Raw genomic sequence first — 144,179 nt, forward strand, 5'->3', positions numbered from 1 at the left:
AGTCTAACACTGATAACATTTGGGTTGGTTCCAAGTCTTTGCTATTGTGAACAATGCTGCAATAAACATACATCTGCATGTGTCTTTATAGTAGAATGATTTATAATCCTTCAGGTATACACCCAGTAATGGGATTGCTGGGTCAAATGGTATTCCTGGTTCTAGATCCTTGAGGAATCACCACACTGTCTTCCACAATGGTTGAACTAATTTACACTCCCACCAACAGTGTAAAAGCATTCCTATTTCTCCATATCCTCTCCAGCATCTGTTCTTTCCTGTCTTCTTAATGACTGCCATTCTAACTTGTGTGAGATGACATCTCATGGTGGTTTTGATTTGCATTTCTCTAATGACCAGTGATGATGAACTTTTTTTTAATAGTTTGTTGGCCGCATAAATGTCTTCTTTTGAGAAGTGTCTGTTCATATCCTTCACCCACTTTTTGATGAGGTTTTTTTTTCTTGTAAATTTGTTTAAGTACATTGTAGATTCTGTATATTAGCCCCTTATCAGACGGATAGATTGTAAAAATTTTCTCCCATTCTGTAGGATGCCGGTTCACTCTGATGATAGTTTCTTTTGCTGTGCAGAAGCTCTTTAGTTTAATTAGATCACATTTGTCAATTTTGGCTTTTATTGTCATTGCTTTTGGCATTTTAGCCATGAAGTCTTTGCCCATGCCTATGTCCTGAATCGTATTGCCTAGGTTTTCCTCTGGGGTATTTATGGTTTTAGGTCTTACATTTAAGTCTTTAATCCATCTTGAGTTAATTTTTGTATAAGGTGTAAGGAAGGGGTCCAGTTTCAGTTTTCTGCATATGGCTAGCCAGTTTTCCCAACACCATTTATTAAATAGGAAATCCTTTCCCCATTGCTTGTTGTTGTCAGGTTTGTCAATGATCAGATAGTTGCAGATATGTGGTGTTTTTTCTGAGGCCTCTGTTCTGTTCCATTGGTCTATATATCTGTTTTGGTAGCAGTACCAGGCTGTTTTGGGTACTGTAGCCTTGTAGTATAGTTTGAAGTCGTGTAGCATGATGCCTCCAGCTTTGTTCTTTTTGCTTAGGATTGTTTGGCTATACGGGCTCTTTTTTTGGTTCCATATAAAATTTAAAGTAGTTCTTTTTTCTAATTCTGTGAAGAAAGTCAATGGTAGCTTGATGAGGATAGCATTGAATCTATAAATTACTTTGGGCAGTATGGCCATTTTCACAATATTGATTCTTCCTATCCATGAGCATGGAATGATTTTCCATTTGTTTGTGTCCTTTCTTATTTCCTTGAGCAGTGGTTTGTAGTTCTCCTTGAAGAGGTCCTTCACATCCCTTGTAAGTTGGATTCCTAGGTATTTTATTCTCTTTGTAGCAATTGTGAATGGGAGTTCACTCGTGATTTGGCTCTCCATTTGTCTATTATTGGTGTATAGGAATGCTTGTGATTTTTGCACATTCATTTTGTATCCTGAGACTTTGCTGAAGTTGCTTATCAGCTTAAGGAGATTTTGGGCTGAGACGATGGGGCTTTTAAAATATACAATCATGTCATCTGCAAACAGAGACAATTTGACTTCCTCTCTTTCTATTTGAATACCTTTATTTCTTTCTCTTGCCTGATTGCCATGGCCAGAACTTCCAATACTATGTTTAATAGGAGCGGTGAGAGAGGACATCCTTGTCTTCTGGTGGTTTTCAAAGGGAATGCTCCCAGCTTTTGCCCATTCAGTATGATATTGGCTGTGGGTTTGTCATAAATAGCTCTTATTATTTTGAGATATGTTCCATCAATACCTAGTTTATTGAGAGTTTTTAGCATGAAGGAGTGTTGAATTTTATCGAAGGCCTTTTCTGCATCTATTGAGATAATCATGTGGTTTTTGTCATTTGTACTGTTTAAGTGATGGATTATGTTTATTGATTTGCATATGTTGAACCAGCCTTGCATCCCAGGGATGAAGCTGACTTGAATGTGGTGGATAAGATTTTGATGCGCTGCTGGATTCGGTTTGCCAGGATCTTATTGAGGATTTTTTCATTGATGTTTATCATGGATATTGGCCTGAAATTTTCTTTTGTGTGTGTGTGTGTCTCTGCCAGGCTTTGGTATCAGGATGATGCTGGCCTCATAAAATTAGTTAGGGAGGAGTCCCTCTTTTTCTATTGTTTGGAATAGTTTCAGAAGGAAGGGTACCAGCTCCTATTTGTACCTCTGGTAGAATTCAGCTGTGAATCTGTCTGGTCTTGGGCTTTTTTGGTTGGTAGGCTATTAATTACTGCCTAAATTTCAGAACTTGTTATTGGTCTATTCAGGGATTCGACTTCTGCCTTGTGTAGTCTTGGGAGGGTGTATGTGTCCAGCAATTTATCCATTTCTTCTAGATTTTGTTGTTTATTTGCATAGAGGTATTTATAGTATTCTCTGATGGTAGTTTGTATTTCTGTGGGATCAGTGGTGATATCCCCTTTATCATTTTTTTATTGTGTCTATTTGATTTTTCTTTCTTCTTCTTTATTAGTCTGGCTAGCAGTCTATCTATTTTGTTAATCTTTTCAAAAAAACAGCTCCTGGATTCATTGATTTTTTTGAAGGGTTTTTCATGTCTCTATCTCCTTCAGTTTGGCTCTGATCTTAGTTATTTCTTGTCTTCTGCTAGCTTTTGAATTTGTTTGCTCTTGCTTCTCTTTTAATTGTGATGTTAGGGTGTCAATTTTAGATCTTTCCTGCTTTCTCCTGTGGGTATTTAGTGCTATAAATTTCCCTCTAAACACTGCTTTAGCTGTGTCCCAGAGATTCTGGTACATTGTATCTTTGTTCTCATTGGTTTCAAAGAACTTATTTATTTCTACCTTAATTTTGTTATTTACTCAGTAGTCATTCAGGAGCAGGTTGTTCAATTTCCATGTAGTTGTGAGGTTTTGAGTGAGTTTCTTAATCCTGAGTTCTAATTTGATTGCACTGTGGTCTGAGAGACTGTTATGATTTCCATTATTTCGCATTTGCTGAGGAGTATTTTACTTCCAATTGTGTTGTCAATTTTAGAATAAGTGGGATGTGGTGCTGAGAAGAATGTATATTCTGTTGATTTGAGGTGGAGAGTTCTGTAGATGTCTATTAGGTCTGCTTGGTCCAGAGCTGAGTTCAAGTCCTGAATATCCTTGTTAATTTTCTGCCTTGGTGATCTGTCTAATATTGACAGTGAGGTGTTAAAGTCTCCCAATATTATTGTGTGGGAGTCTACATCTCTTTGTAAGTCTCTAAGAACTTGCTTTATGAATCTGGGTGCTCCTGTATTGGGTGCATATATGTTTAGGATAGTTATCTCTTCTTGTTGCATTGATCCCTTTACCATTATGTAATGCCCTTCTTTGTCTTTTTTGATGTTTCTTGGTTTAAAGTCTGTTTTATCAGAGACTAGGATTGCAACCCTTTCTGTTTGTTTGTTTGTTTCCATTTACTTGGTAAATATTTCTCCATCCATTTATCTTGAGCCTATGTGTGTCTTTGCACGTGAGATGCATCTCCTGAATACAGTACAGTGATGGGTCTTGACTCTTTATCCAATTTACCACTCTCTGTCTTTTAATTGGGGCATTTAGCCCATTTGCATTTAAGGTTAATATTTTTATGTGTGAATTTGATCCTGTCATTATGATGCCAGCTGGTTATTTTGCCCATTACTTGATGCAGTTTCTTCATAGTGTCGATGGTCTTTACAATTTTGTATGTTTTTGCAGTGGCTGGTACCAGTTTTTCCTTTCCATATTTAGTGCTTTCTTCAGGAGCTCTTGTAAGGTAGGCCTGGTGGTGACAAAATCCTCATCATTTGCTTGTCTGTAAAGGATTTTATTTCTCCTTTGCTTATTAAGCTTAGTTAGTCTGGATATGAACTTCTGGGTTGAAAATTCTTTCCTTTAAGAATGTTGAATATTGGCCCCTACTCTCTTCTGGATTGTAGGGTTTCTGTCAAGAGATCTGCTGTTAGTCTGATGGGCTTCCCTTTGTGGGTAATCTGACCTTTCTCTCTGGCTGCCCTTAACATTTTTTCCTTCATTTCAACTTTGGTGAATCTGACAATTATGTGTCTCTGGGTTGCTCTTCTCATGGAATATCTTTGTGGTGTTCTCTGTATTTCCTGAATTTGAATGTTGGCCTGTCTTGCAAGGTTGGGGAAGTTCTCCTGGATAATATCCTGAAGAGTGTTTTCCAACTTGGTTCCATTCTCCTTGTCACTTTCAGGTACACCAGTGAAATGTAGGTTTGGTCTTTTCACATAGTCCCATATTTCTTGGAGGCTTTGTTCCTTTTCATTCTTTTTTCTCTAATCTTGTCTTCATGCTTTATTTCATTAAATTGATCTTCAATTTCTGATATCCTTTCTTCTGCTTGATCGATTTAGCTATTGATACTTGTGTATGCTTCATGAAGTTCTCGTGCTGTGTTTTTCAGCTCCTTCAGGACATTTGTGTTCTGCTCTAAACTGGTTATTCTAGTTTGCAATTTCTCTCACCTTTTTTCAACGTTCTTAGCTTCCTTGCATTGGGTTAGAACATGATCCTTTAGCTCAGAGGAGTTTGTTATTACCCACCTTCTGAAGCCTACTTCTGTCAATTTGTCAAATTCATTCTCCGTCCAGTTTTGTTCTCTTGCTGGCGATAAGTTGTGATCCTTTTGAGGAAAAGAGGCATTATGGTTTTTGGAATTTTCAGCCTTTTTGTGCTGGTTTTTCCTCATCTTCATGGATTTATCTACCTTTGGTCTTTGATGTCGGTGATCTTCAGATGGGGTTTTTGTGTAGACGTCCTTTTTGTTGTTGTTGATACTATTCCTTTCTGTTTGTTAATTTTCCTTCTAACAGTCAGGCCCCTCTGCTTCAGGTCTGCTGGAGTTTGCTGGAGGTCCACTCCAGACCCTGTTTGCCTGTGTATCACCAGCAGAAGCTGTAGAACAGCAAAGACTGCTGCCTGTTCCTTCCTCTGGAAGCTTTGTCCCAGAGGGGCACCTGCCAGATGCCAGCTGGAGCTCTCCTTTATGAGGTGTTTGTTGACCCCTGCTGGGAGGTGTCTCCCAGTCATGAGGCATGGGGATCAGGGACCCACTTGAGAAGGCAGTCTGTCCCTTAGCAGGGCTCAAGCACTGTGCTGTGAGATCCATTGCTCTCTTCAGCGACTGTAGGCAGGAACGTTTAAGTCTGCTGAAGCTGTGCCCACAGCCACCCCTTCCCCCAGGTGCTTTGTCCCAGGGAGTTGGGAGTTTTATCTATAAGCCCCTGACTGGGACTGCTGCCTTTCTTTCAGAGATGCCCTGCCCAGAGAGGAGGAATCTAGAGAGGCAGTCTGGCTACAGTAGCTTTGTTGAGCTGTGGTGGGCTCTGCCGAGTTTGAACTTCCTGGTGGCTTTGTTTATACTGTGAGGGGAAAACCGCCTACTCAAGCCTCAGTAATGGTGGATGCCCCTCCCCCAACAAAGCTCTAGCGTACCAGGTCGACTTCAGACTGCTGTGCTGGCAGCGAGAATTTCAAACCCGTGGATCTTAGCTGGGCTCCATGGGGTTGGATCCACTGAGCTAGTCCACTTGGCTCCCTGGCTTCTGCCCCCTTTCCAGGGAGTGAAAAGTTCTGTCTTGCTGGTTCTCCAGGTGCCACTGGGGTATGACAAAAACTCCTGCAGCTAGCTCGGTGTCTGCCCAAACAGCTGCGCAGTTTTGTGGTTGAAACCCAGGGCCCTGGTGGTGTAGGCAACTGAGGGAATCTCCTGGTCTGTGGGTTGTGAATACCGTGGGAAAAGTGTAGTATCTGGGCTGGAATGCACCATCCCTCAGGGCACAGTCCCTCAGGGCTTCCCGTGGCTAGGAGAGGGAGTTCTCCCAACCCCTTGTACTTCCAGGGTAAGGTGACACCCCACCTTGCTTCTGCTCACCCTCCATGAGCTGCACCCACTGTCTAACCAGTCCCAATGAGATGAGCTGAGTACCTCAGTTGGAAATGCAGAAATCACCCACCTTCTGCATTGATCTCACTGGAAGCTGCAGACCAGAGCTGTTCCTATTTGGCCATCTTGCCAGCCACCAAAATCATACATTTATGGTCAACTAATCATCCCAAGTCTCACACTGAGATACACAGAGCCTAAAGAGGGACAAGGGAAATCTTTCTTGGCATTGCATAGGTCTTCCTCCCTACTTCCTCCCTAACTCCCAGCCCTGGAGCAGAACTGCTTCTCAAAGCTGACCTGGCCTCCTTCCCTCTCTTCTTTCCCTGGGTTGTCCAGATATAAGAGTGATACTGTCCCTCTACTGCTCTCAAACATGGCTCCTGACCTCTCCCTTTATATCTCATGATTGATGGTCCTTGAGAGTTTCCCTGGCTCCCTGTCCCTTCTTCTCCACCAGTGTCCCATGTATGAACCCACAATGGTAGGAAGGATCAGGCAGCATGGAGGGAGAAGAGGAAGACAAAGAAAACAAGAATGAGAATGGGAGGGCTTCGCTGTTGAGCTAAGAACAGAAGTTTGTAGGTAGCCCCCTCCTTTAAATGAGGAACAGCTTCCTCCCCAACATGGTCATCGCCATGCCCACCTACCTGCCATTTAGTGTTTTTCAAGGATTAAAGGGGAGGTAGCAAGGAGAGCCTATAAATTACTTGACAAAAGACTAGGCCATGATTCCGTTTTGTTTATTCTTCTCTCCCCAACTCTGCCTTTCCACGCTCAGTTATTGTGCCCATTCCTCTGGGAACAGTGGAACACAATAACACTCACTACACCCTGTCTTTGGGCCCCTCCTCCTCTCCTTCCCTGAAAGAATGGAAGTGGCAAAGTGGCAGGAGCAGGATTGGCCTGTGGCAGACGGAACAAGGCGATAAAGGAGGAAGAGGTTTCTTGGGAGTGGAGAATGAGCTAGAAGGAACCCGAAAAGGCCCATGGGTAGAAGCCATGTCATTGTTTGCTGAGAGGGAAAAGGTGGAGACCTGAGTCTGGCACAGGGTAGGCTTGACCCACTCACATGCTCTTGTGTCTCATCCACAGCAAGCAATGGCATTCGGCTCCCTGAGTCCCTGACTTCCAATCTCAGTCCTCACAAATGCACACAAGTAGAAAAAGCCTGCTATACTCTGCTCTCCTAGACCCTTTCATATCTTTCTCTGCTCAGCTCATCTTCTCTGGGAGCACAGACTGGAAAACGAGTTCACACCCCCTCACACTTGGTTCAGGTCTTCAGTTCCATCTCCGCCTGTGGGATCAAGAATTGGAGCATTCTGCCTCTTCACTCTGTCCCATGAATGAATAATCTGTCCAATTCTCCAGTTCCTGAGCTTTTGTATGCTGCCTTTCTCTTGTGTCCTCAGAAAGGCAATGGAGCTCATGTCTATTAGCCATGTGCTGAGAAAGTGGTGGGCAGTTATGCAATAGAACGACATCTCTTCCCTTTATCTCATTCTGCCATTTATTTCCTTACTTCCCATGTCTCCATGGACATACATTTCTCCTCTTTTTCTGAGTTGGCAAGGGATGACATGAGTAGTCAGGATGCTTGGGGAATGTGGCCCTAGGAGACTGTGTCAGACAGCTGAAAGGGCAGACTGGGCACTAATGAGTCAGCCAGGAGCACTGATTTCTAGATCCTGTTCCACAACCTCAGGGATGAGAATGTGCTTTTTCCTAGGGCCCTTGTATTCAAATGATGGTGGAGTATCTGAACTTGGAATAACAAATCTCAATTATCTGTTTCTGCTCAGACCCATCTAAAGGCAGTCACTTCCTGCCACTTGCCTTAAATAATTGATCTCTCAAATAGAACCCATGTTCTCTGCTCTCAAACCCTGCTGATAATTATGCCAGTGTAGATGAGGACCTGCACGATAAGCTTTGAAGGTAACAGGTATTATAACAGGGGTAAGCAGCTTTGGGAAAATGGAGTTCTCTTTTGCTGACTTGTTCTGGGGGACTTTGCTGATTCTCGTGAGTATAACTGCTGGGTCCATTGACCTAGTACATCCTTGAATTTTTTAGTTAACCTCCCTTCTTTATAAAAGCTACATGAATAAATTTATTTGAATGGTGGTATGATAGCAGCTATCCAGGATGCTAGCAAACATGGATTCACACAAAGAGAATGGAGTCCTCTGCAGGAATTTGAATTTCCCCTTTTAGTTTCAAGGGCACAATCTCAGATCATTCTGGTGGGGGTGGGGCAGGTGGTGAGGCAGTCATAGTCTCCAAGCCTTTGGGAATATAATGAGATCCTTTCCTCCCAGGTCACTTCCTCCTTTTGGCTTAGCACTTTCATTCTTTTTAGTCGCCATTACATGCAGTCACCTCTTTCCTCTTTCATTTCTACTTTATTGGCTTGAGGATGCACCTAATAGCATAAATACTGTCCACAAAAATTCCACCCCTAGCCATCACCTCCCCTCCATTTTCAGGAATCTCAAGTTGAAGGTTTGTAGTATATTTTGGCTTTGTTACTCATGAGCAGTATACCTAGCTGAATTGGGATGTCAGTGTATTGTTTCAGGCTGACTAGAGAGGAGCACCTCTAGAACCAAATGAGTGTCATGCCAGAAGGCTACCATTCTGACCATCATTAGTGGGCCTAAAAACCAGCTAGAAATGATGGAAAACTCATTAATGAAGAATGCTTAAAAGCTGGGCAAGTAGACAAAGCTTATTTTCTTTTCTAAATAACTAGGTGAAGGAAGAATGAAGAAAGTTCCAAATGTTTAGGAAGCACCAAATGTGGCCAATCATTGTGTCAGACATGTTCACATGTGTGCATTTAATCCTCACAGTAGCCCTAAGAAGTAGGAATTATAATCCTCATTTTATAAATTTGGAAACAGGCTTAGAACGGTCTCTTGGTGGAAAAAATATCTGAAGACATCCATTTCAAAAAAGCAAACATTGGCCATTTCTGAGTGATTTGGTAACAAAGTTTTGTTTATTGTCTAAATTTAACATAAAACATGTCATTTTCATTACAAAGTACAATTTTATGGAATACTAAATAAACATATATAAATAAGCCTTGGCCAACATTATAAACCAGGATCTGACATAGATATAAATCCATGCCTTCCAACTTCCCTTGACATCACATTATCTTCTCTTAAGAGATAGTCACTTTGGCTAATAGGGAAAAGAAAACCAGTAACATCAGAAAACAATTTCCATCTGGCCTGGCTCTGACTGGCGTCATCACTCTGAGCCATATGCCTTACTTTGCTCTGACACTTCAGGATGTTCCCTCCTGGTATCAGCTGTGCACCAAAGCTAAAATTTCACAAGGCTCTCCTTGCCATTCTCAATAAATCAGTTTTGCAAAATCTCAAGGCCTTCTTGCAGAGTATTCAGGCATATAGGGTTGTAGTTGATCAGCCATAAAGATGGGGCTCCCTTTAGGTCCTGCAGCAGTATGGCACCAGTTTGAAAGCCTCCAACCAGTCCACATAATGAAAGTCAAAAAGAGACCATTCACCACTTATCTGTGCTTTCTACAAAAAAAAAAAAAAAAAAAAAAAACAAAAAACAGATACCTGGATGAGGGCCAAGACTGCCTCCCTCATCATTTCATTATATGTCTATGTTGACAAAGTCAGCAAGAGGAGAGACATCAAGTGCTTACAAGGTCCCTAGGTCTGCCCTTACATTCAGACCTTCCCTTGCTACTTGTAATTCCTTGACAGAAGACATTGTGGTAGTGGGTACTCAGGAGAGAAGCAGCAAGAATGGGACAATTCTCCCAGGGCAAACATTGAATCCTCTCTTTCTGTTACAGAGTAAAGTTCCCTGAGTCCTGGTCTTGATTGTTCATATAGATAGAATGATAACTATTGAAACTGTCCCTAATTTAGTAATTCTCTCTGAGCTCCCTTAAGAGGGCCCAAGTACTCTTAGTTTCCATTTCTCTTGACAAAGAATAAAGAATGAGACTAAGAGCCTTGACTGTCATATGTCTGTTGAGCACTTGATACCTGAAAAATTTAGATGACTAGGGGTGGGGAAGCTTTGAATAACCAGATATATACATATAGATAGATAGCTAAAGGAATCTCATCACTACACTTTCATTTTTTTATTTATAAAATACTCCTTATGTATCAACTCTCATGCTAGGCACAGAAGATGCAATGCTGAATAAGACAGACAGCTTAGATTCCTTTTTGTGAAGTGTAACATGTACCCTTCCCAAATGTTTTATTAATGACAGATTCCTATCATTGGGTGCCTCATAATTTTGTATTCTTTCACCACTTCTAAGGTCAAGCTCTACATGGTAACTTTCCTCAGTTTGGAGACACTAGACATGCTTCCCTTCCTCTGTGGAGTTTCTGGTGTCTAAGAAGGCTCGATCGCCTACTAAAGTTTCTCTTACATAAGCTACACGTATAAGGCTGCTCACCTGTGTGAGTTCTCTGGTGTTTAATAAGGTGGGAGTTCTGAATGAATCTTTTTCCACATTCATTACATTTAAAGGGCTTCTCTCCTGTGTGAATTCTTTGGTGTGTGTGTAGATTTGTGTTATGACTAAAGCTTTTCCCACACCATGAGCATCTATATGGTTTTATTCCTTGATGGGTCATGAAGTGCTTATTAAGATCTGAACTCCATCTAAACCTCCTGTCACATTGTTGACATTTATAGGGTTTCTCTCCAGTGTGAATTCTCTGGTGTTTAATAAGATCAGAGCTAACTCTGAAGCTTTTCCCACATTCCTGACACTTAAAAGGTTTCTCCCCTGTGGGGCCTTTCCCATGAAGATCCATAAGTTTTGGAAGCTCTTGTTTACAAGTTGCAAGTTTCTTTCTTTTCTTCCTTGGAAAAGCTCGATGCCATTTCTGTACACTGTGTGTATCACCAGGATTTTCCCTGCCCATTGTTTTCTGGGCAATTTTCATTCTGGTCTTTTTTGATACTTTGCATCCTGATGTTTGTATTTCTGATGTAGAAACAGATATAGGATGATCATTTCCAGTGTCATTTTTTAGCTTTAACCCTGTTAGAATAAACAGAATAATTAGCCATCTGTGTCCCAGTGCAAGAAACCTACATAAATGGAGAGAAAAGTCAATGATGATTGCTTTAAAAGAAATACAGGAACAAGTGATTTCTGGTCCAGTCTGGACAAAATGGCATAGACCCATTTCTCCTTGATCCTCCCTGATAGGCACAACAACAAACCCATTAAGTAATATGAGATAACAAAAAGAAAATTCTAAAAATGGTAAGAAAAAGACAAACTGGTTTAGGACCCCAGAACAAAAAAAATAACATAGCAGGGTGTCTTATATCCCCACACCCAACAGAAGAAGGCAACTATCAACAGAAGGCCGCCTGGGTAGGCTTATTGTTTCCTGAATGTAAAAAGAAGTGCAAATAAAGACTTGTTGATTGAACTCTGGATAAAATAGAATACGTGACTAACGCCAGTGTGCAGTTGGTCTTGGGCAAACATACATGATTCTATAACTTTAGCACTGGAGCTGCTGGAAAGGTAAAAGCTAAATGGAGTTTCTGCTCTTTTTTACCTTTTCCATGAACTAATGACAACTTCAAAAGACTAGTAGGATTGTGTACTTTGTAATTCAGAAGGCTGCATTTTTGAGCATTAACTTGCAGCATATTTCACTATATTTGTTATTTTCTATTTATTACAACTGGACAGCTCCAAACTCTTATTACTATTTAGTATCTTTTAGCTAGGTAATAGTTCACTTTTTGCTTAATTTCTGCAAGCCAATAAAAGGAAATGTATTTAAGTATCGAGATGTTCAAAGGAAAGAGTAAAAAGTATTCATGGGGAAAAAGCTCTATTTAACACATGTCTTATTGTATTGCATTATTAGCTGATTTCACTCACTTTATATTTGCAAAATAATTGACATTTCTAATATTTATTGAAATTGCTTAATTTGCACACCCTGTACTCTACACACAAAAATGTATCAAATATCAGAATGAAGTTAAAATTGTGACTCTGATTCACTGTAGCAGCACTTTAAATTGCCCAGCTTTTTGAAGATATAAGCTACGATATTTGTACTTCCCTATGTCTGTGCCATAAATGCTTGAAAACGTTAAGGTTTTCTGTTTTTTTTTTATATATATATATCAAAATAATCAGTGTAAACCTTGGTTGGTCCCTGAGTTCACTGATATTTGAGGTAATGGGGACCTGCAGACATTCTAACTAGATTTACTACCATGTGCCTTTGCCTACTTCTCTTTGATATAGCAAAATATTTAATTGAGAAATCACTTTATGTTACCATGGTGGATTTTCACTGTGCTATAGCCATTTTCCTTTGGATTCCCATCAGTGGTGCTGCTCAGTGGCTTGCATATAGACTTGCTATGAAGAAATGCAGAGGCAGCCCATGCTGCCCTGTTTCAAAGTTGAACTCTTAAGCCCTTAGGAGTGGGCTTCACCCGCTATTGCAGAGGCATTTTGCATTTGTTTGTGGCAAGAAATTCACCTTCTCAGGCCAGGCGTGGTGGCTTACGCCTGTAATCTCAGCACTTTGGGAGGCCAAGGCAGGTGATCACTTGAGGTCAGGAGTTTGAGACCAGCCTAGCCAACATGGTGAAACCATGTCTGTAATAAAAATACAAAAATTAGCCAGACATGGTGGCACACACCTGTAGTCCCAGCTACTCGGGATGCTGAGGCAGGAAAATTGCTTGAGCCTGGGAGGTGAAGGTTGCAGTGAGCCTAGATTGCACCACTGCACTCCAGCCTGGGTGACAGAGTGAGACTCTGACACACACACACACACACAGACACACACACACACACACACACACAAAGAAATTCACCTTCTCAAACCAGTAAAGTACAGACTTAATTCGTAAGGACTGGAGCTACACATTAATATGTATCACCTTAGAGCAAGAGCTATGTTTTAGGAACCAAACCACAATTTTCAGTCATGGAACAATATATCCCATGGCAGAAGACGTTTACATGTGATCTGCTCTATTTTCATGTGATAATTTAAACTTTGATTGCCTAGTAGTCCTTTAAGTTAACATTTCTGCTTACTGCTACTGGATTTTTGTTGCAAAAATATATCAATGACCCACATGAAACATACTAAGTGAATCATGATAAACAAAAGGGAAAAAATGATTAAGAGAAAATTAAGTGACTGTGTTACACCGCTTATCCCAAACCAGAGAATAAGCCATTTCAAGCAACATCTTTGAAGAATCGTGTGGTGTGAATTGGTTTGTATATGTTAGTATGTATTTATTCAAACATTCATACACACTCAAGATACAGCTGGCCTAATTATAAATGGGGGTGTTGGTAAAACTTATGAAGTGTCCTCATACTGAATTGTAATTTTCTCTTACCTGTAAAGTAAAATTTAGATCAATCCCATGTCTTTGTTAAATATATTTTTTTTACCAGTCCTAAATTTAGGGTTTATTTCCAACTAGATCAAAATAAATGTAAGTTGTAGAACTCATTTTGAATATGATGGATATGCTCTACATTTAAATTTCAAGAGGCAATAATACTATTGGAATTATGTGAATTCTAACTCATTTTAACAAGGCAACCTGACCTGCATAGGATCACTTGAATGTTATCTTTCTTAGGATTACACTAATATTCCTCTCACAAAAGATCTATAAAATATTGTAGTTGGAAAAAAATTGTATAAAAATGTTTGGAAATTAGAAACTTTTCCTTAACTTTTATTGATATTGACTTGAATTATTATTTTCTAAACTAAGAGCCATATGCCTACCTGTAAATCTTTTCACATATCATTTAAACTTTTGTTTGCATTGTTATTGTTGTTGATTTACAGATTAGTTATTAATTTTTCTGTAGAATAATGCCATTGATGTGCATGCTTTTATGTTTTTTAGAGAAGGGTGTGTTTGGATGAAAGATAAAAAAAGTAAAATCTTTCACAGTCAAAATAATTCTATTTAGAATGCGGAAGTGAGACATGTATTTACAAAAAGCTCTCCAGAGGATCCTGATAATCCCTTTATTTCCCACACATCATCAAGTTGAGAATCAATCAGCTGTTGGAACACTGGGACTCTCTCACAGGGGTGCATTTTCCATAAACAGAGGACATATTACTTAACTTCTACACAATGGGAAGGAAGAATCTTTACCTAGAGAGATGACAGTCTCATAGATATCCTGCATTACATCATTGTAGAGAGTCTTCTCAAGAGGATTCAATAATTGCCATTCTTCCTCAGAAAAATACACAGCCACATCTTCAAATGTCAACAAACTCTAAAGAAGAGAATGGGCTATAGTTTAGTACTTGCCACTTCAGAAGCTGTCCTACCACCCATTTCTGAATTACATGGTAGGCCAGGTGCTGAAGATGTGAACAGTACAAGATTTAGGGGAAAAAAGTGAGAAGGCAGAAAGGAAGGAGCAAAGAGGATCAGTAAATCACCTGGGAGGTGCCCAGTTCCCACTGTGCCAAGCCTAGTTGCCTAGAGAATAACTGGGGCTAAAATGCCTCAAAGCACCTGGTGGACACTATGAGTCCTAGGCAGTAGGGAGAAGCAGAGGCAAGGCCACAGTCAAGTCACCTGAAAAAAGCCAGAAACAACAGCTCACCAGGGACTCAGGCAGGATGAGTTTAGATGCCATCTTCCAGTGTTTGGTTCTTTTCAGCTCAGAAAGGGCTAACATCTGTTGATCATGCACAGCTGTGGGTAGAAAATAGCCAGGGAAAATTTCTCTTTCCTATTTACAAACATCCCAAGCTGATTTCTAAAATACAGAACATCAGGATGCCTTCAGTAAAGATGGGTCACATTGACAAGTGTGTGTGTGGTGCCAAGAAGTGGCCATCTCATTGTAAATAAGAACCAAATATCTACCACTTATACAACCAGTTCCCCAGTTCACAAATTCTTTAGATTTCATAAAAGAAATTAATCAAAGGAAATCTATTCATTTTTCCTCTCATACCATAAGCTGGGCAAGAATTGAAGGTTTGAAAATGAAAGGCTCAGGTCCTCCAGTGTACAGTAGGTAATGTGGGAGACTTTTGTCTTTTATTATTTTTTCCTAGTGCACAATTTTTATCACATTCTGCCACTGATAGCCCATGTCTGCCCCCAATTTTTCCTACAACTTGTGAGGGGGAGGTGGCCCCTCCTGTCCCTGTTCCATCTTCTTCTCTCCTCTCAAGTTTCAAAGGAGTAGAGTCTATAGTGTGAATAGCAGGGTTCTGTGGTTTAGATATTTCTGTCCCCCAGGCTGACCCCCACCTTCAACCACCATCAACCCATTGTACTCCCACCTGGGAGACATCATAGCTGCTAGCATGGCTGGCCACCTGGAAAATTCCCAGGACATTCTAGGTGAACTAGTTACTATCACAGCTCCCAGGAGAAGACAATTATGATGAAGCTCCTCACCTCTTTCATATACAGGCTGGGTTTCTTTGTGAGTGTTCCAGCCCAGCTGTTCTTGTAGTACCCGGTATGTATTCCAATATTCTTTCTGGAACACACCCATTGGTTGGGGCTCTGCTGGCTTCCACTTGAAGCCTGGGGCCACTGCTGTTCCTCCCAAGAGCACTGCCTCCTTTCCCAGCTCATGGGCTGTGACCTAGAAATAATCCCCATCCTCATTAGCACAGAACTTACTTTTGGTTTTGGGGTGGTAGTGGAGGGAGGAACAAGAGCAGAGCCCAGATTCGGGGAGTGCATGACATTAGAGAAGTAATAAAAATAATGAAGAGGTATTGTGCCACTGTGTTCTCATAAAGAACTATACTCAAAATCTGGGATAATTAGGATAAAATAGAAAAAGCTGTGACTACTGCAGACCCCCGCCCCCCAACCCAGTGGCCCCCACCCCGATGCACAGAGCCCTGGCTCAAGCCACTAGCAGAGTTGGGTGGGCAGCCTGTTCCCCTGCTGGGGAACTTTCACTGGTTTACTTTCTTGACTTGGATCCTTGTTTTAGTGAATTTTTATCCTTTGGTTTTCTGTAAAAGAAAAGGAATTGAGTAAAATAAGCTTTCCTGTTAGCCAGTTTCCAATCCTCCAGGAAAGAATTTCACAGGGAACAGAGATGGATGGAAGAATAAATGGGGAGAAGAGTTGGGCTCTAATATCTCTTCACATGATTTGGTAGTAATAAGACACCAAAAATATGCCCTGCCCTGGATTTTTCAAGGTAGGCTCCTGAAAAAAGAAAGTGTGCTGCCATCTTCCAAGGACAAACCTTGGTTTCCCACTCACCAGAAGGGCCAATGACAAGCCACTAAGTGAGGGCAATGGAGGCTCTTTCCTCCCAGCCCAGAGATGTGTGTTTCTGCTACAGAAGATACTACCCCTTAGCATCCTGATTCCCACCACTTCTCTGTTGGCAATTGTCTTCTTTCCATATCCTTGTTTCCTTTTTTTCTTTCCATTTTGTTCTCTTTCTTTGCAGTCTCCCCAGAGCTGCTTGATTCATACTTCTGTTTGCTAACCTCTCTCTCCTTTGGTCTCTGTAAGTGCTGCCCATCTTGTGGATCTTCTCCCCTTTCCCAACTCTTTCTTGCCCTTTATTTCTCTTTTTCTAAGAACTCAACTCTTTTGTCCTTGCCCGTGCCAGACTAGGCCCACCACCATCAATTCACCCTGGCCCTAGAGAAGACAAAATGCATTTATTTTCTCTAAGACAAGGAAAGGCTCTGCCAGAAATTTTGCAACCTGTGGACTACTGATGCATGTATGTCATTTCAGATCCTTGCTAGCTGTCCTAAAGGAGCAACAGAAGAGTGACTTAATCTGTCTAATTCTCTGATAACTCCTCCATTCTGATATATCCACTTTTATCGTACTTCATTGTACATGTAGGGAATCTTTCTTCTTACCTCATTCTTTGTTCCATCAGGCTCCCTCTGCAAGAATTCCACCAGGACTAGAGCCTGTTTGACATTCTGTGGATGATGCTTCTGCACCCAGTTCTGGGTCTCCTTGGGCAGAATGCTCAGGAACTGCTCTAACACCAGCATTTCCAAGATCTGCTCTTTTGAGTGGATCTCTGGCCTCAGCCACTGATGGCACAATTTCTGAAGTTGGCTGATAGTCTCAAGCGGTCCAGTTGCTTCATGATAACGGAAGCTCCAGAAGTGCCTGCAAGCGCTCTCAGGACCAAGATTCTCTATTTTTGTGCTGTATTTCTTACTCTGACTGGAGTTCTCTTTCACAGACCCACTAGTCTCCCACATAGCCCCCATCTGGGGGCTTGAGCATGAATCTGCGTTCAGCTCTCTCATCGTCATTTGCTCTAGGAACAGTTTCACTCTTGTATGTGACACTGACACCCACCTGGTACCACCTTTGACAAATCAGGGTGCATCAGGTTTGGTACCAAATCAATGAATTGTTCTTCCCAAGAGCACTGAGGGAGAGCAGAAGAAAAGTACATGTCAAGAAGAAAACCACATGACACATATTCACTTGCTATTTATTGTTAGAAGAAAACGAAGAGAAAAGTTCCTGTCTGGCTTCTCCTTTAAAATCAACTACCGAGAATTAGAACATTCATGATTAGATTACTCAGGAGGTAAGTTTCTCTCCTTTTCTTTGTTTTTCAACTTTGAAACAAAGCACAGCTAAGAGAAGACAAATGTCAATCAATGTATTTCCTGTTTTTTTTTTTTTTTTTTTTTTTAACAGTTGAGGAAAGATTGGTGGGTGAGAAAATTGGCACCAATTGGCCAAAAGGAGCTTTGAGATTATCCAATACTTAATCTGTGGGTTTCCTGTCCTATATTAGCAAATAGGACCTATTTGAGTTTCTCGAAACTTTAACAGATCATCCCAATCATTTTTCTTTAGTCAGAGGAAAAATAGTTTCTATATCCCTTCATCTCATTTAGATTGAAGCCTTTACTAAATGGAACTCTTAATATTCCCTTTTATATTGTATCAATGCTGGTAGGAGAACTGAGACAGCAAGATCAGAGTAGAAGTAAAGTAATTAGAGAAAAAGTAAGCAAATGCCCTCCCGCTAAGCAAGCAGATCATCAACATTTGATGTGGCAGGGTGTAGTACTTCTTCGAAAGACTTATAAAGGGCACTGCACAGGTTTGTATTTGCGTATTAAATTTTTTGTTTACTTTAACTGGAAAAATTTACAGATGGTCTTCCTTTACATATATACAAATGTCAGGTGGTTAAAAAAAAAAAGAAAGAGAGATGGTGATGATTAAGGTTCTTTATAGATGGGAAGGGTCCTAGTAATGGTAACCTTTCTCCTGACTTAACATGTCCTCAAAACTGATTTTCCCTGAGGTCATCCAGCAGAAACAGTAACAAAATTCTTTCAAGGATGCCACAGGTATTCAAAAAAATGGTTGGCTCCTTGCTGACCATTCAGGCTCAGGAGGTACAGGAACACTTCTTATATTTTTTTGTCAGCAGAAGCCATTGTCTTTAATGTTGAAATGACCCTTTCTTTGGTGTTATGTTTATAAGCCATCAAAAATCAGGAAGTTTCACTGGGTGTGGTGGTAGACATTACTGCCCCAAATCCCCATCCCTGATTCACTACAACTTCTAGATCAACCACAGAGATGCCCACAAGAACTCTGAACGTGGGCAGCCTTTGAGTGTGCTTCACTAGCATCCCTGGGTTATATTTGTACATCCGGTAGAAAGAAGTTGCTTCCATAGGTAAGAAGTGGCTGTAGGAGCCTGCGGCCAGGCGGACTCGCTGTGGACAACTCCCACCAGCTCTCCAGGCGACCTGCCGCCTGTCAGTGGCGCCACTGCCTACTGAAAAATACTGTATCACATTCCCCACCCTCATTCTCCGCTATGCAGCAGCCCTAAAGGCTGCAACTGGCAGGAGCGGCCGGTATTTCTCAGGGGATCGCCAAACGAATCTAAAGAGAAAATCAGCTTCTCGGTTACCTTCAGTCAGCTCTGGCTTCCCCGGAGGCCACTTTCCTCTTCCTCGGCTCGACTACGCCTCTGCCTCTGTGGCCACGCCTCCCTGCTGCTCTGGGTAGCAAAGCTCTCCGCTGCTGCACCACTAGGGGAAGCGATGTCAGGAAAGCGCGGGATGCCTGGCGAGTGAAGCTCCAAGATGTGGGGAGTCTTGGAATATCAGTTCCCTCATTCGATCCCTCCACCTCCCGAAGACCTGACCCCGACTCTCTCTTCCAGGGTCGAGTTCTGTGGACCTGAACCGGAATCAACCAGAAAATGAAAGATGCATTTCCGGTGGCTTTGTGACAGCTACGCCCAGCTATCCCCCTCCCTCTACCTGCGAAGTCTCAGCCTAGCCAAGTTAGGAACTGTCCCGGGGGTCCTTTCCATCCCAGAAGAACCAGCCTCCTGCTCCAGTTAGGTCCTGGATGCAAGAAAGAGTTAATGCTACCGAGTCTCTAGCCCTGCTGGAAGCCGAGAGGAGCCACTCAAATGGCTCTTCCCTGGGAGCCATGTAGCTTACAGACTCCTGGTGCCAAGGTCTCCTATCCCTGATTTGCCACGTATTGTGCATCCAGATTGTTCCTGCTGGCTTCCCGGAGGCTGGCAGCCCATTCTACCGGGAGCCTCACCCAGTAAGGGATGCCACCTCAAAGGTCTAGGGGCCACGGAAGAGTGGCTCACAAAGTCAGAACCACTTCAGCACTCTTGTGGGCAGAGCTGCGTTCTGGGCCTTCCTGAGTCCCAGCCAGAGAGAGCTCCAGCTGTAGTCACTAGGCTTATCAAAAGCCTCCTTGAGTAAAAGGCAATTTGATCCTGGTCAAGCCTCTCGCTAGACCAGAAACAAGAGTCCCTTATATTTTCAAAACCATATTCTAGTTATCAGACATGTGCTCCCCAACCATTATCTTGTTTTATTCTTGTTAGGTAGATTTTAACCTTTTGAGATAGGTCCCATTTATACTTCTCTTTGACATATAAATAATTTGAAATGGTATGACATGACATGACTTCACCTACTACTTCATGTTCAGGGTCACATAGATTACCAGTGGCAGATTTTAGCCAGGAATTTAGGTATCCTGTTGTCATATCCTGTCCTTTTTCTACTACATTATGCTTTCCCTGGAGGACAGAAATCTTGCTTCCATCTTTATCTCCTGCAGTGCTTAGCATAGTTCTCTGGGTAAGGTATTTCATATTTACAGAATCATCTTTCTAAGAAGCTGAATATCTTGGGTTGTCAGTATTCTCCAAGTTTTCAGTATTTACCAAGTGTTGAGCCATTTGGACAAAAATTGCCAATGTGAATCTAAACAGGAGAAACTGGGTGTAGCTTAGTTTTACAATGGGGATGAAACTGACATATTTTGGAAGCCAGTGTGAAAAACCACTCAGACAAGCCAAAGAGATGTCTGCATGTCCAGGAGGAAAATAAAAAGCACCTGTTTGACTCTTTATATATAAATGCAGATGACACTAAGTTAAAGTCAATCATCATTCAAAATCGAAGCTCCCCAAAGGTGTGTAAAAGGACACAGTGCATTATCTATGATATATAAACTTAGTAAAAATGTTTGGTTCATCAGAGCATCGTCTTCAGAATGGTTCTTTCAAAACTATATTCTTCAAGTCAGGCATTTTCAACATAACATTTTATAACTCAATGAAGAGGAAGTCAGGGCACTGTGACTTCTGTATAATCCCCAGGCTTACATTTCAATGAATCACTAACCAGTGAGGATGGTCAGATAAAAGTCATTTGCTTTCCCCTAAACACTTCAACCTTGATTCCCCCAATAAATCAAGGTGTGATCTTGAGCTGCAAACAACTTTATAGGTGGAAGCAACTTAAAGAGAATATCGTAATTTTGAATAAGTTCATGATGAGCAAGATAAAGAAGGAAAAAGAGTTTCCAAAGTCAAACCTGCAACCCAAGAATGCGTAATTTTTAAGTGAGCAAAGTTGAGATGGAGTAAAACAAACAACTATAGCAAATACCTAAGACGTCTTTACAGAAAGGAATCTGAAAATGATGAAGGCTTAACCAGTAAACATTTTTCATAGTGTGGAAACTGGAAGTCTGACATCAGGGTGCCAGCATGGTTGTTGGGTTTATGGTAAGGGTCTTCTTCCTAGTCATGTCTTCAAAAGGCCTTTTCATGGTGTGTATATGCAAAGAGACAGACTGAGATCTGAAGTCTTTTTATGGTGTGTATATGCAAAGAGACAGACTGAGATCTGATGTCTTTTTTTTTCCATAAGGGCATTAATCCCATCATGGGGGCTCCATCCCATCATGGGGGCTCCATACTAACGACCCCATCTAAACCTGATTACCTGCCAAAGGCCCCACCTCCAAATACCATCACATTGGGGATTACAGATTCCACCTAGGAGTTTTGGGTGTACACATTCAGCCAATAGCAGCTTAGAGGAGGAAAAATGTAGATCAATTTTCGAGAAATATGGAAAACTGGAAACCAACTTAGAAAAAGATAGGATATAAATGAGAATGAAGAAAAGGGTTACCTTCCCCCTCTCAAATTTGTGATTACAAAGGAAGTTGTTCAAAAAAAGAGGAGAGACTGATGAAGAACAACAACAGATGGCTAAATTTAAATGATGTGCTGTGAGACAGAGGTTGGACAACCTCACTGATTTTTTTTTATTTTACAACTGAATTTTAAAGGTTTCATTTCATGCTGAAGGAGATGTAACAAGTAGTAGTCAAACAAGCAGAATCTACTCTGAACAGTTTCAGAGGAGATTCAATTCTAAAATTGGTAGCTTTCAAAATCAAGGCCTCATAATAGTGAGTTGTTAAACATGACTTTGATTTCTGGTTCTAGTAATTAGAATTTTTTAAACAGCTAAATTATGATATAATTCACAAATCACATAATTCATTCATTTAAAGTATTCTAAATATCAGTGTTTTTTAAATATACTCAAAGAGTTGTGTAACCAACGTGGCAATCAATTACGGAATATTTACCTCACCCCACAAAAAAATATTGAACCATGCAGCTTTAACTTCTCATTTCCTGTCATCCCCCACCTCCCAATCAGCACCAACCCTAGGCAAACACTGATCTACTTTTTTTTCTCTATACATTTCCCTGTCCTGGATATTTCATATAAATGGAATCATATCATATGTGATCTTTTGTGTCTCCCTTTTTTCCTTAAGCATAATGGTTTCAAGCTTCATCCATATTGTAACATGTGCCATTACTTCACTCTTTTTTACTGCTGAATAATATGCCATTGTGTGGATATATGACATTTTGTTTATCCATTCATCAGTTAATTGGTATTTGAATTTTTTCAATTTTTGACCATTATGTATAATGCTGCTATGAACATTTGTGGACAAATTTTGTGTGGACATATATTTTTATTTATTTTACATATATTTGTAGTGGTGTAATTGCTAGATCATATGTTAACTTTATGTTTAAACATTTGAGGAGCTGCCAGACTATTTTCCAAAGGGACTACACCATTTTACATTCCCCCCAGTACTGTGTGAGGGTTCTAATTTCTCTACATTCTTGCTAACACTTGTTATTACATGCCCTTTTAAATTATATCCATCTTAAGTGAGTGTATCGTGACATCTCATTGTGCTTTGATTTGCATTTCCCTTATAATTAATGATATTGAGCATATTTTCATGTGCTTATTAGCCATTTGTATATTTTCTTTGAAGAAACTTTTTTCAGATCCTTTGCTCATTTTTAACTGTTATTTGTCTTTTATTATTGAGTTGTAATCATTGTTTATATATTCTAGACACAAGCCAGACATGTAATTTGCATATTTTTCTTCCATTCTGTGGGTTAACTTTCAACATTCTTGATGGTGTTCTCTGCTGCACAAAAGATTTTAATTTTGTAATGGCCAGTTTATCTATTTTTTCTTTGGTTTCTTATGTCACATCTGAAAAAACAGCCACCTAATCCAAGGGCACAAACATTTACACCTGTGTTTTCTTTTAGACGTTTTATAGTGTTAGCCCCTAATTTATTTAGATCTTTCATCCATTTTGAGTTAATTTTTGTGTATGATCTAAGATAGAGGTACACCTTCTTTCTTTTGCATATGGATATTCAGTTGACCTAGCATAATTTGTTGAAAGACTATTCTTTCCCTATTAAATTGTTTTGGCACCCTTGGTGAAAATCAGTTAACTCAAGGTGTATGGCTTGTTTTCTGAACTCTCAATTCTATTCTATTGATCTAAATGTCTAGCCTTATGCAAATACCACACTGTCTAGATTACTGTTGCTTTGTAGTAAGTTTTGAAATTACAAAATATGAATCTTACATCTTTGTTCTTCTGTTTCAAAATTGTTTTAGACTCTGGGTCCCTTGAATTTCCATATGAATTTTAGGATAAACAGGTCAGTTTCTGCAAATAAGTCATCTAGGAATACCACATTAATGTGGTATTCGGTGTTCAATCTTCTTTATGCAGCAGAATATCACAGCTGAACAAAAAATGATCAAAAGTTGGCCCTTTCTTATACAAAGAAGCAGAAGAAGGAAATGAACTGAATGTTATAAAGCTTCCCCTTGTCCTTGCCCCTGCACTTTTTTCCAGGCATAAAGTGATGGGACAAAGTAGGTAGCATTCATACTTGGAAATCGACAGCTCAGGGCCAAATGGACCCTATGCAAAAGGGGAAAGTCAGAAGTGGACCTTCATTGTGTCAACTTAAAAATCACACAATTTGGCTGGGTGCGGTGGCTCATGCCTGTAATCCTAGCACTTTGGGAGGCCAAAGCTGGCGGATCATGAGGTCAGGAGATTGAAATCATCCTGGCTAACGTGGTGAAACCCTGTCTCTACTAAAAATACAAAAAATTAGCTGGGTGTGGTGGCACATGCCTGTAGTCCCAGCTACTCGGGAGGCTGAGGCAGGAGAATCACTTGAACCCAGGAGGCGGAGGTTGCAGTGAGCCGAGATTGCACCACTGCACTCCAGCCTGGAAGACAGAGTGAGACTGCATCTCAAAAAAAAAAAAAAAAAAATCACACAATTTATCCATTTAGAATGGAGAATTTTATTTCTTAAGTAGGGGATGACAACCTGCAGGTGAGAAGTGCAGCCTCTGGCTGCAAACAAAAAGCAAGCGCTTTGAGGGAGGGAAGGATGAGGCAGGGCTTTATGCTGAACCATATGCATGCTTGGTTGGCCAAGCATAAATATTCAACAGGCGTATTAGTCTGTTTTCACACTGCAATAAAGAAATACCTGAGACTGGGTAATTTATAAAGGAAAGAGGTTTAATTGACTCACAATTCCACATGGCTGGGGAGGCCTCAGGAAACTTACCATCATGACAGAATGTGAAGGGGAAGCAGGCACCTTATTCACAAGGTGGCAAGAGAGAAGTGAGAAAGCAGGAAAAACTGCCATTTATAAAACTGTCAGATCTCATAAGAACTCACTCACTATCACGAGAACAGCATGGGGGAAACCATCTCCATGAGCCAATCGCTTCCCTCACTCAACATACGGGGATTACAGGTCCCTCCCTCGACATGTGGGGAATACAATTCAGGATGAGATTTGGGTGGGAACACAGAGCCAAACCATATCATTCCACTCCTGGCCCCTCTGAAATCTCATGTCCTCACATTTCAAAACACAATCATGCCTTCCCAATAGTCCCCCAAAGTCTTAATTCATTCCAGCATTAACTCAAAAGTCCAAGTCCAAAGTCTCATCTGAGACAAGACAAAATCAAAAGAAAATGCATTACTTCCAAGATACCATGGGGATATAGGTGTTGGATAAATGCTTCCATTCCCAATGGGAGAAATTGGCCAAAACAAAGGGACTACAGGCCCCATGCAAGACCCAAACACAGTGGAGTAGTCATTAAATCTTAAAGCTCTGAAATAATCTCCTTTAACTCCATGTCTCACATCCAGGGCATGCTGATGAAAGGGGTAGTCTCCCATGGCTGGCCCTGAGTGCCTGCAGCTTTTCCAGGCACACGGTACAAGCTGTTGGTGGATCTACCATTCTGGAATCTGGAGGATGGTGGCCCTCTTCTCACAGCTCCACTAGGCAGTACCCCAGCGGGGACTCTGTATGGGGGCTCCAACCCCACATTTCCCTTCTGCATTGCCCTAGCAGAAGTTCTCCATGAGGGCTGTGCTCCTGAATTAGACTTTTGCCTGGATATCCAGGTATTTCCGTACATCCTCTGAAATTTAGGTGGAGGTTCCCAAACCTCAATTCTTGACTTCTGTACACCCACAGGTCCAACATCACGTGGAAGCTGCCAAGGCTTGGGGCTTGTACCCTCTGAAGCAATGGCTCAAGCTATAACTTGGCCCATTTTACCCGTGGCTGGAGCTGGAGTGGCTGGGAGCTATGACTATTCATGAAGCGGGGATACGTGCATGTGTGATATGCAAACACATATGTTACATGCATCTCATGTTCACTTTGGGGCAGAGACCTAACATTTAAATACATTATATTTAGGCCCTATACATCAAAGGTGAAGCAAGGATATGAAGGCATTCAGTGTGCAGCCTTAAACTGGCCAGAATCAGATCATGTTCAGTGGTCTCTTATCAGGAGAGAGTTATTGAAATCCATCTCTTGTCCAATAAAAGCTGTAGTTATGGCTTGTGGAACAGGTGAGTGGAGGTCAGTAAGTCAGCAAGTGAGTGAGCTGCGATTGTTTCAATATTGCCTATCTCTAGGGCAGTGCTTGTTTAGCTGCTAGAGAGAAAGAAAAGTTTTGTGGCAATTAGAACATACTTTATTCTTTAAGTGTAGCAGAGCGGGACTTAACCCTTGACTGGCATGGCCTTAGGCTTTGTTTATAATTTGGTATCTTATTACCACAAAGAGTGCATTCAATTAGCCTTGCGATCTCTATTTGAACAGTAACGGTAGTCAGTCGTGATCTAAATCACAAAAGGGAAGGAGTATAATGTGGTAGTGTGGTGCAAAGTTTTGCATAGGTCAGGGATGGGCTAGCCAGTGAAGGGGTGGGTTGCCCCTCCACACCTGTGGGCGTTTCTCATTAGGTGGAACGAGAGACTTGGAAAAGAAAGAGACACAGAGACAAAGTATACAGAAAGAAAAAAGCGGGTCCAGGGAACCGGCGTTCAGCACACGGAGGATCCCGCCGGCCTCTGAGTTCCCTTAGTATTTATTCATCATCATTGGGTGTTTCTCAGAGAGGGGGATGTGGCAGGGTCATAGGATAATAGTGGAGAGAAGGTCAGCAGGTAAACACGTGAACAAAGGTCTCTGCATCATAAACAAGGTAAAGAATTAAGTGCTGTGCTTTAGATATGTATACACACAAACATCTCAATGCCTTAAAGAGCAGTATTGCTGCCTGCATGTCCCACCTCCAGCCCTAAGGCGGTTTTCCCCTATCTCAGTAGATGGAATATACAATCGAGTTTTACACCGAGACATTCCATTGCCCAGGGACGGGCAGGAGATAGATGCCTTCCTCTTGTCTCAACTGCAAAGAGGCGTTCCTTCCGCTTTTACTAATCCTCCTTAGCACAGACCCTTTACGGGTGTCGGGCTGGGGGACGGTCAGGTCTTTCCCTTCCCACGAGGCCGTATTTCAGACTATCACATGGGGAGAAACCTTGGACAATACCTGGCTTTCCTAGGCAGAGGTCCCTGCGGCCTTCCGCAGTGTTTTGTGTCCCTGGATACTTGAGATTAGGGAGTGGTGATGACTCTTAACGAGCATGCTGCCTTCAAGCATTTGTTTAACAAAGCACATCTTGCACAGCCCTTAATCCATTTAACCCTGAGCTGACACAGCACATGTTTCAGGGAGCACAGGTTTGGGGGTAAGGTTACAGATTAACAGCATCACAAGGCAGAAGAATTTTTCTTAGTACAGAATAAAATGGAGTCTCCTATGTCTACTTCTTTCTACACAGACACAGTAACAATCTGATCTCTCTTTTCCCCACAAGGGATGGGCTAGCCAGCTGTGAAGCTGGAGCAGATTAATGGTTGGTCCCCAGATGCCCACCAGCAACAGTTAGGTATGTAGACTCAGGGATATACAAGTATAGAAGTTTCCCAGGAATATACTTAAGTATAGCCTCTTTCTAAGCCCCTATAGCCTGCATTGCTGTAAACAGGTACTATGCCTGGTCTAATTCAACTCTTTTAAAGTTAATCGAGAGGACAAGCAGTTGGGCTCCTTAAACAGAACAAACAGGAGGCCCCAGTCACCTAACATAATGCTCAAAGAGAGCAGCCAGAAGTTGTTGTAGCTTCTCAGCATTTCATCAATAATCACTGATTTGTAAGACTGGAGATAGAAGAAAAACAAAAAGCAACACCAGTGGAACTGGGCATTGCAAGTCCCATCTGAACTGTAACAAAAAGGATTCATTACTAGACTCCCAACATAAGCTTAAGAAGGCCATCTGTGGCTGCCAGTGACTATGTCAGTGCTGAAATGGAGTCACCACCCAGAACAGCATTTCCAAGAATCCCTGGGGATAGGGGCACCCACTGTGGGGACAGTGTACTGAGCGTGGGCCTGGATGGGCATAGGTGGGTGGAAGCAAGCTAACCAGCAACTCATCCTACTCCATAGAGAATATAATGATAGGAACATGAATAAAGTTCCAGCTGCTATGGGAGACCTGGAGAGGAGGAGGTTTGTATTCCACGTGCTGAGGAACCTCTCAACAAGAGGTGAGACACTGCAACTTGGGCCCCTGTAGCCTGAATGGTAAGAATAGAGTTTCTGACAAATGCAGCCGAAGATCTCCATGAAATCCCAGGGAGAGACCTGTGCCCAACACCCAGCACGGCACATCTGCAAGCAGGACACATTACAAAAATCCTGCTTTCTTTTCCCCAGGGGGAAGATTTTGATGTCTACAATGCAAATGTTCCTTTGACGGCTAACCATGCATCTCACAACTCTCTGGGACAGAGTTCCTACAATCAGTTTCCAATTAAAATTGATAATTGATAAAACATTTAAAACATGCTACCTATAGAGAGGAAATGTAGCTCCAGTTCAATGAAGATTTTCACAAATGGTGAGTATTGACTAATTTAAGGAACAGACAGTGCCAAAAAGATTCTGACACTGACTTACATATTTAGACTCTGGCCCTGCAGAGCTACATCTCACCTTTGCATCTACGAGGTTGCTTATGGCAATTGCCATGACTTGGAGGCTTTTTGTCTCACCCTTAGAGCATGCTGGACTTGACCCAAGGCCAACTGGAGGTGACAGAGATTTATATCAACCCTGGGGGAAGTCCTTTAAGAAGTATGGTTGGGTATTTGGTGGCTAAATACCCTCAAGACTTCTCACCCTACCCTTGGGATGAATGTCAGGTGTGTGTTCGACACAGTCGCCCATAGGATCCCCCTGGGAATTAGCTCAAATTGCCCACACTGGTAACCTGCTAGATTATTCTTGCCACTTAATTGGCTGCATTCCTTCTACATCTCACAACACCCCTACCAGTGCTACCTGGGACTCTCTCCTATGTAGGCACTTTCTACTCATAAGTGTGCCTCAGGGTATATTTTTAGGGAACCCACATTTGAACACCTTGTATGCTAATTTACCCTCACACTTGAATGTCTGGCTAGAAGTAGAATTGTAGGCTCAAAGTTATTTTGCACCAACAGCCAAAAGACGATTCTTTCTTTCCTAGGCATTTCTGGTTACCTCATTAGCTCCCTCTCTCTTTTTCTCAATTGAAGAAGTATATCTCTTGCGAGAATTCCCTCCCCACTCTGCAAGCCACTCTCATTTTAAATTTATTTGATTATAACAGCTACCCACTCCCTCCCCCAAACTTCAAGGGAGACAAATCAAGACCTCTAAGTGGGCTTTTAAAGTCACCTCCCTCTAGAAATTTAGGGCTGCAGGGCTTCTCCACGTGCCCACTCAGCCATCCTTCTACCTTCTGTAAACAGGGCCTCTCTTGAATCCAACACCCCCAGACTCTGCAATGTTAGTAAACACCCTCTCAAAGGGGAGTAGCTAGAGTTCATCTGTTGTGGTCTCGGGTAGCACAGAGACAGGTGAGAAGTTAAGAAACCATGTGAACAAAAGGTACATCCAACCAAAAGCAGTGAGAAAACAGCTTCCATTTGTAATAGTTGCATTATGGGAAGGATTTATTGATCCACACCGTTTTCCTGGATTTTCTATGCTCCCTGTGGTACAGAGATGGGTCGATGGCATGGTGTTTTAACAAAGGCCAATTCCACCCTGGTATGGCTTGCGTCTGTGTCCACAGCAGCTCTGTCAGATTTGCATCATTTCTGTGATTCCCAAGCTGTCTGCTGAGCAGAATGCTCAGCATGGATTTAGAGGCCAGACTGGGTCTTAAGTATTTGTTTGCCTTCCTCCTGGTGCTCCGTGTAGATGCGCTGGGACTGACTTCAGAGTGTCCCTGAGCCGTGACTGCTTGACTCCACAGATCCACAGATGGCTTCAGGAAGACAGGACAACAGAGATACACACACACACACACACACACACACACACATACACACACACACACGGGATCATAAAAGTCAGCTTTGTGACAACTTGTGATTTTAAATGTCAGCTGTATCATTTCTTTGAGTCCCACATATGCATAAATGTATTTCTAGAATATCTTTGTTGGCCCATGAACATGTCTATCAATTCCTGTTTCATTTGCTAATATTACAGACTAAGTTTTGAGTCCAGAATGACAAGCTCCCCCTCTTACATAATCCTTCACATTTTTTCCAGTATAATTGCATTCCAGTTACACATACACTCAAAATTGTGCTATAAATTATGATTGGGATTGCACTGGATATACTGATTTATTTAGAGGAGAATTGACGCCATTGCAAAAATTGATCTTCCTTTTCAAAAAATGTAGTATTTTAAAATGTTATGTGAATATTCAAACTGGAAGCTCATAAAAAGTTGCATGTGTGTTTTCCTTGTATTTGTCCTCATCTTTCTAGGTGTTTCATAACATTTGCAACCAATGTAAATAGGACATTTTATTTCTATGATATTCCCTATTTAAGGAAGACTATGCAGATTTTTAATTTATGTATTCATTTATTTTTATTTTAGAGATGGGGTCTCCGTATGTTACCCAGACTGGTCTTGAACTCCTGGGCTCCAGCGATCCACCCCCATCAGCCTTCCAGAGGCTATAATCCAGCTGGGATTATAGGTGTGAGCCACTGTGCCTGGCCTAGTATGAAAAGCTTTTATGCATTTAACTTCTATCAATCCACCTCTCCTGGCCTACTTCCTAGGTGATTGCCATGGTTTTCTAGGATGTCAGTTCCTTAAGAGAAAGACAGTTTTCCACTTTCTTTGTTAATAAAATACTGAATACCAATAAGTTCTCTTCCCACTGCAAATTGTTTAGAACACTGAACACGGCCTCAGGGTCTTTACATGGTTCTGTGGGGGCTAGGAGAAAACCTGAAGGACTGGGCCTTCCTTCCCTGCCACTCAAGAAAGGGAGTGTGTGACCTGGGTCGCTTTACAGGAACCTCAATTTCCTCAGTTCTTACATAAGATTGAGCGGGCAGCCAGTGTGCAGGCAAGCCACGTCTCCCCATAACAGTCATTTTAGTTCCTCATGAGAACCCCACTATAAAAATCACAAAGCCCTGTACTCACCGTTATCCCTCCGACAGCCTGGAAAATCCATGTCCTGCATCTAGACAATACCCACCTGGGTCACACTTTAATGGTAACAATATAGTTATTCTAGATCAGATACTTGGAAGGGAATATGGCTTGAGACATATGCATATGTCTCAACAAACTGGTCCAGTTTTAGCATAAGATTTTCCAAGGCATTAAAAGCCCACCTGCATCCCAGGTCCAAAGAATAAAAGTGTGGAGTTCCACTGCTCTGAGCTTTGGGAGGGGGTTACACAGTTGTGCGAGACACAGCAGTGTTTAACTACAGTGTTAAATTTCTGAAACTAAACACTCCATTTACATGAACTGTGTATTATAGAGGGAGCGATTGCAGAGTCATGACCAAAACTGGATGCAGAGATTGACAAGCAAGTGGGAAATTCAACCTAAGACTAATTCCCTGATTGGAACATGGCAGACAAAGTTGCTGATCACTACCCAGGGAACCTGGCAAGATGCAGTGGGTGCTGTTAATCTACACAAAGGATAAATTTTAATGAAGGGATTTTGCACAAGCCAGGGACAAGCTCTGAGGCCAGGATAGCTGAATGTTCCATCCAGGAAGGAGACACGTAGATGGCACCCAGCCACAGGATATACCTACTTCCTCTCCCAGCAACGTCCACTTACCCTATGCTGCCCTGAACCAGAAGGAAGCCAGGTGATGGTTGCCAGTATTTGAATCTTGCAGACTGTTGGCATTAGGTTCTGAGAGCAGTCGTGAGTAATCACAGTAACCGTGACTTCACTTGGTTCTGAACCAATCAGGCCCTGGGACTCAGGGAAAAAGAGAAAGTGTGCTAAGGAAAGAAGTCATGTTTCCTCTCACTGTTTACTCTCTGGTCCTGGTCTTTCTTCAAAAGAAACCCGAGCGGTATGACAGGTAAAATAGTCTGATATACCAAGATCACAGAGCATCCTTTTGTGCCATAACCTAACTAATCTACCTGATAAACCTCAACCCTGTTTGGTAATCGGGGGGAAGGTCTGGGAGAGTCATTTGTTCAAACTGATACAGAGAAACTACAGAGCAGTGGGTAAAAACACAGGCTTCAGATACAGGCTTTTTCAGTTCCAATCTCACCTTTCTATCACTTGGGCAAGTCCTTTAATCTCTCTTGAGAGGTCAAAATAGAGAACATAGTTGGCATCCACCCCTAGCCTTGGCATTATGCCAGATTCAAGTATAATACCACTCAGCACTTTTTGGGGTGATACTGGGTCAGTTATCAGAGGTGAGTACAATCTTTAAATAACTGAGATTATGTTCCCAGGATGGAAACGCAGAAGGATGGGCCTTAGAAACAGAAACTAGGTAGCACCTGAGAATGTCCAGTTTATTTCTTACACAAGGGTTTGGAGTAAGATGCATACCTGCTTCACCAATGATTTTCAAAGAAGGCAAATCCTATTTGAAGCTAAAGTCACATAAAGAGATTTGGAATGAGGAAACAAATTATAGCAGCCTGTAGGTTGTAGAATGAAGAAATACAAATGTAAAATAATGAATTTTGTTATGGATGGATTTACCAAAGAGACCTACTCTCTCAACTTGCTGCACAAAATGCAGTAGAAGGAAGCCTCTATCCCAAGTACAGGGAAAACTCAGAGGTGAAAAGAAGGCAGCTCTGCAAAACAGCAACATAGAATTGAGTTAAAATTAGTGTGAATATAAGAATTACGTCAACACCTGAGCTATAAGCTAGCACTTTGACTACAAACTAACAGGTCTGTGTGAGTCAGGTGATGATCAGATTGATACAACAGTGTGTCCTTAATGTCCCGGGTCCCATCAGGCTCCTACACAGCCCCATGTGTGAGACAGATTGAATAAATGATATGGTTGGCATTTCAAATCAGATGATGGCCCAAACCATGTCTGTGTGGTGTGTGGCAGTGAGGAAGAGGTCCCCAGATCCACTTGATTACATGGAATTCATCGTCTTTTTCAGGCTTCCTTGGTTGTGCTGTTTAACTGAGGTTGTGTGGAGTAAAACACACACATGTTTTTATCACGGATAAAAAACTCCTTAAGCCAGTCCCAGTGAGCAGGCACTGAACATCAAGAAGTCAGACAAGGTCTTGTTAGGGGGCAGGAGCCAAGATGGCCGAATAGGAACAGCTCCGGTCTACAGCTCCCAGCGTCAGCAACGCAGAAGACAGGTGATTTCTGCATTTCCATCTGAGGTACCGTGTTCATCTCACTAGGGAGTGCCAGACAGTGGGCGCAGGTCAGTGGGTGAGCGCACCGTGCGCCAGCCAAAGCAGGGGCGAGGCATTGCCTCACTCAGGAAGCGCAAGGGGTCAGGGAGTTCCCTTTCCAGGGGTGACAGACAGCACCTGGAAAATCGGGCCACTCCCACCCAAATACTGTGCTTTTCCGACGGGCTTAGGAAACGGTGCCCCAGGAGAGTATAGCCCGCACCTGGCTCAGAGGGTCCTACGCCCACGGAGTCTCGCTGATTGCTAGCACAGCAGTCTGAGATCAAACTGCAAGGCGGCAGCGAGGCTGGGGGAGGGGCGCCAGCCATTGCCCAGGCTTGCTTAGGTAAACAAAGCAGCCTGGAAGCTTGAACTGGGTGGAGCCCACCACAGCTCAAGGAGGCCTGCCTGCCTCTGTAGGCTCCACCTCTGGGGGCAGGGCACAGACAAACAAAAAGACAGCAGTAACCTCTGCAGACTTAAATGTCCCTGTCTGACAGCTTTGAGGAGAGCAGTGGTTCTCCCAGCACGCAGCTGGAGATCTGAGAACGGGCAGACTGCCTCCTCAAGTGGGTCCCTGACCCCTGACCCCCGAGCAGCCTAACTGGGAGGCACCCCCAGCAGGGGCAGACTGACACCTCACACGGCCGGCCGGGTACTCCAACAGACTTGCAGCTGAGGGTCCTGTCTGTTAGAAGGAAAACTAACAAACAGAAAGGACATCCACACCAAAAACCCATCTGTACATCACCATCATCAAAGACCAAAAGTAGATAAAACCACAAAGATGGGGAAAAAACAGAGCAGAAAGACTGGAAACTCTAAAAAGCAGAGTACCTCTCCTCCTCCAAAGGAACGCAGTTCCTCACCAGCAACGGAACAAAGCTGGACGGAGAATGACTTTGATGAGCTGAGAGAAGACGGCTTCAGACGATCAAATTACTCCGAGCTACGGGAGGATATTCAAACCAAAGGCAAAGAAGTTGAAAACTTTGAAAAAAATTTAGAAGAATGTATAACTAGAATAACCAATACAGAGAAGTGCTTAAAGGAGCTGATGGAGCTGAAAACCAAGGCTCGAGAACTACGTGAAGAATGCAGAAGCCTCAGGAGCCGATGCGATCAACTGGAAGAAAGGGTATCAGCAATGGAAGATGAAATGAATGAAATGAAGCGAGAAGGGAAGTTTAGAGAAAAAAGAAACGAGCAAAGCCTCCAAGAAATGTGGGACTATGTGAAAAGACCAAATCTACGTCTGATTGGTGTACCTGAAAGTGACGGGGAGAATGGAACCAAGTTGGAAAACACTCTGCAGGATATTATCCAGGAGAACTTCCCCAATCTAGCAAGGCAGGCCAATATTCAGATTCAGAAAATACAGAGAACGCCACAAAGATACTCCTCGAGAAGAGCAACTCCAAGACACATAATTGTCAGATTCACCAAAGTTGAAATGAAGGAAAAAATGTTAAGGGCAGCCAGAGAGAAAGGTCGGGTTACCCTCAAAGGGAAGCCCATCAGACTAACAGCGGATCTCTCGGCAGAAACCCTACAAGCCAGAAGAGAGTGGGGGCCAATATTCAACATTCTTAAAGAAAAGAATTTTCAACCCAGAATTTCATATCCAGCCAAACTAAGCTTCATAAGTGAAGGAGAAATAAAATACTTTACAGACAAGCAAATGCTGAGAGATTTTGTCACCACCAGGCCTGCCCTAAAAGAGCTCCTCTCCTGAAGGAAGCGCTAAACATGGAAAGGCACAACCGGTACCAGCCACTGCAAAATCATGCCAAAATGTAAAGACCACTGAGACTAGGAAGAGACTGCATCAACTAACGAGCAAAATAACCAGCTAACATCATAATGACAGGATCAAATTCACACATAACAATATTAACTTTAAATGTAAATGGACTAAATGCTCCAATTAAAAGACACAGACTGGCAAATTGGATAAAGACTCAAGACCCATCAGTGTGCTGTATTCAGGAAACCCATCTCACGTGCAGAGACACACATAGGCTCAAAATAAAAGGATGGAGGAAGATCTACCAAGCAAATGGAAAACAAAAAAAGGCAGGGGTTGCAATCCTAGTCTCTGCTAAAACAGACTTTAAACCAACAAAGATCAAAAGAGACAAAGAAGGCCATTACATAATGGTAAAGGGATCAATTCAACAAGAAGAGCTAACTATCCTAAATATATATGCACCCAATACAGGAGCACCCAGATTCATAAAGCAAGTCCTGAGTGACCTACAAAGAGACTTAGACTCCCACACATTAATAATGGGAGACTTTAACACCCCACTGTCAACATTAGACAGATCAACGAGACAGAAAGTCAACAAGGATACCCAGGAATTGAACTCAGCTCTGCACCAAGCAGACCTAATAGACATCTACAGAACTCTCCACCCCAAATCAACAGAATATACATTTTTTTCAGCACCACACCACACCTATTCCGAAATTGACCACATACTTGGAAGTAAAGCTCTCCTCAGTAAATGTAAAAGAACAGAAATTATAACAAACTATCTCTCAGATCACAGTGCAATCAAGCTACAACTCAGGATTAAGAATCTCACTCAAAACCACTCAACTACATGGAAACTGAACAACCTGCTCCTGAATGACTACTGGGTACATAATGAAATGAAAGCAGAAATAAAGATGTTCTTTGAAACCAACGAGAACCAAGACACAATATACCAGAATCTCTGGGATGCATTCAAAGCAGTGTGTAGAGGGAAATTTATAGCACTAAATGCCCACAAGAGAAAGCAGGAAAGATCCAAAATTGACACCCTAACATCACAACTAAAAGAACTAGAAAAGCAAGAGCAAACACATTCAAAAGCTAGCAGAAGGCAAGAAATAACTAAAATCAGAGCAGAACTGAAGGAAATAGAGACACAAAAAACCCTTCAAAAAATTAATGAATCCAGGAGCTGGTTTTTTGAAAGGATCAACAAAATTGATAGACCGCTAGCAAGATTAATAAAGAAAAAAAGAGAGAAGAATCAAATAGATGCAATAAAAAATGATAAAGGGGATATCACCACCGATCCCACAGAAATACAAACTACCATCAGAGAATACTACAAACACCTCTACACAAATAAACTAGAAAATCTAGAAGAAATGGATAAATTCCTCAACACATACACCCTCCCAAGACTAAACCAGGAAGAAGTTGAATCTCTGAATAGACCAATAACAGGAGCTGAAATTGTGGCAATAATCAATAGCATACCAACCAAAAAAAGTCCAGGACCAGATGGATTCACAGCCGAATTCTACCAGAGGTACAAGGAGGAACTGGTACCATTCCTTCTGAAACTATTCCAATCAATAGAAAAAGAGGGAATCCTCCCTAACTCATTTTATGAGGCCAGCATCATCCTGATACCAAAGCCGGGCAGAGACACAACCAAAAAAGAGAATTTTAGACCAATATCCTTGATGAACATTGATGCAAAAAACCTCAATAAAATACTGGCAAACAGAGTCCAGCAGCACATCAAAAAGCTTATCCACCATGATCAAGTGGGCTTCATCCCTGGGATGCAAGGCTGGTTCAATATATGCAAATCAATAAATGTAATCCAGCATATAAACAGAACCAAAGACGAAAACCACATGATTATCTCAATAGATGCAGAAAAGGCCTTTGACAAAATTCAACAACCCTTCATGCTAAAAACTCTCAATAAATTAGGTATTGATGGGACGTATCTCAAAATAATAAGAGCTATCTATGACAAACCCACAGCCAATATCATACTGAATGGGCAAAAACTGGAAGCATTCCCTTTGAAAACTGGCACAAGACAGGGATGCCCTCTCTCACCACTTCTATTCAACATAGTGTTGGAAGTTCTGGCCAGGGCAATTAGGCAGGAGAAGGAAATAAAGGGTATTCAATTAGGAAAAGAGGAAGTCAAATTGTCCCTGTTTGCAGACGACATGATTGTATATCTAGAAAACCCCATTGTCTCAGCCCAAAATCTCCTTAAGCTGATAAGCAACTTCAGCAAAGTCTCAGGATACAAAATCAATGTACAAAAATCACAAGCATTCTTATACACCAATAACAGACAAACAGAGAGCCAAATCATGAGTGAACTCCCATTCACAATTGCTTCAAAGAGAATAAAATACCTAGGAATCCAACTTACAAGGGATGTGAAGGACCTCTTCAAGGAGAACTACAAACCACTGCTCAAGGAAATAAAAGAGGATACAAACAAATGGAAGAACATTCCATGCTCATGGGTAGGAAGAATCAATATCGTGAAAATGGCCATACTGCCTAAGGTAATTTACAGATTCAATGCCATCCCCATCAAGCTACCAATGACTTTCTTCACAGAATTGGAAAAAACTACTTTAAAGTTCATATGGAACCAAAAAAGAGCCCGCATCGCCAAGTCAATCCTAAGCCAAAAGAACAAAGCTGGAGGCATCACACTACCTGACTTCAAACTATACTACAAGGCTACAGCAACCACAAGAGCATGGTACTGGTACCAAAACAGAGATATAGATCAATAGAACAGAACAGAGCCCTCAGAAATAACGCCACATATCTACAACTATCTGATCTTTGACAAACCTGAGAAAAACAAGCAATGGGGAAAGGATTCCCTATTTAATAAATGGTGCTGGGAAAACTGGCTAGCCATATGGAGAAAGCTGAAACTGGATCCCTTCCTTACACCTTATACAAAAATAAATTCAAGATGGATTAAAGACTTAAATGTTAGACCTAAAACCATAAAAACCCTAGAAGAAAACCTAGGCATTACCATTCAGGACATAGGCATGGGCAAGGACTTCATGTCTAAAACACCAAAAGCAATGGCAACAAAAGCCAAAATTGACAAATGGGATCTAATTAAACTAAAGAGCTTCTGCACAGCAAAAGAAACTACCATCAGAGTGAACAGGCAACCTACAAAATGGGAGAAAATTTTTGCAACCTACTCATCTGACAAAGGGCTAATATCCAGAATCTACAATGAACTCCAACAAATTGACAAGAAAAAAACAAACAACCCCATCAAAAAGTGGGCGAAGGACATGAACAGACACTTCTCAAAAGAAGACATTTATGCAGCCAAAAAACACATGAAAAAATGCTCACCATCACTGGCCATCAGAGAAATGCAAATCAAAACCACAATGAGATACCATCTCACACCAGTTAGAATGGCAATCATTAAAAAGTCAGGAAACAACAGGTGCTGGAGAGGATGTGGAGAAATAGGAACACTTTTGCGCTGTTGGTGGGACTGTAAACTAGTTCAACCCTTGTGGAAGTCAGTGTGGCGATTCCTCAGGGATCTAGAACTAGAAATTCCATTTGACCCAGCCATCCCATTACTGGGTATATACCCAAAAGACTATAAATCATGCTGCTGTAAAGACACATGCACACGTATGTTTATTGCAGCATTATTCACAATAGCAAAGACTTGGAACCAACCCAAATGTCCAACAATGATAGACTGGATTAAGAAAATGTGGCACACATACACCATGGAATACTATGCAGCCATAAAAAATGATGAGTTCATGTCCTTTGTAGGGACATGGATGAAATTGGAAATCATCATTCTCAGTAAACTATCGCAAGAACAAAAAACCAAACACCGCATATTCTCACTCATAGGTGGGAATTGAACAATGAGAACACATGGACACAGGAAGGGGAACATCACACTTTGGGGACTGTTGTGAGGTGGGGGGAGGGGGGAGGGATAGCACTGGGAGATATACCTAATGCTAGATGACAAGTTAGTGGGTGCAGCGCACCAGCATGGCACATGTATACATATGTAACTAACCTGCACATTGCGCACATGTACCATAAAACCTAAAGTATAATAATAATAATAAAAAAAAAGTCAGACAAATCCCTCAAATGCAAGAAGCCCACCAGAAATGTGCAGGTCTTTTTAATCAACAGACAACTGGGGAGGCACAGAAGTGACATCGACTTGTCAAGGTGGCTATGGATGCTGTCATAAAGCAACTCCAGGGTGAACATGGCCTTGGACAAAAAGTCATGTGGCTTATGTGCTGAGGCTTGCCCAGAATTTTGAGAAATTAAATATAATTAGAACAATAAACTCCTCCCATGTTCGAGCCATTAAAACAGAGTCTGTCATTTCACTCCTTTGGGTTGGATGTGTGTTTGCTGACAGGGCTTACTTGGGTTACACTGGAAGGGGCTTTTGTTCATCCTAACGCACAGTGCAGGGGTGCTCAGACACGGAGCAGAGGGTGAGATCATGCTGCACACCAGATCTCCCCCACCATCAATCTGAAAAACACTGCAAAGTCGAAGTGATGTAGTACTTGGCATTCAAGGACCAAAGACTCTAATCTCTAGCCATTTTGAAGAGACCACCCTGGTGTTTCTCTCTAAAACCTAATGCCTGTCCTAATGAAAAGACATCATTTAAGAGCAGACCAACAGCTGGGCTGGGGGTTTGGGACAGGTTTCATCATTGCAGATGTCATGTCCACAGAGCCTTCCAGGGGCAACTGCTCTGTTCAGTGTCCCCAGGAAAGTGGAATGCCCTGGTGGCTTTTTTGTGTCATGTCAAACAAACCTTCAGGCCACAGCCAATCAAAGATAATTAATTTTCCTGAAGTGAAGCCACCCAATAGTCCAACAAGACATATGAGATGGCTCCCATTGAAAAAGCTCTGTCCCTAAGAAATATCCTGAGCAAGTCAGATACGCCAAGAAATCTGAAATGGGAACTATGTGCGCAATTGGTGACTGAGAAGTGAGAGCTAAAGCTGAAGAGGGGACAGGGAGAGCAAAGAGGTCAGAGCCATGGTGGATATGAGCAAGCTTAAGTTAGGAATAAGATGAAATTAACGTAAAAGGAACCATTAAAACCATAACAAATTCCAAGCATTTCTCTTGTCCTTTAATGTGAGCTGCAAAATAAGCCTGCAAGCAGTCATTCTGTCCCCTCCACCTCTCCTTCCCAATTCCCTGTGCTCTCACAACCCGTCCAGCATTTCCCAAGTCCCCTTCCTGTGTGCCCTCCCCCACCTACATCTAAGGGGCTGTTATTCTCTCTCCCCTTAGCCAGGTCTCTTCTAGATCTGTATTAGATAGAAAATTTAACTCCTCTATGTCCATTTAACTCTCCTCCCTGTCCCTGTCAACTTTGCTTTCCCTGCTCTGATTCAGCATTGCCAAAATAGAGCCACAAGCCTCTCCTCAGAGGAGGCAACTGACTGTAGGTTGGAGGGGGAGGGTTTAGAGGACATCCAGGTAGAGGGGCCTCTTGGGCGCACTCTTGGTGGGAAAGCTGCCTGGATACTCCTCTGTTGGTTACTATTTTTCTGCAGTTCAGGATCAAACAGTGGCTGTACCAGCTGGTAGAGAATCAGTCTTTTTGGTTGAATACCAGGGGATATGCAGCTGATCTGGCTGATAGGGGATGTAGCTGGGTGAGCTTTCCCCACTTGGTAGGGAGCATATCTGATGAGAGCAGGGAAAATCGTGGCTAGGCCTTTGATACCCTGTGAGGCTCAATTATGCCAAGGCAGCACATGGAATTTCAGGCCTTGTAGAACATGGCAGTAGACAAAATTGCTGAGAAGAGTGAATGAACTAAGAAGAGGAGTGAGCCAGCAAAGCATGGTGAAGAAGGCTGAGACTCTGAGGGTGCAATCAGCAGCTGACAGCAGTAAGGCAGTCAGGAAGAAGGAGAGCTGGGTGTAGTCTCTAACCCACAGTGGGAAATAGCCCAATCTTTTAAATTAATTCATTTTTCATTGATAAATAAAAATTGTCATGTACAACATCATGCTTTGAAATGTGTATACATTGTGAAATGGCTAAATTAAGCTAATTACATTACATTACATGCTTATCATTTTTTTGTATATGGTGAGAACACTTAAAATCTACTCTTTCAGCAGTTTTCAAGAATACAATACAGTTAGTTACTAGCTGTAGTTAACATGTTTAACAACAGATCTGTTGAACTTGTTTCTCCTTTCTAACTGAAATTTTGTATTCTTTGACCAACATCTCCCCTCACTGTTCCAGGCCCTGGCAGCCATCATTATCTTCTCTGCTTCTATGGGTTCAACTTTTTAGACTCCACATAGAAGGGAGATCATGCAGTATTTGCCTTTTCTGTGCCTGGCTCATTTCACTTAGCAAAATGTCCCCTAGGTCCATTCAGGACATGGCTTGATTTTTTATTGATAATTTTGTACCTGTTTATGGGATACATGTGATATTTTGTTACAAGCATGGACTATGTAACGATCAAGTAAGGGTATTTGGGGTGTCCATCTCTTCAAGTATTTATCATTTCTATCTGTTGGGAACATATCAAGTTCTCTCTCCCAGCTATTTTGGAATCCATAGTACGTTTGATGTTAACTATAGTCGCCTTACTTTGCTATCAAACATTAGAACTTATCCCTTCCATCTACCTGTATGTTTGCACCCATTAACCAACTTCTCTTTATCACTTCCTACCAACACACCCTTACCAGACTCTGGTATCTATTATTCCATTGTCTCCCTCTATGAGATCAACTTTTTTAGCTCTCATACATGAGTGAGAACATGAAATTATTGCCTTTCTGTACCTGGCTCATTTCACTTAACATAATCACCTCCAATTCCATCCATGTTGCTGCAACATGGATTGCGGAATTTTTTATGGCCAAATAGTATTCCACGGGTGTATATACACTACATTTTCTTTTTCCACTCATCCATTGATGGACACCTAGATTGATTCCACATCTTTGCCATTGTAAATAGTGCTGTGATAAACATGTGAGCGCAGGTATCCCTTTGACATACTGATTTATTTTCCTTTGGATAGACAGTAATGGGATTGCCAGATCATATGGTAGATACATTTTTAGTTTTTTTGAGAAATCTTTATACTGTTTTTCATAGTGTTTGTACTAATTTCCATTCCCAAAAAAGTGTATGAGTTCTCTTTTCTCCACATTCTTGCCAGCATCTGTGACTTTTTTTTTGTGTTTTAATAGTAGCCATTCAAACTGGGGTAAGATGGTATCTCATCATGGTTTTGATTTGCATTTCCCTGATGTTTAGTGATGTTGAGTATTTTTTTCGTATACCTGTTGGCCATTTGTATGTCTTCTTTTGAGAATTGTCCATTTATGGCATTTGCCCACTTTTTAACAGGATTGTTTTATTATTCTTGACTTGTTTCAGTTTCTGGTATATTCTGAATATTAATCCCTTATCAGATGAATAGTTTGCACACATTTTTACCCATTCAGCATGTTATCTCTCCACTCAATGGATTGTTTCCTTTGCTATGCAGAGATTTTTAGTTTAATATAGTCCTTTTTGTCTCTTTTTGCTTTAGTTGTCTGTGCTTTTGAAGCCTTAGCCATAAAATCTTCACTTATGCCAATGTCCTGAAGATTTTTCCCTATGTTTTCTTCTACTAGTTTAATAGTTTTGGGTCTTAAGTCTTTAATCCATCTTGAGTTGATTTTTGTATATGGTTAGAGGTAGGGGTCTAATTTCCTTACTCCACATATGGATATCCAACTTTCTCAGCACCATTTATTAAAGAGGGTGTCATTTCCTCAGTGCATGTTGTTGGTGCCTTTGTTGAAAATCAGTGGGCTGGGGTGGTGGCGGCGGCAGCAGCGGGTTCGGTTGCGCGTGGCGCACGGGGTGGGAGCGGAGCCCAGGCCGGGAGCAGGCACTGCCGCCAACGACCATGGGGAACGTGTTGGCCGCCAGCTCGCCGCCCGCAGGGCCGCCACCGCCGCCTGCGCCGGCCCTCGTGGGGCTGCCGCCACCTCCGCCCTCGCCGCCGGGCTTCACGCTGCCGCCGCTGGGAGGCAGCCTGGGCGCCGGCACCAGTACGAGTCGAGGTTCGGAACGGACCCCCGGGGCTGCAACCGCCAGCGCCTCAGGGGCCGCCGAGGATGGGGCCTGCGGCTGCCTGCCCAACCCGGGCACATTCGAGGAGTGCCACCGGAAGTGCAAGGAGCTGTTTCCCATTCAGATGGAGGGTGTCAAGCTCACAGTCAACAAAGGGTTGAGTAACCATTTCCAGGTCAACCACACAGTAGCCCTCAGCACAATCGGGGAGTCCAACTACCACTTCGGGGTCACGTATGTGGGGACAAAGCAGCTGAGTCCCACAGAGGCGTTCCCTGTACTGGTGGGTGACATGGACAACAGTGGCAGTCTCAACGCTCAGGTCATTCACCAGCTGGGCCCCGGTCTCAGGTCCAAGATGGCCATCCAGACCCAGCAATCGAAGTTTGTGAACTGGCAGGTGGACGGCGAGTATCGGGGCTCTGACTTCACAGCAGCCATCACCCTGGGGAACCCAGACGTCCTCGTGGGTTCAGGAATCCTCGTAGCCCACTACCTCCAGAGCATCATGCCTTGCCTGGCCCTGGGCGGAGAGCTGGTCTACCACCGGCGGCCTGGAGAGGAGGGCACTGTCATGTCTCTAGCTGCGAAATACACATTGAACAACTGGTTGGCAACGGTAACGTTGGGCCAGGCGGGCATGCACGCAACATACTACCACAAAGCCAGTGACAAGCTGCAGGTGGGTGTGGAGTTTGAGGCCAGCACAAGGATGCAGGACACCAGCGTCTCCTTCGGGTACCAGCTGGACCTGTCCAAGGCCAACCTCCTCTTCAAAGGCTCTGTGGATAGCAACTGGATCGTGGGTGCCACGCTGGAGAAGAAGCTCCCGCCCCTGCCCCTGACACTGGCCCTTGGGGCCTTCCTGAATCACCGCAAGAACAAGTTCCAGTGTGGCTTTGGCCTCACCATCGGCTGAGCCCTCCTGGCCCCCGCCTTCCACGCCCTTCCAATTCCACCTCCACCTCCACCTCCCCCTGCCACAGAGGGGAGACCTGAGCCCCCCTCCCTTCCCTCCCCCCTCGGGGGTCGGGGGGGACATCGGAAAGGAGGGACCCCGCCACCTCAGCAGCTGAGGAGGGGATTCTGGAACCGAATGGCGCTTCGGGATTCTGAGTAGCAGGGGCAGCGTGCCCAGGGGGCCTGGGGTCCCGGGAGGGATTCCGGAATTGAGGGGCACGCAGGATTCTGAGCACCAGGGGCAGAGGCGGCCAGACAACCTCAGGGAGGAGTGTCCTGGCGTCCCCATCCTCCAAAGGGCCTGGGCCCGCCCTGAGGGGGCAGCGAGAGGAGCTTCCCCATCCCCAGTCAGTCCACTCTGCCCCGTCCACTTTCCCATCTCCTCGGCATAAATCATGTTTATAAATTATGGAAGAACCGGGACATTTTACAGAAAAAAAAACAAAAAACAACAAAAAATATACGTGGGAAAAAAAAAGAAAAAAAAAAAAAAGAAAATCAGTGGGCTGTAAATATGTGAATTTATCTCAGAGTTCTCTATACATTGGTCTAAGTGGCTATTTTTATACTAATTCCATATTGTACTGGTTACTATAGACTTGTAATGTATTTTGAAGTCCAGTAGTATGATGCTTCCAGCTTTATTCTTTGTGTTTAGGTTTGCTTTGGCTATTCTGGCTTTTTTTTTTTTTTTTTTTTTGGTTCCATATGAATTTTAGGACTTTTTTTCTATTTCTGTGAAAAAAATGGCATTAGCGTTTTGAATCAGCAGATTGCTTTGGGCAATACGGTTATTTTAACAATATAAATTCTTCTGATCCATGAGCATGGAATGTCTTTCCATTTGTTTGTGTCCTCTTCAATTTCCTTCATCAGTGTTTTGTAATGTTTTGTAGTTTTCCTTGCAGAAATCTTTCATCTCCCTGGTTAAATTTATTCCTAGGTATTTTATATTTTTGTAGCTAATGGAAGTGGGATTGTCTTCTTGCTTTCTTTTTCAGCTATTTCATTATTGGCGTACAGAAACAGTACTGATTTTCGTATGTTGATTTTGTATCCTGCAACTTTATCACATTTGTTTATCAGCTCTAAGAGTTTATTGGTGGAGTCTTTTGATTTTCTAAATATAAGATCATGTCACCTGCAAAGAGGAACAGTTTGGCCTCCTCTTTTCAAATTTGGGTGTGTTTTATTTCTTTCTCTTGCATGATTGCTCTGGCTTGGACTTCCAGTACTATGTTGAATACGAGTCATGAAAATGGGCATCCTTAACTTGTTCCAGTTCTTAGAGGAAAGGCTTCCAACTTTTCCCCATGAAGTATGATCTTACCTGTGGTCTTGTCATATATAGCCTTTATTGTTTTGAGATATGCTCCCTCCATGCATAGTTTGTTGTGAGTTTTTATCATAAAGGGATGTTGAGTCTTATCAAATGTTTTTTTCTGCATCTATCAAGATGATAATATAGTTATTGTTCTCCATTCTGTTCATATGATGTATCACATTTATTGATTTGTATATATTAAACCATCCTTACATTTCCTGGTATAACTCCCACTTGATCATGTTGTATTATCTTTTTTGATGTGCTGTTGAATTCAGTTTGCTAGTATTTTGTTGAGGATATTTGTGTCTATGCTCATCAGGGATATTAGCTTATAGTTTTCTTTTTTACTATGCCCTTGTCTGGTTTGGGTATCAGGGTAATTCTGGCCTTGTAGAATGAATTAGGGAGAATTCCCTTCTCTTAATAGTTTGAGAAGGACTGGTATTGCTTCTTTACATATTTGGTAGAATTCAGCAATGAACCTATCCAACCCCGGACTTTTCTTTGTTGGGAGATTTTTTACTAGTGATTTAATGTTACTACTTGTTATTGGTCTGTTCAGGCTTTCTCTCTTCCTGATTCAAGCTGGGCAGGTTGTATGTTTCCAGGAATTTACCCATTCCCTCTAGGTTTTCCCATTTGTGAGCATGTAGTTGTTCATAATACTCTGATGATCTTTTGTATTTCTGTGGTATCAATTGTAATGACTCCTTTTTCATTTCTGATTTTATTTATTTGGGTCTTCTCTCTTCTCTTCTTGATTATTCTAGCTAGTGGTTTATCAATTTTGTTCATCAACCAACTTTTCATTTAATTGGTCTTTTCTATTGTTTCTAGTCTCCACTTAATTCTGCTCTGATAGTTTAAGTTTCTTTACTTCTAATTTTGGGTCTGTTCTTACTTTGTTAGTTCCTTGAGGTGCATTGTTTGATTATTTGAAATCTATTTTTTTAATGTAGCCTTTATTGTTATAAATTTCCCTCTTACCACTGCTTTTGTTGTATTCCACAGGTGTTGTTATGTTTTATTTTTATTTTCATTTGTTTCAAAAAATGTTTTGATTTCCATCTTAATTTCTTCATTGAGTCAATGGTTGTTCAGGAGCATGTTCTTTAATTTCCATGAATTTGTATTGTTTCCAAAGTTCCTCTTAATATTGATTTCTAGTTTTATTCCATTGTGGTCTGAGAAGTTACTTGGTATGATTTCAATTTTTATAATTTGTTGAGCCTTTTTTTTGGTCGTGGCCTAACATATACTGTATCCTGGAGAATGTTCCACGTGCTGATGAAAAGAATGTTTATTCTGCATTTGTTGGATGAAATGTTCTATAAATGTCTGTTAGGTCCATTTGGCTTAAAGCTGAGTTTAAATCTAATGTTACTTCTTCTTTGTCTAGATGACCTGTCTAATGCTGAGAGTGGGTGTTGAAGTCCGCCATAATTACTGTATTAGAGTCTAAATCTTTAGATCTAGTAATATTTGCTTTATGAATCTGGGTGCTCCAGTGTTGGTTGCATATACATTTAGAATTGGTATTTCTTCTTGCTGGTTTGATCCCTTTATCATTATATAATGACTTTCTTTGTCTTTTTTACTATTTTTGGCTTAAAGTATCTTTTATCTGATATAAGCATAGCTACTCCTGCTGGCTTTTGGTTTCCATTAGTGTGGAATATATTTTTCCACCCCTTTACTTTCAGTCATACATGTCTATATGTAAAGTGCATTTATCACAGGCAGTATATAGTTAGATCATGTTTTTTTTACCCTTTTACCCAGTCCATATTTTTAAGTGGAGAAATTAATCCTTTTATATTCAGGGTTACTATTAATATGTTAGGTTCTGTTCTGTCAAGTTATTCATTGTTTTCTGGTTATTTTGTATAATCTTTGTTCCTTTTTTCCCCTTATTGTTTGTCACTGTGGTTTGGAAATTACCTGTAGTGGTATCAGTTGAGCACTTTTTCTTTCTCATCTGTATGTCTGCATTACCATTCAGCTTAATACTTAACATTTTGTTTTCATGGTGGTAAATGTTGTCCTTTTGCTTCTAGGTTTATGACTCCCTTGAGCATTTTTTGTAGGGGCAGTCTAGTGATGATGAATTCCCCCAGCTTTTGCTCATCTGGGAAAGACTTTATTTCTCCTCCATTTATGAAATTTAATTTTGCCAAAAATGGTATCCTTGGCTAGCAGATTTTTTTTCCTTTTAGCACTTTGAATATCTGATTTCATTCTCTCTGGCCTGTAATATTTCTGTGGGGAAATCTGCTGTTAGTCTCATAAGGGTTCCTTTATAGGTAACTAGATGCTTCTGTCTATTTTTAGAATTATTTGTGATTGACTTTAGACACTGCAAATATAATGTACCACGTGGAAGATCTTTTTGCGTTGTATGTTTGAGGATCCCTGGGCTTCCTGTATATGAATGTCCAAACCTCCTGGTAGACCTGGAAATTTTTCATCTATTATTTCATTAAATAGGTTTTCAAAATCTTTTGTTCTCTCTTTGCCTTTTGGGACACCAATAATTTATATATTTGGTTACTTTATGGTGTCCCATATATCACAAAGGCTTTGTTCATTCTTTTTTATTCTTTTTTATTTTTGTCCAGGTTATTTCTAAAAACCTTTCTTCAAGATCTTAGATTCTTTCTTCTGCTTGATCTAGTCTATCGTTGGAGTTTTTCAAGTGCATTTTGCAGTTCAATGTAGTCTTCAGTTTCAGAATTTTTTTTTAATGATAGATATTTCTTTCTCATTCATGTCCTAAATTGTTTTTCTGATTTCTTTGTATCATTTTTTAGAATTTTCTTCTATCTCACTGAACTTCTTTAGAATTGATAATTTGAATTATTTTTCCAGGATTTAATTAATTTCTTTTTGATTGAAATTTGGTTTTGGATAATTATTTTGTTCCTTTTGGAGGTGTCATGTTTCCTTGCTTTTTCGTGTTTCCTGTGTCCTTACATTGATACTTGCCTATCTGGTATATCAGTCACTTCTTTCAATTTTTTGAATTTGCTTTGTTAGAGGAGGGCTTTTTCCTGAAGATCTATCTATAGTATTGGTTGAGTAGGGCACTTTGGCTGTTATTCTGGGTGCATGCAGTAGTGTAGTCTCTGTATGATTTCTTTGGCTATAAACAGTGTCAGTGGTATCTAAGGTTTCCTTGGTGGCTTATGGTGAAGTTATTGGTGGAGGCTGTGAAACAGTTTTGCTGGGGACTGGTACACCAAGTATGCCAGTCTTTGGACCCCACTGGTGGCAGCAGTGGGCTGAGCATGCCTGTCCTTGGGTCCCAGGGTGGCATACACTGGCACCATTGTTAGCATGTCCAGGCATGCCAATGCTTGGGCCTTCAGGTAGCTTACTTGGATGCCAGTAGTGGCATATATGGATCAGGCAAGTGGGTGGGTTCTCAGGACCCTGGGCAGTCAGTGTGGTGAGGGTGATGGCAGTGGCGGTGGTGGGATGATGCTCTGCTTCCCAAGTGGTTCATGCTGGTACAGGCAGTGGTGGCTTTAGTGGCCTGGAAACTGGCCCACAGGTAGGTGTCACCTGTGGTAGAGGCAGCTGGGTGGGTAAGAACAACCTCAGGCCCCTGGGAGGAGTATTCAGGTGCCAATGTTAGTGGACTGGGCTTGGTAATCCCCTGGCTCCTGGACTATGTGCTCTGGCCGAAGGTAGGATGAGGAGGGACAAAGCTTGGCTAGGATGGCTTGTCCTCGGGCCTCTTGATGATATGTACAGGTGCTGCCTATGAGAGGCAGGGGAAGGGCAATCATCAGACCACTGGCAGGATGCTTGGGTGGGCAGTAGCAGCACAGCTGCTACTGGGTACAGTGTCACCTTCAGTGACAGCAGCCTAGGTCGGCAGGTGGGGAGTGCACACACCACTCACACCTCAGCCCTCACCTTAGCCCTGGATGTGGTAGCCTATAGTCGCTTGTGTCTAAGAGCCAGGGTGAGCAATGGCTTGATTTTTTTTTTCTTTTTTTTTTTTTTTTTTTGCGTATCAACAATGCAAGGGAATTTAGATCGTCCTGGCACTGGTTCTATCACTACTCTAGCTCTTGCACTTTCGCGATCTCTGCTAGCCATTTGCCTCTTTGCTCTCAGATGCATATCCTGCCGTAGTGGTTGGAGATTAACTAATGCCCCTGGGATTTTACACAGGTGAAGGTGTTGCAGAAGAGGTTCTGCAGAACTTGCCTGGTCACACAAAATGCACTACTGACCATATTTACCAACCTTCCTCTTCCAGCTCCAACTTCCTTTCTTTTCCTTTCTCTACTAAGCCTGACACAACTAGGTTAAAGAGTGTTTCTACATAATGTCTAAAAATGTTGATTCTGAGAAACAGTAGGACAATTTGGCAAAGTAAGAACAAGTTTGCTGTATTTCAGTTTGGAACTTAGATGACCAAAATCCATTAAAAAATTAAAACTTTAATAATTATTAAAACGGTTTGCAGCTTTGTGACTGTTTATTAATTGGTTTAATATATATTCATTAACAAAATTAATATTCATTAACAAATTATTATAAACAAAAATTAATAAACATATAAAACTTTCATGCTACACAACATGCTAAAACATATTCCAGACAAAAGATGCCTTAAAATGTTCCTACCATTGGTTTAGAAATGGTATACCAAAAAACTAGCCTAAGGAAAAAAGAAAGGCAGCTAAAACTTTGATATGGCATGGTATTTAGTACAGGAGGTCAAAGATATTTAAATCTTTGATGTAAGATAGATAAAATACTAGAAAAAGTAAACATTTCATAATATATGAAGGAAAACAGGGAGATGTTTTCTCTCACTAAGTTACATCTGTAATGTGGGTTGATATACAGTCATGAAAAATGGCAGTAGTCACAGACTGGTCATTCCGTCCAACAGACTCCTTTTCTCTGAGACCTTCCAACTGTACACACATTCTTCTATTTTCTGTGTGACTGAGTCCCATGGCCATTGCTACTTGGTTTGATACTTGTCACCTCACCCTAGATGAGCCAATCAGGTATTTTTCCTGATAATTTGGAGTTTGGAACTAGACCCCAAAACTCAGTGATTTTCCTCTAAGTTTCATTACTGCCATTTCTGTATAGAGAACACTATTTAGAATACCTACTATTTAGTTCTCTTGAGCTACCCTTGTTTCTGCCCTTTTGAAGCATGTTTGCTGCTTTGGTTTCTTGGATTCTGTAAAGTACTTATGTTCTTCTAATTAATTATTTTGTAGAAGTTCCCACTTTGTATTACATGCAACAAATATAAACATTATCAAAGAAGTGTGTGGTTCTGCAACGTGCTTTATCAAGTGCACCAGAGCAGAACTCTGAAGTACGTCATCTGGTGCATTGAGGACAAAATATTGGCAGCAGGGGCATAGAGGCTTCCAGGCCAGGGTAGAAACTCTCTCCTTTGTAATAAAGGTAAGAAATGTTGTGGGTAATCTAACATCTTCCTATGAGGAGTGGTCTTTTTGGCCATTACATGAGACCACAAATATATTTTGAATGATTGTGGAGGTGACTAGGGAAATTTACTGAAATGTCTAAGGATAAGGTAAAGTTGGGGGGACCAATATGGTTCTGCAAAAGATCAGTTCAGAAGTCATGAGGACCTGAAATGGAAGTAATGGGCACACAGTTAATTCTTGGTCAAACCTGAAATAGAACTTTTGTCTCTTAGTCAGTGGTGTTTTCTCATTATACCATAGTGTTTAGTTTTGAAGGATGAGAATCAAAATAGATAAGCCAGTGTGAGAATCTTTTTGGCATTCTCTAAATATTTTAATATTCTACCTACTGTTTCTTAGTTTTAAAAATTATCTTTGCAACTTCCAAAATCTGACATTTGTCAGATTTTTGACGTATATAACAAAAATGATATAATTTCAGAACCTTAAAAGAGGATCTTGGCTGGGCAAGGTGGCTCATGCCTGTAATCCCAGCACTTTGGGAGGCCAAGGCGGGCGGGTCACGAGGTCAGGAGTTCGAGACCAACTTGGCTAACATGGTGAAACCCTGTCTCTACTAAAAGTACAAAAATTAGCCGGGCATGGTGGCATGCACCTGTAATCCCAGCTACTTGGAAAGCTGAGGCAGGAGAGTCACTGGAACCTGGGAGGCAGAAGTTGCAGTGAGCCGAGATTGTACCACTTCACTCCAGCCTGGGCAACAGAGTGAGACTCCATCTCAAAAAAAAAAAGATCTTAGAATCTAGAAAATAAAATATATGTTCCCAATCCATACTAATTGGCCTTTAGAGCAGAATATCCTTAATTCTTAAGGCATACCATTAATTTAATAATATAAATTTAAAGTATATATATCTTATCATTATCTTCTTGATCTCAGAAACGTTAAAATGTAAAAAAGTGAGCATCTTGAAATACAAGAAAAACTACTTATAGCCCTTATCTGGTTGTCTGGTTACTGTTTTATTGTATATACATGATACTGACAATTGCTTTGAAATATTTTTGATGGTTTTGGCAAATAAATGTTTATCCATATTAGGTGACTTTTTAAAATGATGAATGATGGTTTCCAATTGTGTTTTAGCATCCTCAAAATCTTCACTTTTTTCCCTGTGAGCTCTTAATATGGAGAAAAATATGGGTCATTTTCCTAAAATTATGCTATTCTTACTTTATGGGAATAATCTCCATTTGTTATGATGCACAATTCTTCTAATGCATTATGGGATTTGTTTGGTTATTTTTCTTTAGGATTTTTGCATCTCCATAAATGGAAATGATCTTATGGTTATCTCTCTTTATGCTCATCTTGTCAGTTTTCGAAGTTGCTACAGAGGAAAGAAATGAGACTTAAGGAGAATCAAGGTTGAAGGGGGGTTATCTTAGTCCATTTTGTGCTGCTATAACAGATTATCACAGACTCGGTAATTTATAAAGAACAGAAATGTATTTTCTCACAGTTCTGGAGGCTGGCAAGTCCAAGATCAAGGCACTGACACCTAGTCTGGTGAGGGCCTTCTTGCTGCATCCTCACATGGTATAAGGTAGAAGGGGTAGAGAGGATGAACGCTGTGTCCTCATATGGCAGAAAAGTGAAAGTGGGTGAATCCATTCCTGCAAGCCCTTTTAATAACAGCATTAATCCATCCATGCATCCATGAAGATGGAACTCTCTTGACCTAATCACCTCCCAAAGGCCACACCACCCAGCAATGCTGTACTGGGCGTTAAGTTTCCAACCCATGAATTTTGGAGGGGGCACATTCAAATTATAGCAAGGTTTATTTATATAATTTTATATTTTTAAATAGATTCCAGAATTGTTTCTTTTGATTAATTAGAGGAAACATTGTTGATGTAGGAAGAGAAGCAATTAGTGTTGGATGTTTATGTAGGAGTGAAGTCCCCAAAAGGCAAAAATCTTCATGAAGGCCATGTGCACAGTGGAGGGATTTGGGAAAGGGCTTAGACATCTCTCCATTGTTACAGGAGAGTAGGCAGAGAAAGCTGGAAGATGTCAGGATGTTGATAAAGGAGCTCATGTCTAATGGCTTTTGTGTCAGATTTGGAGAATGAGACATGACTGCAGAAGTAGAGGTTGACGCGACGGAACCAGGAACCAGTGAATGTGAGAAGTATGTAGAAGCTGGAAAAGGCAAGGGAATATATTCTTCCCTAGAGCTGCCTGTGGGGGTTCAATCAGGCTGGTGGGAAAAATTTTAGTTATAATAGCCACAAATGCTCTTGGAAGGCCTGAGAGTTTGCATAACTTCAGTAATAGATCTGGCTGAAGTAGCCAGAGTCTCTATGCAGGAGCCAGAGAGCTCAGGGCACAAATACAAAGGAATGTAGAGTAGTTTATCTAACTAACTTGTTTACTCATGTGGTCCTAAGACTAACCTTTGATTTACTGCAGGTGCTTAATTGCTTTCTATTCGGGAAGTCCACAATGTCAATTACCCTCTAGTGGTGTTGACTCAAGCCTTTGTCAATTAATATTTACTGAATAAATGCAAGTCTCACTAGCTGGTCGGGACCTTGGCTACTACTAAGTGGCCCAGACACTCAGCTGGACTGGCAAAGCAGAATATCTGTGTGTCAGTGTACTTTATTCATCCATCGTTGAGTCAGGGTCTGCAGGACGGACCCCCCGCAGCTGCCAAAAGGAACATAATTCTGTCAACCCATTTTAGAATTCTGACTTTCATAATGTTAATATATTTGTGTCATTTTAAGCTACTTAAGTTCATGGTTATCTGTTAGAGCAGCAACAGAAAACTAATACAAAGGCCTTAATCAAGGCCTTTCAACCTTGACATCAAAGTTGAGGAAATATGCCATGAAGTGCCATTTATTTTTTCCAAGTTTAAAGAACAAGTCAAATTGAGCTGTTAAATGGAGATACAATGGAGATAATTACCACTTTCTTTCTCTTTCTCGCCAACTGTATTTATAGAGAGAGAGAGAGAGAGAGAGATAGGTAGATAGGATAGATAGATACAGATATAGACATATAGATACAGATAATGGGTTTCAATACTTAAAAGACCTGTTTTAATTTATATTTGCCTGCATTATTTCAACTGGTGGAGATGAGGTAATACGTACAGGGTCTATGGGGATCCTTTTAAAACTTAAGCTGATTGTAAGTGCCAAACACTTAATTTTAACTTTTTACTCATTGAGTCTGAGTATCCAGGCCCACTATGAGATAGGGCAATGGGGACTATGGCCATGGAAAATTAGGCAATGTAACAGTTCTGTTGTTTAAGGTAAGGCATACTTGTGTATCTTCTATTTTATGTTTGATAACTGCCCTAAGAGTATAGGGGGTACTTTGTTTAAATGTAGTGGGATCCCCAGATATAGCTGTACTTTGGACCGCAGTACTGATTAAGGACACGAAGGTTTACCAATTGGTGTATTTTAGCAGGTGTTAAAATTAATTCTGAATCCAGAGGCATAAAAACAAATCAGCACCCTTTTGTTTTTCTGTTGTATATAGTATTTTAGTAAATGTTTGCCTTCCAATTGGGTCAATTTTGTTTCTTCACTCTTGTATTTAGGTTTTTTAAGGAAATGCTAAATACACTTTGGGAGGTCTTCCCTACCCTGCTCAATTTATTGGTTTCTTCTTCCAGATAGTCTCAAGTCATTATTATCAGAGTTAGCGGCCTTCCTTATGGCAATGATTGCTTTACTGGGTTTAAGGATCCTGGGCTTAAGTCGGGTTTGAATGAACCCCTTGATTGTGCAACAGGGCACATGAAAATATCATTAGCATTTTCCAATAACATAATCAGGGGTTCTGTTGTTACAAAGTCATAGGCTGCAGTGACAACAAAAGCATTTTGTAGGGTCCTAGTGAGGCTTTTGCTTTTAGGAGCACGAAGTCAGCCTGCCACATGGTAACTGCTCTTCCTCCATATGAGTGACCACCTCACGGGCACATAGATTGCACAGGGCATTATTCTTTCCATTGAGTTCTATAGAATGGGGCCAATGCCTGGTTGAGACACACAGACAGTAGTCACAGGGTAAGATTCATTCCCCTGAGCCCAGTGACAGTCATGGCTTATTCTGGAATTCAGACAATGTAATCTGAGACACACAGATACATTTGGAACCAGACACATTACCCAGGGTCATTTTAAGGATGACCCTGATCCCATAATTCTATCCCCAAAGTTAACTGTTGAAATTTCCATATTAGGTTAGTTAAACTGAAGCTTGGTAGGATTCAATAAATGCAGAGCAAAGAAACATAGCTCAAAGAGCAAGCTTTCTAGTAGAAAGCAGCTCAAAGTGCATCCTTTCAGTCAGCAGCTGAGCCAGTGAGGAAGCCAAAGAGATGAAAGATACTCAGTGACAGTGGACATTGTTTAGAAAGCGTGCTCACTGTATCAATACTTATTGCAGCACACACACACACACACACACACACACACACACACCCAAAGAAGGTTTTTAACAGGTTTATTACTCACATACCAAGGCTTTCTGGGGAGAGGAGGGCAGGCATCCCGAGGCACTGATTAAAATCTGTCACAGTAAAAGATGAAAAATGGAGGTAAGATACTTGATGACACATTTTCTTGACAAACTTTGAAGTAGGAATGATTATGACCCCAGTTTACAGATGAGAAAATGAAGCTTACAGAAGTGAACCCGATTGATCTAAAAATAGTTTATAAGTGTCAACAATGGAACTTGGATACACATTTACCTTATGTTAGTGACTATGTTCTTAATCCAGGCCAGGTAAAGTGGAAAACATTTGAACTAGTAAAAAGTTGATTTCCAAAGTAATGGAGAGACATTGTCTTATTATGTGTGGATTCCTGTTAAATTAATAATACATGTTGCAACAATTATGTGCAGTATACAATTACACTTTAAAACAGAGGATGCTGCTGTTAGCATACTAACTCTTGTTCGAACTGGACATTACTTTACATTAGTGCCTCTTAGTGTACTAATAAAAATATAGTTTCTTGCCTCAGGACACACACACCTCTGTGACACCAGTAACACTGTAGTCAGAGGCTGATGGTCAGTGTGTCAGTAGGCTATTGGATCTCACAGTGTTGCAAGTGACTTAAGGTCATGACTCACCTGAGCACCATTAGTATCACTGGCGGCAGGGCTTCAGGCCCAGATGCCCACACTGGAACATTGGGAGAACCAGAACTGAGGTCATGCATGGCTGCAAGGGTAGTCTTAGGTCTCTGAGAATACAGTACATGCTGTGTTAGCCCAGCTGACGTTCTCAACAGCAGATGCTAGCAGAAATCTCAGGGACAAAAATGGAATGTCCTCTCCTGAGTGAAAACAAGCAATTCCACAGCCAAGGACCTGACCATTGGCCATGGTGCAGAGACCAGCTTAAGACTCAGGAGCCCTGCCCCTTCTGCTACTGTGAGGACCATGAGCTTTGCCTTACTCTAAGATGTCTTCTTCGGAAATGGGAAGAAGGCAGGGGAAACAACCCTACTGATGAGACACACTTTCAAGGAAATGTATATCCAATGGTGACTGCTTAAATCAGAGGTTGGCTGAAGTGACCACATGATAAATGCTAAGGGAGGAGGATTAAATGAGATGATATTACTAAAGCACTCAGAACAGTGGCTGGCATGCAGAGTGCGCTCAGAGCCAGTGCATGCCAGCCACTGTTCTGAGTGCTTTAGTAATATCATCTCATATAATCCTCAGAAACTCCCAAGAATGATGGTGCTATTGTTATCTTTACCATACAAAAGGGGAACCTGAAGATCACAGAGGTTTAAGGACTTGCCCAAAATCCCACAGATCTTGGATTAAAAATCAGACCACTTGTCTCTTGAGCCTGTGTTCTCAGCCATGTCTGTATGTAATGATGTTTTACTAATTTGGACAAATGACAGTCCCCACCCTACCATTATACAGCAGGGTTGGAGTTCATGAGTTCAATTAGTTTGTTGATGGCAAGTAAAGATGCTACATTATCTAGCTGTATCTAGATGTTTTATCTCCCAGACCACTGAGCAGCCACAGTTCCCAAAGGAGCAGCAATTGGTCTGGGAGAGAGGGTTAAGAAGAGAGAGGAAAAATTAATTTCTGTTTCTCCTACATTGTTTCTCTGAGTTCCAGGACATGATTGGTTGAGTGCCAACAGGAGTAATGATGACTCACAATGCAGCTGAGAACCCTGTTACCATTTGCAATGACAAGAACTAAACACTAGCCACTACCACCAGGGTTACTCCTGGTTCAGGGCTGAATACAGTGAGTAAGTGGGAGGTGCTGGCAGAGGGGGGTAGATATTACTTCGTAATATCTGTTCCCTAGACACTCAGTTATCTTGGCCTCAGAGCTATTCCCTGGCTCATGCAGAATCTGTTAACAGGCCAAGAACACTGTTAAAATATTTTGGTAACTTCTGTGGGAGGAGTTACCAAAATCTGTTAACAGTATTCATTGCATTTCCACAGGTCCACTGGGCAATGATCAGCAATTCTGACTTCAAGATCCAACCACCCAGTGAAAGCTACAAGAGAACTCAGTACAAGGTAGTATTCCCTTTTCTCCCTCAATCTCTACATCCAGCTTTGGTCATGACTGTAATTATCACTTTTATAATACACAATTCACGTAAATGGGGTGTTTAATTGCAGAAATTTGACTGAGAGTACCCATATGTTTCAAGCCATATTCCCTTCCAAGTCTCTGATCTAGAATAACTATATTGTTACCATTAAAGTGTGACCCATATGGGTATTGTCCAGAGGCAGGACATGAATTTTCCAGGCTGACAGAGGGATAATGGTGAGGACAGAGCTTTGTGTTTTTTATAGTGCCGTTTCCCTGAGGAACTAAACATATACACCACGGAATACTATGCAGCCATAAAAAATGATGAGTTCATGTCCTTTGTAGGGACATGGATGAAACTGGAAATCATCATTCTCAGTAAACTATCGCAAGAACAAAAAACCAAACACCGCATATTCTCACTCATAGGTGGGAATTGAACAATGAGAACGCATGGACACAGGAAGGGGAACATCACACTCTGGGGACTGTTGTGGGGTGGGGGGAGGGGGGAGGGATAGCTTTAGGAGATATACCTAATGCTAGATGACGAGTTAGTGGGTGCAGCACACCAGCATGGCACATGTATACACATGTAACTAACCTGCACATTGTGCACATGTACCCTAAAACTTAAAGTATAATAAAAAAAAATTCTCCATAATTGGCATAATAAAAATTTTAAATGTGCAAAAATAAAATAAAATAAAATAAAATGACTATTATGAGTAGATGTGGCTTGTGTCCACACTGGCTCCCCATTCAGTCTCACATAAGAAGGGAGGAAATTGAGGTACAAGTGCCTGAAAGTGGGACGTTCGTGACCCAAGTCACAAACTCTGTTGTTTGAGTAGCAGGAAAGGCTTAGTCCTCCAGGTTTTCTTCTACCCCAGGTAGAACCATGTAAAGACCCTGAGGCCGTGTTTAGTGTTCCAAACAAATTGGAGAGGGACAAGAATCATTTGCTTGCCTTTCACAGGGATCAAGAGGAGGCATCCTAAATAAGTGGAAAGCTGTGGCTCTGAACCCAAACTAATTGGGTTCACATCCTGGTACTGCCACATACTAACTATGTGACCTTGTGCCAATTCCATGATTTTCCTGTGCCTGTCTCCTGCCCTAGATAAATGGGAATGACAGTTGCACCCACCTCAAGGTGTTATGAGGCTAGATGAGTTTCTGCATGTCAAGCCCTCAGAGAAGTGCCTGGCAAGCAGACAGTGCTCAGCTGAGGAGGGTGAGTAATGTTCGTATTGCTGGTGTTGTTATTCTTCTCATTACTGTATTACTGGTAAAACAGGGGATGCCAAGGGAGCCTAAGGGACTAGACAATAGATGTCTTCACCTCTTCACTTTCCCTCTGCAAGGAGAACCTCTTAAAGTCACAGACAGGGTTGACAATTTTCCCTGGCTATGTCTGTTCTCTTTCCTTGAACTCCATTGACAGGTTCACTGTCTATGTTTTTGCAGGTTTTTGGTTTTGGATGACTTCCCTCTGACCATGCTCCTTGTGTAATAATTCCTTTGGAAGAAATAGGTGAGACAATGACTGTAGGTCGACTTGCCTTAGTGTTGCCTGTCCATGTCTCAAATCTGTACCTCTGAAGAATCTTGTTTCATTTAAATACCACTGACAGAATTGGCTTGCACACATATTCTCATGCTTTTTTGTGGAAATACACTCAAAAATGACACTTATATAACTGATAGTCCAAACTCCTTTCTTATAGTCCTCCAACTTACATTTCTATACCAGAACTTCCATTATCACTATGCTGTAAATTCGTCTAGACCTTATTTTCTGCATTTACTTTTATATATGGCTCCATGAAGAAACAAAAATAGGATGATAAAATGCATAATGTTTTGCAAGTTTCTTTCTTCAATTACACTTTTTAGAGATATTTTTCATGCCTTTAAAAAAATTATTTATTTATTTATTTATTTATTTATTGAGACGGAGTCTCACTCTGTGGCCCAAGCTGGAGTGCAGTGGTATGATCTTGGCTCATTGCAACCGCTGCCTCTTAGGCTCAAGTGATGCATCAGCCTCCTGAGTAGCTGGGACTACAGGCACATGTCACCATGCCCAGCTAATTTTTTGTATTTTAGTAGAGATGGGGTTTCACTATTTTTTCCAGGGTGTTCTCAAATGCCTGAGCCCAGGCTATCTGCCTGTCTCGGCCTCCCAAAGTGCTGTCATGCCTTTAAATAGAGAACCCCATCATCTTTTTCAATGGCTGCTTTTTATTTCATATTATTGATATAACAATCTATTAACAATATGAATTCAGAAAAATTGCCTCTGTCAACCAAGGAAATCACCCAGTTTGACAAAAATGTAAGGTAGACACAAGCTAAACACATAAAAGAAGATATTGTATGCTCCTCTAAGAATAAATTATGAAATAATAGGAATAATATATCCAGTTCACACTGGCCATCAGATATACCTGAATATGATTTTTTTAAATACTGGGAATTATTCATGAAACATTTTTATATGTTTCCTGTTTGACACTATTATACCATTATTTCTAGATTGAAAAATTAATTACTATATCATTTCTGCCACCATTTTAATCTGTGAACTCAGTGCAAGCACAGTCATGAACCTCCATATGAATTTGACATGAAACAAAATGAGCTGATTATTCAATTAAAAGGACAAGAACACATATGGGAATAACCTTGATTGGGAGCTTAACCTACAAGACATGAAAACCTACATGATAGATTTAGAAATTAAAACAGGAACGAAAATTGCCTCAATAAAACAGAGCAGATTCTAGATACAGACCCGTGTGTATGACAGAATGAAAGAAATAGTATCATTGGCATTTTAAATCATATCATGGCCCAAAGCAATCTCTTATGACTGCTGCTGGTAGCAGAGTGTGTTAGTACGTGTCTGTGTGGGTATGGGTGTGGGTGTGTGGGGGTGATGTGATAGGGATGTGATAGTGGACAGTGAGGAAAAGACCCCTGGGTCCACTTGGTTATCTGGATTTCATCATTTTTACCAGGCTTTCTTGGTTGTGCTGTCTTTCTGAAGCAACGTGGAGTCTACCAGTCACGGACAAAGGACTCTCTGAAGTCAGTCCCAGCACACCTGCACCAAATATCAGGAGGAAGGCAGATGAATACTTAAAAGTCCAACATGTCCCCCAACAATGTGCTGAGTTTTTTACTCGGTAGACAACTGGGGAGGCACAGAAATGATGTGGATCTGACAAAGTGGTTGTGGATGCTGACACGAGCAACGCCAGGGTGGAGCTGGCCTTTGCCAAAAAAGATCACGTGACTTACAAGCACATGCCTACACAGAATCTTGGAAAATAATTTTTTTTAAAAAGTATTAGAATAAAATTCCTCCCTAGCTTCAGCTATTGAAATAGAAGCTGTGTTTTCATTTATTTTGGTTTGATATGTTTTTATGCTGATATGGCTTTCTTGAGTTACACTGGACAGGGGATTCTATTCATTCTAAACATTCTGTGCAGGAGCACTCAGACACAGGGGAGATACAGGTCATGCTGCAGATCAGATTTCTTCCACCATAAATCTTTCTTTTTTTTTCAAAGCAAGGGAGTACTTAGGTTAGTACCAGGCCATGCAAGGATGCAAGACTCCTCTCCCTAACGATTTTGAAGAGACATCCATCCAGTTCTCCTCTAAAACCTAATTGCTTACCCAGATGAAAAGATATTTGAGAATAATGAACCCATGAGTTGGGTGGGAGGTTTAGGATACCTTTTTATTCTGATGCTCATGAGAGTACCATTTAGAAACTACAGCATTGTGGATTTTTGATTCTATTTAATATTAAAAAATTAGAGCACAAGGCATTTTAATATAGGGAACAGCATACTTTCAGATCCTTCTAAAAGCAGTTGTTCTTCTCATTGTCCCCAAAGAAGTGGAATCCCCAGGTGCACTTATTTGTGCCATGTGAAATAAATCTGTTTAGGCCACAGCCAATTGAAGAGAATTCATTTGACTGAAGTGGAACTAGCCCAGAGGATAACAAGACTGTGATATGGCTTCCAGGAAAAAAAACCTAAAGGAGTGGGAAATACAGGTATTCGCTTTGAGACAAGTGAAATGAGAATTATGTAGGCAATTGGTCACTGAGAAGTGAGAGCTCAAGCTGAAGAGGGGACAGGGATTGCAAAGAGGTCAGAGCCATGGTGGATATGGGCAAGCTTAAGTTAGGAGTAAGATGAAATTAACATAAGGTCAACCATTAAAGCCATCGCAAATTCCAAGCATTTCTCTTGTCCTTTCATGTGAGCTGCAAAATAAGCCCGCAAGCAGTCCTTCTGTGCCCTCTTCCTCTCCTCCCAAATTCTCTGGGTCCTCACAACCTGTCCAGCACTCCCCAAGGCCTCTTCCTGTCTCTCCACCTCCACCTACATCTAAGGGGCTCTTACTGTCTCTCCCCTTAGCCGGGTTTCTTCCAGATTTGTGTTAGGTAGAAAATTTAACCCCTCTATGTCCTTTTCACCCTCCTCTGTGTCCCTGTCGCCTTCTCTGTCCCTGCTCTGATTCAATATTGCCAAAAAATAGCCACCAGCCTCTCTTCAGAGGATGCAGCTGGCTGTAGGATGAAATGGGATGGGGTTAGAGACTACAAGGTAGAAGGGCCTCCTGGGTGCACTGTTGGTGGGAACACTGCCTGGACACTCCTGCATCAGTGACTATTTTCCTGCAGTCCAGCATCAAACAGTGGCTGCGAGGAGGAGAAAAGGTGGGGAATGGAGACTGAAAGAGCAGCAGGTAGGCCATGAAGGAGTCAAACCCACAGGAGCAGAGGCCGATAACAGCCAACCTCCTATACCCCATGGCCACACAACTGAAGAGACAGAAATTAGGATGCATAGTTACACATGGATAAATCTCACCATCATACTGAGTGAGAAAACAAGTAGCACAGAAGTGTCCAGTAGTGCTTATGCTATGCTCTGAAGCATATGTTGAAATCCTAAGGTGATAGTATTAGGAGGTGGGGCCTTTGGGAGGTGATTGGGTCATGAGGGTGGAGCCCTCATGAATAGGATTAGTGCCTTTATAAAATAGGCCCAAAGGAGCTCATTCATCCCTTCTGCCATGTGAGGAGGTGCTGTTGTATAAACCAGGATGTGAGCCCTCTCCAGGAACTGAATCTGCTGGCATCTTGATCTTGGACTTCCCAGCCTCCAGAACTGGGAGCAATAGACTTTCTTTTTATTATGTTACCCAGTTTATGGTGTTTTGTTATAGCAGCCCAATTGGACTAAGTAAGACAAGTTTGTTACATACAAAGATAGTAAAGATTCAAACTAGTGTAGCAGGATGTTCAACTGGTACTCTATCTAGTCTCAGACTTGGCTGACTTCCTACAAAAACTGATATCAACTACTCATCATCTCACAGGCAGTTACCTGTCCATCCACACAGAATTGGTAAATAAGGTAATCACAAACAGTGGAATGAACTCTGACTATTCACCCATGTGAGGGTATGTACACACATGGGAGAACATGGGTAGGCTGGAGACCAGAGAAGCCCCACTTCACGGAGGTTGTATAGTATGCTAAGTTTACAGAAGGAAAGTACCCTTCACCTCAAATTTACTGGGGAAATTAAGTCCCTAAGTGTTCACTGGGAGGGCTTGATTTGTTGCTCCAGAAGTCAGAATCACAAGTAAAAAATCCAAAAGGGGAGTGACTGGCAGAGAGACAGGCAGAGAGAGAGAGGGAGAGAGAGAGAGAGAGAAAGAGAAATTTGGCTGGGATTCTCCTAAGAAGAATATTCTTAAGAGATCTTAGAGGACGTTATGTGTAACCCTAACAGAGAAATTCTTGGTGCAGGTGAACCTCAGGACTGGAGGCTGATTGAAGTGTTTTATTCTGTGTCATGGAAATACTCTCTCTTTCCACACCTCAATGTCTGCCTGCTGCCTCTTATTGGCCAAATACATATGCCTGCTGCCTCTCATTGGCCCACTAGTCAGAGGGCAAGGAAGGCCAGGTTGTATAGCCTTTATGTGTCAAGTACCTGAGGAACAGAGCAGTATAGAGAAGGAAGTAGGATATATCTGATTAAACAAACTGAGAATAACAAAAAATAATCCACCACTTTTCCCACAACCAGCACCCACTGTTGCTTTGAGCAGATGAAGGAACCCTTTGCCTAGCACAGGGTACCACACACAGTCCCATTAGCCCTTATATTATCATAGGGTGAGGTCACTTTTTATCATAATCCCACTTGAAATCTAAATTGTAAATTGTAACCTTAAGGCTGATGAGACATTTCCCTACACAATATCATGGGATGGACAAAGAATAGATCATCCCACCTACCTTCCCGCAAAACAAATTCTGCCAAAATCTCAAAATATTGGTGGATCTTTACCTGGTGGGGCAACCAAAGTTTTAATTCCCCAAAAAAAAATCAGTCTAAAAAATCTCAGTCTTTAGAGGTGATATAATTATGGAATTGTAGCACTTTTACAACGAACATCAGAACTGGACACAGGAGTGCTAGGAGGTACCCCAGTGAATCCCCTCAGTTCCAGAAACAATCATCTTTTCATCTCTATGAAGCAGCAAACTGAAATTCCCCCTTAATAATCCAGTTTACTTACTTATTCAACTCCCCTTCTCAGCTATCAGTTTTGCAACGTGAACAGCTTAGAATGGACAGGAAACAATTGGTCATTGTCAGTTTCCAATTTAATGGAACCATGGATATGTTCCATGGGAGAGGCATATTGTCTTGAAGACTTTAACCTGAAAACCACCCAATTGCTATTTTGGCAGGAAGGAAAAGAGAAAATCTGTAAATGATTTTTTGGTATAATACTGGGAGGGGTCACTTTCTACCCCAAGCAACCTATGATGCCATTCCCCCAGGCCAGGTTGGGGTAGAGAGTGACTCTTCCCTGGGCCTGCTCCATAGGACCAGTCATGTCCACACTCATCAGCCTTAGGATGCCTCCAGGCCTCTGGTTTCCTTTGGTTTGTCTAGGGGCTCACAGTCCTAGTCTGATAAGTTCACTTCCTGTGGAGCTTGACCAACATCCGTTGTCCTGTGCCTGAAGAACCAACGCCAAATATCCAGGGAGATCCTTGATCATTCCCAAAGGCTCTCAAAGAAAGCAGCACAATGCCCACCACTGCTCCACCTTCTAGGGGTAGGAAAAGGAACAGGAACAAGAAGTAAGAATGAAACCAGGAAGGGGTAGACCCCCTCTCCCTCCATCTTTTCTATGGGCTGCCCTATTCTCTCTCACTCCACTTCGAGCTAGTGCCAGCTTGAAGGAAAAAAGATGAAGGGGCTCCCTGCTGTGTATGGAGGGGCCTGTGCTCTAGGCGATGATCATAACACACAGCTCCATGATTCCAGTGCAGGGTCTCTGATCATCGCCCAGTGTGTCATATATATTTATACATGTGCATGCTAATACTATTTCTTCTTAGTGCCAGGGAATCCAGTGCCTGAAATACTTTCTTTTTAACCTCACATTTACCCCCAGGACCACAGTTATGAGGCAGCACATGGCCCAGAGAAGATTGGAGGTCCAGAATCTTTACATCTTTACCTTCCCTGTATGCTGCTACTCCTGGGCCTCTTAGCAGTGGCAGCACCTTCCAAATCCTCTTCACCCCTAACCTCTGTTTTGACCCCAAGCAACTCTACAAACCCTCTAGTCCCAACTGCTGCAAGGACCTTCTTCTTTTTAATTCCCAGTCTGAGAAAAGAATGTGTGTGAGTAAAGGACCTCATGGGGATTAAAGAACAGGAAGGCAGAATGGCTGGGGCAGTGATGAGAGGTTGAAGTTTAAGAGGAGGTAGACTGGGAGAAGTAGGCAGGGCCAACTTCTCCTAGGACCTTGTTGTATCTGAGAAGGTTTGGGATCTTCTTCTAACTTCGATGGAGAGTATTGACTATCCCCTTTCCCCATTCCAGTGCATCACGGGGAGCAGCTCCTGAATGCCCCTTCTCTGGGAGGCACTGCTCTCCTGGCTTGCTCTAGCTCGACCACTGGGACTTACCTAATGCCTCCCTGAAGTTGCCCTCTCACTCCCCTTCTGCCCCTCTAGTCAATTTAGTCTCCAGGACACTCTCCCTCCCTCACAGCTATGGTGACTTAGGATCAACTTTCAAGGTAATTCCAAGGAAATGATGCAGCCGTTTACTCTCCTTGGCGGGATGAGTGAGTTGTGTTCTGAGTGTTGGGAGAAGAAAACAGATCAAAAGCTGAGCTTGTGCTTTACCTGCCCTGGCATGGTAAATAAAGACTTCACCTCCAAGTCCTGAGCACCCACATACATACACTCATATATAATTGTGCTATATGCATGTCTGTGTGTACAGATAAACCAGTACTTCATAGATATACACAGCTCAATGATCTACCGCAAGTAAAACCTGGAACTGCCATCCAAATAAATAAATACAACTTGCCAGCAACTTTGAAATCTCACACCTGGCCCCTCTTAATCACAATATTCTCCCTCCCTCTTAAAGGTTACCACTATCCTGAATTTTATGGTAATCACCAACTTATTCTTTTTTTGTTTTTGCTTCCCCACCTAAACTCGCATCATTAAATACTATCCTTATGTTTTCTTCATTAAGAAAAAGTAACCTTTTTGTTACTGTGGTTGCTGTCTGAATATTCCTGTCCCCACATAATTCATATGCTGGAACCTAATAATGTGATAGTATTAAGAAGTGGAGCCTTTGAGAAGAGATTAATTCATGAGGGCTGTACCCTCAGGAATGGGATTAGTGTCTTTTTAAAAGAGGCCTGAGTGAGTCCCCTACCCACTTGTGCCATGTGAAGATGCAGCAAGAAGGCACCATCTATGAAGAAGGGAGTGAAGCCTCTCTAGAGACCAAACCTGCTGGTGCCTTGATTTTGGACTCCCAACCTCCGGAGCTGTGAGCAATAAATTTCTGCTATTTATAAATTATCCAGTCAAAGGTATTTTGTTATAGCAGGCCAAATAGACAAAGACTGTGGTACATAATATGCAGGAACATGTTCAAAGGAAAATGGAATGAAATATCTAACCATATCTGAGGAGTCTGGCTCCTGGCCAAAAACGTATGAGTGACTTTTTAGGCAGCCCTCATGATCTGGGTGAAAGGCTGCCCTCCTCACATCAGAGGTGGTCCACAGCCAATGCATTGCACTGTCCAAAGGGAGTTGCAGTCAAGGGCTCAGTCCCCTACCCAGGCAGCCATCCTCTTACCTATATCTGCATTCCTAGCCCTAGCCCTATTCCTAGCCCACTTACCCGGGGCCTTTAGCCCTGGTGCCTCTGCCTGAACTTCCTTACGGAGAGAGGAAAAGAAATCTTCAAAACACCTTTCTCCATGCTGGCTCAGTACTCAGAACTTTTTCATTCCAGACCTTCCCCTCTCCTTATTCCCAGGTTTGTAAAACCACAGGAGCCTCTGTTCAGGGATCCCTTGATAGTGAGACTATTCTTCATGCCTGTGCTGATCCACCTGACCCTTGAGTCAGTGCTATTCCATGGGGGAAAAAGGAACAGGATGGAGTTGGCACTTTCTCTGGTTTAGCCTCTTGCTTATACTATCACAGTGAGTGATTAAAGGCTTGACTGTTACTTTCATCTTGACTTGCTGTCCTAACAGGCACTCAGACACCTAGCAGCTCACCTCAGCCCTTGACAATGCCAAGAAAAAGAACATTACCATTACCCCCAGAAACCCCTTGTTCTTTTTCCCCATTTATTTTTCCCTCCCTCCTTCCCAGTGGTAGTGAACTACTATCATAACTTTGAACATTATAGTCTGGTTTCACTAGTTTCTAATGTATATTTAAATGGACTCATACCAAGATATTTCTTTTGGTCTGACCTCTTTATTCAAAATCAAGTTGTGAGAGTTATTCACATTCTTGCATGAAGTTTAGTTCATTCATTTTTGTTGCTGTATAGGATTTTATTGTACAAATAGAACACAGTGGATTTAACCATTCTAATGTTGATGCTCATTTGGGTGTTTCCAGTTTTAGATTTTATAAATAAGGCAGGTATGAATGTCCCTGTATGTGTGTTCTGGTAAATGTATATATGTATTTCTCTTGGGTATATACCTAATCATGGAATTGCTGATAAAGTTTTGAGGTCTTTAAGATGCTGCATGTAATATAAGAAAAGTAATCAACAGTCTAGACAGGAGAACTTAGAGAAAAATGTGTTCTTCCAATCCTGCTAATGGCCTGACGCACACTGGAGGTCTCTTTCATTGGTAGCTCTCCCACTAGTGACTTCTCACTTTGGTCAGTGTGCTCACCCTTGGGTTTATTAAAAGGCTTCAACAAGGTCAGGCATGGTGGCTCACTCCTGTAATCCCAGAGCTTTGGGAGGCTGAGGTGGGAGGATCACTTGAGGCCAGGAGTTCTAGACCAGCTTGGGCAACATAGTGAAATCCCATGTCTACAAAAAAATTTAAAAATGAGCCAAGCATGGTAATCCCAGCTACTCAGGAGGCTGAAGTAGGAGGATTGTTTGAGCACAGGAGTTCTAGTCCAGCCTGGGCAACATAGCAAGAACCCATCTAAAAATAAATAAATAAACAATAAATAAAAAATGTAAATGATAGGGATGGTGCTCAATCAGGGCATGAACAAAGCAAGCACGCACACGCAAACACACACACACACACACACACACACACACAGGCATAAACACACAGATGCACAGAAATTACTTAAAATATCTCCCTGCAGGCATTCCACACTGATAGTTCATAATTAAATTCAGTCCTCTGAGTTGAACTCATAATCTACTAAAATGGTGTGATTTCTGTGCTTTACATTCAATCATTGGCCAATGTCATTAAGTTGTTAGGGACCTCCACTAATCAGATACCTGCAAAGAAGTCCTTGAAGTTCTTTCCCAAGGACACACAACTAGTAAGTTGCAGAGACACGACTGGAACTAGGTGTGTGTTATCTGTAGCCTGAGGGCCCTTAACCCCACAGCACCTAGAATGACATGGAACTTATCTGCATGTGGGAGCAGGTAAACAGATATTCATTAAAGGTATCTTGAAAATGAAGATAAGGAAAATTAACTTTTTTCTTGCCATCTAAACAAAATGCTTTTCATATTTTGCTTTATTTTCTTCTTGTCCTTACTTTGTATACACACACGTACACACAATGTATATAATTTTTTCTCTCTCAACTTACAGTCATTACACTAATGTTATTACTTTGTTTTTGTAACCTGTGTTTTTAATTTTATTTGAAAATAACTGCATTCTTTCTGATTACAAAGCTGGTTTCTTACTGCAGAGGCCTTTTAGTTTCATAATTTCATAATGGCACAAAGCAGAGAAGAAAGAGTGAACTATACGGCCATAATGTCAATTATCCGGAGAGAACCACTCAAATTTTTACTTTTATTCATTTTTTACTTTTTAAAATATTTGTAAACATTTTTGTATATTTCCTTCTACTCAGTTCTCTACATACCTATCCATTTTTCCTGTTATAAAACTGGAATCACATGAAAACTTTCAATTGTACCTTCTTTTTGCTCAGGACAGAGTCTTGAAGACACCCACATGTAGGTGGCAGGAATAGAGGAGTACATTAGGTAAATGGTGTCAGAGGAGGTAAATATTGGAATCCTAAATGCAAAGAGAATTCTCCAAGCAGTCATCAAATGCTTCTGAGAGGTGAGATATGAAGGAAAACTGCTAAGAGTAAGTGGCATTCACTACCGAGATGTTCCCTTATGTCATTGGAAAGCAGGCCAGTAGGATGAGGGCGTCAGCTCTAGACTCAGGGCAAAGGAGGCAAGGAAGGGTCAGGAAGGAGAGGGAGCAAGGACAGAGTGCGTCTCATGTCAATTTGGTGTGTGAGGTAAGCAGAGAGGAAAGATGATGCAATTTGAGGATTTTGGGCGTTGAGAAGCTCTGAGAGGTGAAGGATCTACTGTCATGTGAGAGAGGGATGAGATGCAAGGAGGAGGAAAGTCACTGATGCAGCAGGAGACAGAGCTTGCAGGATGGGGAGGGATCAGAGACACAATGAGCAGAGGAGGAAGCAACAGTTATTCCAGTTGAGGGTTGGGTGCATCTGTGAAAAGGTGCACTCAACAGACCTGTTCCTCTCTCAGAGAACATTCCTTCCCCTTCCTGTTCTGCACTGTCTTCTGTCTCCTGGTTTCTGCACAAGACAGGTAGACTCAGAATTGTCACCGCAATCTGGGGTAGAGAGGACTCTAGACAGCTGGGGCAGCCTGAGGGCACTGTACACCTGAAGGGGTGTCAGAGGATGGAAGCAGATGGTACCCATCAGTACCAAAGATTCCAAGAAAGCATGCAATTACAAGTACATATTTCTTTTATTTAACTCAGGTTTTCTTAATTTTGTTTTAGCATGGAGAACTTTCGTCCATATAATAGCTGATAAGGTGTTGTAAAACTGCTGTTTCATGAAGTTCAGCTAGAGAAATTTCCTAATGTACATGTAAGCATTTTGGCAATATTTGGAAACTCTGCAGATGTTGACACTTTCTAGTAGATCTGTAATTTGAAGTAACAACTGAGCTGATCAGAAATGTGACTCTCTTTATAACTCATCTCAACGTGCTCATAAACTCTCATTTCTACTGACAGAAGAAACTACCAAACCTTGCCACTTTAAGGTGACTCAATTCCTTCTGGTTTAAAATATAATCACTTTTAGGCAATTAATTGCTTATTTTGTTCTTGATTTCAGTTGTGTAGATTTAAAGTCCAATATCCTTATGAAGGCTGCCCTATCCCTCTCATGTGCCCTTCCCTACTCTCCCTCCTAATCCTTCCCCCTTTTCCTCTTCCTTAATCCCCTCCTCATGCCCCCTTCTCTTCACCTCCCTCCTATTCTTCCTCCTCTACTTCTCCTCCTTGCTTTTCTCCTTCTTGTCCTCCTCTCCCTTCTCTCCCTCTCTCCCTACCCAATCCTCACTTCCTTCTCCTTCAACTCCTCTTCTGACTCTCACTCTTCTTCCCCTCGTCTTCCTCCCCAAGAAATTATCTGGCTACAGATGACTGCAGCAAGGAGGATGGGCCTGTCCCTTTTGCTCCCTCATCTCCCTTGGTCTTTGAGTGTTTGCCATTTTCCCCTCTATATTCAACAGATAAGACTGACTCTTCCTGGCCTTTGGCACACAGATGGTGGTATTGATGGTTTCCAGCATGGCCTCTAGTCAGGACAGCTACATACTCTGAACCATTCTCTTTCAAGTCCTGGTCCTTGTCTTGCTGACCAGTCTTCTCAGTGCCTCTGTGGATTCTCTTTCTGGGCCTGCAGCTGGAACTCATTCATGCTACAAATGACCCATAGGGAATCTGACAGCACTGTGGCAGGACCTCTCTTTCCTAAATGCCAGGCTGTCATTTCTGAACTCCTGCTGCTGCCTCTTGTTGGTGTGGGGCACTGAGGGCAGGTCTCACTCCCAGAGCTACCAGTAGGATGTGGGGCAGCATGCCATTATGCTCCGGAATTCCCAGCCTTTCATGGTTCCTGTCTCAATACTCCCCACTTCTTTCCCAAGCCTCCCTCCAGGGTCACTGCATACATTTACACATATTGTGCACTCTGCAATTAAAGTAGATTCATTCACATGCAATATATCCTGGAGTTGTGCAGTGTACAGCCTGCCTGACAGTACATATTTACCCTGTGCCCAGCCCCCTCCCTCACTCCACCTTGCCCAGCTCTAGAAGAGCCCTACTCCCTCCTAGGGGTCAGATATCAGCACCTATATCTCTCCAAAAGATTTGAGGTTCAGCAAACGTATACTTAAACACAAGTCTAGCTCTAAGAAATTGTGCTCTGAACTTCTCTCCATATATAGCAGTCACTGAAAGAGCTGTGCGCAACTTTGGGCACCACAGTACTTAAACAGTGATAGGAAGAATGTGGAGATAGTCCCAATGAAGACACAAATTCAGAATTAGTGCAAATGCTTTTACAGTTGTGATTCACTTTATGCACTTCATACATGAAAACAAACTGAAGCGTTATTCTTTCTTTTCATGTGTGCTCCAATGTAGAAATTATGTCATACTTAGGTCTTGTTTTATGTTTTCTAGACTTTCCCAAGCTTTTTTCCATGAGGATTTTCCTACATATGGAAAAGTTGGAAAAACTGTTCAGTAAACACCTGTACACCCTCCACCACAATCCAATGATTAGCTTTTGGTCATATTTTATGGGTATCATTTTTAATCTCTACATAATAGATCATCAAATCAATGCATCTTAATTTTTTAGACAATCTCCCCATTTTGGATATATTCCTCGATTCCAAATTCCCAAAATTATAAGTAGTAATGCTTAATGATAATCTCTGAGCACAAAGACCCTCCTTCCTGAATTTTTAAAGCCTGTGACAGCTGATAAGCTAGAATGTTGATGCCAGTGCCCCTGAAATTTTAATCTTTGAGGAAGGGTCTAAAGGGACTAATAGAGAATAGAAATTATAAGTGAATTCAGAAAAACAAGTACCTTGATATTGCTAGGAATCCAAAACTTAGAGCAGGCACAGTCTCCGGGGACTCTGTGAGTGTGTGTTTAGGGGGGAGGGATGTCACTGGATTCTACTTCTTCTGCCCAGGAGAACAGGCGTGAGCCACTGTGCCCAGCCCATGAAATGTTAAAGTGGATTGATCTGCTCACCCATGCTGGAGGGCCCAAAAAACATACATCTCGTGACTGAAACACAGATTTGTGAGAGGAGCCCCTGCAACCCCAAAAAGTTTTGTAATTGCTCTTCTTTATAGGTCAGAAATTCTAGTGGAAACTACTGCCACTGAACCGGTATAATTAAATGCAATGAGGATAGCTGGATTGTGGGGTGGCAGGGGCCAAGTGGGGTGGCAGGGGCCAAGTGGGGGCACTTAATTGACAAAGACAAAGTGTGCATAGTTACTGTAATGGGCAGCAGATTCAATGCAGCAATAAGAATAGTCTGACTCACAGGGACATATGGCATTGATTAGTTGGTCATGGTGTCCCTTGAAGAGAAACAGATGGCAGTCTACTAAATTCTTACTTGATATATATAAGTGGATGAGTTCTAGATTGAGTGCACAGAAGTCTAATCTGAATCACCAAAATAGTCCTAGCCCTTCGATCAATTCCCAGATTTGAGTCAATTTACAGACCGGAACCCTATGAATAAAGAAGGACTCCACTCCACTCCACTGCCAAAAATATATACTGCTAATTTTCTGCAGCTTTCCCCAAAGAGATCTATGGCTTTAGGGGTGAATGTGCAGTAGGGAAAATGAAACAATCAAACTTTTCAGGGATTACTGTATATTGCTTCTGAACTACCAGGGATTCCAAAAGCCTCAAAATGTCACTGCAGTTCGCCAGTCAGAGTTAACAGTTTATGGCAGTCAGGGGATTGATGGAGTTTTAGTTCAGGTCTGTCTCACAATGGGTCCTCCGGGTCTCTAAACTTATCCTATGGTTATTTCCCCAGTTCCAGAATGTATAATTGGAAGAAAAATACTCAGCAACTGACAGAATCCTCATACTATTTCCCTGATCTGTGGAGTGAGGACTAATGTGGTAGGAAAACTCAAGTGGAAGCCACTAGAACTGTCTTTACCTAGCAAAACAGCAAACCAAGAGCAATACCACACTCCTAGAGAGATTGCAAGAGATTAGTAATACCATCAGTGACTTCAAATATGCAGACATCCCCATTTAACTCACCTGTTTGGCCTATGCAGAAGGCAGATGGATCTTGGAAGATGGTAGTGGGTCATTGTAAACTAAGCCAGGTGATGACTCCAATTGCAGCTGCTGTTCCAGATGTGGTTTCATTTCTTGAGCAAATTAACACATTCCCTGGAACCTAGTATGTACCTCTTGACCTTGAAAATGCTTTTTTTCTCAATAACTGTTAGTAAAGACCACCAGAAGCAATTTACTTTCAGCTGGTAAGACCAGGAATACACCCTCACCATCCTACCTCAGGCGTATTGTATATCAATTTTCCAGCCCTACATCATAGTGTAGTTCACAGGGATCTTATCACCTTTCTCTTTCACAAGACAACACACTAGTCTATTACACTGATGACATGTTAATTAGACCTAGTGAACAAGAAGTAGCAACTACTCTACACTTCAAGGCTCCTCTAAGTATCCATTGGCTCCAGTTTGAAATCTCAGTATCCATTGGCTCAATGACTTTCATGCTGTTTTGTAAGGAAAAGGCTCTTCTGAAAACACTTCTGTGCTATGTCCATGGTGCATGATCTAGGAAACAACATGCCATCACTTATCATCATGACAGGGCTCGATAGAAAAGAAAAATTATGACAGGAATCTGCGGGTAAACCTTCAATAGAAAACCACAGTCTGTCCCTTTGGACCCAACAAGAGAAAGGGATGGTTTAAACTCAAGGTTTTTATGATGCCATGACCCTGAGTGAATGTGTGTATGTGCTTGTGTGGAGGGTGTGGGGAGAAAGCCCATTTCAGTACACACATGTCCCCCATAGGTCTTCCATTCCTCCCCCACATTCTCCAGATGCTCCTGTTCCTCTCAATTAGACAAGCTTACTTGGGTGGCCCTGGGGCAATGACCCCAAAGCCTCAGTGCCAAACTAAGTTCACAATTAACTGAGACCCATCTCTGCAGAGGAGACCAGACTGCTGCCCCTAACCTAACAGCAGCTCAGTTTCAAGCACCAGCTGTGTGCCAGCAGTGCGATTACCACGGACACAGTGCTCTCCCTTTAATCCTCCAAACAACCCCAGAAGGGTCTATTACCCTTTCTGCATTTGACCAATGCAGAAAGTGAAGCCCAGCCAAGCAAGAGTCACTTGCCCAAAGTCGCACAGCTAGTAGGGAGCAGAGCCAGGAGTTGAAAGCCCCCTTTGATCTACCTCCAGAGCTGACACTATGACAGCGACACTGCCTCCCCGTGGAAACCAAAAGCAATAGCACACTCTTCACTGCACTGGGGGGAAATCTGGAGGATGAATGTTCCAGAGAAGACTACAAAAAAAAAAAAAAAAAAAATCACTGGCCCGTGTAAGCTCTACTCAGGGCAATCAAGAAAATCTGAATGCGGAATTAAGACAGCGAGATGTCTCAGTCCTCTGGACCCACCAGACCCAGAACCCTGTGAATAAAGGGGAGGCTGGGCCTCCTTGAGGAAGATGGCAGATAAAACCTCTCTCTCACTCACCTATTCTGTTTCACAAGCTCTCTCTTTTAAAAGTCATACATATACTTTAAAAGAGTTACAGCTTCTTCACAGCTTGCCTGTTGCAGCTTCTGCACCCTGCTGTGGATGTCCTGGGACAGGATAGTCAGGAACTCCTCCAGCACCAGCAATGCCAGAATCTGCTCCATGGAGCGCATCTCAGGCAGAAGTCACCCATGGCGAAACTCTAAGAGCCGCCTGCGGGGGTCCCGGGCACCAGCAGCCTCTTGGAAGCAGAACCCTCAGAAGCACAGGTGGGAGGCCGCCAGGCTAAAACTTGGGTCGGGCGGGAGCAGCAGGAGTTCTGGCTCCAGGCGTAGGAACTTCCATAGTTTCCCTCTCACAGGAGGGGAACCCTTTCCGCTCGTGGGAACCCAGGCCAGACGCCACCGTCAGGCTCCCAGACCACCTTGGCCCCGAAACCAGTTGTGCCCGCCGGCCAAGGCGCCCGGGGCCAGGAGAGAGAGATGATGGCTTCAGCAGGAGTCCGGCGTGCCCAGGTTTCAAGTTCCAGCCGGTGAGCCCAACTTTGGACCTGGCGGAGCTGTCTCCAGTAGCTTCGCCTCACTGGGCTTGGGACACTGCAGCTCCTGCCCCCGTTTCGCTTCCACCAGGACCTCCGGGAGGCACAAAAGCAGGCAGCTTTCTCCTGTCTGTGTTGGACCCACGCAGGACTAGGGCCCCGGTCCACACGCAGAAAGTCCTAGCACGGAAGTTTGGCGTCCACAGACCAATTTGTCAGCTTAGAACCAACGTTAGGGCTGCGTTTCCCGAACGACACCATTGTATCAAGCGGCCATTGGATCAGGTCTCGCCACAACTCGCAGCTGACCAATCAGAAAAGAAAATTTGGCTCCAGGACGGGACCAGCGAGGGACCAATTGAAAGACAAGAGGCGGGGCCAGCAGGGAAACCTTAACCCCAGAAACCTCTGTGGCTGTTGAAGGCAGAGGGTAATGGGCGGGGTCGCCAGATCGAAGCTTAGGTCTTGAAGATGGGGATACTAAAAAGCAAATCCAAAGCCACTGTGAACTGCAGGCGGACGACCGGAGTCAAAATCTCCAGGATGGTTTATTAAAATGCGAATCCCCGGGTTCCTGTGAGATTCAATGCGTCAGGGTAGCGGGTGGAGCCCCGAAATACGACTTTTTAACAAGCTCTCCCTATAAATTCTCCCCACACAGCCAGGTTTAAGAATCACTGACCGGGTCGTAACAGATTTAAAGATGGTCCCCACCCGCTCCAGTTACTCCAAGGCTCTAGGAGAAGCGCTCATTTGGATCACGACCCGGGGTTCGCCCCACCCAACACCCTGCGACTAAGAAGCGCTTAAACAGGAAACGTGAGCCCTTCCAAAACAGCTTGAGGCTGGTTGGAAGCCAGGAAGAGTCCCAGCCCCTCCCACGTCAGCATCCCTGTGGGCGCACAGCGCGGCGGGCGGCGTGTGGCCTGCCGGGAGATGTAGTCCGTAGTGCAGCCCCGCGCCTGCGCCCTGGGCAGTTGCCGGTGAGCTTGGGAGAACCGTGGGCGCTGAGGCGGTGAGTCCCCGAGCGGCCAGAGGGCGTGGCCGTTCCCTGGGGCGCGGGCGCGGGTAGCGGGGCTCCTTTCCGTGGCCGGGGCCATGCCAACTGGGTGATTCCAGCTGTGCCTCGGGCGGCGGGCGCCGGAAGGAGTGGTGGGCGGTGGGCCCCTATCCGGCCAGGGTCCCCGCCGCCACTCCCTGCGACCCGACCGGGCCTTCCCGGGAGTCCTCCTGGGCTGGGAGCTCCTCTCCAGGCGTCGGGACCTCGTCGCCCAAGAGCGAACAGGGGCCGCGCCCCAGACACTAGCATCCGAATTAGAATCAGCTTTTACACTTTTTAGGGACGTGTCACTCTTGCCGTTCCTCAAGTGCTCTCTTTACACACATCGCTTTTCTTATAGGCCCCATGAGGGTGGATTCTCTACGAGAAGGTTTGGAGAGAAATCACAGGTCCCACAGTGAAATGAACGTTTCTCTGGGAAGGGTCCATCAAAGGAAACCCGAAGGGTCAATTCCCTGGTAGACGTGGTGGAAGGTTTTGGGTCAGTCAGGGAAGGGCTGGCCAGCTGTGAGGCTGGAGCAGATTAACGGGTGGGTCCAGAGCCAAAAACAGCACAGTTCCTGGATGCCCTCCAGCAACGGTTAGGTGCCTAGACTCTGGGAAATAGAGGCCCCCTAGGAATGACTCCTGACAAGCAATAAACTTTAATTGAGTGCTTCCTCTGTGCCGGGCATGCTGCTATTCTCTTCCCATGCAATTGGATCCACGCAGAACATTTTATAAAGTAGATGCTGTGATTATCTTCTGTTACAAAAGAAGCACTGGGTGTCAGGGTCACACAGCTAGCAGGTTATCATACCTAAACCGATCTGCTAAAGTCGGGCTACCATCATGGTAAAGGGGGATACAAGGACAGAGTGCTGATTTAGGTTGACTGGGTAGGAAGAGAGTCATGAGTACTTTTTTCCCTTGAATCCCCTCCAGAGAAGAGGACAACTACAGCAGCTGTCTCAGCACATGCAGAGAGAGAGGACCCAAGGCACATGGGCAGATACAGGTCTTGAGACCTGTAGAAACATGTATGTGACTGTCTCTGTGACCTCAAAGACTATACCAAGAACATTTTGATGTTTTTAGACCTTTGGATTGCTGGAGAATATAGATTTTGACGTAATCACCATTTCCCTCTGGCATTTACCATGTGACCTGAGACAAGTTGTTCAATCCCCCTAATCCTCAAACCTCAATTCCCTCATCTGTATCCAGGGGATAATACTAGTACCGAGCTCCTAACCTTGGGTGAGGGCTAATTGACAAGTATATGTAGAATGCTTAGAACAGTACCTGGCACATAGCATGAACTCAATAAATATCCGTTGTTATGAATGCATAGCAAATTCCTAATGGCCTCCCTATTGCAGTGTATTTTTCACATAGGAGATCCTCTTGGAATGCTATGGTGGAGGGGAGTGGGGAAGGAATGGCATGGGGTTACTGGGGGAATTACGCAGACTCGGTGAGGACAAGAATGAGAGATGGACAATTTGCTGCCTTTGCAAACCATGGCTCTACCTAAGTTCACTTTGGTCGAAGGCCATTAGGAGGTACTTAAAGCTAGATGGACTTTCAGAGTTTTTTGGAAGTATTGTTAGTATTCCTTCGCCATTTCTTTTGAGATCTACATATATTCAGAAACACATGACAATTGGAATTAAACTGGGAATGGGTTAAATGCCAAGAGATCTATAAGGGTTCATTTATTAATAAATTCAGGGTCCTTAGCCTGGGACCATGGAATTCTAAGGCAGAACTGTCCAATAGACCTTTTTGCAGTGAAGTCTATTAAGCATTTGAAATTTAGCTAATATTACTGAGAAACTAAATTTTTGACTAAACTTAAAGTGTCACATGGGGCTGTTGGCTACCATATTGGACAGCAAGCACAATTCTAGAGGCTTTGAGATTTTATAAACTTTTGAAACTAGATGCAGAAAAGGATGTGTATGTGTATTTTTCTAGGAAGTGAGTCTGAAGCTTTCATCAGATTCTCAAAACCAAGAGAAAAATAATGAACTACTTTAGGTCTTTGGTAAAAAAGAAGTTAACAGGTTCTTTGGTAAAAAAGAAGTTAACGGAGGTTCTTTGGTAAAAAAGAAGTTAACAGGTTCTTTGGTAAAAAAGAAGTTAACGGAGGTTCTTTGGTAAAAAAGAAGTTAACAGGTTCTTTGGTAAAAAAGAAGTTAACGGAGGTTCTTTGGTAAAAAAGAAGTTAACGGAGGTAAGTAAGCCCTCTTGTGACCACTCCTGTTTCTCCTTTCTCATTTTTTTTCTGTCCTTAGCTGTAGGTGGCTCCCTCCCACCCCAACGATTTCAGAGAGAAACAAGTCGGAATCTGAGAAGTGAGGCTCCAGATAAACTGTAAACTGCTGGAAGGGGGCGATGGCTGTGGCCCTGGGTTGTGCAATCCAGGCATCCTTGAATCAAGGCTCTGTGTTTCAAGAGTATGATACTGACTGTGAAGTTTTCCGTCAGCGCTTCAGGCAGTTCCAGTACAGAGAAGCAGCTGGGCCTCATGAAGCATTTAACAAACTCTGGGAGCTTTGCTGTCAATGGCTGAAGCCGAAGATGCGCTCTAAGGAACAAATCCTGGAGCTGCTAGTGTTGGAGCAATTCCTAACTATCCTGCCCACAGAGATAGAGACCTGGGTGAGGGAGCACTGCCCAGAGAATAGAGAAAGAGTTGTGTCACTGATAGAAGACTTACAGAGAGAACTTGAGATACCAGAGCAGCAGGTAAGAAAAGAATGTGGGATCTTCGTGATTGGTCCAAAGGAAGTAGCTGAGGCAGCTGGGACTAGACCACACATTTGTCTCTATGTCATTCCCCAGCCTCAAGATTTCTCCAGAGTCCTTTTCCTTTTTCTCTTCTGCTGAACTCAGCAAATGAGTCAGTGCTTTTAACTCTATCAGACTCAATTCCCTTTCTATAACAAATAGTTTATAATGTCCACTTTACTATGCACAAATGAAATTGATAGACAACATAATCTACCCACATACATCAACCCAAAGCGTCAGTACATTGCTCCATGGCCTGAAGGCCAATTCTAGCCATACCCTGTTTATCTGTATACTCTGTATGTAATGGTTTTTTATCTTGTTGAAAGGTCATTGAAAAAAAGAGGAAGAAGGAGAACTGACAGTGAATGTGCCCCACAGTGCCTAAAATATTTACTATTTGGCTCTTTATAAAGTTTGCCAACCCTGAGTCAAGTCTAGAAGGAATATAAAGGAAAAGAAACATAGTTTGTTATAAATTGATAGGGATTTGTACATATACATGCTTGGGCCTGACCAAATGTCATGAAGTTGTCAGATGTTTGCATCTATGCTTAGAATCATTGTGAATGGGACAGCCAGAAATTCAGACTGATAAAGCTCAAGTACTACGAACAGTGTTGCTCCTTGTCATGTGATTTTCCAAAATGGCATACGACTCTTGGTAAATCTGAACAATAAGCAGTGTAGTCTTTGCTTTTCACATTAGTGCATTCCTAGAAAATTTCATTTGTGCTGAAACTATGCAAAACAAAACAAACAGTTGTACTTATTTGACCAACAAGGTGGGGTTCTTGACAGGTTCTTTTTACTCACATGAATGTTTGAGTAGGACATTCCACACTTAGTAGGGACCTGGAACAGTTCTGCATTGTAAATTATGTTCCATTAAATTCTGATAGCCACCACCTGTCAGCATATCCAAAACTCCCCATGGGGACGGTGGCACTGTCTGCCATTCAGAATGACTGTGTAAAGCCTCTTTTCAGAAGTGCCGTGACTGAGAGAGGGCAGTATCTTTGGGAAAAGGGAGCAGGAGCTTCCAGATGGGCATCAGGGATACTCCAGTCTTGTCTATGGGGGTTCTCTGCAGGAACTGTTAGCTTCAGGGCTCCTGAACAGGAGTCTTCTGAAGTTTTCTGTCTCCCTAGGGTACTTGGGTTGGTGGTTGCCCTTTCTTTCTCTGTCTCCTTGGTTTTGTTTACTATATAAGATTTTATCTTCATGTGGTCTAGACATTTGCTGCTGAATACAGTCACTACTAGTCATGTACAGCTCTTGAGCCCTTGAAATATGGCCAATGCCAATTGAGATCTGCTGTAAGTATGAAATACACACCACATGCAGAAGACTTGGTATGAAAAAAGTAGGTGAAATATCTCACTAATAATTGTTCATATTGATTACATGTTGAAATCCTGATTGTTTGCATTGGATTAAGTAACACGTACTATTAAGATTGGCCTTACTTTTTAAAAAATTTATTCATATGGCCACTAGAAAATTTAAAATTACATGCATGATTCTCATACAATTCTACTGGGCACTGTTGGTCTAGACTTGAGAGTGATGGTTCTGGCATTTCCCCCAGGTTGATATGCATGACATGCTCTTGGAAGAACTGGCACCAGTGGGAACGGCACACATACCACCAACCATGCACCTAGAGTCACCTGCACTCCAGGTAATGGGACCTGCCCAGGAGGCCCCAGTAGCAGAGGCATGGATCCCACAGGCAGGGCCACCGGAGCTGAACTATGGTGCTACTGGAGAATGTCAGACCTTTCTGGACCCTGGTAAGGCAAGGGTTTCTCTCCTTTCTTTTGTTTCTGTTTTGAGAGTTCAGGAACTCTCAAGGGTTAGGGTTGGGTTAGAAACACCAATTACCCAATGGAAATTGACCACTCAGATAAAGAAGAGGAAAAAGTCTCTCTGGGAATAGTAGGGAACAAAGCACTTTGGATAGAACCCTGGGATTAGGAACCCTTTAAGCTAATGACCCTGATAAGGAGTCTTTTGATCAAGAATATTACACAGGAAAACTATGGGAGTTTGGATTCTGGATAAGGACTCATTTCTCAGCCCAATTTTAATCAACAGGAACTGTGATGTTGTGGGCCCCAAGGGCCTCGGTTGCTTTTATGGCATCAGAGCCTTATTCAAACTTAATACTTTAGTAATATAGTCTCTTTAGATCCTGTAAGATCAACCGCTTACTGCAGTCTAAAGGAAATATCTACCTCATTAAATCAAAACCTATTACAGTGTTTTTCAAACTGTAGTAAGCAGACCATTTGCAGCATGAACACCAGGGGTGCATGTTTAGCAAGCTCTGCAGGTGAGTGCTACACACACTAAAGTTTGAGAATCACTGGCCCAGACACCACAGGGGTTAGTTCTAGAAGGAGAAAGTCCAAGTGGAGAAAGGCAGCAAGAGCACATAGTCCAGTTGCTCCTATATTTTATTCCCCTTTGGGGTTTTCTATTTTTTTTTTTCTGAGACGGGAGTCCTGCTCTGTCGCCCAGGCTGGAGTACAGTGGCGCAATCTTGGCGCACTGTAACCTCCACCTCCCAGGTTCAAGTGATTCTCCTGCCTCAGCCTCTCGAGTAGCTGGGATCACAGGCGTGCACTACCACACATAGAGACGGGGTTTCACCATGTTGGCCAGGCAGGTCTTGAACTCCTGACCTCAGGTGATCTGCCTGCCTTGGCCTCTCAAAGTGCTGGGATTACAGGCGTGAGCCATTGCACCCGGCTTCTCCTTTGGGGTTTTCTTACCCAGTGTTCCCTGTACCTCTTCTACCCCTCGCATTAAAGCTTTGGCCCGAGTGTGGCCAGAATCCTCTCCCCTGACTCCCCCAGGCACTGTTTCAACATGTTCGCACGTTCAAGAGACTGTTAAATACTGAGACCACAGAAGACACATAAAAAATGAAAATAAGAACTGTCCAAGTTATAAAATATAAATGTCTGATCCATCCATAACTAGCTCAGTACCCAGGATTAGCAACCATGCCCCTTTCCACATCATATTAATATCATTTATTCATTTGTACACTATCTACAAGCAGCTTTGAGGAGCCAGACACCATGCCAGACCCTGGGGATTCAGTAGCACACAAGGTAGAAAAGCAGCTCTGGTCATCCTGGAGATTACAGTTCAGTGGACAATTCAGATATGTCAGTAGGACTTTTTGTCCTGTATGTAACAGAAATCTGACAGTAAATGGTATGTTGGGAGGAATAGGATGCCCAGGAGCATGGAGGAGGGCCACCTAACCAGCTTTTGGCTGAGAGGGAAGTCTGGAGGAAGGAGGATCTGGGTTAAAACCTACAGGATGGATCAAAGTGAGCCTGTGGAGTGGTGTACATGGGAAGCGGAGAGGGCTGGGATCAAAAGCAACAACATGTGCAAAGTTCTGAAGGGAGAGAGAAGACCTCCTGCTGCAGTGCAAGGGACATAGAAGAACAGTGGGGCAGGAGTGGCAATAGAAGAGGCTGGAGAGAGAAGCAGTGTCCTGGGTCATGAAGAACTTGCAGCCTCATGGAGAAGTCACACTTGATTATCAGGGAAGTGGGGAACCATTTTGAGGTTCTCCAGTACCAGAGTGACATACACAAATTTGCATTTTAGGAGATTATTCTGGCTATAGTAGGAATGGATACATACTGCTGAAAGCAGGGACCCCATTTGGGAGGTTGTTGCCATCATTCAGGTGAGAAGATGTTGTACAGCAAGGGCATGTTGGTGATGATGGAGTGAAAATGTAATTCAAAGGATACTTAGAAGGTGTGAAATATAGAGCTTGGTGATTGACTGGGTGTCAGGGTGATGGAGAAGAAGGGAGTAAGGATGGAATCCAGGTTTCTGGCCATTGAACTGGGTAGATAGTAATATTATTCACTGACATGACAAACAAAAGAGGAAGATCAGATTCGGTGGGTCAAGTTGAGTTTAGATTTGAACGTACAGAGTTTGAGGTGCTTATGGGTCTCCAGCATATTTTTAAATAAAAGTGACAAAAGAGGAAAACTTTACAAGTATACATATTGTGGTCAAAGCAGAACTATATAATATTGCCATTTATGTTCCAAGCTTTACCTCATCTACATTTCATAGTCTGTTGAATAATTCTAAAAAAAAAAAAAGGAAAAAAAAAGACCGGGTTTATGTGTATATGCCTGGAACAAGTAGTAAAACTTAGCTAGTAATATTTTGAAGTATAACTCTTTCTGCATTTGCATTCTGATTCTCCATGTTAATTCGCTCCTTTTGTCAACACTGCAGGTACAAATACCACATAGTAGCAATATTTATCTGGTGTTAATATTTTGCTCTCTAAAGCACATGGAAATCTAGTATATTTAACAAAGGATAGATAGAATTAATTAATTTAACAGATAAAAATTACAAATTTGGAGGACAGGAAATTATCCTTTTCTTATCACCGTTTAAAGTGATATATTATGCTTTGAAAAATGTTGCAAGGCTTATTCTATTATTTAAAGGTTACTTAAACTTTTACTTTAAACAAAAGTATATTTGATGTATTACATGAAATACATTCTATTGTAGACTGAATGGAAAGCACAAGATGCCAGCTGAGTGGAGAAGAAATTCAAAAGTAATGGAAGTCAATTGATTTTATATTAATGTTTGGAACCTATTTCCTATCAGCAAAAAATTAGGTTGTTGAGTATATATGAATTGTGCATATATATTTTTTCGTGTAATATAACTGAAAACACATATACACATTCATTGCAAAATAAAAGAGAACTTAAGTGAACAATATAAAGTGACCTAAGGAAGACATAAACTTTAAAACAAAATCCCTTATTTGAATTCATGCTGGACACTTTGATGCCAGAGATAGGCAATAATATTAGAATGTATGCAATCAGAAAGAAAAGAGGCAAGGAGACGCTAGTCCTAAAATCATAAAATATATCATGCTTATCTTTGAAAATATGGAGTTCAAAATTCGTACACCAAAACTGGATTGCATTTTGAGTTGTCAAAGCCTTGGGTTTTTCATTTCAATTGATGAAGTTTCATTTGGAATGTATGTGAAATGTAAAAGATCACATCTTTTTGGTGATAAAGAATATGAGAGATGAAAATTTAAAGTAAAATACAGGACAAACAAATGCTGTCTAGAAAGCATCAGAAGATTCTTATAAATTAAACTTCTTCAGATTATTCTACTATACCAAAAAATTTACCATAAGCTAATATCTAACCCCCAACTATAGTAATGACATTTCTTGGTGTAGTGAAGCTCTTACTAGACAGTCTTTGCTAATGGGGCTTAATGAAGACATTTCCTGAGTTTAGGATGAGGGGAACATTCAATGAAGCACCTTCTTTGTTAATCTCCAATTGCTTTTCCCTCTTTGCATTGGATAGCTATTGAAGGGCAATTAATTATCCCCGAAACTTAGCAGCTTAAAGGAAAAAGTATCATGTTTTTGAGATTTATCTCAAAACATGATAAAATTAAAATTTATCATGTTACTCTTTTTGAGAGGAATTCAGGAGTGATCTACTAGATGTTTATGGCTCAGAGTCTCTCTTGTAGTTGTTGTGAAGATGTCAGCAGGGACTGGCAGGATGCCTCAATTCCTTGCCAAAGGAATTTCTCCATAGGTTACCTAAGTATCTTTATGATGGGGCAGCAGGCTTCCCCCAGGGCAAAGGATCCAAGAGAAAGCAAGAAGGATGACACAATGTCTTTGATAACCTACCTATATACCATACTTATACCATATTCTGTTCATTAGAAGAGTCACTAAGTCCAACCCACACTTAAGTGAAGGAAAAGGAAATTCCACCTCTTGAAGGAAAGAATACCGAAGAATTTGGGAGCATATTTTGAATCAGCCATGCCTGGACTTAATAGCCTTTTACTTAAAAAAAAAATCAAAAATAATTTCCTTTTTTTTCTTCAGTTAATTTTTCCTAAGTAAAATTTCTTCACTTAATTTGGTCAAATATAATATACCTATGATGGATCTCTTAGCTATAGCCAGAGGATTAGTTTAACATCCTGGGCAATATATTATTGTCATTGGAAAACTAATATTCTAGACTATGGTCTCAAAACCAGGAGACGTGATTAAATTTAAGGTAACAGGCTTTGGTTTCTATCTGTATGGCCCTCCTTTTTTCCTTTTATTTTTAATTGACATGTAATAATTGTACCTATTTATGGGATACAGAGTGATATTTTGATATGTGTGTACAATGTGTAATGATCAAATGAGGGTAATTAGCATATCTATCACCTTAAACATTTATCATTTCTTTGTGTTTCTCATTCCTGTGGGAGATAAAAAAGAAAATGAGCTCATAGAAGTAGAGTGTAGGGCCCTTCTCTTTTTACTGACCAGCAGTTAATGTTTCTTCTATTACTGTAAAACCACTCATCCAATAATAGTAGCTTTACAGATAGCTTACATTGAGGGTAAAGAGAAGAGCCCCCTGACAGAAGTAGGCATTAAGGCCTGCTTTTTTATTGCCACTCAACATTGACCCAGAAGCCATGGAGCCAAACTAGAAAACATTTGGAGAATACTTATATATGTGGGTATTAATATGATAAATTTCTAGAATTGGAATTGATTGATTAATGGGCATTTAAAACTTTAATAGATATTGCCAAATTGCCTTCTGAAATTATTGTACCAATTTATCCTCCCACCACAATATATAGGAATGCCAAATTCTGCTCATCTTCACTTATCTTTGCTATGTAAGAGCCATAACTGTTCTCGCTATGTTGGCCAACAGAGTAGGGCAAATATCTGTGGAAACCCTTTCAGTAAGCATCAGTTTTATTCAGCATTCGTGGTGGTATTTTATTCAATATGTAAGAGTAGAGGATGGGAACTGATACCTAAAGGTGAGACATGGTCAAAAGTTAATGGGAATTGGTTTTAGCTGACATGGACTGTGAAAATAAGGTTGAGAAATGCAAATAAATTGGTGACAGTGTCCAGAAGTATCTGAATATTACTCAGGACCACAGGGTTGGAGTGGGCTGTGCTACACATATAAGAAGTGCATTAGGTTGACATCCATGAAGAAGCTCAAGTATGAGCACCGTGTTCTCACATCCAAGGTGTGGAGACTGTCCTGATGCACCCAATTTGGGGTCAAGCTTTTTGAAAGCTGGCACCAGGAGTATGATGCTGGGGACAAGGAACCAAAGCAAAAGTACTCAAACCTCTGTAATTTGGTGCTGTGCAGAAAGTAGCAGCTAGACTTGAGGGCCAATATGGGAAGCCCATGAGACACAGCTGCCTGGTAGTAACACTTCTGACCTTAGATCTCATGGGTACCAGATTCTGCTTCCAGGGCTACTTTTAGTCCTTCAACTAGGTCATAGAGCTTCTTTTACCCAAGGAGCAGGTGTCTGGGCCTGGTTTTGAAGTGATATTTGATTAAATCTATAATCTTAAGAGTTTCAAGTTTGTGCTCTGTAAGATGAGAATAACCATATGAACAATTCCTGTCATTCCCAAAACTGTTTTTCTGGCTTTCATATTGAGATCTCCTGGGCCTCCAAGCTTCTACCACCCTAAGCCTTTGCTACTTGCTGCTCTCCTCAGTTTCAATTCCTTCTCACTTTTGCTTGATGGCAGCTTTCTTTAATCTATGAACTCCAGTTTATTTTTTTCCACTAACTTTTAAAAATTTTTTGTTTTTAATTTTTGTGGGTACATAGTAGGTGTATATATTTATGAGGTATATGAAATATTTTAATACATTGCATGCATTGCATAATAATCACATCATGGTAAATGGGGTATACATCTCCTCAAGTATTTATCCTTTGTGTTACAAACAATCCAATTCTACTCTTAGTTATTTTTTAAATGTATAATTTCTGTTTTTTTGGGGGGGGGGCCTCTTCCACCACATCATTCAGTTATCCCACTCCTGGGTTTAAATCCAAGCTTTGTTAACAAAATAGTGAGTTTATAAAACATTTTATTGGAAGTGTATTTTATATTTCTTAATCTAAAATCTGTTGTTTTTTTCCCTGTGAAAATATGTTTTACACTACTTCCTAGGATTTGATATAATGTACTGAAATCTAAATTTTACTTCAGATTAATGTTAGCCAAACTAATTTGTTAATATCATTTAATGATGTCAATATTTAAATGTTTTTTTACATTTACATCTTTTTAAAATAGCGTTATTGAAATATAATTCACATACCATACATTGTCACCCCTTTGAAGTGTACAGTTTAATGTTTTTTGGTATATTCACAATATGTACAACTGTCACCACCCTGTACCCTTTAGCTATCACTTTTTGGCCCCCATCTCTCCCACTCCAAAGCAACCACTAATTTACTTTTTGTCTCTCTAGATTTGCCTATTCTGGATATTTCATATAAATGGAATCATACAATATGTGGTCTTTTATGACTAGCTTCTTTCACTTAGCATATTTTCAAGGATCAACTATGTTGTAACATGTATCAGTACTTTATTCCTATTTATGGTTGAATAGTCCATTGTGACATTATACCACATTTTGTTTATTCATTCAACAGCTGATGAACATTTAGATTGTTTCTATATTTTGGCTATTATGAATGATGCTGCTATAAAAATTTCAGTATGACATTTTGTATTTATATATGTTTTCATTTTTCTTGGGTATATACCTAGGAGCACAATTGCTAGGTCATATGGTAACTCTATGTTTAAACTTCTCAGGAACTTCTAGACTGTTTTACAAACTGGCTGCACTCTTTTACATTCCCACCAGCAGTGTACAAACACTCTTATTTCTTCACATCCTAGGCGACATTTATTATTATTATTTGACATTTTTATTCTAGCCATCCTATAGGTATGAAATAGTGACTCGTTGTGGTTTTGATTTGCATTTCTTTCTTTGAAGAGTAACAATGCTGAACGTGCTTTCATGTGCTTATTGGTCATTTGTATATTTTCATAGACCTATTTAGTTCCCTTGCCCATTTTTAATTGAATTATTTGTCTTTTTATTATTGAATTGTATGTGTTCTTCATACAGGTGACCCTTGAGCGATGTGGAGGTTAAGGGTGCTGACCTATTGTGCAGTTGGAAATCCATATACATAACTTTTGTTTCTCCCAAATTTAACTACTAATAGCCTACTGTTGACTGGAAGCCTTACTGATAACATCAATGGTCAATGAACACGTATTTCATATGTTATATTTGTTATATATTGTATTCTTACAATAAGTAAGCTAGAGAAAAGAAAATGTTATTAAGAAAATCATAAGGCAGAGAATATATTTATTATTCATTAAGTGGAAGTGGATCATTATAAAGGTCTTTATAGCAACACAAATGAACTAAGACAGTGTGGTACTTCCATAAGAATAGACATGTAGATCAACAGAATAGAGGAGAGTTTAGTCTTGCTGTCTCAGGGGTGGCAGAGGTGGAAGAAAATCTGCCTGTAAGTGTATTTGTGTAGTTCAAACCCATGTTGTTCAATGGTCAACTGTGTATTCTAGATAAAAGTCCCTTATTAGATATATGATTTGCTGGTATTTTCTCCCGTTCTGTAGGCCATCTTTTCACTTTCTTGATAGTGTCCTTTGTAGCCCAAAATACTTTTTTAATTTTGATGAAGTCAAATGTAATTGTTTTTTCTTTTGTTGTTTGTGCTTTTGATGTCTTATCTAAGAAATCATTGCCTAATCCAAGGTCACAAAAATTTTCTCCTGTGTTTTCATCTAACAGTTTTATAATTTTAGCTCTTACATCTAAGACTTTGATCTATTTTTCATTAATTTTTAATAGGGTGGGAGGTAGAGGTCCAAATAATATTTTTTTCCCATGGAGACATCCAGGTGTCTCAGCGTGATTTGTTGAAAAGGCTATTCTTTTTATATTGAATATCCTTGAAACCCTTGTCAAAATCAGTTGACCACAGGACAAGTATATGGATTTACTGCTGGATTCTCATTTCTATTCTGTTTAGTTGGTTTATAGTATTTTCTATGTCTTGTATTATTGATCTTCTGCCTAGATTTTCTATCTGTTAGTGCAAGGAGTCATTGAAGTGTCCAACTACTATTGTTGAATTATCTGGTTCTTGTACTATTTCTGTCGGGTTTTGTTTTATGTATTTTAGTACTCAGAAATTAAGTGCATACATGATTATAATTGTTATATTTTCCTGATGGATTGATATTTTTATCATTATAAAATGATCCTGTATATCTTAGTAATGGGTTTTTTTGTTTGTTTTAATGCCTATTTTGACTGGCTGTCTTGTGGTTGCTACTTGTATGATATATCTTTTTCCATCCCTTTACATTCAATCTGTTTGTATCTTTGAATCTAAAGTATACCTCTTATAAACAGTATATAGTTGGATCTTTTCAATCCAGTCAGACCTTCTCTGCTTTCTGATTAAGTCATTTAATGTATTTGCATTTAATTTCATTTGTGATATGGTTGGATTTATATCTGCCATTTTGCTTTCTGTTTTCTATATGCCTCAAGTCTTTTTTGTTCCTCTATCCCTCTTTTACTGCTTTCTTTTTCATTAAGTAAGTATTTCTCATGTAATATTTTACTTACTTTAATAATTTTACTACTTTTATTTCTTTAGTGGTTGCTCTAGGATTTACCATGTACATCTTATCATTGGTTTCAAAGTTATACTAACTTAATGCCAGTGAGATATAGAAATGTTTCTCCTATGTGGCTCTGTTCTCTTTTCCCCCTTTTTGTGATATTACTATCATACATGTTACATCAAAAATGTTTTAAAGCCAAGAATACATTGTTATAATTATTGCTTTATATAATTTTAAGACTCTTAAGAAGCTGAAAGAAGAAAGGAACATACATATATATTATAATTTTTGTTATATTAACATTGTTTATCATTTCTGGTTTTCTTCATTTGTTCCTGTGGATTTGAATTACCAACTGGAGTCATTTCTTCAGTCCCATACACTTTGCTCTTACCCACCTCATTTCTGCTGTTATTAGGAAATATATTACATTTCTATATGTCGTATGCCCAACAATACACTATATACATATTTTTACACAGTTGCCTTTTACATCTTTTAACAAAAGAAAGAAGCAATACTGTCTTTTCTCATTACGTAATTATTTTTACTTGTGCTGCTTTGTCATGTGGATTCAAATTACCATTCATTTAGATTATAAGTCAGTATTTTGTACCTAAGCCTTTGCTATTCTCTCCTATTCCAAGTTTCAATTGAAACTCCATCTTTTACTTCACAGCAGCTTTCTTTTGATCTGTTGCCTTGAATTTTATTTGACCTGTTTCATATTACCCTGTAATTTCATCTTAGCTTTGAAATCCAAATGAAAACAAAATAGTGAATTTAAACAGCACTTTTATTTGAAATTCAGCTTTAGTTTCTTAATCTTGAAAAGGAAATTTTTTTTTCATGAAAAACTAAAACAAGGTATTTTAGTCCACTTCCTCTGCCTCGAATATAATGTTCTGGAATTTAAATTTTCCTTCAGATTAACATTAGTCAAACTAAATTCCTAATGTCATTTTAATAATACTAATATTTAAACATCAGCCTACATTTAGATATCAAATTAGTAATTTACAGCCCATATTTCATTGAAGACCAGTAAACTTGATCAGAGATAAAGGAGGAGAATAAGGGGCTCAGAAAAGAGGATGTAAGCAATACCAGCTGTCAGTGAGGAGAGGGGTGGTCAGACAAGGCGAGCGTGAGTGGTTAGAAACTTCACCTGGTTATCCTTAGATTGACACTTTGAAATACTATTTTGTAGTCATTTTGGCTAATAGTCATTTTCACCTGTAAAAGTTATTTGGGCTAATTTTAAGAGAATCCACTTTTAGACTTCAGCGGAAACCAACATAAATACTGCTTTTGCTAGGTTCAACCCAGTTCAGTTTTCATTTAAATTCAAAAGACTCCACTGAAATTTTTCCAGTAAACACTTTACTACTTTCACCTCTCTTTCTTCATTTGGCACTCAATAGCAGTGTTTCCCAGTATTAATATGGCAAAACTTTATGAAATTTACTTTATATTTTAGTTCTAACCTAAACAAATCTAGTATCAAAATAGATGCTGAAATGAGTTAGTGCATTGATTTCAGCACAGAATTTATTCACTCACCTTCCATAGATTAGAGAGTAGCTTTGAATTGAACACCACCTCATTTTCATTTTGCTCTTATCTTTTAAAGAAAAGACTGTTGTAAGAGACTCAGGTGAAGTAATAGTAATGGAGAAGGAAATAGATACTAAGAGGCTATGTGTCCAAGAAGTCAGCCTAAATTTTGGAAAAACCTTTGATGAGCCAAACTGTAATGCTTCCCATCTTTCTTCTGGCCAGGATATCCATTACCAAAACTTGACATGAACTTCTCATTGGAGAATAGAGAAGAGCCATGGGTGAAGGAATTACAGGATTCTAAAGAAATGAAACAATTACTTGATTCCAAGATAGGTAAGTAATTGTTCTTTGATATACTAGTGGGGAAAAAAAAGAAAAATTTAACCTAAATAAAGATAAAGAGTTTGGAATTCTATTTAGGAATTTCTATGTTCCTACCACTGGTTTAACATAACTCTTCATTTTCCTTCACTTTCTTTTCTCCGTGGAACACAATATCATCTGCAGTTTCTATTTCTTCTCTCAGGTTTTGAGATCGGGATAGAAAATGAAGAAGATACTTCAAAACAGAAAAAAATGGAGACTATGTATCCATTTATTGTAACTTTAGAGGGGAATGCTCTCCAGGGTCCCATTTTGCAAAAAGACTATGTACAGTTAGAAAATCAATGGGAAACCCCCCCAGAGGATTTACAGACAGATTTAGCAAAACTGGTAGATCAGCAGAACCCCACTCTGGGAGAGACACCTGAGAACTCCAACTTGGAAGAACCTCTCAACCCTAAACCCCATAAGAAAAAGAGTCCAGGAGAGAAACCTCACCGATGTCCTCAGTGTGGAAAATGTTTTGCTCGGAAGTCACAACTTACTGGGCATCAGAGAATTCATTCAGGAGAAGAACCTCACAAATGCCCTGAATGTGGGAAAAGATTCCTTCGTAGTTCAGACCTTTATAGACACCAACGACTTCACACAGGGGAGAGACCCTATGAATGCACTGTATGTAAAAAGCGATTCACTCGGCGGTCACATCTTATAGGGCACCAGAGAACCCATTCTGAAGAAGAAACATATAAATGTCTTGAGTGTGGGAAAAGTTTTTGTCATGGATCAAGTCTTAAAAGACATCTGAAAACTCACACAGGTGAAAAACCTCATAGATGTCATAATTGTGGGAAAAGTTTTAGTCGACTGACAGCTCTTACTTTGCACCAGAGAACGCATACTGAAGAGAGACCTTTTAAATGTAATTATTGTGGGAAAAGTTTTAGACAGAGACCAAGCCTCGTTATTCATTTAAGAATCCACACAGGGGAGAAGCCATACAAGTGTACTCATTGTTCTAAAAGCTTCAGACAGAGAGCCGGCCTTATTATGCACCAGGTCACTCACTTTAGAGGACTTATTTAAGAATTGCTAAGGGAAACAGGTCTTACACAAATTGACACTAACTCAAAAAAATCTTAACCTGCAGCAGGCTGTTTGTCTTGGAAGCTTTTGTTTGAGCTTATAAGAACATAGACAGCTTTTTTTTTCTTTTTTTTTTTTTTACTAGTTTTAAAACCCATCTTCCAAGGTATATGAATTCTAGAGTATTTATCTACTCCTGTGATTTTCTTAGATTTGATTTCTTCTGTCTGCACAACTCTTCTTTTTTTAATTACAATGAAAAATTTTGTATTCCAAGGCAACTGTATCATAGGTGTAAACATAAAGCATATAAATTATGACAATCCTTTTAGAGGTAGGGTCAATATAGTGGATAAACCTGTCTATCAGACGTATTGATTATAGCAGTACTATAGTTATTCTGCTGTCATTATTAAAGATGATTATATTCATTCAAAGCTTTAGATGTGTCCCATGTGGCAAGAAAGGAGACAGTGAATTTTGTCAAACAATAAAAATGTGTCAGGAACACAAGGATGAAGGGGATGTCATTTGCCTGGTAAGAACTGGGTTATTTCCACTGAAATTTTTTATGTTTAAGGAAATTAAGATTTTAACCTTTACTTTTGAATTTTGCAAAGTTTGCTAGTCTGCTTAGTCAGCAGTCTGTGGTAATGCTGCTAAAAGCAGAGTATTAATTTGGTAATTTATTTTGTTCACAGAATAAGTAAGCTCTATGTCTGGAAGAATCCATTTGGCAATTGAAATTATACAAGCAGAATCTAATTTAATTTTGATTGACTGAAGAACCAGGGTCTTTTGCTCTCCTTTGGTATTTCACTCTCCTTTGGTATTCAATCATGTGTCTTTCAGTGCTTTTTAAAATTTTACCCATTCTTTAATTCAGCATCTCCCTATGTGTGTGTCATAGAATACTTAGTTCTGCTAGATATTCTGCAAATATATTTGGGAATTACTTCCTGCTGTTCCGCCTTCTTAGATTCATAGTGCACATCAGCATATGAGAATCTCTTGAGAGGTCCTCTAGAAAGGAGAGAAAAAGCACCTCTTTTGGCTCAATGTTTTCCAAACTTATTTGACCCCAAAACCTTTTTCATATACCCAATAATAAGCTACAGAACTAATATTCTGCAAATGTCTCTTGGAACACACTGCCTTAAACAGATATTTCTATAGCTGTCAGTATAGTTATGTTGCTCCCAAGCCTAGTTATCTCCAGTTGTTTTAAGGGTGTTACGAAAAATTCTTAAAATATATATGAATTTGTGTAATACACACAGAGACACACACACATACTACTTTAAGGGGGTGAGGGTCATTAATTCAGATAATTTTTAAGTTGCCTAGTGATTCTCAATCTCTTTGAATTTTACTTACATTTACACACACACACACACACACATATGTATATACACATATCATTTTAAGAAGGTGAGGATCACTAATTCAGATAATGTATAAGTTGCCCAGTGATTCTCAACCTCTTTGAATTTTACTTATGATTACATACACACACACACACACACACACACACACACACATTGCTACTTATATAAATGTTCTCATGTAATCATGGTAACAGCTCAAATTCCCAAAGCAAGGGAAGACTTCTCATTGTCAATTAAACCTGTTAAAACATGAAAATATTCATTGAGCCTAGTTCCTTGTTATAAAATACAAGAAATAAGACATTCATTTTCCCTTTATGAAGATATTCAGTCATCCTTTCCTTAAACTACAATTAGGAAAAGTATATCTCTTCTATTCCATTGAAGTTCTCGAAAGTGATATAAATACTTTGGGGGTATCTACTATGTGCCTAACTAGTCCTGTTCTAGGCTTAGTGGAAGCTAGTAAAGAAATATAATTCATGGATCAGGCTCATAAAGATTTTATAGTATTTTTAGTTAAACAAGAGTTGGGAAACAGGTGGAGAATAATGCAAGAGAGTTTGTAATTAAGTGCCAATTATACCAATTGCTAGACCCAGGATGTATCTTTAATTCTTGTCATCCAGGTCAACGCATGATGCTGCTATAAGTCTGGGGCTCAAACTGATATCCCAGTAGCAATAAATGTATAATATGGGAGGAGTCTGAATGTAGAGATGAAAAATACAGAATGTAGTGGCTTCTCTTTTCTCTCTTGTGGAATTGCATTCAAACCAGAACAGTGCCTTAGAATGGATGTGTCCAACTGCTCTGTATTTATGCAATATTTGAATAAAGCGGAAATGTATGTGCTCTTCCTGCTTCACTTGCACTAATTAATTATTTGAACAACTTAGAGCTTCTTCCCTGAACAGTGGCAACAAGCATGGCAATTGACTCTGTCCTCATCCCAAGTTGGAATCGCTTTTCTCTCTGCAACCATGGCACTGTGATTATGCATCATTTTTAGCATTTAATACAGTCCATTTTTGGCTAGTAGGGTTAGTTGCAATCATAATATGAGTTGCATCCTCCCTCTCATTTATATCAAATATACTTGGCTAGATTTTTACAAGTTAGAGAATGTCTAATATTCTTTGTTACAGTGCCCTATATATAAGAATAAATATTTCTGGCATTGAATCAAGAAACACATGAAATAGTTCTTGGAAACAGGTAACATATTTAGAACATTGCATGGATAATTATACTTCTAAGCCTAATTGTACTTCTGAGCATTTCAAAAAGATAAGGGCAAAATACAGTACCTACCTCCTAGCTATTATAAAGGGGAAATTACAGTACCTACCTCAAAAGTACTATGAAGATTAAATGAAATATATTTTGCTCTGGCCCTACACACTGTAAGCTTTCAATAAATATCCCCTATATTATATTCTCATTCTTTGTAGTTTAATGATAAAAGCATTTAAAGCTATAAATTTCTTCTCTTTATGGCTTTGGACATACTTCATAGCTTTTATATGTAATGTTCTTATTGATGATTTCAAAATGGTTGTTGTTTTCATTATAATTCCTCTTTGACTTAAGAGATATACAGTGTTGCCATTTTCCTCTTAATTTTTGGTTTTGCTACATTGTGATTAGAGAACAAGTTTCATTCTATTTCTGCTTTGAAAGCTCATTTAGGCTTTTTTAAAGACCTACATTTGATAAAATTTGTTAAGTATCCTAAAACCTTAGAAAATAAGGGCTCTATAGGGTGCAAATTTAGAATAGAGCCTTGGACCGCTCAATTGCTTTAATGTCTTTGGGCGTATTCTTGGTGTTTGTGAAGGGTCGGTGACATCAAGATCGAATTGCTCCCCATTCTGCCTCCCTGAACCTTTGTACTCCCCCTTCCCTTGGTAAGTTTTTTCCACCACCTTTGGTCTGTTCTGTGGATGATTATACAACAATTGTTAGTAGCTGCCTGGGCATTGAGGCCGGCAGTTAAAACAGGAAGCTAAAGGACCTAGGGGAGACCTGGACTCTTCAAACCAGGCTGAGAACGCTCTCCTTCAGGACCCCATAGTTGTTTGTCTTTCTGAAAGCAGAGAGAACCTGCACAGGGCACTTTGAGGTTTTTGCAACTGTGACCCTTCTGAATTCTCAGGGATTGTTTCATAGTGTACTGAGGATGTTGTCTAGGCTAAAATCCAGAGAAATAGGGAATAAATAGGGGAACCAGCCCCCAAGCCTCCCCATGAGGTGGAGGGAGATAGTCATTACACTTTGTCCTCTTGCACCTGCACTCACCATAGAATCCCCAAGAGAAACAGTCTTGGGCACCTCCAGAAAACTGAGTCATCTTTATTCCTATAACCCTCTCTCATTTTTAGCCTACTGATGTGGGCTGAATATTCTCATAAATAACTGAAGCTTACCCTTAAGTCTGGGCCCAGCCCCCTGCTTCTTTAATAGTCCTCTGTAACAGATGTGAAATGGGTTGGTAAGAGAGCTCATCTCTTAGCCTCTCCTTAGCATTGATAATCAGTTTACTCAGTTCCCAATCCCCGAGACTTTAACCACTGGGATTGGAAGTGGTGGTAAATCTTTTTATCCCGGAGTGATATATAGGTTAGCCTCTATCCAGCTTTTTGTGCATTGTCAGAAAGGACTTCTCAGAGTTCTAGCAAGACCTAAGTTTACATTTCCTAAGGATTCTAAGATAGTAAAAATTACTAAAATATTGGTATATTTTAAATATTTACATTTAATGAACATCTTTATCACCTAGTACAAGAATATAAATGTATTAATTACTGAAGATAACTTCAAAACTCTAAAACTTGAGGCCTTTCCTGAAAATCATACCTTACCTGTTGGCCCTAGAAGAGATCTGTTTACCTCTACTTTGAAGTGTATTCTACAGTAATTCTTCAGCCACCTCTTCTCAACTAGGTTCCTTTCCTATGAATGCGGGAAAGTAGAGGGTGAGCAGTGAAGAACTAGAGGCCCTTCATTTTAGCCTGGAGTGGAAGGAAACACTTGTACTGCCTTATCTCCCAAGAAGTACAGTTCATCTTGGGAAGACTAGAGTCCCTTTCCCTAAGATGTTACTTACATGCTGCTGTAACACATACACACCCCACACACACATGCCAAGGGAACAGGGAAGAGAAAAAGAAGTATACTTTTTTTTTTTTTTTTTGAGACGAAGTTTTGCTCTGTCGCCCAGGCTAGAGTGCAGTGGCACGATCTTGGCTCCCTGCAATCTCCACTTCCCGGGTTCAAGCAATTCTCCCTCCTTCAGCCTCCCAAGTAACTGGGATTACAGGTGCCCACCACCATGGCTGACTAATTTTTGTATTTTTAGTAGGATGAGATTTCGCCATGTTGGCCAGGCTAGTCTCGAATTCCTGGGCTCAAGTGATCTGCCTGCCTTGGCCTCCCAAAGTGCTGGGATTACAGGCATGAGCCACCGCGCCCGGCCAGAAGTGTACAATTCTTAACCCCAATTCCTCCATTTACAAGCAGAGAGATTGTATAATTAACACCGAGAAGTTCTTTGTTTACCAAACAAATGACCTTGACAAAGTCTCCAAGTCTTGATTTCTTTACCTGTTGGGAGTTTTAAAGCATACCCTCAAATTATTTTCCCATCAAAAATGGAGTCTCTTGTCCCCTGCCCTTGAATCTGGGCAGGCTTGAGACTGCTACTAAAGGAATACAGCAGAAGTGATACTCTGTTACTTCTGAGGTGGGGTCATAAAAGACTTTGTAGCTTCCATCTTGTTCTGTAGAAGCACTTGCTCTTGGATCCCATGTAGGAAGTCTGATCAATATGGAGAGGCACCTGTAGGCTGTCTGGTGGTTATTCTGAACTGAGCTTGTTCTTCAGCAACCTCAGCCATCTCATTTTGTCTTAGAATTGGATCCTTCAGCTCCAGCAGTTGCAACCCCGAAACATTTGAGTCATCCTAGCTGAGGCCCTACATATCTTGAATAGAGAAGAGCCATCCCTCTGTGCCCTGTCCACATTCCTAACTCACATAATTTGAAAGCATAATAACATGGCTATTGTTTTACACTGTTGAACTTTGGAGTGGTTCGTTACACAGCAGTAGAGAATGGTAATATCTTTAAAGCAGATATAACATCTGGTAAGATGAACAACTGGGAAACAGAGACTAAAGCATTTAGAAAATAGACCTATAGCGGGGCGCAGTGGCTCACGCCTGTAATCCCAGCACTTTCGGAGGCCGAGGTGGGCGGATCACAAGGTCAGGAGATCGAGACCATCCTGGCTAACACAGTGAAACCCTGTCTCTACTAAAAATACAAAATTAGCTGGGTGTGGTGGCAGGCGCCTGTAGTCCCAGCTACTCGGGAGGCTGAGGCAGAAGAATGGCATGAACCCAGGAGGTGGAGTACAGTGAGCCGAGACTGTGCCATTGCACTCCAGCCTGGGTGACAGAGTGAGACTCCGTCTCAAAAAAAAGAAAGAAAAAAAGAAAGCAGGCCTATAAATAGCTAACAGGTTTATGCTCAACATCACTAATCATCAGGAAAATGCAAACTAAAACGACAATGAGATATCATTTCACACCTGTTAGAATGGCTGTTATCAAACAAACAACAACAAAACAAGATAACAAGTGTTGGTAAAGATGTGGAGAAAAAAGAACCCTTGTATACTCTAGGTGGGAATGTGAATTGGTACAGCCATTATAGAAAACAATATTGAGATTTCTCAAAAAATTAAAAATAGAACTACCATCTGATCCATCAATACCACTTCTGCATATATATTTAATTAAAATCAATATCCCAAAGAGATATTTACACTACCATGTTCATTGCAGCACTTTTCACAATAGCTAAGATATGAAATCAATCTTAGTGTACATAGACTGATAAGTGGATGAAGAAAATGTGAGATATGCATACAGGGATTTTGTTGTATTGTGCTTCACTTTATTGTGTTTTACAGATACTGCATTTTTGACAAATTACAGATTTGTGGCAACCCAGATTTGTGGCTAAAGCATGTGCTCACTTTGTGTCTCTTTGTCACGTTTTGGTAATTCTCACAGTATTTCAAATTGTTTCATTATTACTATATCTGTTATGGTGATCTGTGATCAATAATCTTTAATGTTAGTACTCTAATTGTTTGGGGGTGTGTATTAATCTGTTCTCACCCAGCTATAAAGATACTACCTGAGACTGGGTAATTTATAAACAAAAGAGGTTTAATTGACTCACAGTTCCACATGGCTGGGGAGTCCTCAGGAAACTTACAATCATGATGGAAGAGGTAGGAGAAGCAAGTACCTTCTTCAGAAGGCAGCAGGAGAGACAGTGCAGAAGGCAAATGCTAGACACTTATCAAACAACCAGATCTCCTGAGAACGCCCTCATTATCACAAGAACAGCATGGGGGAAACTGCCCCCATGATCCAATCACTTCCCACGAGGTCCCTCCCTCAACACATGGGGATTACAATTCGAGATGAGGTTTGGGTGGGGACACAGAGCCAAACCATATTATTTCACCCAGCCCCTCCCAAATTTCATGTCTTTTTCATATTTCAAAACAAAACATGCCTTCCCAACAGTCTCCCAAGGTTTTAACTCATTCCATCATTAACTCAAGAGTTCAAGTCCAAAGTCTCATATGAGACAAGCATATGAGACAGACTCATATGCTTATGAGTCTGTAAAATCAAAAGCAAGTTACTTACTTCCAAAATAAAATGGGGGTATCTTGGGTATTACAGTTGGGTAAATGTTCCCATTTCAAATAGGAGAAATTGGCCAAAGGGGTCCAGGCCCCATGCAAGTCTGAAACCCAGCAGGTCAGTCATTAAATGTTAAAGCTCCGAAATTATCTCCTTTGACTCCATGTCTCATATCAAAAGCATGCGGATGCAAGGGGTGGGCTCCCACAGCCTTGGGCAGCTCTGCTCCTGTGACTCCAGAGAGTACAGCTTCTGCGGCTGCCTTCATGAGTTGGTATTGAATGCCTGAGGCTTTTGCAGGTGCATGGTGCAAGCTATCAGTGAATCTACCTTTCTGAGGTCTGGAAGATAGTGGGCCTCTTCTCACAGCCCCACTAGACAGTGCCCCAGTGGGGCCTCTGTGTGGGGATTCCAATCCCATATTTCCATTCCACACTGCCCTAGCAGAGGTTCTCTATGAGGGCTCTGCCCCTGCAGCACACTTCTGCCTGGACATCCAGGCATTTCCATACATCTTCTGAAATCTAGGCAGAGGTTCCCGAAGCTCAACTCTTGTCTTCTGTAAACCTGAAGGCCCAACACCAAGTGGAAGCCACCAAGGCTTTGGGCTTGCACCTTCTGAAGCAATGGCCCCAGCTGTACCTTGGCCCCCTTTAGCCACAGCTGGAGCTGGAGTGACTGGGACACAGGGCACCAAGTCCTGAAGCTGCACAGAGCAACGGGGCCCTTGGCCTAGCCCATGAAGCCATGTTTTCCTCCTAGGCCTCTGGGCCTGTGATGGGAGGGACAGCCTTCAAGATCTCTGATATGCCCTGGACACATTTTCTTCATTGTCTTGGCTATTAACATTCGGCTCCTTGTTACTTATGCAAATTTCTGTAGCCAGCTTGAACTCCTCCCCAAAAAATGGGTTTTTCTTTTCTACCAAATGGTCAGGCTGCAAATTTTCCAACCATTTATGCTTTGCTTCCCTTTTAAATGTAAGTTCCTATTTTAAATCATCTCTGTGAATGCATGTAACTGTACGGTTTCAGGAAAAGCCAGGTCACATCTTGAATACTTTGCTGCTTAGAAATTTCTTCTGCCAGATACCCTGTGTCATCTCTCTCAAGTTCAAAGCTCCACAGATGTCTAGGGCAGGGACAAAATGCCATCAGTCTCTTTGCTAAAGCATAGCAAGAGTGAACTTTTCTCCAGTCCCCAATAAGTTCCTCATCTCCATCCACGACCACCTCAGCCTGGACTTCATTGTCCATATCACTATCAGCATTTTGATCACAACCATTTAACAACCTCTAGGAAGTTCTAAACTTTCCCTCATCTCCCTGTCTTCTTCTGAGCCCTCCAAACTGTTTAAACCTCAGCCTGCTATCCAGTTCCAAAGTCACTTCCACATTTTCAAGTATCTTAATAGCGGTAAGCTCCCCACTATCCTGGTACCAATTATCTGTATTAGTCCATTCTCACACTGCTATAAAGATACTACCTGAGACGGCAATTTATAAACAAAAGAGGTTTAATTGACACAGTTCCACATGGCTGGGGAGGTCACAGGAAACTAACAATCATGGCAGAAGATGAAGGAGAAGCAAGCACAAGGCAACGGGTGGATGAGAACCCCCACAAACATAAACCATCAGATCTCATGAGAACTCCCTCACTATCACGAGAACAGCATGGGGGAAACTACCCCCAAGATCAAATCACCTCCCATCAGGTCCCTCCCTTGACACATGGGGATTACAATTCAAGATGAGGTTTGAGTGGGGACACAGAGCCTAACCATATCAGGCTGCCACAAATTGCAGCCACATAAGATGGTGAACTTAATTGATAAACAGTTGTGTGTGCTCTAACTGCTCCATCATTCACTCATTCTGACATCTCTCTCCCTCATCTTAGGCCACCCTATTCCATGAGACACAGCCATGTTGAAATTAGGCCTATTAATAACTCTACAGTGACTTCTAAGTGTTTAAGTGAAAGGAAGAGTCACACCTCTCTCACTTTAAATCAAAAGCTAGAAATGATTAAGCTTACTGAGGAAGCCATGTCAAAAGCCAAGATAGGCCAAAAGCTAGGTCTCTTGTGCCAAATTGCCAAGTTTTGAATATAAGGGCAAGGTTCTTAAAGAAAATTAAAAGTGCTACTCCAGTGAACACACAGATAAGAAAGCAAAACAGCCTTGTTGTTGCTATGGAGGAAGTTTGAGTGGTCTAGATAGAAGATGAAACCAGCTCCAACATTTCCTCAAGCCAAAGCCTAATCCAGAGCAAGGCCCTAACTCTCTTCAATTCTATGAAGGCTAAGAGAAGTGAGGAAGCCACAGAAGGAAGGTTTAAAATTAGCAGAGATTGGTTCATGAGGTTTAAGGAAAAAGGCATCTCCATAGCATAAAGTTGCCAGCTGAAGCAGCAAGTGCCGATGTAGAAGCTGCAGCAAGTTATCCAGATCTAGCTAAGATAATTCATAAAGGTGACTATACTAAACAATAGATTTTCGATGTAAACAAAACAGCCTTCAATTGGAAGAAGCAGCCATCTAGGACTTTCATGGCTAAAGAAGAAAATTCAATGCCTGTCTTCAAAGTTTCAAAGGACAGGCTGCCTCTCTTGTTAGATGCTAAAGCCGTTGGTGGTTTTAAGTTGAAGTCAATGCTTACTTAGCTTTTTGAAAACTTTAGGGCTCTTAAGAATTATGCTAAATCAACTCTGCCCGTGCTCTATAAATGGAATAACAAAGCCTGAATGACAGCACATCTGTTTACACATGCTTTACTGACTATTTTAAGCCCACTATTGAGATCTACTGTTCAGAAAAAAAAAAAAAAAGATATATTTCAAAGTATTACTGCTCATTGACAATGTAATGGTCACCCAAGAACTCTGGTGGAGATCTACAAGGAGATAAATGTTGTTTTCATGCCTACTAACAACATCCATTCCACCTCTAACAACATCCATTCTACAGCCCTTGAATTAAGAAGTAATTTTGACTTTCAAGTCATTATTTAAGATATACATTTTATAAGGCTATGGTTACCATAGTGGGTATGAGAATCATTCTCTACCATTATTGATAGAGAGCAATTCTTCTAATCAATCTGGGCAAAGTAAATTGAAAACCTTCTGGAAAAGATTCACCATTCTAAATGTCATTAAGAACATTAATAATTTATGGGAAGAGACAAAAATACCAACATTAACAGGAGATTAAAAGTAGTTGTTTCCAACCCTGTAGATGACTTTGAGGAGTTCAAGATTCAGTAGAGGAAGTAACTACAGATGTGGTGGAAATAGCTAGAGATCTACAATTAGAAATGAAGCCTGGAGATGTGACCAAATTGCTGCAGTCTCATGATAAAACTTTACAGGGTGAACAGTTCCTTCTTTTGGATGAGCAAAGCAAGTGGTTTCTTGAGATGGAATCTACTTGTAGTGAAAATGCTATAAACATTATTGAAATAACAACGAAGGATTTAGAATATTACATAAAATTAGTAGATAGAGCAGTGGCAAGGTTTAAAAGGATGGACTCCAATTGTGAAAGAAGGTCTACTGTGGGTAAAATGCTATCAAACAGTATTGTATGCTCCAGAGAAATTTTTCTTGAAAGGAAAATTCCATTGGTGCAGTAAACATCATTGTCTTATTTGAAGAAATTGCCATAGTCACCTCAGCCTTCAGTCACCACCACCCTGATCAGTCATCAGTCATCAATATTGTGACAAGATCCTCTACGAGCAAAAAGACAACTTGTTGAAGCCTCAGATGATCATTAGAATTTTTCTAGTAATAATGTATTTTAAATTAAGGTATGTACATTGTTTTCATAGGCATAATGTTATTGCACACTTAATAGATGACAGTATAGCATAACCATAACTTTCGTATGCACTAGGAAACCAAAAATTTGTGTCACTCACTGTATTGCAATATTTGCTTTATTGCAGTGGTCTGAAGCCTAACCTTCAATATCTCTGAGGCATGCCTGTATATACGTACAATAGAATTGTATTCAAATGTTAAAAATAAGGAAATCCTTTTATTTGTGACAGCATAGATTAATCTGAAGGACATTATGCTAAGAGAAGTATGCCAGGCACAGAAAGACAAATTTTGCATAATCTCACTTATATGTGGAATCTGAAAATGTTGAACTCATGCAAGCAGAGAGTAGAATGGTGGTTGCTAGGAGATGGAGGTGTGGGAGAAATTGGGAGATGTTGCTTAAAGGTTAAAGTTTCAGTTATGCAGGATGAATCAGTTCTGGAAGTCTAATGTACAGCATGATGAGTATAATTATACTGATTGTATACTTGAAATTTGCTAAGAGAGTAGATTTTAAATGTTCTCATCACACAAAAAAATGGTAACTGTGTGAGGTTATGGATGTGTCAATTAGCTTAATCATAGTAATAATTTCACAATGTGTATTAAAAATCACATTGTGGACATTAAATAGATATAATATTTATTTGTCAATAAAGTTGGGTGGAAAAAGATTGAGATTGAGAACACAAACAGAAAGATACCCACTTGTGTAAATATAGGGTTGAATGTCAGTCAAAAGCAAGAAATTTTCACTGGGAAAGGTTATGGTTCAGTGTGAAATACCAAGCATAATAACTGTAGTAAAAAGATGAAGGTTCAGTGTGAGACATTAGCATGAAAATGGCCCCTGGAATAAGGTGTTCTCAATATGAGAAACAATTCCGAAGATGACTGCTGAAATAAGGTTAGGTTCTGTTTAAAAGAAAGACTAGCTAGGCACAGTGGTGTACGTCATAATCCCAGCTACTCAGAATGTTGAGGAGGGAGGATAGCTTTAGCCCAGGAATTCAAGACTAGCTTGGCCTGAGTAACATAGAGAGACCCTGTCTCAAAAAAAAAAAAAAAAAAAAAAAAACACAAATTAAACAGAGTTTAATTGAGCAAAGACTGATTTGCAAATTGGGCAGCCCTCAGAACCTGAAGATATTCAGAGAGCTCTGCTTTGCAAAGTGGACAGGCAGTATTTATGGACAGAAAATGGAAGTGAGAAAAAAAAAAGAAGAAAAGAACATGGAAATGAGGGACAGAAATAGCTTGATTGGTTACAGCTTGGCATTTGCCTTATTTGGGCATGATCTTATCGATTGGCAGCCTGTGACTGACTGAAGCTTGGCTGTTGTAATTTTCTGAGACTCAGCTAGATGTTACCAAAAAACATATACTCCTAAATAAGGCTTTCAGTTTCTTTACAGGCTTAAGGTATGGAGACATCCTCAGGCCAAACTTAATTTAAATTAACAGTTTGGTTAAATTAAACTAAGTTTAATTAACAACAAAAAAGTTAATTTTTTGTTGTTGTTAATTAACAACAAAAAAGATCACTAGAGGAATAAATTTTAAGTTCAGTATGACACAGCCACCATGAACATGACTGCTAGAATAAGATAAAGGTTTAGAGTGTGACAACAAACTAGAAGTTAACTGCAGGAATGGGAGAAAGTTCAGTGTGACATAACAACCAAGAAAATAACTGATGCATTATGAGTAAGGATTAGAATGAGACAGTAAGCATGAAGATGACTGCTAGAATGAGGTTAATATTCAGCATGAGATAGCAATCATAACCACTAGATTAAAGCTATTCTTTAGTGTGTGACAAGATCTGGAAGATGAGTGCTGCAATAAAATTGTATTCAGTGTGAAGGCTGGGCGCGGTGGCTCATGCCTGTAATCCCAGCACTTTGGGAGGCCGAGGCCAGTGGATCACTTGAGGCCAAGAGTTTGGGTCCAGCCTGGAAAACATGGTGAAATCCCAACTCTCCTAAAAATACAAAAATTATCCGGGTGTGGTGGTGCATGCCAGTAATCCCAGCTACTCAGGAGGCTGAGGCAGGAGAATCGCTTGAACCCGGGAAGCAGAGGTTGCAGTGAGCTGAGATTGTGCCACTGCACTCCAGCCTGGGCAACAGAGTGAAACTCCATCTCAAGAAAACAGAGTGAGTCTTGAAAAAAAAAATTGTATTCAGTGTGAGAAAACAAACATGCTGATTACTGCTGGAATAAAGTTTCGGAATGAGACAACAAATCTGAACATGACTATTAGAATATGATGAAGTTTCAAAGTGTGGCAACTAGTATGAAGATGTCTGCTGAGATAAGGTTAAGGTTTAGTATGTGACAATAAGCAAGTAGATGTCTTACCAAAACGGTTAAGCTTCAGTGTGAGACAACAAGCATGAACATAACTGCTGAAGGAAGGTTAGGAGGAAGGTTTGTCAGCATAAGACAAATAACATGAAAATGATCACTGGAATGAGGTTATAATTCACTATGATAAAACAAGCATGAAGATGATCAGTGTGAGCTTATAATTATGAAGAAATCCACTGGAATACAGATAAGATTTATTGTGAGACATCAACCATGAAGCTGACTGACTGCTGCTATTAGACTAATGTTCAGTGTGAGTCAACAAACCTGAGGGTGACCCCTGATACAAGATAAAGGTCAAGTGTCAAACATTGTCAGGAGCATGATTTCTTGCATAAGATTAAGGTTATGTGTGAGACTGCCCCCATGATAATGACCACAGGAATAAGATAAAAGTTCCTTCTGGAAGAGCAAGCATGATGATGATTGCTGGAATTAGGTTAAAATTAATTGTGAAGCCAGGCGCAGTGGCTCACGCCTGTAATTCCAGAACTTTGGGAGGTCGAGGTGGGCAGATCATTTGAGGTCAGGAGTTTGAGACCACTGGGCAACATGGTGAAACCCTGTCTCTACTAAAAATACAAAAAGTAGCCAGGCATGGTGGGGCATGCCTGTAATCCCAGCTACTTGGGAGGCTGAGGCAGGAGAATCACTGGAACCTGGGAGGCAGAGGTTGCAGTGAGTCGAGATCATGCCACTGCACTCCAGCCTTGGCAACAAAGTGAGACTCTGTCTCAAAAAAAAAAAAAAGAAAAAAGAAAGATTCGTTGTGAGACAAAATGCAGGAAGATGGCCAGTTGAATAATGTTTTGCTTCATGTGTGATATCTTGTATTCAGCTGGCCACTGGAATCAATATACAGTTTGCAACAAGAACTGTATGAAGCATGAAGTACAGCACTAGAATAAGTTTGAGTTTCAGTCAGTGACAACCATCATAAAGATGACTGCTAGAATAAAGTTAAGGTTCACTGCAGCAAAAGAAAAAAAAAAGAAGATCACTGTTGGAATAAGGTTAAAAGTTCAGTGGGACCCAACACCATTAATGTGGCCACTGGAATAAGATTAAGATTTAGAGTATTTCAACAAGCTATGGGAATAGGTTAATGTTTAGTGTGACACAACTACCAAGAAGATACCTGTTAGAATGAGAATGAGGCAACATTCAGATGAGACAAGAAGCATGAAGATGACGACTGGCATAAGCTTATGCTTCAGTGTGAGACATCAAACACGAAAATGGCCACGGTAATAAAGTTAATATTCAGTGTGAGGCAATAAGAATGAAGATGACTGCTGGGAAGTGTAAGAAAAACAAGTATGAATGTGACCGCTGAGGCCAGGTGTAGTGGCTCATGTCTGTAATCCCAGTGCTTTAGGAGACTGAGGTGGGAGGATTGCTTGAGGCCAGAAGTTTGAACCAGCCTGGTCAACATAGCAAGATCTCATTTCTAAAAATAAAAATAAAAAATAAAATTAGCCAGTTGTGCCACAGGTGGCTTGTGCCTGTGGTCCCTGCTACTCAGGAGGCTAAGGTGGGAGGATCGCTTGTGCCCAGGAGTTCAGGGCTGCAGTGAGCTGTGATTGTGTCACTGCACTCCAGCCTTGGTGACAGAGTGAGACCCCATCTCTAAAAACAAATGAATAAACAAAAAGTGAGTGCTGTAATCAGTTTAAGATCAATGTGAGGACACCAGCATAAAGATAATTGCTGGAATATGGTTAAGATTGTGTGCAAAAGTAAATGGAACATTAACATGACTGCTTTAATGAAGTTAAATGTCACTGTGAAAAAACAGGCAGGAAAGTAAAGACCAAAAATGGTTGTCTTTACTGTGCTTTACTGTGACACAGCAAGCAAGAAGATGACTGCTTGAATAAGGTTTAATTTGTTTTGTGTGGCAAAGAACATGAAAATGATCACTGGAATAAGGTTAAGATTTAGTGTAAGACAGTAAGGATGATGATGACTACTGGAATAAGGCTAATGTTCAGTATTAGATAATAAGTAAAAGGATGACCTCTGGAATTAGTTTAAGATTCAGCATGTGACACCATAATGATGATGACTGCTGGAATAACTATTCAGCATGAAAAAAACAGGAATGGGCATGACTACTACAAATGATTATACTGCAGTGTGAAATAAGAGTGAAGATTAGCACTGGAACAGATGAAGTTTCATTGTGGGACAGCTAGCATGATGAAGACAACTGGAAAATGTTAAGGTTCAATATCTTTAACAGAGACAACAAAAAAATGAATATGGGTCATATGCTGGAATATGATTCCAGGTCCATGTGAAATGGCAAGCATGATGATGAATGCTGAAATAAGGTAGAGGTTTGGTGTAACATGAGAAGCATGAAGATGACTGCTGGAATAATTTTAAGGTTCCTTGTGAGACTACATGCAAGGAGATGACTGCTAAAAAATGTAAGGCTCAATATGTGACAAGCATGAAGATAATGACTGTACTAAGGTTATGCTTCAGTGGGAGATAATGATGACCACAGGAATAAGGTAAAGATTCATTATGAGCCTACAAGGATGAAGATAACCACTGCTATAAGGTTGATATGGTTTGGATCTGTGTCCCCATCCAAATCTCATGTTGAAATGTAATCCCCAATGCTAGAGGTGGGACCTAATGTGAGGTGATTTGATCATGGGGGTGGAGTTCTTATGAATGGTTTAGCACCATTGCCCCTTGGTATTATATAGTGAATGAGTTATCATGAGATATGGTTGTTTGAAAGTGTATAGCATCTCCCCTCGCTCTCTCTTGCTTCTTCTCCAGCCATGTAAGATGTGTCTTCTTCCCCTTTGCCTTCCACTATGATTGTAAGCTTCCTGAGGCCTCCCCGGAAGCAGAAGCCAAGCAGATGCCAGCATCATGCTTCCTATACAGCCTGCAGAACCATGAGCCAATTAAACCTCTTTTCTTTATAAATTAACCAGTCTCAGATATTTCTTTATAGCAGTGTGAGGACAGAGTAATACAAAGGTTAAGGTCATTAAGAGACCACAAGCATGAAAATGAAAAATGACTACTATAATAGGCATGAAAGTGAACATTAGAATAAAGGTGAAGTTAGGTATGACACAACAAACATGAAGATGACCACTGGAAAAGTTAACATCACATGTGAGACTTCGAGTGTAATGATGACTGCTGAAACAATGTCAATGTTCAAAGTATGAGGCAAAAAGTATAAGGATGATTCTGAAATAAGCTAAGGTAAATGTGCAACAAGCATTATGATGAATTCTGGTAATGATTAAGGTCCTTTATGACACAAAAACCATGAGGATGACAGCTGGAATATGTTAAGGTTCAATGTGCAGCAGAGAGCTAGAAGGACACTACTGGAATAATGTTACAGTTCAGTGTGAGACTGCCAGCAAGAAGATGACAGCTGGGATAAGGATAAAGGTAAGACCTGAACAATAAGGATGAAGGTTACTACTAAAATAAGGGTAGTATTCAGTGTGAGACAATAAGCAGGAAGGTGACCACTGGAATAAGGATAGCATTTGTTTTGAGAAAGGAGGCATGAAGATGACCTCTGGAATAAGGCAAAGTTTCAGTATGAGAAAAGGAGTACAAAAATGATGGATGGAATAAGGCTATAGTTCAATGAAACTATAATAAAAATGAAGGTGACTGCTGGAATATATTTATGGTTCAGTGTGAGACAAAATACATAAAGATGATTGCAGAAATAATGCTAAGTTTCCCTTTGAGACATCAGCCATGAAGTGGAATCATGGGTTAGGGTTAAGTTTCAGTGTGTGAAAATTAGCATGAAAATGATTGCTTGAATAATGTTCAGGCTCGATGTGAGACAAGCATGATAATGACTACTGGGATACATTTCTAATTCACTGTGAGAGAGCAAGAATGAAGATGACCACTTTAATAAGGTTATGTTTCACAGTGAGGAAATAAGCATGAAAATTACCACTAGGATTAGGTAAAAGTTCAATTTATGACAACGTGCATGCAGATGACCACTGGAATAAGGTTATCCTCCTGTGTGAGAAAACCACCATGGAATGACATTGGAATATGTCTATTTTTTTAGTGGGAGACAAAGAACAGGAATGTGAATACTGGAATAAGGAAACAGTTTAGTGTGAGAGTAGCATGAAGCTGACCGTTATAATAATGTTAAGGTTCAGTTAAGACAACAAGCATGAAGAATAATACTGGAATATGCATATGCTTCATTGTGACACAACAATAGGAAAACATCCAACCAAATAAAGGTAAGGTTCAGTGTGCGACAACAACTATGATGATGAATGCTAGAATAATTAATCTCACCTATAAAATGGAGATAAAAGTAGTACCTATAGGGTTTTTGAGATGATTAAGTGAGACAGACATAAAGAACTGAGCACAATTCTTGGTTCTAGTAAGCTTTAAATCATTGGTGGCTGTGGCTATTTTCTTATTATCATCTTTGCCAGCAACAGCAGCACCATCATAATGGTCATAATAGTCATTTCCAGTAAATCAATGCCCCTTTTAAATTGGCTGATGCTGTATGGGTTCTTCTGTTGGCTGGGTTTAACAGGAAATATTTCAGGAAAGAATATACAGAGTTACATTTTTTTTCCAGTGGTTAATGTCTCCCATCTGTGGTTGGAAACTAGGCAAAAAAAATTAAAAAATAAAAATAAAAAAACTTAGCCACTAAGAAGATTAAAGATAGCATTCAAAGTGGGAGGTACACACTTATAGTTTCCAGTGGAGAAGGTTCCTTTCCCCTACGTAATGGTAAATGTTAGGTGTCCACTTTACCGTATTAAGGGATACTCAGATAGCTGGTAAAGTGTTGTTTCTGGATATATCTGTGAGAATGTTTCCAGAAGAGATTGGCATTTGAATCAGTAGACTGAGTAAGGAAGATCCTTCCTTACCCAATGTGGGTCAGCACCATCCACTCCACTGAGAGCCCAGATAGAACAAGAAAGCAGGGGAAAGGTGAATTTACTCTCTTCTGAAACTGGGACACCCTTCTTCTGCCCTTGGATATCAAAACTCCAGATTTTCTGGCCTTTGGACTTTGAGACATGCACCAGTGCCCACCCACATTCTCAGGCCTTGGGCCTGGGACTGAGAGTTACACCACTGGTTTCCCTGGTTCTGAGGCCTTCAGACTTTGTACTGAGCCACACCACCAGCTTCCCTAGTCTCCACCTTGCGGATGGCCTATCATGGGAATTCTCAGCTTCCATAATTGCATGAGCTAATACTCCTAATAAATACCCTCCCATGTATCTATATCTATATATCTTATTGGTTCCACCTCTTTGGAGAACTAGTATACCCTGCCGACAATTTTTTTAAAGTAAATAGGGCTACTTTTCTGTTACTCCCACATATCCTTACTTCTACAAGAATCCTGAGGGAGGGAGGCACTTTGCAGCTGAAAGGGAAACAGTAAAACAATAAGTTGGATGTGTTGGGTAGATATCACATTTAGAGAAGAAAGGAAGTCACCCTCTGAGCAGGAGGCTACATAGGTTCCTTTGTGCACCATAAATAGTCCTACCTCTCTCTCTACTCCTTTCCCACCATGTCTCTAGCCAGCATTTCCTACTCAATCTCCCTTAGTGAAGCCCTTGCCCAGACATCAATCAGTGCATCTTCAGAAGGGGAAGGACCCAAGTAAGATCTGACTCTCATAGGAAAGCTCTAGTGAAAGCCTGTAGGTCTGCTCTTTGGGAATATAGCAGTTACTAGGCTGTTCTGTGCCACTTAATGCACTACTAAAAGTAGAGACACATAGACATTCTATCCAGTATAGCTTGGGATTTGCAACCTAATCAGCTCTTTCCAAGCCTTGACACAACTTCTTGAATTGTGTCTTTATATGTAGACACAAAAACACTAGGCCTCTTCAATGCAAGGTTTAAAGTAGCTAGTCAGTGCCTCTTGTCCTTTGGGAAACCTGACATAACCCTGACAACCTTTTTGAGGAGATACCTTATTCCTAGAACCAACTCAGGACACCATGAGTGCAAATAGCAACAGGAAATAGAAAATCCCTTCTCTCTTACTTCATTTACCTTTCTAAGAGCCAGACCGACAATTAGTCTGCATTAAGCCATACAAAGAAACAACAAATCTTCCTGTATGGATGATAGGCTTTTCATCACTCCTGTATGTACTAAATTGAAGTTATACCTTTTGGATGCCACTCCATACAAATCTTTGCAGAAAACTATATTTTAAAAAAATTAGCATATCTAACAAATTCTCACTGGAGGAGCTGTCACTATGCCTTTTGTAACAGTGAGCATAATGTTTGCATATGAAAACACTTGAATGTAAAAAAAGAAACCACTGAATGAAGTCAAATTTCTGAGTGGGAAAGCATAAAGGTATTTGCTAAAAATCAATGTCAAAGATCATAATTAAAAAGTGGATATTATCATAGGAAAGCCTAACTAGAAATACATGAAAATGGTAACAGTGAGTGTAATTCTAGGTAGACAGATTTTTGGCAATTTAAAATTTCATTACACACTTCTGAAGTCTCTAGATCTTCTACCTAAGCATATATTACATCTATAATTTCAAAAATTATTCAAAAATTTTTGAACACATCCAGCCTTTTTGTGTGTTGTGATTTTTCATTAAATACTAGCAAAATTGTCTTCTACATGGATAATTCATAGAGTCAATATCAATGGCCTTGCCTTAAAATTCCAGTTACAATCCATTCTCTTTCCAATAATGATAACAACAAAGGGAAGGAAAACACACTTAATTTGATAATGCATATGATATGGAATACATCACCTTAATAATTACTATTCTCACCAATAAGGAACCATGCACTGAACAGAAGGAAGATGAGTAGAAGGCCGAAAAGTGGCCTAGGAGTCATCTCCTTGGGAATGATCCAAGGATCCATGTTCTACGACAAATCTGAAGACGAATCACCTTTTATTTCCCTGGAAAGTGTCCCTAGTTCTGGAGATTGCCACCAATTACAGTCACCTTTCTTGGACTCCTCCACTTTGTGACCCCAGAATGCCAGTCCTCATCAGAATTGCTCATTGAACCAAACAATGCATTGAGGTCTTCCTCAGCCTAGTGCAATAAAGATATTCAGGATGACTGAATTTCTAAGGTAGAAGAGGTTTCACAAATAAGTTCCAATTTCACAACCTTCTTTATCTACCAAATGAGCAACATTTTGGTCAAGAGCCAATTAAAGTCTGGATGGTGAGTGGCTGGCCCTTAGTCACCGTCAAGTCACCTGATGGAAGACCTTGGCTACCATGGATCAAATAAGTGGTCTTAAGCTTTTTTTAAATAAATGAAGCCTCAGTTTTCACAGGTAGAAAATAACAATGATCCTAACCTTCCTCGGCTTTAACATAATTTAATAAATTATGATAATAAGTAAAAAGGCTTTGAAATATCAGTGTGCTTTAGAAAAGTGAGATAGAGTGTTTAGTTTCTAAGCAAATGGAAATTTAGGGGTTTTGACCTTCATGTAGGGAATACCTAGATTCATGGGTGTACAAACCTGTGCATTTGAACAAAGCCCCGTGCTTGGTTTAATGCTTTGCTGTTGGCATCTTGAAATTCTGGATAATTTTTGCAAAAGAGAATTCTGATTTTATTTTGCTCTGGGGTTCTGCAAATTATGTAGCTTTTCGTGACAGGTGCATGACACCTCCCTGTGAATGAAACCCATGCATATAGAAGAATAGAATCACCAGAGTTATCTACTGAGAAGAAAGGTCAAAAACCTGAGAAAAAAGGTCAAAAGGATAAAAGTAAAGATCAACAGCAGCACCTACAGTGTACATTTGAGAACATTTGATAATAGTTCATATTTATATTTAGCAATTCCTCCCCTGAAATTATCAAAAGTCTTTGCTTTGATGATTCTTTGATCATCAATGAATTAATCATGTGTGCCCAGAAAAGAAGTGACTTCATATAGGCTGGAAAAGAGCAGAGACCTTTCTGGCACTGCTAGTTAACAGGCGCCCTCCAGCCCACACAGCTGGACAGATCATAGTAAGTCCTGCTGGGCACTGAGCTAAGTCAGCATCCATGTAAAATGTCTTGAGTTGGCCAGAAAAGAACATGGCTCAGAGCAAGGAAAAAGCCCTGGGTTCTGGGCCACCACTTGCTTTCCTGCAGTATTACAGAGGTGTAGTTTCCAAAGAGAAGCCCATGTAATCTCTGAGGAAACTTGCTGGCCCTGGGAAAGGAAACAAACAATTAAAGGAAATGATGACAAAAGTCTAGTGTGCTTGAGTGTGCGTGGGGGATGGGAGGTTGTGTAGGAAGAAATGCTAAACCAGGCACCATAATGTTCTGCTACAATATTTGGATTAAGAAAATGGGGTACTAATTATGGATTAAGGAAACAGGGGTACTACCTTCTGTGTGCTGGGCACTTAACAAAGATAATCACACTCAATCCCACAACATCCGTGGTAGCAAGGTATGATTCCCATTTTATGACTGAAGATACTCAGGCTTGAAGATGAAAGTCAGTGAGAATGAGCCAGATGTCTTTCAAACTCAGACACTGGAGACTTATTGTGAATAAAACATGCTTTGTGGTCTCAGCAATATCTGCAAAGCAAGAAAATGGACAATGATGTATGGAAAGTAAAGATTTTGAGAAGCGTTGGCCTACATATTATGTTAATTTCTGGCTTATGCCTCCAGGGCCTCTAGCACAAGCCCATTCCACTCCATCACTACAAGAAGACACAGGCAGACTACCACTCCCCACCATCCACTTGGTCCACAGGTTCCATTTTCCCCTTTTTCATAGATAGAGCTAGCTTTAAATAACATTCCAATCCATGTTGTCACCCCTGAGACAAAGGCACCTGAGCAGCACTCCCACATTCCCTGGACTCCTGAAATTTGTTTTCTACAATCTCATCCAGTCTACCCTCCTGCTGCTTCCTGCTATGTCAAGCCTTTCCAAAACAAAAAAAAAAGATAAAAATGAAGAACAAAACTTTGGTGTTAAAAAAGTCAAAGTTAGGTTTATTTGAAATCAGAACAGTCTAAGTTTGTCAATGTCTCTATAACAGCGGCTCCCATAGGGTATATGAGGAACACAAATAAGGACTAGAAAAAGATCCCCCTGTCTAATGAAAGGAACAGGTTATAGAAACAGGGTCTCTATCATGGAGTGAGTTAGCAGTACTCAGGGAGTGACTGCCACTGTTGGTAGTCCCTATCTTTAGCATCTCCAGGAAGGGCTTTTCATATCATTGTTAATGATGCACAGGGGACAGGAAGAGGGAACTGCCCTTCACAAAACACCCGTAACCTTGCACACCATAAGGATACCCTGAACTTGTCTAGGTGATCTTGACAAGTGATTCCAGTTCCACCCTCTTCATATTACAGGCCCATAGGCTCACCAGAACTGGACTTTTCCATCATAGGTTCTGTAGGAGATGGTGGCTGTATGAATCTGCCAAAAGACTTGCCTGTGGCTGGACAGCCCAGTGCCACAGCAGAAAAATTATGTAACTTAGAACTTCATTTAGGTGAGTGGTTGGGACATATTCCCTCTTTGCTTTATCCAGAGGAACTTCTGAAAATGGTTGTTGACCCCAGGGTACTCAGTCATGCAGCCTGTGCAAAATAATCCAAAAGAGTGAATGGTAATGCCAAATGATGTAGTAGATTGAATCATGTCCCCCAAAATTCATGTCCATCAGGAACCTCTGAATATGACCCTATATGGAAATAGAGTCTTTGCAAATATAATTAAGGATCTCCATGTGGAATCATCCTGGGTTTAGAGTGGGCCATGAATCCATTACAGGTGTTCTTCTAAGAAGAGGAGGAGACACAGAGACATACACAAAGAAGATACACAAAGGAAGACATGTGAAAATGAAGGCAGAGATTGGAGTGATGCATTTACAATCTAAGGAATGCCAAGAATTGCCAATAGCCACCAGAAGCTGGGAAAAGACAAAGAAACATTCCTCCCTAGAACCTTCAGAGGGAGCATGGCATTGCCGATACCTTGAATTCAGACTTCTGGCCCCCAGAACTGTAAAAGAATACATTTCTGTTGTTTTTAGCCACCCAACTTATGACAGCCTGTTGCGGCAACCACAGGAAACCAATACAGGTAGGGACTGCACGAAAAAAAACACAGTATCAGATAAGATTGCTGCCTCAGAGGCCTAAACACCCCTTACGAAGGAAATATAGTTCATCCTGCTTTAATGGAACATTATAGAGTAATTATAAAATATTATACTGAGAAGCAAAGCCACTTATTTGTTAGAAGGGAGAGGGACAAAAGAGTTCAGTTTATTCTTCAGTATCCAGGCTAATGACCCATTCAGAATTATGGGTAACTCTTAAAATGGGGTTTGAGTTCTTACTTTGTTACCAATTACAGACACTCATATACTATGCAAGATTATGGCTAATAAATTTTTGAAATGGGTTTTGTGCACTTCTTCCTATGTTACCCACTACGACACTTAATGCCATGAAATGCACATGATACAACTGCATTTTATGGTATATTAGTTTCATTAATTAGTAACAGTAATTTGGAAAATTTCTTACATTAGAAGCAAACTAATAACATTCAAAACAATTTTGTTAAGAATTCCATATTATAAATGGGGTTGCTGCCATCTGACAACAAGCATAAGCTCTTGGAATAGAAGACAATGGATGAAATTGAACAATCGCTCATATAATATAGGATTTGAGGACTTTGTTCTTAATTGGAAAGTATGCCCCTAGGATCATACTGGAAATGAGGATGCAATTAAAGTGCCTTCAAGCCTCATACCTGGACCTGATTTCCACACTTAGATAATGTTCAAGGTCTAGGGCTCTGACCGAATCCAGGATTTCTGAGGCTAGGTAATGTCACAATTTCTGAAATTTGTGTGACATGGAGTACCAAGGGCAGAGGTGTGCTATGATCCAAGTACCAGCAATCCATCCTTCTCACTTTAAATGTAATCCAGGAAGGTGATATTTGGAGAACACCAGTGTTACTTCACTAAAGAAGTCATTGAATTATTTCTACTTGAGCTAACACACATAATGCAAGACAGTATCAAGAATGAACCAGACAAATGCTAATAAGCAAACTTAAATAGAATGATATAAAAGGGAAGAATTCTTGTTTTATCTTAAAGCAAGATTCAGGTTACTGTCAGTAATTATGGTTCTCAGGTTTTTGAAAGAGATAAGAGTTTTCCTTTCTTTCAGTTCTCCCCTTGACTACACATTAGTTGTCACAAAATGGAGGCATAAATATAAATAGGCACTCAAGGAACTGACTATTTCATCAGCCAATATGTGCACATTGGAAGTATTAAGGCACAGTCAGCACAGAGTGGCCAAAGGGATGGGCCCAGTGAACCCTAAGATAGGGAAGCCTATTCTCACCATTATTTGTCCTGACCAGCCTGACTCCTGACAACTCACATCCGCCTTGTTTGTAAATAGAAACCATGACAACTCCCATCTTCCTTGTTTGTAAATAGAAACCACCACGCACATCTTTTTATGCAAGACACCTGGGAAAGAGGGTTGAGTCCAAAATTAAAAGAAATACCATTATATTAAATACACAATTATGCTGTCAAATGAAATTCAAAAGTGTACGACATGACCTCCAATAGCCATTCGCTTCCTGAAAACAAAGAGTACTTAATTTGACCATTAATTTCCTCATTTGCAAATTGAACATGTTCTACTTTTCAAAGGGAAATTTACAGAAAAGGAACAAATTGTCAAATTCAACTGAATAACATGACATTCAACATGCAATTGTTTTAGCGAATGAAATGCCAAACTACTTTCAGTGGCACTTCTAGGCATTTGCTGTTATTAAACAACAGGGGCTTGACCAGTCTGATGCTCAATGTGTATAATTTTACACTGGAAATACCACAAAAAATTTAAATATTTTAAAAAATACTAGTTGTATTACTTAGGGTTCTCCAGAGGAACAAAACCAATAGGGTATAGGGTGTGTGTGTATATATATATGTATGCCCTAATATATATGTATGTGTGTGTATATGTATATGTGTGTATATGTGTATACACACATGTACATACATATTAGAGCACATTGTATACGCACAATATAGGATATTTATTATATATATTTAATATAATATATGATGCATATTATATATAATTTTTAGTATTATATATGTGTGTGTATATATATATCGTATTGCTTATATATGTTATAAGGAATTGCCTAACACATTATGCAGGCTGACAAGTCCCAAGATCTGCAGAATGAGTCAGCAAGCTAGAGACCCAGGAATGCTGATGGGATATGTGAAAGGAAAATAAATCTTGGGACCCCCAAGTCACTGAGCTAAAGGGAAAAGTCAAGCTGAGAACTGCTTAGGGCAAACCTGCCTCCCATTCTATTCAAAGTCATCCCTCTGCGTACTGAGATAAATGCATATCTGATTGCGTCATTTGGAAAGGCTAATTAGAAACTCTTTTTTTTATTATTATACTTTAAGTTTTAGGGTACATGTGCACAACCTGCAGGTTTGTTACATATGTATACATGTGCCATGTTGGCGTGCTGCACCCATTAACTCGTCATTTAACATTAGGTATATCTCCTAATGCTATCCCTCCCCCCTCCCCCTACCCCACAACAGGCCCCGGTGTGTGATGTTCCCCTCCCTGTATCCATGTGTTCTCATTGTTCAATTCCCACCTATGAGTGAGAATATGCAGTGTTTGGTTTTTTGTCCTTGCGATAGTTTGCTGAGAATGATGGTTTCCAGCTTCATCCATGTCCCTAGAAAGAACATGAACTCATCATTTTTTATGGCTGCATAGTATTCCATGGTGTATATGTGCCACATTTTCTTAGACTCCCACACAATAATAATGGGAGACTTTAACACCCCACTGTCAACATTAGACAGATCAATGAGACAGAAAGTTAACAAGGATATCCAGGAACTGAACTCAGCTCTGCACCAAGCAGACCTAATAGACATCTACAGAACTCTCCACTCCAAATCAACAGAATATACATTCTTTTCAGCATCACACCACACCTATTCCAAAATTGACCACATAGTTGGAAGTAAAGCACTCCTCAGCAAATGTAAAAGAACAGAAATTATAACAAACTGTCTCTCAGACCACAGGGCAATCAAACTGGAACTCAAGATTATGAAACTCACTCAACCTGCTCCTGAATGACTACTGGGTACATAACGAAATGAAGGCAGAAATAAAGATGTTGTTTGAAACCAACGAGAACAAAGACACAACATACCAGAATCTCTGGGACACATTCAAAGCAGTGTGTAGAGGGAAATTTATAGCACTAAATGCCCACAAGAGAAAGCAGGAAAGATCTAAAATTGACACCCTAACATCACAATTAAAAGAACTAGAAAAGCAAGAGCAAACACATTCAAAAGCTAGCAGAAGGCAAGAAATCCTTCTGCTCGATCCTAAGATCAGAGCAGAACTAAAGGAAATAGAGACACAAAAAACCCTTCAAAAATCAATGAATCCAGGAGCTGGTTTTTTGAAAAGATCAACAAAATTGATAGACTGCTAGCAAGACTAATAAAGAAGAAACGAGAGAAGAATCAAATAGACACAATAAAAAATGATAAAGGGGATATCACCACCGATCCCACAGAAATACAAACTACCATCAGAGAATACTATAAACACCTCTATGCAAATAAACTAGAAAATCTAGAAGAAATGGATAAATTCCTTGACACATACACCCTCCCAAGACTAAACCAGGAAGAAGTTGAATCTCTGAATAGACCAATAACAGGCTCTGAAATTGAAGCAATAATCAATAGCTTACCAACCAAAAAAAGTCCAGGACCAGATGGATTCACAGCCGAATTCTATCAGAGGTACAAGGAGGAGCTGGTACCATTCCTTCTGAAACTATTCCAATCAACAGAAAAAGAGGGAGTCCTCCCTAACTCATTTTATGAGGCCAGCATCATCCTGATACCAAAACCTGGCAGAGACACAACAAAAAGAATTTTAGACCAATATCCCTGATGAACATCAATGCAAAAATCCTCAATAAAATACTGGCAAACCGAATCCAGCAGCACATCAAAAATCTTATCCACCATGATCAAGTGGGCTTCATCCCTGGGATGCAAGGCTGGTTCAACATATGCAAATCAATAAATGTAATCCAGCATAGAAACTCTTATCTACCTATGCTTTGGGACTCCCCTCCCCACTTTGAGTTGTCCCACTTTTGCTTCCAGTTGTCCCACCTTTCCGTACCAAGCCAATGTTCGTCTTACATATATTGACTGATGACTCATGTCTCCCTAAAATGCATAAAACTAAACTGTGCTCTGACCACCCTGGGCACATGTTGTCAGGACCTCCTGAGGTTGTGTCACGGGTGCACATCCTCATGGCAAAATAAACTTTCTAAATTAACTGAGACCTGTCTCAGATGTTCGGGGTTCACAGGGCCCCACAAAAGCCAATGTTTCAGATTGAGTCCAAAGGCAGGAAAAATTCCTTCTTACTTGAGGAAAGGTCAGCCTTTTTATTCTAGTCAGGCCTTCAACTGATTGAATGAGGCCCACTCACATGAGGGAGGGCAATCTACTTTACTCTGTCTACTAATTCAAATGTTAATCTCATCCAGAAACACCATCACAGACACACCCAGAATAAAGTTTGACCAAATATCTAGGCACCCATTGTCCCAGCCAAGCTGACACATAAAATTAACCATCACATTATTAGACAAAGAAAGCTATTAAATAATAAGAATTTTTAAACAGCAGAATGTTATAAAAAATACATTTACGTTATAAAACAAAACACAAAACTAGCCTTGCTGGCAGCTTGAGGATATTCAGTGGCATAAAACCATAAGCACTTAGCCAAATACTTTCCTTATTTGTAAATTAAAAAGAAGAGAGTAAGTTAAATAAAGCTTTTGAAAAAGACCAGTCCCAAATTTTAGTTAAATAATAAAAGGACATTAAATAACAATTGTTTTGTATAACAAAATTCCAAACTGTATTCTTTGGCAACTGACTGGAGAGGCTGAAGAGCATCTACTGTCATAAAACCCACAAGCACTCAGTCAGATGATTCATTTCCCTACCTGTCATTTTTAAGAAAATGTATGAAAAAGAATCAAGACCAGAATTTAAACACCTGAAACCTACTTACATATTTTCTCCTTTTTCTTCCCCACAAAATTAGGCTTAGTGGTTTGGAATTTTAAAAGCTCAAATCAAGAATGACTCTCCAAGGAAATGCATCCATGGTTCCATTAAATTGGAAACTGACACTGAGCTATTGTCCTCTGTCCATTTTCATCCCCTTGCCCCAAAAAACCGAGAACTGAGAAGAAATTACCATACTGAAAGAGTGAGTGACTCATCCAAATTACCAAAGGGAATTTGGGTTGCTGCATCACAACAGGGAAAAGAAGACTACTTCTGGAACTGAGGAGATTCACTGGGGCATCGCTTAGCACTCCCAAGTCCAGTTCTAAAGTTCAATGGAAAACTGATGCAACTCCGTGATGACATCGCCTGCAAGGACTCAGATCCTTTGGCAATGAATGCTTGAGTCACCCTGCCAGGTAAATATTCACCAGGAACTTGAGCTGCCAGCATAGATTAAGGAGAACATGGAATTGATGTCACAGGAAGAAAAGTGAGAATGCTTTCTCCCTGTGATTTTCATGACTATTGAAAAAGTACTGGTAATCATTAAGGTTATAATTTGGGTTACAGATGGGATTATGATTGGTTTGACATCACCCCATGATAATATGTTGACTGATGGGCCTTTGTATCTTCCTTATGTTGTGAAGAGTGTTTTTCCATCTGAGTAAATGGCAACAGTAGATGAGTTTTAGCAATTAACAGTAGGGATAAAGTGTGTTGGTTATTTTTGTTTTGTCCACCTAGATATATCCTGTAACCTTTTCTGCAAGCTATGTGCCCTAGGAGACTGAGGCTTATAGACTACATTACCTGGGCTTCCTTGCCTTCAGCTAATAGTTGGGTTTGGCCAGTGGTAGGCACCTGCAAGAAATCCAAGAGTGGGAGGAGAGAGGCCAACCTCACCACAAGCGTTACTTGTCACTGTGTCTCCGGCAGTGGATTTCTCACTCTACAATTACAGTTGTTGGTTAGTGGTGTTTTTTAGTGCTAGCCAATAACACTATTTCTTCCCCGTGCCACTGAAATTTTAGATTTCCTAAAAACTTCCCATTCTTGCTGATCCAAACAGCCTATGTGGTATCTTCTCTCTGCCTACATATGCAAGTGGTTCCTTTATTAGAGTATGACTACTTGAACTATCTGATTCAAATTCTGTTTGCTGTTAGGTCCCAAATTGATATGGTAGTATATTTTTTAAATCCTTGTATAGCAGACTCCTGCGGTGGTCTTCCTGTATCCCCTCAGGTCTCACCTCTAAATCTCAAGGCAAGTTACTAAAAACACCCATGACTCTTGGCTCTGCAGAGCTAAGTCTCACCTTTGGATCTATAGGGCTACTTACTACACATGACTCTCTGCCTTAGCGACTTTTTTTCTCACCTTTGGACCATGCTGGACATGAAACAAGGCAAGGTGGAGGTGACAGAGATTTATATCACCCCTGGGGGAAGTGCTTTAACAAGTATGGTTGGGTATTTGGTGGCTAAATACCCCCGGCCTCTTTACCTTACACTCGGGATGAATGTGAGGTGTACGTTCCACACAGTCTCCCACAGGGTCCCCGTGGGAATTAGTTCCAATTGCCCACAGTGGTAACCTGCTAGATAGTTCTCCCCACCTTTGATTGGCTGCCTTCCTTGTGTGTCTCACGTCCCCACAACCCTACCAGTGCTATCTGGGACTCCATCCCAAGTAAGCACTTTCTACTCACAAGTGTGTCTCAGGGTCTATTTCCAGGGAAAGCACACTTGAACACCTTGCATGCTAATTTACCCTCACACTTGAATGTCTGGCTAAAAGTAATGTAGGCTCAAAATTACTTTACACCAAAAACTCAAAGACAATTCTTTATTTCTGGGGCATTTCTAGTTGCTTCATTAGCTCCCTTTATCTTGAGAGAATTCCCTCCCCCCTTTACAAACCACTCCCATTTTAAATTCACTTTTGATTCCAACTTTTAACCACTGTCTACTCCAAACGTCAAGGGAGACAAATCAAGACCTCTAAGTGGGCTCCTTAAAGCCTCCTTCCAATAGAAATTTAGGGCTGCAGGGCCTCTCCACGTGTCCAGTCAGCCTCCCTTCCAGCTTCTCTAAACAGGGCCCCTGTTTACTCCAGCACCCCTAGACTCTGCAACATTAGTAAACACCCTTTCAAGGGGGAGTAGGTAGAGTTCATCTGCTTGTGACCTCTGATAGCACAGAGACGGCTCAGAAATCAAGAAACCACATGAACAAAAGCCACGTCCAACCAAAAGCAACACAGCTTCCATTTGTAATTGGTTGCATCAGGGGAGGGATTTATTGATCCACACTATTTTCTTGGATTTTCCATCCTCGCCAGAGGGCAGAGGTGAGTTGATGGCATGGTGTGCTGGCAAAGGCCAGCTCCAGCCTGGCGTGGCTTGTGCCAGCGTCCACAGTGACTCTGTCAGATCCATGTCATTTTTGTGATTCCCAAGCTGTCTACTGAGTAAAATGCTCAGCACGGATTTAGCGGCCAGGCTGGATCTTAAGTATTCATCTGCCTTCCTCCTGATGCTCCGTGCAGATGTGCTGGTACCTACTTCAAAGTGTCCCTGAGCCATGACTGCTTGAATCCACAGATGGCTTCAGAAAGACAGCACAGAAGAGAGACCTGTGAAAGTTGATGGAATCCAGAATTACCTGAAGGAGAAGCACCAAGTAGTCCTGGAAACCCCTCTGCATTTCCCCTCCCTAACACACACACACACACACACACACACACGCGCTTGACCAAAAGAGTTGGCTTTGTATGAATACATTTCTAGAATCTCTATGTTGGTCCGTGGACATGTCTATCAATTCCTGTTTCATTTACTAATCCTACAGAGTAAGTTTCAAGTCTAGAATAACAAGCTCCCCCTTTTACATAATCCTTCACATTTTTTGCAGTATAATTTCATCTGGTCTTCCAGTTACACAAACACTCAAAATTCTGCTGCGACTTATGATTAGGATTGCACTGGATATACTGATTTCTGATTTATTTAGAGGAGAATTGATGCCATTGCAAAAATTGATCTTCATTTTCAGAAAAATGTAGTATTTTAAAATCTTATTTGAATATTCAAACTGGAAGCTCATAAAAAGTTGTATGTGTGTTTTCCTTATATGTGTCTTCATCATTTTTCTAGGTGTTTCATAACGATTGTGACGAATGTAAGTAAGATATTTTATTTCTATTATATTCCCTATTTATTGGAAGACCATGTAAATTTTTCATTTATTTATTTTTGTTGTAGAGATGGGATCACCTTATGTTGCCCAGGCTGTTCTTGAACTCCTGGGCTCAAGCGATCTACCCCACTCAGCCTTCCAAAGTGCTGGGATTATAGGCATGAGCCACTGTGCCTGGCCTACAATGCAAATTTTCATGCTTTTAGATTCTGTCAGTCAGCTTCTCCTGGCCTACTTCCTAGGTGATTGCCATGGTTTTCTAGGATGTCAGTTCCTTAAGAGAAAGACAGTTTTCCACTTTCTTTGTTAATAAAATATTCTATACCTATAAGTTCTCTTCCCTCTTCAAATTGTTTAGGACACTGAACATGGCCTCGTGGTCTTTACATGGTTCTACATGGGGTAGAAGAAAACCCGGAAGACTGAGCCTTCCTTCCCTGCCACTCAAGAAAGGGAGTGTGCTGGGTCCCTTTACAGGAACCTCAATTTCCTCAGTTCTTACACAAGATTGAGTGGACAGCCAGTGTGTAGGCAAGCCACGTCTCCTCATAATAGTCATCTTAGTTCCTCATGAGAACCCCATTACAAAAAACACAAAGCTCTGTCCTTACCGTTGTCCCTCTGTGTGATGGTTAATACCGAGTGTCAACTTGATTGGATTGAAGGATGCACGGTGTTGATCTTGGGTGTGTCTGTGGGGTGTTACCAAAGGAGATTAGCATTTGAGTAAATGGGCAGACCTACCCTTAATCTGGTGGCCACAATCTAATCAGCTGCCAGCGAATATAAAGCAGGCAGAGAAAAGTGAAAGGTAGAGACAGGCCTAGCCTCCCAGTCTACATCTTTCTCCTGTGCTGGATGCTTCCTGCCTTCCTGATGATGAAAGTGATAATGAGGCTGAGTGTAGTGGCTCACGCCTGTAATCCCAGCACTTCGGGAGGGCGAGGCGGGCGGATCACCTGAGATCAGGAGTTCAAGACCAGCCTGGCCAAAATGGTGAAACCCTGTCTCTATTAAAAATACAAAAAATTAGCTGGGCATGGTGGCAGGTGCCTGTAATCCTAGCTACTTGGGAGGCTGAGGCAGGAGAATCACATGATCCCGGGAGGTGGAGGTTGCAGTGAGCTGATACTGTGCCATTGCACTCCAGCCTGGGCAACAAGAGCAAATCTTCGTCTCCAAAAAAAAAAAAAAAAAAAAGAATGTGATAATGAGAGCAAAATTTTTGCTTCCTGTTCCCATGACATTACATTCTGCTGGCCTAGAGGTCTTAGTTCCAGAGGGAGGAATGCTGCCACTAGGAGACACAACAACAATTCCATTAAAGTAGAAGTTAAGATTGCTACCTGGACACTTTGGGCTCCTGCTACCTTTAAGTCAACAGGCTAAGAAGGAAGTTATAGTGTTGACTGGGGTGACTGACCCAGACTATCAAGATGAAATCAGCCTACTATTCCACAACGGACATAAGAAAGAGTACACATGGGCTGGGCATGGTAGCTCATGCCTGTAATCCCAGCACTTTGGGAGGCTGAGGCGGGTGGAACACTTGAGGTCAGGAGTTAAGAGACCAGCCTGGCCAGCATGGTAAAACCCCGTCTCTACTAAAAATACAAAAATTAGCCAGGCGTGGTGGCACACACCTGTAATCCCAGCTACTCAGGAGGCTGAGGCAGGAGAATCGCCTGAACCCGGGAGGCAGAGGTTGCAGTGAGCCGAGATCGTGCCACTGCACTCCAGCCTGGGTGACTGAGCAAGGCTGTCTCAAAAAAAAAAAAAAAAAGTATATGCATGGAATACAGGAGATCCATTAGGGTGTCTCTTAGTATTACCATGCCCTGTGATTAAGGCCAATGGGAAACTACAACAGCCCAATCTAGGCAGGACTACAAATGACCCAGACCCTTCAGGAATGAAAGTTTCAGTCACTCCACCAGGAAAAAAACCACGACCTGCGGAGGTGCTTGCTGAAGGCAAAGGGAATACAGAATGGGTAGTAGAAGAAGGTAGTCATCAATACCAGCTATGACCACGTGACCAGCTGCAGAAATGAGGACTGTAGTTGTCATGATTATTTTCTCCTTTTGTTAAAAACATGTTTGTGCATGTATACACTTGTACTAAGAAAATATCTTTATTTTATTTCCTTTTCCTTTATCATGTGACATAAGATTTATTGACTTTGTATCAGCATTTAGTATTATTAACTTTATGTAATAATATTTGGGTTGGGGATCGGTGCGTTTCCAGTTGTATGAAGGATAGTTGTATTATGTTAGACATAATTATGACCTTATTATTTTCATGCACGTCCCTGTGAAGAGACCACCAAACAGGCTTTGTGTGAGCAACATGGCTGGTTATTTCACCTGGGTGCAGGCGGGCTGAGTCCGAAAAGAGAGTCAGCGAAGGGAGATAGGGGTGGGGCCGTTTTATAGGATTTGGGAAGGTAATGGAAAATTACAGTCAAAGGGGGTTGTTCTCTGGTGGGCAGGGGTGGATCTCACAAAGTACATTCTCAAGGGTGGGGAGAATTACAAAGAACCTTCTTAAGAGTGGGGGAGACTACAAAGTACATTGATCAGTTAGGGTGGGGCAGGAACAAATCACAATGGTGGAATGTCATCAGTTAAGGCTGTTTTTACTTTTGTGGATCTTCGGTTACTTTAGGCCATCTGGATGTATACATGCAAGTCACAGGGGATGCGATGGCCTGGCCTGGGCTCAGAGGCCTGACAATTATTGTCTTTATTTGAAGATTATGTGTGCTCTGAGGAGATGTGTATGGGTTCAAGTTGACAAGGGGCGGACTTGTGCTGGTTAATACTGAGTGTCAACTTGATTGGATTAAAGGATGCATGGTGTTGATCCTAGGTGTGTCTCCAGGATGCTGCCAAAGGAGATTAGCATTTGAATAAGTGGGCTAGGGAAGGCAGACCCACCCTTAATCTGGTGGGCACAATCTAATCAGCTGCCAGCAAATATAAAGCAGGCAGAGAAATGTGAACGGTTGAGACGGGCCTGGCCTCCTAGTCTACATCTTTCTCCCCTGCTGGATGCTTCCCACCCTCGAACATCAGACTCCAAGTTCTTCAATTTTGGGACTCAGACTGACTCTCCTTGCTCCTCAGCTCGCAGACAGCCTATTGTGGGACCTTGTGATCATGTAAGTTAATACTTAATAAACTCATATATATATATATATATATATATAAAATATCTCCTATTAGTTCTGTCCCTCTAAGAGAACCCTGATACACTTGGACAGCCTGGAAAATCATGTCCTGCATCTAGACAATACTCACATGGGTTACACTTTAATGGCAATAATATAGTTATTCTAGATCAGAGACTTGGAAGAGACTATGACTTGAGACATATGAGTGTGTCTCAAGGAACTGGACCAGTTTTAGCATAAGATTTTCCGAAGCATTAAAAGCCCACTTGCACCCTAGGTTCACATAATAAAAGTGTGGAGCTCCACTGCACTGAGCTTTGGGAGGGGGTTAAGTGTGTGAGACACAGCAGTGTCAAATTGCAGTGTTTAATTTCTGCAACTAAACAAACATTCCATTTACATGAATTATATATTATAGAAGGAGTAATTGCAGAGTCATGACCAAGGCAGGATGCAGAGATTGACAAGTAAGTGGGAAATTCGACCTGAGACTAATTCCCTGATTGGAGCATGGCACACAAAGATCACTACCCAGGGAACCTGGCAAGATGCAGTGGGTGCTGTTTATCTACACAAAGAAGAAATTTTAATGAAGGAATTTTGCACAAGCCAGGAAAAAGCTCTGAGGCCAGGATAGCTGAGTGTTTCATCCAGGAAAGAGACGCAGATGGCGCCAAGCCACTGGATATACCTGCTTCCTCACCCAGCAAATTCCCTCACCCTATTGAGTCCTGAACCTGAAGGAAGCCAGGTGATAGTGGCCAGTGTTTGAATCTTGCACACTGTTGGCACTAGGTTCTGAGGGAAATTGTGAGTCACCATAGTAACCATGACTTCACTTTGTACTGAACCAATAAGGCCCTGGGACTCAGGGAAAGAGAGAGAGTGCCAAAGCATGTTTCCTCTTACTGTTTACCCTCTGGTCCAGATCTTTCTTAAAAAGCAATATGAGTGGCCTGACAGGTAAAATATCCTGATATACTAAGATCATAGAGCATACTTTTGTGCCATTAGCTAACTAACCTATCTGATAAACCCCAGCCCTGTTTGGTAATCAGGGGAGGGTATAGGAGAGTCATTTGTTCAAACTGATACAGAGACACTATAGAAGAGTGGGTAGGACCACAGGGCTTCAGATACAGGCTTTCTCAGTTCCAGTCTCACCTCTATGTAACCTTGGGCAAGTCCTTTAATCTCTCTTGGGAGCCCAAAATTGAGAACACAGTTGGCATCCACCCCTGGCCTTAGCATTGTGCCAGATTCAAATAAAATACCACACAGCATTTTTGAGGGTGAGACAGCGTCAAGTATCAGAGGTGAGTACAATCTTTAAATCACTGAGATTACGTTCCCCCGATGGAAACTCAGCAGGATGGGCCTTAGAAACTAGGTATCGCTTGAGAATGTACAGTTTATTTCTTACACCGCGGGTTGGAGTAAGAGCCATACCTGCTTCACCAATGATATTCAAAGGAGACAGAGGTGAGAAGGCAGCTCTGCAAAAGAGCAACATAAAATTGAGTTAAAATTAGTGTGGATATAAGAATTACATTAACACTTGAGTTTAAGCTAGTGCTTTGAGTGCAATCTAACAAGTCTGTGTGTGTCAGATGAAGATCGGGTTGATGCAACAGTGTGTCCTTAATGTTTCGGGTCCCATCAGGCTCCTATACAGCCCCATGTGTGAGACAGATTGAATAAATGATATGGTTGGCATTTCAAATCAGATGATGGCCCAAAGCAATCGCCTGTGACTACTGCTGGTAGCCGAGTGTGTGTGTGTTTGTGTGTGTGTGTGTGTGGATGTGCGTGATATGTGGCTGTGTGGGTGTGTGGCAGTGAAGAAGAGGTCCCAGGTCCACTTGATTAACTGGAATTCATCGTCTTTTTCAGGCTTTCTTAGTTGAGCTGTCTTCCTGAGGTTGTTTGGAGCCGTTGCGTCATGGATATAGAACCCCCTAAAGCCAGTCCCAACAAGCTTGCACTGAACATCAAGAAGCCTGACAAGTCCTTCAAATGCAAGAAGCCCACCCAAAATGTGCTGGTCTTTTTAATCAACAGACAACTGGGCAGGCACAGAAGTGACATCGACCTGTCAAAATGGGTATGGATGCTGTCATAAAGCAACTCCAGGGTGAACATGGCCTTGGACAAAAAGTCATGTGGCTTATGTGCTGAGACCTGCCCAGAATTTTGAGGCATTAATTACAATTAGAACAATAAACTCCTCCCATGTTTGAGCTATTAAAACTGAGTCTGTCATTTCACTCCTTTGGGTTGGATATGTGTTTGCTGACAGGGCTTACTTGGGTTACACTGGAAGGGGCTTTTGTTCATCCTAACGTACAGTGCGGGGTGCTCAGACACGGAGCAGAGAGTGAGATCATGCTGCACACCAGATGTCCCCCACCATCAATCGGAAAAACAGTGTGAAGTAGTGATGTAGTACTTGGCATTCAAAGAGCAAAGACTCTTCTCCCTAGCCATTTTGGAGAGACAGCCCTGGTGTTCCCCTCTAAAACCTAATGCTTGTCCTGGTGAAAAGACATTGTTTAAGAGCAGACCAACAGCTGGGTTGGGAGTGTGGGATATGCCTTAACATTGCAGATATCATGTCCACAGAGCCTACTAGAGGCAATTGCCCTGCTCATTGTCCCCGGGAAAGTAGAATGTCCTGGTGGCTTTTTTTTTTTTTTTTTTGGCATGTCAAACAAACCTTCAGGCCACAGCTAATCAAAGAGAGTTAATTTTCCTGAAGGGAAGCCACCCGATAGTCCAACAAGACATGTGAGATAGCTCCCATTCAAAAAGCTCTGTCCCCAAGGAATGTGCTGAGCAAGTCAGATACTCACTCCAAGAAACCTGAAATGGGAATTATATGGGCAACTGGTCACTAAGAAGTGAGAGCTAAAGGTGAAGTGGGGACAGGGAGAGCAAAGAGGTCAGAGCCATGGTGGATATTGGCAAGCCCAAGTTAGGAGTAAGATGAAACTTACATAAGGTGAACCATAAAAGTGTTAACTTATGTAAAATCACAATGTATAAATTTATAAAAGGAGACAAGGAAACTCTATTTCTTAGAAAGGGTTGCAGCCTACACAGCAGCCATGCCACAGGCTGGGAAGTGTGCCTCTGGCCAAGACCACAGACCGGCACTTGGAAGGAGGAAGGGTTGGGGCAGGAGCTTTATGCTGAATGGGTTGGCTGAACATAAAAATTCTACAAGTTACAGGAGGAGCTATGAATATTCATAAGGAGGATCTGACACATTCGTTTTCAAGAAACATCCCTGTAACATACCACTCATGTTCACCTTGGGGTGCAGGCATAACATTTAACTGTATCACATTTAGGCCCTATACGACAACAGATCTTTCAGGGCACATAGGAACACAAATGCGCAATCTCTATAATCCAGCCAGAGCCAGTCCATGGCTGGTGGTTTCTTATTAGGAGATAGTTACTGCAATCAATCGATTGCCCAGTGAAAGCTGTAGTTATGGCTATGGTACAGGAGAGTGAGGGTCAGTTAGTCAGCATCTGGCAATAAGTGAGTTGCAATTGTTTCAGTATTGCTTATCTCTAGGTCAGTGCTTGTTTAACTGCTAGAGAAAAAGAAAAGCTTGTGGCAGTGGGAATATACTTTATTCTTTCAGTGTAAGTGTGCATGACTTAACCCTTGCCTGACATCCTTGAATACTGTTTGTAATTTTGTATCTTATTGATACAGATCAGACTATCTGTCCTTATTATGATGTCTATTTGAACATTAATGCTGATGAGTTGTGTCTGAACCATAAAAGAGAGGCAGTATAATGAGGCTTGTCTGACCTGCAATCTGCTCATGACCAGGAACTCAGTTCTAAGGTTCTTCTAGGGTCCCCTTGGCCAAAGGAGGGTCAATTTTGTTGGTGAGGGCTTAGGATTTTATTTTTACTTTACAAAAGCCATCACAAATTCTAAGCATGTCTCTTGTCCTTTAATGTCCTTTAAAGATGCAAAATAAGCCTGTGAGCAGGCCTTCTGTCCCCACTTCCTCTCCTCTCCAATTCCCTGTGTTCTCACAACCTGTCCAGCATTCCCCAAGGCCCCTCCTGTGTCCCCTCCCCTACATCTAAGGCTTAGGCTCATTATTCTCTTGCCCCTTAGTCAGGTCTCCTCCAGATTTTTTTTTTTTTTTTTTTTTTTTGAGACTCAGTCTCGCACTGTCGCCCAGACTGGAGTGCAATGGCACGATCGCAGCTCACTCCAACCTCCGCCTCTCGGGTTCAAGTGATTCTCCTGCCTCAGCCTCCCAAGTAGCTGGGATTACAGGCACCCACCACCATGCCCGGCTAATTTATTTCATATTTTTATTAGAGACTGGGTTTCACTATGTTGGCCAGGCTGGTCTTGAACTCCTGACCTCGTAATCTGCTCACCTCGGCCTCCCAAAGTGCTGTGATTACAGGCGTGAGCCACCGCACCTGGCTCAGATTTTTTATGGGGTAGAAAATTTAACCCCTCTATGTCCTTTTCACCCTCCCCTCTGTCCCTGTTGCCTTCTCTGTTCCTGCTCTGATTCAGCATTACCAAAAAGGAGCCACCAGCCTCTCCTCAGAGGATGCAGCTGGCTGTAGAATGGAGGGGAGGGGTTAGAGATTGCCAGGTAGAGGGGCCTCCTGGGTGCACTTTTGCGGGGAATGCTTCCTGGACACTCCTGAGTCGGTGACTATTTACCTGCAGTCCAGCATCGAACATGGCTGTGAGGCGGAGAAAAGGTGGGGAATGGAGGCTGAAAAAGCAGCAGGTAGGGCAAGAAGGAGCCAAACCCACAGGAGCAGAGGCTGATAACAGTCAACCTCCTACACTCCATGGCCACACAACAGAAGAGACAGAATTTAGGATACAGAGTTACATGCAGATAAATCTCACTATTATACTGAGTGAGAAAACAGGTAGCACAGAATTATGTACCAAATAGTTACTCAATTGTGCCAAGCAGTACTTGGATATATACATAGACAGTAAAGTTATCCAAACTAGAGCAGCAGCACATTCAAGTGGAACTCTGTCCAGTTTCCGACTTGACTAGTGCCCCAAAACAGTTGATACCAACTAACTCCCATCTTGCAAGGAGTTGTCTAACAACGGAGCCCTGGTAAAGAAGGCAATCACAAACAATCATGTGACCTCTGACCACTCACCCACCTGCGGGTGTCTACTCACACTAGAAGTCTGGGTGAGTTGGAGACCAGGAAGCCACTTCACAGGGGTTGCATAGTGTGCTGAGTTCTCAGGAGGAAAATCCCCTACACTTCAAATTTACTGGAAGGTTGTGGCTACTCAGCATATCCTTAATGGGCTTGACTTGTGTCCCCAGAAGTCAGACTCACAAATAAATTTTACAAGGGGAGTGGCTGCAGGAGAGGGATGAGATTTGGCCAGATTCTCCTAAAGAGATTTTTCTCAGGAAATCTTAGTGGAGGCCATAAGTAGCCTCCTCGGGGGAAATCTGGACGCAGCTGATTGCCAGGGATTAGAGGCTGAGTGGAGAGTGCGCACACGGTGTCAGGAGACACTCTTCTTCTACTCTTTCATTTCTGGTTGCTGCCTCTCATTGCTCAAATCATCTACTAACCAGAGAGCAAGGAAGCCAAAGTGATGTGGTCCATGGTATCAGCCTTCTGGAACACAGAGCCTTGTAGAGAAGCATATATCTGGTTGAACAAACTGAGAATAATCTAACCAATTCACCAGTTTTTTTCCACAGCCAGCACTCACTGTTGCTTTGATCAGAGGAAAAAATACCCTTGCATAACACACGGTATGAGGTCAATTTGATTATAATACCACACGGATCCTAAATTGTAACTTTAGTGGTTACAAGAAAGTTTCCCACACATTCTCATGGAATGGGTGAAGGAAAAGTCATCTTATCTCCCTACAAAACTAATTTCTTATACTTTATCAGCACCTGGAAATGTTGGTGGATGCATACCTGGTGGAATAACCTAGGAATTTGTTGCTGAAAGATATGAATTTTTGGAAGTGATACCATTATGGAATTGCATCAGTTTTCCGTGGAACATTACAGCTTGACACGGAAGTGCTAGGTGGTGCCCCAGTGAATCCCCTCAGGTACAGAACTCGTCATCTTTCTCACATTAGGAAGCAGCAATCCAAACTCCTCTTGGTCATCTGGTCACTCACCCCTTCAGGACAGTGACCCCTTCTCAACCCCAACTTTTGTTATCCAAAGACTTGAAAATGGACAGGGAACAAGGAGTCAATGTCAGTTTCCAAGATAATGGAACTGTGGATATTTTCTAAGGAAGAGGCATCTTAGCTCAAATATTTTAGCCTCTAAACTATCCAAGTCCTATTTTTGGAGAGAAGGAAGGGGGAAAATCTGTGAATCATTTTTGGGGGGCATAAGAGTGGAGAGAGTCGTTCTCTATCCCATCCTGGCAATGGAGAATGGCACTATAGGTTGCTTACAGGTCCAGAACTAGAGCCATATCCTGTAGGACAGCCCTCCAACCTTGCAGGTTTCTGCTTCCTACATAATGCTACAACTGACTTTTCAACAGGCCATTCCAGCACTGTATAAGGCCAGATGCTTCTGGGTGATGGTAAGACTGGTAGATTACACGGGCCTGAGCTCATGTACCATCTTCAGTTGCCATAAAAAGAGTTATTGGACAAAATTGATATTTTGGAAAAACCACGGTGTTGGGAAAGTAGATCAGCAATACAGAAATGCATAGGTAACAGTAGAGGAACTGCCTGTTTACTCACCTCCCAGCAAAGAAAATGCAACTTTAAACTAAAGGACTTCATTTGTCCCTCACGTAAGCTCGATTCTGAATTTTGGATTTGTCATTCTCATGTCTGTATGGCTGTTGTGTAAAATAAGTAGACGCCAAATTCAAATTATTTTGTCCCATAACCCCTCCCAATGTCCAAGCCACATCCATTCTGCTGGGTTCTTTCATCTCTGCTCCCTATTATCAATCCTAGAGTTAGCCCTACACATTTTTTGATCACTGCTAGATAAGAACATGTCTTTTGTGACCTTAGTATTCCACTTGGTCAGTGTTTAGTAATTTGTACACCCTGTCCAAGATAATCATCACAACTCTAATCTTCCCATATCAAAGCTTCTCGCTTCCCCCAGCTCAGGCTGGGTCCAGGCTGCAACCTGCAGTGGGAAAGGGCGGTGACCCTTCCACTTGTACTCAGACATCATCTGCATCCCTCCCCTTTTGCATACTGGTCCACCAGGGTCTGTTGAATAGGGTGAAAGGCAAGAGTTCCAGGTCAGTAAACATCTCCCTTATCTGGATGGAGTTTAGCAGCTGTTTAAATCTGATTTTGTTTTCTTCAGTGAGTGCTTTAATGGCTGTTCACGGACTAAATCACTAGGTCTCAAGTCCCTACAGTTCCCTGACATAAGGCCTCCACACAGATCTCTTGAGAAAACTTCCTTTAGAATACTCCAGACCAAACCAAATACTATTTTTCTCTCTCTCTCCCCTTCTCTTCCTCTCTCCCCTTTCTCTCCTCTCTTTCTGCTATCCTACTTCCTTTTTAAGTTTCTTTGTGATTCTATCTTTTGAGAAGCTGATTCAAGCCCTTCTTGTGGCCCTTGTGAAGTGCCATCACTCCAGGAAGTTTGAGGTGAAGAGCATTTTCTTCCTGTAAGCTGAGGACACTATTCAGCCTCTGTTAAGTGGGCCTCTCTGCTCTCCAAGTCACCCAGATTCTCTAATGTGAGTACATACTCACACATGGGTGAGTGGTCAGAGCTTACATGATTGTTTGTGATTGCCTTCTTTACCAGTCTTCCACTGATAGTCAGGCAACTCCTTGCAAGATGTGAAGCACTTGGTACCAATTTTGGAAGCATTAGCTAAGTCTGAGACTAAATAGAGTTCCACTTCAACATCCTGCTGCCTTTTGGATACCTTTGCTATCTATGTGTGTGTGTATCCAATATATGTACACACACACACACACACACACACACACACACAGCTTGACATGTTTTTCTTACTATTTGGTACATACTTTTATGCTACCTTTTTTCCCACTCAACTATTATAATTGTGAAATTTACCTACATTGGTGTGTATAGTTCTATATCCTACATTTCAGCTCTTCTCTTGTATGTCAATGTACTGTAGCAGGATGGATATACCCATCTATGCTTCACTGTATGTATTGTCTGTACCTGTTACATCATTGGAAAAAAGAAGCTCAGTGATTGGTGGGCAAGTTTTGGATTTTGTAGGCACCATATACTACAATGGAGTGTGCTCTGTTATCCCATAATCCCGGTAGTCCAAGTAAGACTACTACTTTTCACTGGGGACATTTTCTGTGCATGACAATCAATCTAATTGTCCATCTGTCCCACCTCTTGCCCAATGGTCTTATGGACGCAGAAACATGGACTTTCCATAATGAAGGCTGATCTGGCTACCATTACTAGTGAGGTCTTAACCTGACAAATAGCAAAGAACAACACTATGCTCCAGATATGGCAACGTTCCCTGGGCAAACCTGCCAGCAACTTGGTGGCAGGACAGTTACATTGGATCTCTTCCATTGTGGATGTGTGTCACAGTCCGCTGAGGCTGCTATAACAAAATACAATAAACAAGGTAGCTTATATAAAACAAAAAATATTTCTTATAGTTCTGGAGGCTGGGAAGAACAAGAATAAGATGCTGTCAGATTCAGTGTCTGGTGAGAGCCTGCTTCCTGGTTCAAACATGGTACCTTCTCACTGAGTCTTCACATGGTGAAGGGAGCAAGGGGACTTTCTTCTGTCTGTTTTATATGGACACTATTCCCATTCATTAGGGCTCTACCCTCATGACTTAATCACCTCCCAAAAAACTTCGCCTTTTAATATTATTACCTTGGGGATTAAGGTTTCAACATATGAATTTGGTGGGGGGAATGGGACACAAACATCCATATTATGGCAAGGAGGCAGATATTTGTCCTCATCATAATAGACACATATTCAGGGTATGGATTATCTTCTCTATTCATAATGCTTATACCAGCATCACCATATGTGGACTCACAGAATGCCACATACTTCATTATGGTATTCCACATAGCATTGTTTTTGATTGTACAATTAATTTCACATCAAAGGAAGTTCAGTACTGGTCTTATCATATAACCCATCACCCAAAAGTGCTTGATACAATTGAAAGGTGGATAGACTTAATGAAAAATCAGGAATCCCCTGGGTGACAACATCCTGAAAGGATGAAGTTCTATCTAAAAGGATGCAATATATGCTTTAAAACAGAGACCATTATATGGTGTTGTTTCCCCCATAGATAGAATACATGTGTCCAGGAATTAAGGGGTGGAAGAGGGAGCTACTTCTCTTACTAGGACCTCTTAACAGCCAACTCATAGATTTTTTGTTTCTTCTTGCTACTTTTAGCTCTGCTGATTTGGAAGTGTCAGTTCCCAAGGAGGAATGCTTCCATCAGCGATCATATGAGTGGTTCCACTGAATAGTAAGATAAGACTGCCACCTGGCCATTTTGAATACCTCATGCCATAGAAACAACAGTCAAGTAGGGGATTATGTCACTGACTGAGGTGATTTACCCTGATTACTAAGGGGAAATCAGATGCAGCTACATTATAAAAGAGGGAATGGGGGAGGGCCATATTTGGAATCAACTCAGGATTTTCTTGGGTTCCCCTTGGTGCTTTTATGTTCATACTAAAAGGTAATGAAAAGCTACAGCAATTAAAATAAATAGGCAGTACCATGGATGACTCAGACCTCTCAGAAATGAAGATCTGTGTCACATCTTCAGGCAAAGACCCCCAACAGCTGAGGCATGGGCGGAAAAAAGTGATGGCTAACTAAATAAGAAAATTGTAATTACTTTTAAATGTGTCTGAACCTAATAATATTATATCCTTAAAACACACAGATGTGGCCGGGCATGGTGGCTCACGCTTGTAATCCCAGCACTTTGGGAGGCCAAGGTGGGTGGATCACGAGGTCAGGAGTTCAGGACAAGCCTGGCCAAGATGGTGAAACCCAGTCTCTACTAAAAATACAAAAATTAGCTGGGGGTAGTGGCAGGCGCCTGTAATCCCAGCAACTCAGGAGGCTGAGGCAGGAGAATCGCTTGAACCCAGGGGATGGAGGTTGCAGTGATCTGAGATCGTGCCACTGAACACTCCACTCTGGGCAGCAGAGTGAAACTCCATCTCAAAAAACGTGGGGAAAAGAAAGAGAGATCAGATTGTTACTGTGTCTGTGTAGAAAGAAGTAGACATAGGAGACTCCATTTTGTTCTGTACTAAGAAAAATTCTTCTGCCTTGAGATGCTGTTAATCTGTAACCTTAACCCAACCCTGTGCTCCCTGAGACATGTGCTGTGTCAGCTCAGGGTTAAATGGATTAAGGGCTGTGCAAGATGTGCTTTGTTAAACAAATGCTTGAAGGCAGCATGCTCGTTAAGAGTCATCACCACTCCCTAATCTCAAGTACCCAGGGACACAAAACACTGCGGAAGGCCGCAGGGACCTCTGCCTAGGAAAGCCAGGCGTTTTCCAAGGTTTCTCCCCATGTGATAGTCTGAAATATGGCCTCGTGGAAAGGGAAAGACCTGACCGTCCCCCAGCCCGACACCCGTAAAGGGTCTGTGCTGAGGAGGATTAGTAAAAGCGGAAGGAACGCCTCTTTGCAGTTGAGACAAGAGGAAGGCATCTGTCTCCTGCCCGTCCCTGCGCAATGGAATATCTCGGTGTAAAACCCGATTGTATATTCCATCTACTGAGATAGGGGAAAACCGCCTTAGGGCTGGAGGTGGGACATGCGGGCAGCAATACTGCTCTTTAAGGCATTGAGATGTTTATGTGTATACATATCTAAAGCACAGCACTTAATTCTTTACCTTGTTTATGATGCAGAGACCTTTGCTCACGTGTTTACCTGCTGACCTTCTCTCCACTATTATCCTATGACCCTGCCACATCCTCCTCTCCGAGAAACACCCAATAATGATGAATAAATACTAAGGGAACTCAGAGGCCGGCGGGATCCTCCGTGTGCTGAACGCCGGTCCCCTGGGCTCCCTTTTTTCTTTCTGTATACTTTGTCTCTGTGTCTCTTTCTTTTCCAAGTCTCTCGTTCCACCTAACGAGAAATGCCCACAGGTGTGGAGGGGCAACCCACCCCTTCAAAAAAAAAAACAAAAAAACAAACAACAACAACAAAAAACAGATGTTGAGAGCACAACAAGTAGAAATAAACAAATCCACAAATACAAAAGATTATAAGATAAATATCTTAGGAAATGGAGAGAACAACCAGAAATAAAATATCAGGAACAGTATAAAAAAATGTAATGCACTTCAATCTCTGAGCACTTTCAACTTTAAGTTTATTCATTTTAGTATCTTGATTCTAACTCTTTCATTCCCACTGCAAATTCCCATTCATTGATTCTATCACATTTACTCAAACCTATGATGTCCTCTCTCCTCTCCTTACAGGGCTGAAATTCCATGTTAATCATTGTAATCACCGGGTTGCTGACCATCTCAATTACTGACCCTTGTCTTTCTTGGTCATAGACCATTGACAAAAACACAACTCTGGTCAAACATAAGACACTGCTTTTCTCTGTACCTGCATTAGGTAGATGAATTTGGGGGGAACTAACACCAGAATATGCAGACTTGCCACTAGTTCACATAGATGAATGCTTTTACTCCTATCTAAGGTCAAATCTCTAACTTGCACACTAGATCTGAAATCTTACCTTCTCAAGAGCATCACTCCACCAATTCTTCTTCCTCTGACTCTTTAGTCATCTGTTCTTTCTCCCCTTTGCACCAAACTTTTCTTGTCTACATTTTGTGTCCCCAATTAACTGTTTCTCTTTTTTAAATTTATTTTTGTTTTTCATTTTTTAATTTTTCATTTTTCTATGAAGCCCCATGCATGTAAAATTTAAATATTACACACATTTTGATTTTGTATCCCCAGTTAACTCTTTCTCTGTTTTATTCATTTTTTTATTGTTGTTTTTCATTTCTTTTGTTTTCCTTTTTCACTGTTTTTCTTTCCTTTCCTTGAAGCCCTCACACATGTAAAATTTAAAATATTAACATCAATAAAAATTGTAAACTTTTTCTCCTGTTTGCCTGTCTTTTGTCAGTTTAATTCACAGGCCCCAAAACAGAACCTAAAAGATAAAAGCAAAGTTTGTCCTCCCCAACAATATCAATAGAAGTTGAAGCACATTTGACAAATTATAACATTCATTCATGATAAAAAAATTTCAGCAAACCATAAATAAAAAGGAACTTTACCAACTTGATAAAAAGCATCTATAGAAAACCCGCACATAACATCAGGCTTAGGGAAATGCCAGTTAAAACCCAGGAAATACCACTTTACCGCCTAAAATGGTTAAAGTAAAGGGACATTAACAAATTTTAGTGAGGATGTGGAGAAATTAGACTCCTCATACACTGCTGGTGGAGCAGCCATTTTGGAAAACAGTCTGATAGTTCCCCCAACAGTTAAACAGAGTTACCATATGACCCCAAAATTCCACTCATATGTATACACCCATGACAAGTAAAACACGTGTACACACAAAAACTTGTATAATAATCATAGTGTCATTAATCACAATAATATGAAAGTGGAAACAACCCATAAGTACATCAACTTGTGGATGGATTAATGAAATGTGATATATCCATACAATGGAATATTATTCAGCAATAAAAAGAAATGAAATAATGATTCATGCTGCAACATGGATGAAATTTGAAAGCAGTATGCTAAGTGAAAGAAGCCAGACACAAAGGACAACATATGGTATGATTCTACTTGCACAAAAAATCCACAATAGGCAAATCTATAAAGAAAACAGATTTATGGTTACCTAGGGCTGAGTTTACCAAAGAGAACCAGGGAAAGAAATAGTAAAGAAGATTTCTCCTGGGATCAGAACAAACCTCAAAGACTTTCGCTAAAAACTACATTTCCAAAGGGACTGAAATTTAAATGGATCAGGCTACAGAGCAATGTATACTCTAAGGCATTGTGAATACCAAGAGCTCTATCAGCAGGCAATTAGTGAGCCTAAAACGGTATGATCATAGAAAAAGATAGTCAAAGATAGCCCTACTAAAACCACTGTCATCTCAGGATGACTGTGCACATGATGAAGTTCATGTGCACATGCTCAAGTTCAAGAACAACATCAGGGGCTTTCTGCTAGGGGGTGGGGGACAACTTCAATAAAATAGTCTAGCCAAGTCACTAAACAAACAAGCAAGCAACACCAACAGTAAGTCCACAGGAGATCAATATTCAGTGTTACTGCAATATATTATCTAAAATGTCTAGTTTTCAACATAGCATAACATAACAAGGAGGGTGATGTCAGTGAAAATGGCAGAGTAACAACCACCAAAATTTCTCTCCTCCAAAATATCAACAAGGATAATGGCAATAATAGTTAGGATCAACATTTTCAGAACTATAGACATAACCCAAAGGCTTATACCTAGCCAGAAAATATTTATTCAAGAAAACATGGCTGAATCAATAAAAATAGCAAGCTTTATGGCATTTTAACTTGCCCTAGTTCCATTCTCCACTCTCTAGCTCTGTTGCAACTTAAGAAACTAATGGGTAGTGTTGAAAGTGAAGCCTGACAGCTGACAGAGTTGCAGAACAGAGCTGGGGCTCTTACAAAGCTTAATTCCCAAAGAATTGTCATTATTTGCCCCATCTGTTGGCTCCCTGGAAGATCTCACTCGCAAGACTCCTTGTTTTTGAACTGACCTGAGGTTCACTTAGTACAAAAAGCTTTTTCTCTAGTGACATTTGTAAGGGATGTTTTATAATGATAAAAGTGTCAATCCATCAGGAAGATCAATGTATAAAAGCAATTTTATTTCTACTCACTAACAATGTATCACTGGAACATGAAATTAAGAAAACAATTCCATTTATAATAGTATCACAGAGAAGAATATACTTAGGAATAAGTTTAACAGAAATGCAAGAACAAAGTCGAAATAATTACACTACCCGATTTCAAGCTGCAGCAATCAAGGTAGTGTAGTATTGCTTTAAGACTAAACAAAATTGTTCAATAGGGAAAAGAAAGTCTTTTCAACAAACGCTGCTAAGATAATTAGATTTTTAAAAATATATATTTAAACAATGAAATGAACACTGTCTCCTATCTCATGCCATAAACAAGCATTATTTTGAAACAGGTAACAGACCAGAATACTAAGCAAAAACTATAAGACTTCTAGAATAATACATGGGATAAGGTTTTGGTAACTTTGGGACAGGCACAGTTTTATTACATAGGACCAAAAGACATGAACCATAAAGAAAACACTGATAAACGTCATCAAAGTTAAAATTTTCTCCTCTTTGAAATACAACATTGCAAAAATTAAAAGGCAAGCCACAGACTGAAAAAACTATTTGCAAAACGTATATCCAACAAAGGCTTTCTATCTTAAACATATAAAGATCTCTTATAACTCGATACACAAACAACCTAATTGTTAAAGAGAATAAAAGATTTAAATGGACATTTTACAAGAAAATACATGTTGAATGGCAAAATATGTAAAGATACTCAGCATCATTAGTCATAACAGAAATGCAAAAGAAAATAACAAGTTACCACTATGCGTCCATTATGATGGCTAAAATTAAAAAGACTCACTGCCAAGTGTTGCTATTAAATGTCTTATAGTTGGAAACAAGTAATTAATTATGGCCCACTTTCAATGCTGGAGATGGCTCAAAGGAATAATACCAGGAGGTAGGGATCACTGTGGGCAATCTTAAAGGTTCCCTACCACAACAAATACATGGGTAAACAAATTGTGGTGTATTTCTACAATAGAACACTCCTTAACAATAAAAAGGAACTAAATATTCATACATGCAACAACGTGATTGTATTTCAAAAATGTTATTCTTAGTCGAAGAGGCCAAACATAAATGAGTTCATTCTGTACGATTCCATTGGAAACCAAAGGGTTAATCTGATTAGGTCTGCCAAACTTAGCCTGCCCTACTTGCTTGTGGTTGCTTGCTTTTTGATATTTTTTCATAAAGCTGAAGGTCATGGTAGCTGAAGGCTGCACTGCTGAAGGCTAAAACTTAACTTTCACTGGCTACCTTGTAGATAACATTTAAAAGTCACCATGGTAACGGTTGCTTCAGTTGTTTTTCAGGAACTTGAAGCAGCTCCTGTCCAGTTCAAACCATTTGAAACCACTGACCCTTTAACTGGGCCTATGCAAATGCCTGAGAGGTGGCCTTTTTGACTTCTTTGTCAGAAGGCCAAAAACTCCAGCCACAGATTATGCTAACATTAACATTTTCTGAACATATGTCCTATGAAATTCCATAATCCCCAAATACACTTGCATAGATCATTGATTACTTCATTTTTTTCCCCACTGCCAATCACCTTTCCCTATGCCTTAGGCCACCTCACTTCTCTAACCCAGAAATATCCCTAAGCCTTATCTTTGGGGAAGTGAATTTGAGACCTATTCTCCCACCTACTCACTTGGCTGCCTCATGAATAAATTCTTCCTGTTTTGCAAAACCTGTCACCACAGTGATTGACTTACTGCACACAGGCAGCATGAACCTGGATGTGAATGATAACAAATGTATGTGAACCCCTAGGAAAACAAATCCAATCATTAGTGACAGAAAATAGAAAGGGGTGTCCTTGGCCTGAGTGTAGAGGAAAGGTGTTGATTAGGAGGAGCACAAGAGTACTTTCTGTTGTGATGAAAATGTTCTATATCTTGATTGTGGTGGTGGATACACAAAGGTACAAATTTGACAGAACTGATCACAATATCTACTTGATAAGGTTGCATTTAATTGTATTGTTATACCAGAAGCATATAATACCACAAGCATAGGGAAACTCTGAAGGTGTGTTAAAGCAAAATAAGCAGGATGCCATTAGCGTGAAGTTGTCTCTGTAACCAGAGCTCTTATGTAAGCAAACTGGGACTTAACTTAGAAACATTTCTTCTAACTGACTTAAAAGAAAAACAAGCCTCAGCCAATCACAAACAGCCAACCAGCTGACTGGCTATGTAATTAGAGACTTCATATCAGCCCATACTCAAGTAAGACAAATGCCTAGCTGTATAGCCAATCAGGTGATTTCCCTACTTTGAGTCAGTGATCAGACTATTAAAAACCTGCTGCTCACATTGCTGGGCAGAGCTCTCTGAACCTTTTCTGGTTCTAAGTGCTGCTCAATTCATGAATCTTTCTTTGCTCAAATAAACTCTGTTAAATGTCATATGTCTGAAGTTTTTCATAACAGTTGGAAGTAAGGACTGTCTATGGACCTTGGGACTTGAGGAAAGACATGGTAGCAGTGAGTTACCTGAGTGTTCTTTTTCTTTTCTTTTTTTTTTTTTGAGACAAGGTCTCACTCTGTCACACAGGCTAGAGTGCAGTGGCACGATCTTGGCTCACTGCAGCCTTGCCTCCTGGGCTCAAGTGATCCTCCCACCTCAGCCTCCCAAGTAGCTGGGACTACAGGCACGTGCCACTGATACGGTTTGGCTGTGTCCCCACCCAAATCTCATCTTGAAATGTAGCTCCAATAATTTCCATATGTTGTGGGAGGAACCCAGTTGGAGATAATTGAATCATGGAGGCAATTTCCTCCATCCAGTTCTCCTGGCAGTGAATAAGTCTCATGAGATTTGGTGGTTTTATATGGGGTTTCCCCTTTTGCTTGGCTCTCATTCTCTCTTGCCTGCCACCATGTAAGACATGCCTTTTGCCTTCTGCCATGGCTGTGAGGCCTCCCTAGCCACGTGGAACTGTGAGTCCATTAAATCTCTTT

General features: G+C 41.1%; 4 protein-coding genes across 16 annotated transcripts; 3 read left to right on the top strand and 1 right to left on the bottom strand.

Annotated features, from left to right (window-relative positions):
- Positions 1-8,915: 8,915 nt before the first annotated feature.
- ZNF75D (zinc finger protein 75D) lies at positions 8,916-75,692 on the bottom strand. 13 transcript variants are annotated; one of them, XM_063660622.1, is made up of 10 exons: positions 74,359-75,668; positions 72,873-73,059; positions 55,042-55,092; positions 31,260-31,406; positions 18,905-19,176; positions 16,857-17,386; positions 15,406-15,598; positions 14,597-14,688; positions 14,134-14,260; positions 8,916-10,990 (listed from the first exon to the last, which is right to left on the bottom strand). In XM_063660622.1, exons 6-10 carry the CDS (start codon positions 17,265-17,267, stop codon positions 10,281-10,283), a joined length of 1,533 nt encoding a protein of 510 aa, XP_063516692.1. In that variant the 5' UTR covers positions 17,268-17,386; positions 18,905-19,176; positions 31,260-31,406; positions 55,042-55,092; positions 72,873-73,059; positions 74,359-75,668; the 3' UTR covers positions 8,916-10,280. The 13 variants fall into 13 exon arrangements, with proteins under 13 accessions (XP_063516692.1, XP_063516696.1, XP_054327861.1 ...); XM_063660626.1 differs by lacking the exon at positions 72,873-73,059; XM_054471886.2 differs by lacking the exon at positions 31,260-31,406.
- LOC129024709 (mitochondrial import receptor subunit TOM40 homolog) lies at positions 42,512-44,223 on the top strand. Its single transcript, XM_054471895.2, has one exon. The coding sequence runs from the start codon at positions 42,599-42,601 to the stop codon at positions 43,682-43,684; it is 1,086 nt and encodes a 361-aa protein (XP_054327870.1). The 5' UTR covers positions 42,512-42,598; the 3' UTR covers positions 43,685-44,223.
- Positions 75,693-75,798: 106 nt separating the features above from the next.
- Positions 75,799-94,565, top strand: ZNF449 (zinc finger protein 449). The gene is made up of 5 exons (XM_054472955.2): positions 75,799-75,914; positions 78,239-78,692; positions 80,329-80,533; positions 91,130-91,243; positions 91,437-94,565. The coding sequence occupies exons 2-5, from the start codon at positions 78,339-78,341 to the stop codon at positions 92,318-92,320; spliced, it is 1,557 nt and encodes a 518-aa protein (XP_054328930.1). The 5' UTR covers positions 75,799-75,914; positions 78,239-78,338; the 3' UTR covers positions 92,321-94,565.
- A 32,395-nt stretch (positions 94,566-126,960) lies between these two features.
- LOC129025448 (embryonic testis differentiation protein homolog B-like) lies at positions 126,961-129,504 on the top strand. Its single transcript, XM_054473244.2, has 2 exons — positions 126,961-127,242; positions 129,148-129,504. Exon 2 carries the CDS (start codon positions 129,197-129,199, stop codon positions 129,374-129,376), a length of 180 nt encoding a protein of 59 aa, XP_054329219.1. The 5' UTR covers positions 126,961-127,242; positions 129,148-129,196; the 3' UTR covers positions 129,377-129,504.
- The last annotated feature ends 14,675 nt before the right edge of the window (positions 129,505-144,179 follow it).

The sequence above is a fragment of the Pongo pygmaeus genome, chromosome X, assembly GCF_028885625.2.
Source record: "Pongo pygmaeus isolate AG05252 chromosome X, NHGRI_mPonPyg2-v2.0_pri, whole genome shotgun sequence".
NCBI lineage: Eukaryota > Metazoa > Chordata > Mammalia > Primates > Hominidae > Pongo > Pongo pygmaeus.

Bases quoted from the DNA above. Each gene is read 5' to 3' on its own strand.
- ZNF75D (XM_054471889.2), bottom strand. From the start codon at position 17,267: ATGACGATGAGAGAGCTGAACGCAGATTCATGCTCAAGCCCCCAGATG. The intron at 14,689-15,405 runs GTGAGGAGCTTC...TTCTACCCACAG, and splicing joins CCAGCCTGTATATGAAAGAG to CTGTGCATGATCAACAGATG. The intron at 14,261-14,596 runs GTGAGCTGTTGT...TCTCTTCTTTAG, and splicing joins TCATCCTGCCTGAGTCCCTG to AGTTTGTTGACATTTGAAGA.
- LOC129024709 (XM_054471895.2), top strand. From the start codon at position 42,599: ATGGGGAACGTGTTGGCCGCCAGCTCGCCGCCCGCAGGGCCGCCACCG.
- ZNF449 (XM_054472955.2), top strand. From the start codon at position 78,339: ATGGCTGTGGCCCTGGGTTGTGCAATCCAGGCATCCTTGAATCAAGGC. The intron at 78,693-80,328 runs GTAAGAAAAGAA...CATTTCCCCCAG, and splicing joins TTGAGATACCAGAGCAGCAG to GTTGATATGCATGACATGCT. The intron at 91,244-91,436 runs GTAAGTAATTGT...TTCTTCTCTCAG, and splicing joins ATTACTTGATTCCAAGATAG to GTTTTGAGATCGGGATAGAA.
- LOC129025448 (XM_054473244.2), top strand. From the start codon at position 129,197: ATGGATATAGAACCCCCTAAAGCCAGTCCCAACAAGCTTGCACTGAAC.